At 39.7% G+C, this 130,766-nt stretch overlaps 1 protein-coding gene across 1 annotated transcript; it reads left to right on the top strand.

The window, feature by feature from the left end:
- Positions 1-25,070: 25,070 nt before the first annotated feature.
- Positions 25,071-116,019, top strand: LOC124277884. The gene is made up of 4 exons (XM_046713611.1): positions 25,071-25,081; positions 38,885-38,949; positions 39,599-39,635; positions 111,748-116,019. The coding sequence occupies exon 4, from the start codon at positions 111,796-111,798 to the stop codon at positions 114,484-114,486; it is 2,691 nt and encodes an 896-aa protein (XP_046569567.1). The 5' UTR covers positions 25,071-25,081; positions 38,885-38,949; positions 39,599-39,635; positions 111,748-111,795; the 3' UTR covers positions 114,487-116,019.
- Positions 116,020-130,766: the final 14,747 nt, after the last annotated feature.

Here is a 130,766-nt window from a genome sequence, read left to right as displayed (position 1 = left end):
TAAGTAGTTTGTAGTGTAGGTAGTCATCGGAGTCGCTTCCAATCATATCCATTTGAGGCTTAAAGGGGCGGTGGGGGTAGCCTAGTGGTTAAAGCGTTCGCTCGTCACGCCAAAAACCAGGGTTCGATTTTGCACATGGGTATAAAAGGTGTATGTGAAGCCCACGTTTGTTCACCGAGGTGTCCTCCACTTAGTGATGTACGCTGGCAATATTGGTAAAAGCGGCGTGAAACTAAGCTCACCCATTTGAGGTTAACTCCTGCCAACCACCTCCTAAATATTTCTTTCTTCCGTTTTCTAGTGAAGATCACTGGGAAGGATCTGCAGTATTCAACGCTGATTCGGCAATGCCCTGCGAGATCGCTACAGGTTCGCCGAACACAACAATATGCAAGGTGGCTCAAAACCATGGGCATCAAGGGAAACCCATCAAACGCCTCTATTTCATTGGGTAAAAATTATGCCGGAAGCAAACATTTGTTTCCAAAATAAACAAGAGTCATCAGAAGATGACATATCCCCACTACACAGCCCCCATCTTTGAGAAGAACAAATCATCTGACAAAGTTACTTAAAGTCCAATGATTTTTAGACTAAGTGCAAATCGTTTCCATGGAAACTATGAAAAATAAATGACAAAATCTGCAAAAATAGCAAAGGCACCACTTTGGGATCTGCCTCCACATATCTGCCAAGTTTTTGCTGAAAGATATTAAGTTTTTCGCGTTGATGGCTCCGGAAAACGAAACCCATCCCTTCCTTTTGAGACTAAGTTCAAATCATTTCCATGGAAACCGAGAAAATAATAAATCACAAATATCTGCAAATAAAGCAAAGGCATCACTAATATCTGCCTCACATATCTGCGAAGTTTTGCTGAAAGATATTGAACGGTTCTTGAGTTATGCTCGGAAACGAAGCCCACCCTCACTTTTGGATTAAGCCCAGATCGTTTCCATGGAAACCGGGAAAAATAAAAATGCCAAAATCTGCAAATTGCAAAAGGCACAACTTTAGGATCTGTTTGATATATCTATCAAGAAGTTTTGTTGAAAAATATTGAACGGTTTTGAGTTGTGCTCCAGAGTAGAAAGCAATCCTTACTTTTGAGACTAAGTCCAAAATGTTTCCATGGAAACAGAGAAAAATAAAATGCCAAAAACGGCAAATAGCAAAAGGCACCGCATAAAGGTTCTGTTTCATACATCTACCAAGTTTTGTTGAAAAATATTGAACGGTTCTTGAGTTATGCTCAGAGCAGAAGCCCACCCCTCACTTTGGGACTAAGTCCGAATCGTTTCCATGGAAACCAGGAAAATAAAAATGCCAAAATCTGCAAATAGCAAAGGCACAACTTTAGGATCTGTTTGGATATATCTACCAAGTTTTGTTGAAAAATATTGAATGGTTCTTGAGTTATGCTCCGGAAACGAAAGCATTCCTTACTTTTTTGAGACTAAGTCCAAAATGTGTTTCCATGGAAACCGGGAAAAATAAAAATGCCAAAATCTGCAAATAGCAAAAGGCACCACTTAAAGGTTCTGTTTCATACATCTACCAAGTTTTTGTTTGAAAATATTGAACGGTTCTTAGAGTTATGCTCGGAAACAGAAGGCCCACCCCTCACTTTTGGGACTAAGTCCGAATCGTTTCCATGGAAACCAGGAAAAATAAAAATGCCAAAAATCTGTGAAATGCAAAAGGCACCACTTTAGGATCTGTTTGATATATCTACCAAGTTTTGTTGAAAAAATATTGAACGGTTCTTGAGTTATGCTCCGGAAACGAAGCCCACCCCTCACCTTTTTTGGGACTAAGTCCAGAATCGTTTCCATGGAAACCGAGAAAAATAAAAATGACAATTATCTGTAAATAAAGCAAAGGCACCACCTTAGGTTATTTTTTGACATATCTACCGAATTTTGGTTAAAAAATCGAACTGAACAGTCTTTGAGTTATGATCCGGAAACAAAATGATTACGGACGGACGGACGGACGGACGGACGGACAAAGGCGACGACTATATCCCACCGCATTATATGCCGGTGGGATAAAAAGTACCTATTATGCCCAAATAGATTCAATTTTAAAGATTTGGTTGGTGGTTGTTTGACGCAGCAGCCAGCAATATTCCAGCTATATGCCGCGATCTGTAAATAATCCTGTCTGGACCAGACAATCCAGTGATCAACAGCATGAACATAGATCAACACAATAGGGATACTAATACATGTTTTAACTATGTCAGCGAGCTTGACTGCCCGATCCCGTTAGTCGACTCTTACGACAGACAATCCAGTGAAATTTTGAAGAACTCACACTCTCACTGATAAATGCAAACTCTACAAATTAATATCACGTCAATTAATGACCGACAAATGAAATACATGTTTGACACGCTTTATCTTCCAGCGACAACCCGAACGTAGACATTTACGGTGCCAACCTGTACGATCGCTACCTGCAGAAGGTGTAGAACAACAGACAGAACGGTAACGACGACACCGTTGCCCACGGCCTTCGCTTCCTCTCGGCACATTCCGTCAAACGCCGACTTGCACGAACAGACGGTCGAGAGGTGCCACAGTTTACTCGTTGGTACCGGTGTGTACAGGCACAAACCGGAAGTGACTGAGAAAGGACGACAACGACAAGGACAAGACGTATCACGGCCATCGCGACATCGACAACGAACCTCACTTGTCCCAGCCCTCTAAGTTTGTTCAAGACGTCGATGTTGGAATCCAGCACATACTGGAAGTGGAAAATTGCATTACGGCATGATGTGAACATTTTACGACATTAAACCGGAAGGAAGATTCTGATTGTGAACGTAAAACCATCGGAAATCTCGCCGACCTCACGCCAGCCATTCCGTATCATGGAAGCACAGTTTGTGAGGGACTCGTTCGGCGTCCCGTATTTACACGGAAAGAAATCATATGCAAATCGCCTCCAGGCTACACTGTGATAAGAGACTGGTCCTGTTTCGAAAAAGGCTGACCCGATGTTTAAAGACATCGTACATACTATTGTTGCCTAGTCTTCGCCATGACGTGCTCGTCACCAGGTCATGTCCTCGCGTATCCACGGATTGAAAACGAGATTTTGACGTGACCTGTCCTGTACGATGTACACTGATATTAATAGTCGCTGTGCGACATGTGACTATCGTTACGACAATCTATATTGGATACCGGTTATCACGTGATTTATTTGAATGTGTATGAAAGCATGTTAAATGTAATTTGTGGAAGTGGATGGTTTTCAGAGTAAATGTGAGAATGTTGCAGGACTAATTCCCAGGTACGGTTAATTCCAGAATGGTTTGTGTTGTAGATGTAGGAGTAAGTGTTGTTCTCCAATATGAACGCAAATACATTTGTCATAGGGCAGTGTACACAATATCGATGTGATTATTTTTTTGTACTACTTTTTCTTACATGAATAAATACATGTCATTTAATGATTTATAGTGTCCGTCTGTCGTGATTACTGCTTCCTGAGGCAAGGGAGATAACTGACTTTAGGGACAGTTTTTCTTTCTCTGAAATAAGTAATACCGGGTTTAGAATTAATCATTTTACCGTCACCTCTGTGATGAGTGGAAACCGGAAGGTTCGATAACACTGTGATTGACTGAATCTTGTATTATACCGCACACACCAATACTTCTACGACGGGCTTTAAAAATGGCATCCATGTCTGGCAAACCAGTGGCCATAGGCAGCAATCAGAGCCACCAGGGATGTACGGTGGTATTCAGTCACTTGCAGTGTGTGAGTGTTTGTGCGTGCGCGTGTGCGTGTGTGTTAATTAACGCCGCTTGGCAATGTTCATGCTATATGACAACTGCCTGAGGTAATCATGTCTTCACCAGACAATGCAGTGACTGATATTATGAACGACAATCCCCGTCAGCCAGTCACACCGACATCAATCATGGCACCACGCATGTATGTCCGATTCATTAAGTCGCCCGTAAGGAGACATATTGTAGACATGTATCCCAAAAAGACGCCATACTTTGAAGTGGAAGATGTAGGGCTGCCGTAGTAACCCGCGGAAACAAAAGGCGTAAGGGGAGCTCATTGGCCATAAATAAAAATATGTCCCATCAGATCGCTGACTCTTTCAGTGCGGGGCAGGTAAAGGCCCAGGTCGTCAATGGTGAACGGGCACGACACAATTCTGTTTCCGATGAGTAAATGTACGCAAACGCATTTATGACTGAGGTGTAAGTGTCTCCGAAAGAATGGCGACTAGCGCGCTGACTGGTGCCATCAGTTCAACATGTTTTAGTGCATGTCGTTTGTGCATACTCGTGAAATAAACAAGAAAATGGGTAAATGTAGGTAAATCCATTGGCTTGAAATGTGCATACTTTGAAAGGGATAAATGCAGTGAGTATTGTTGAATTCGCCCTGAAACGAACTTCTTGGTGTGTTGACCTCGTTATATCCCTTTCCTTTTATATAGTGATAAAACCCCGTTAGTGACAGTACAAACCTTGATGGCAGTTTTTTAGCGTTACAAGCCCCCTGTGATTTTGCCTTTTGGAGATTCTCATTTGAAATTATTTCATTTCAATGTACATCTGTCTCTGTGTTTCATGTTAGGATTCTGATCTTTTGTGGCTATATTCAATTTTCCTGACATTTTAGCCTTCTGCTTTTAGTTTTTGGTGTAAATGATGTATTACAGTTCGAATGAAATCAGGGGTATCTGAAAACTTGAAACACTGAAAACGGTTTTATGCTCCTTACGATGCACCATAGAAAAGATGGCGCAATATTAATTTAGAGTTACTTCCCTGGGTATTTCCAAGAATGACGCTTTAACAGAGCTTTCCAGCGAAATACGTAAATGTTGGAAAACTCGGAGGCTGTTTGCTGTACTTTTAGAGCTATAGAAGTAAATACAATTCCCTTTGTATACATCTCTAGAAGACCTGCTGTCCCCATACCTTCATGGTGTTCTTGATTAGAACTTTCTGATGTAGAATAGGGATCACATAGCAAAGCAGACTCTCATGTGGTTAATATGTGTATTTCTTAATTTTCATTGTGCAATTTATTTTTCGACAGTGACAAATTGCACGAACCCGGAGGGCAATTCTTATCTGTAGTTATGTTAAGGAAATAAACCTACTGTTTCCAGCTTGATGATGTGACTATGTTGACAAGATAGACCAGAAACCGTGCGCTTCCTTCTATAATGACCAGAAAACGATTTCAAAACGGTCGTCTAACGCAACGCGTAATTTCACATGAATTGGAACCTTAGGGATCTGAGAACGTCCCGAAAAGGGTCACGACTAGTGAAATAATATGGAACGAATATTACTCAAATTCAATAATATTTAATCTTATTCTTGGCGAATTCAAATTAAGGATAATATGATAAATATTTCCCCTGCATTTCGCTGCAACATTTGCACTGCTTGAACTCAAACAAGTCATTTCCTGGAAATAAACGGGACAAGTCACGAGAGCTGATTAGATTACACGCTCAGTTTTGAATGGTTCAGATTTAAAAGTGGCGGCAGTTTGTATGGCGTGTTACGGAGGTGCAGGTTTGATCACACTTAGACCTACAGGTATGGGATGTTGATTATTATTATTCGCTTACATTGTATGTTGCTGTGTTCTATAACGGTATCTATGAATTGTGTTTAATTGAAAGGCCAAGTTACCCGTTAAACCCAGACAGAAATTTTACATCTGTACGAACGAAAATGAGAATTATATATGCGTAATACATATATTATCTAAATAAAGACAATCCTCACTGAAGACTGAAAGTCACGGGGAAAGGAAACTCAATATGGTACTGGCCATGGGACATAAAGAGTAGTAGTACTAGAGTAGTACTCTGAGAGTGTTGGCTCGAATCCCGGATGAGACTCAAATCAAAAGAAGTACTAGAATCTGTACTTTACTGAGAAAGTGTAATCTGTTCAAAATGAGTAAATGGACTCGTCTTTCGCCATATCAATAGCCTGAAAACTATCTGCATTGGATATGTTCCATTTTGATATCTCACTTTGATAAAAGATGAGTGAAGTAAAACACGCCCGTTTGAAAATCAGGAATATTCGATTCTAGTGATCGTGAATAACGATATGAATATGAATTTATTGAATGGCTACGGTTCGATTGACGGAATACGTGAGCGGACGGTGTCATCCCTGGAAACAAAATGATATTACATTGAAAATCCATTCTTGTGTGGGCGTCCCCTAAAATCCCCATGAGAGAATGAATTTGTATTTCTGTGATGTAAAATAAAGCGCTGCACTGAAGCCCCACAAATGTCAGGCCAGTCTGACCACTGTCATAAAATAGGAACACAACCGAGCGAGTCGGTGTGACACATTTAATACAACAATATTGCAACGCCATGGTTAAGAATAGGGATGAGTCATGAAGTTAACAATGTTCTGAAACAAAAGATACAAATATGTTTGATTTCACGTGCTCTTATTTGGTGGAGGATTCTAAAGGCAGGCCGCGTGTTATTCAAGACCACTTTATTGACAGATTCTTCATACGTTATAGAGGATGCCTCGTCACGCCTATTAAAAAGTCATATTAAAAGCTCTGACACAATTGGCATTTTTTAAAGTCAGACTATAAAACCTGTTCTCAGTATATTACTTGTAATCTCGGCTGAAAATACTCTCGTGTAAATTATCTGTACATAGCCCTTTGAGGCATGCCCAAGGATGTGGAACAGGCGCACTATAAATATGCACTCCTTGTTGGCCTACCTTTAGAATACAAACTTTAAAAATGCGTCATAATACCCTTTTACGTAATGTCATGTGATTTTTGTTCGAAAGCACCTTCTCGAAACAACGCCCTATGACGCCTGCATGGCAACACGAGTGCGTATAAGCTCCGCTCACTGGTGTTTCATCTCTACGAGCTATGTCATTGCATAAGCCCAACGATGTTGAGAGTTTCCAGTAGTTGTATACCGGCGGATGCGCAATATTTTGCAAGCACCAGTTCTTTTTCACTAATACGCTCATATTTATTTGTATTACGGGCTGCTGAGGTGTTATGTTTGTGTGTTTTGTATTTTGTAAATTTTTTAATTTACATATATATTTTGTCATTCAGTAGTTTGCACCATTACATAGAAAAGTGTTTTATTAGTATTTTATCTTTCGAAGCGGTAGATCTAATAATGCATTACACTAGACACGTCAGTCGTGTTTGTGCCAGTTCAGTCAATGCATTCTATTTATTAGGATTAATTCAAAGGGACTGGGGCTAGGGCTAGGGCTAGCACTAGCACTAGCACTAGGGTTAGGGTTTAGGGTTTAGGGTTAGGGTTAGGGTTGGGGACCCTAATCCAATATAGCAGGTACATGTCGGTGTAGTACGTGAGTACCATTTGTTGTTTTTCCTTTTTTTGCATTTTAATACTTTTTTTTTTCACACAAAAACGGGAAACCAAAACGTCGAAAGTACATTATGAAATGGTTTAATGTAGAAATTTTGGGCTAATGGAAATTGGTCTCGAATTCGGAGCACCTTTAGAATACAGCACCACAACTTCTCGTGAGGACGATCTCTGCCGTAGGTCACATGTCATTAAGACAAGCAACCAGTTTGTGAGAACCCGTCGGACGCGAACCCGCGACCTTCGGATTATTAGCTCTACAGCTAACCGACTGAGCTACGTCCACACCGTTGCACAATGTGCAAATTTATCGAGTCATTCCTGTGACGTCACGGAAATGAACGGAAAGAGTCGAATAGGTCACGGACAATTACGAATGCTTCGGGTAGACTTGGTGTCTCGTGATTTTATTCTACGGACAATTGCCGAATGGATCCGATGCCATTTGGCACACTCGTCCATTCCGTAATCGACAAATTAACGTGTGGCGTGGAATGAGCCGATATGCCTCAAACTGAAAAGGGTTGTTGACGTCAGGCGTCAGACGTAGATTTCACGGTGCATGCATGAATGACGCGCTTTTATATAAATCGGTGATTTTGTGACAGAAAAGTGATGTAGGGAACACTGTAAGGATAATGTGGATAGTACTAAGGAACGAGGGAGCCATGAGCATGTGTAGTGACGGCACGAGGGTGAGTTAGCCTTCGAATCATTACTGAACCAAATTTATGTTGCGTGTGAAAGGGGCTTGAGTGCAAATTCCAGGCCAATTTCCATTAGCCCAAAATTTCTACATTAACCCATTTCATAATGTACTTTCGACGTTTTGGTTTCCGTTTTTTGTGTGAAAAAAGTATTAAAATGCAAAAGGAAAAACAACAAATGGTACTCACGTATTACACCGGACATGTACCTGCTATATTGGATTAGGTCCCTAACCCTAACCCTAACCCTAAACCCTAAATCCTCAGCCCTAACCTAACCCTAACCCTTGAAATAATCCTAATAAATAGAATGCATTGACTGAACCACCGGACATGTACCTACTATATTGCATTAGGTCCCCAACCCCAACCCTAAGCCCTAAGTCCTAAGCCCTAACCCTAACCTAACCTAACCCCAATCCCTTGAATTAATCCTAATAAATAGAGATGCATTGACCGAACCGGCACAAAGTGACGTGTCTAGATGTAGATCTAATGCATTATTACCGCTTCGAAAAAATAAAATACTAATAAAACGCTTTTCTATGTAATGGGTGCAAATTACTGAATGACAAAAATATATATGTAATTAAAAAATTAAAAATACAAAATACACAAAACATAACACCTCAGCAGACCCGTAATACAAATAAATATGAGCGTATTAGTGAAAAGAAAAATATTTCAAACTGGTGCTTGCAAAATATTGCGCATCCGCCGGTATACAACTACTGGAAACTCTCAACATCGTTGGGCTTATGCAATGACATAGCTCGTAGAGATGAAACACCAGTGAGCGGAGCTTATACGCACTCGCTGAGCCAGACAACCGTGTTGCCATGCAGGCGTCATAGGGCATTGTATCGAGAACGTGCATTCGAACAAAATCACATTACATTACGTAAAGGGTATTATGACGTATTTTTAAAGTTTGTGGTGCTGTATTCTAAAGGTAGGCCATTTCATGATATTCAAAGTTCTACAACATGATAATTTTAGCATAAAAAATACTAAATAAATTCTTGAAATTACCTCCATATGTTTTTTTTTTAATACGTTTTAGTGCTGTTTTTTCCTCTTTGAAGACCTCAAAGTTAACCTATTTTACAATATCTTCGAAAAACCTGCATTTTCATATTTTTCAGAGTGATAAAAAGTGTGAGCAAAGCGACCCATCCCAATTTTTCACTACACATGAAGAGAGTAAAATTAGAATGCACTCCTAAAGATTGTGGTGGGTCACGCTTTTGCTCATATCAAATGTTTAAAAGTACATTTTTTCTGTTGTATGAAATTGCCCCATACAACATCTCAAAAATAAACATTGGCGTAAAGTAATATCTCTGAAAACTATTCGTCACATTTACACCACTATACCATGATTCATTACTATTTTGAATGGTTTAGAGCACTAAAATGAACTTATCAAACATGTTTATTAACAAATTTCAATATCGTAAAGGAACTCTCAAGGCTGATTACTTTGGGAGGTAAACAAGGGTAGTTTTGGAGACCCTGTTGATCACTGCTGGAAAAATAAGAAGACATCAGAAGATTTTTTCAAAATATGATCAGGCAGCATTCTAAAGGTGAGAATCTTTGTAATTATGCTAGAATTTTATCATATTTGTTCTATCATCTGTTTAGCAAACCCCTCCTGTGTCACCTGTCACTGTCAAATAACACTGGCATTCCACTGGATGTAACTGTGTATAAATATACACATTTTAACAAAAATAATGTACCTTGATGTTTTCTAGGATATATCAGGCTACATTTAATATTGTTAAAATAAGAACATTATATCAAGGTCTAGCAGATTAAGAAAAGCAAGCAGACGTCAAGTGACACATTGTTGCAAAGTGTAATATATAAGCTTAAAGTGACAAATAATAACAGCAAAATCTGTAGCCTAGTGGTTACAGTGATGGCCTCTAATTTTTTTCTGTTATCAGACATTCAGGTTCAAATCCTAATGTTTTTTCTTTTCTTTTTCTTTCTTCAAAAGTTAAGTTGAACATTGTAAATTGGCTGACAAAACTTGTGCACATGAAATACAAATTTTGTAAAAAAATTTCTTAAGTTTGGTAATGTAATTAGTTACACTGTTCAAACAAACTTGAATTAACATCATGTAAATCTTGTTTAAGCCTGAAGACACTGACTTTTCCACTTTGTTCCCACACAATAAAGAACCTGTAGAAGGTAAGCATTGTTTCAAAATGTTAGTATGGTAATTTCTTTAAGTAAATATTTACAAACTGTCCAGAGCTGTTAATTAGTGGTGCACTGATCAAACAAATAATTAGTTTATGGATATTTTTGTGGGCTGTCAGTCAATTACCGATAACCAAATCACGTAATCAATTAAAGCGTTCACTCTTTCTTCTTAAAAATATGTTTACAGAATCAATGACTATTGGTTTCAATTGTCATATTAAAACTGAGGACTGATTACCTTTGTTTTCATGTGCTCTAACAGTTGTTTTTTATCTTATATCTATAATTGATCAAAAAGTGACCTCAACAATTGATTATGCTTTTGGAGGTCAATTCCCTTCCCTATATAACTATACTATTGACATGTTTAGCATTAGAAAAATTAGAAAGCACCAATTTCTTGAACATAATGATAATTCTTTTATGATTTCAAATATTTGTTTTCAGATAAGAGAAATTTGCTTGGGCTGATTTCAGGAGTGTCATTTCATGAAGATGACAACTTAAAACTTGAGGTGGAAGGTAAGAATAATGTGAGTGCTAAAAATAACCAATATTTTTTTTTCTTCAATTTTCTAATTTAATGTGACAGAATTTCAGAAATACTGATGTCTCAGTGGTGATTAAATCTGCATAAGCCTTCAAGGCCAGACTACTGACATTTGAAAATAAAAAAATAATGTTACCCTTGAATAGATTTATAATATCAAAGTTTTAAAACAGAATTTTCTTTTGATATAAAGTCATCTGTTTTTCAGTTGAGAGAAGATCTGGGTATGGCAGACACCAAAACAATATGCCAGTTTCCAGCAACTCTAATGATACATGGTTGAATGCTGCAGTTCTTGACAGTGATTCAGAAACTGATTCAGAGATTGATGACCATGTGGATGAAGAGTGAAAGTGGATGTTTTATATATCTTTGCAGTGAATGAGTTGTGAATAATTACTTTTTGAAGATTTTTGAATACTGACTTTTAACACTTACTTGGTGTCAAAATCAAGCTGTGCCAAGAATGTAATTTCACCTGAAATAGGCCCCTTTGAGGTCAAAACCTGTGCTTTTTAGTGCAGCATGATTGGTTATTATAACAACATGTTGAGAATGAGATGTTTACTGTATATATTTGCAAGAATGTTGTAAATACTGACTTTTAACACTTACATGGTGTTAAAATCAAGCTGTGCTGAGAATGTAATTTCACCTGAAATAGGCCCCTTTGAGGTCAAGACCTGTGATTTTTAGTGCAACATGATTGGTTATTGTAATAACATGTTGTGAATGAGATGTTTACTGTATATTTGCTAAAACCGGTTGTGAATACTGACTTTTAACACTTACTTGTTAAAATCAAGCTGTGCCCAAAATGTAATTAGACCTAAAATGGGCCCTCTGTGATTTTTCGTGGGACATGATTGGTTATCATAAGTACATGTTGTAAAATGTTTATGTTTGCAAAGAAAGTTGTGAATAATGAGCTTTTTTGTAATCAACTGGCAAGTAATTGAATTACTGTCCACAATGTATTGCAACCCTAATTGGGCCCCTTGAAGTTAAAACCTTGTGATTGATGTTGACATGTTTCTTCATCATGAATACCTGTTGCAAAACTGATACTGTTTGTATGTAAATAAACTGATAGTTGTATATAAGTCATTATGGCACACTGATATTTCAGATTTCTTGTTATTTTTTCATGGGAACTGATAAAACCCATTTTTTGGCCCCTCTACATTGAAATTATGGCCTCAGATCATTTAAACAATAGCTTTTTATGCAAAGCCATCTTGTCTCTAAACAAATAACATGTGTTCAGCCAATTCTGTTTGTGGGCCAAAACCACCCTTATCATACCTTGTCCTTTTGTAAAGTAATGATTCGAAGGCTAACTCACCCGAGTGCCGTCACGACACATGCTCATGTCTCCCTCGTTCCTTAGTGCGATCCACAATATCCTTACAGTGTTCCCTACATCACTTTTCTGTCACAAAATCACCGATTTATATAAAAGCGCGTCATTCATGCATGCACCATGAAATCTACGTCTGACGCCTGACGTCAACAACCCTTTTCAGTTTGAGGCATATCGGCTCATTCCACGCCACACGTTAATTTGTAGATTACGGAATGGGACGAGTGTGCCAAATGGCATCGGATCCATTCGGCAATTGTCCGTAGAATAAAATCACGAGACACCAAGTCTACCCGTAGCATTCGTAATTGTCCGTGACCTATTTGACTCTTTCCGTTCATTTCCGTGACGTCACAGGAATGACTCGATAAATTTGCACATTGTGCAACAGTGTGGACGTAGCTCAGTCGGTTAGCTGTCGAGCTAACAATCCGAAGGTCGCGGGTTTGCGTCCGACGGGTTCTCACAAACTGGTTGCTTGTCTTAATGACACGTGACCTACGGCAGAGATCGTCCTCACGAGAAGTTGTGGTGCTGTATTCTAAAGGTGCTCTGGTACGTTATGCGTTGATATACGGTGACACGTACAAATGTAAGATATACGTTGGACGTTGGTCGTTAGCCATAGTGTGAAGGATAAATAGTCGAGTTGATGAGTGGATAAGTGGATGAGTAGACGAGTGGATGAGGTTTGGAAAACTAGAATAAACAGAAACAATTTGTAATATAATTTGACTATAAAATACAGTGCATTGACAAAATATCATCTAAATTCATATTTAACAACTTTGAAAACCTTTGAAGATTATTTGAACACTTTCAAGAAATATTGCATGTAACAATAACATTATGAGGCCATGAACTTCAAAGAGACATGTTGCTGGCAAAATAAGACTGACTGACTGAGTTTAGTTTTACGCCGCTTTTAGCAATATTCCAGCAATATCACGGCGGGGACACCAGAAATGGGCTTAACACATTGTGCCCATGTACATTGGGAATCGAACCCGGGCCTTCGGCGTGACGAGCCAACGCTTTAACCACTAGGCTACCCCACCGCCCCGAACTTCAAAGAAGACTATTAAACATTATATTTATTCAAAATAGAAAAACAATAAAGATGCAAGACATTTGTGTCCCTGTGTGCTACATTGATATTAACAGTCAGAGGAGACCTCTTGACGGTATGGAGGCTGCTACGGCACTGAAGCATGGGGTCCCAGTACCACATGTGCTTTTTATGATCACATGACAGAAAAGTGGTATTATGGGATATGAAACATAACAAATCTGCAATGTTTTATTAGAAAGCTGGGATTGAACCCAAGCTGGCTGGGTTACTAACAAGGGAGGTAATAGCTGATACTAGGATGAAGTAAGAGCTGCACTGTGCTATGGAGACAGTACACATTAGGAAGACATTTATAATGCATGAAATATGCAAATGAAATTACGTGAAAATACCTGCAGGAGGAAATGTGCACAGAAAAATGAAACATGTGTATCTTGCATTAACACATTTATTATTATTATATTATGCCTGATACCCAGCGTTCACACGCACTTGCACCTGAAAGCAAGGGTGCTCACTACCCTAATATTTTGCTCTAGGTTTTTCTCCAAGTTTACACTTGGTTGGAAAAATACCCATGAAGGCCCAGGTTAGAATATTAAACTTCAATAACCTATGCTTGTCGTAAGAGGCCACTAACGGGATCGGGTGGTCAGGCTCGCTGACTTGGTCGACACATGTCATCGGTTCCCAACTGCACAGATAGATGCTCATGCTGTTGATCACTGGCTTGTCTGGTCCAGACTCGATTATTTACAGACCGCCGCCATATAGCTGGACTATTGCTGGAGTGCGGCGTAAATCTAAACTCACTCACTCACTCAGTTGGTGCGTAAACTACTTCCATCATTTGCTAGACTATGCAAAGGGAAACTTGTGCCTCGCATTCCTCTATCTCTCGCACGAAAGAGTCTCGATCTACGCTTGGATCGGATCGTAAGATCGGGACCAGCTACGATCAGCCTAAGATCGGGTAGTGGAACAGGTGTAACTTTTAGCTAAGACGATTGTAAAATTGGCGTAACTTGCTAAGATCGGTTAGTGGAACGGCACCCTGAACTTTATTTCAACTCAGGCCGCAGACAGCGGCATATGGGAATTACTAATAAGTTGCAATTAAATATATTCATATATACTCATGCCAATAATGGTTGTCACCCCTTCAATTTTTTAATTGGAGAGGGTGTGGGAATGAAGGAGTGTGAGGTGTGTGTAGGGTTGGGGTGGGAGGGTGACAACCATTAATGGCATGAGTATAGTTATATACAATGTATGTGCAGTCGAGTATTTCATATATACAGATAAATAAGTAATGCATTATATATATAGATAGATAGATTGCATAAAGATAATAGAAATATTTAGATGGAGTATTCTTACCGACGATTCTTAAAAAACATTTATAATAATATTACAGAAATATAGTTGCAGGCAACGATGAGGTCTCCTTGGCTTTACTTTCTATCTATTGTATCTGAGGGCTAGATATCATCGTCCAAAACGGAGCCAGAACACATGTTTTGACAGGCGAGCGGATCCTCCAAATACAGCCGGGGTCACGTACCTTTTAAGTAGTTCGGAGAAGAAATAGTTCCTTCTTTTAAAGGCTGTATCTCGGTTGTTCTTGGGTCTACGTTCAAAACAATTAGTGTTCTGGAATCACCAGGACATCATCTACCATACTTTTCGTGAAGAATTTGCACATTTTGGGAACAAACTACTCAGAAAATTGCTGAAAAACATGGCCAAATTCTGAAAACAAAATAACTGCCAAACGGTACGTTTTAGCGACTTGACCCGTCCAGGCAAAATTGTTGGGAATTCAATTGTGCATCTGTACAAGAAATTTGGAAGTGTTGGAACATTTAGTTCTTCAGATATTTGCTGTCAAACGTTGAAATTTTGGAATTAATTTTGATTTATCTCCCCTTTGCTATTGGGCCAAGAGCCTAGAGATTTTTAAGGGGAATATCTTCACCTCGGTGCGCATCTGTGTAAGGTCTTAGATGCAGAGTGTCCTGTCTCCATGTCACGTGACAAAATCGAGCCTTTCAATTAGTTAGTGACATAGAACACTCTAGAGCTGAATAGCTGTTTTATTTAAACCATGGTTTAACAATGAATGTAAACAGGCCAGAAAGTGAAGGAAGAAAGCTGAAACATATTTTCGACCACATCCTATAGTTCACAAGTTAGATAAAGTTAACATTTTTAAATGCCAAGGCTCGACGTGCGTTCAAACAAAATAAGCGTCAGTCTTGGAGAAACTATGTTTCCAAGATAAATTCCCGGACACCGATTTCAAAGGTGTGGAGCATGGTTCAAAGAATAAAGGACAAAGGTTCCAAATCTGCTGTTCACCATCCGAAGGATGATGAGAACATGACTGGTAAAAGCTGACATTGCGAATAAACATGGTGAAACCCCGCCAAGCATTCGTCACCATCCAGTTATGTCCCTGAGTTTCAGAAATACCACAAACAACAGGGAAGAAAAGAATTACTAGCAATTTCAACTCGCACAATGGTGAGGGACTGTAACGAATCTTTTCGTTACATGAGCTACATACCACCCTTGAGCAAGCTCAAGGTACAGCAACAACAAGAGCTGATAACATACATTATCAGCTCTTGAAGCATATTACCGAATCATGTTTGGAAACACTTCTAAATATTTTTGATACAATATGGACTTCAAGGGAATTTCCCATCTTCGTGGCGTATTGCCATTTGAATCCCTATTCCAAAACCTGGCCGGCATCATACTGACCAGTCTAATTACCAATCTCTTTAACGAGTTGTGTCTGTAAAACCATGAAACGAGTGGTTAACAATAGATTATAGGTATCTTGAAACAAATAACCTTATAACAAATATTCCATGTGGTTTCAGGAAAATCGTACGATTGATCATTTGGTACGTTTAGAATCCTACAAGGCGATAGTTTTATTTTCACAGCAGAAGCAAATGCCATATTAACAGCCTTTAAATATATCAAACATCATCCTAAATATAAACTATAAATAATATTTTCAGACTCTCTTTCTTGCCTTCAAAGGGCTATAAATAATCTCTCTTGCAAACATCCACTTTTAATCAGTTTAATTGAGTTATATACTGAGCTGTGACACAAATCTGTGACACCACTTCTCATTCCTTACTCTGATTACAAAGCTTCATTCGATCGTACCATTCGTGATCTCATGTAGAAGAAGTGGGATACTGTTTTTAAGTAGAAAAAATCGTAGTACCATTCTTTGATCTCGAGAAAGCATACGATACCGCCTGGAAGCATGGCATTTTGAAGGATTTTCTTGACTTCGGTTTGAGGGGTCGTCCACCTCTTTTTATGTCACAGTTTTTAACAGACAGTCAATTTCAAGTCCGAGTAGGTTCAACCCTGTCTGACCATTACACTCAATTATGTTTAAACAAATAAATAAAGGGTGTCTTGAAAACGGCTTTAAATTTTCTAAGTCAAAACTAATTGCATACCCTTCTGTAGAAACCATATTTAAATTTGTGGCTCTGAAATTGCTAATAGCTGAAGGGATGGTTTAAATCCAGCTAAAGTCCATGCAGAAAGCAAATGTATTGTAAGTTCCCATGGTCCCTAGTATGGTGATCTACCTTCAGATGTGGGCAATCTATAGCCTGTTTTTATATTGTATTATTGTTTTATATTGTATTTTAGAGTTCATTTTAAATTGAAATCTGTGATAAAGTAGTTATTTTACTGTCCTTCGTTGACAGGGTTTCAAATTTACATATATTATTATGAAATTATAACTTGTTTTAGTCAAGATATGGCTGAAATATCAAAATCTTAACTCACTCACCCTTTTTGAAAGGTAAAGTTCGTTTCGGAGCATAATTCGGAAAATATTTGACCAAATTTGCTATACTGCCCCTCCATATCATGTAGATCTCTATGTGCCTTTTGGGGTTTTATCTTACAATTTTATTTATTTTTCTGTTTCAATGGCAACAAATTTGGACTTTGCCTTTTTGAAAGGTAGGGTTTGTGTTCGGACCATAACTCTAAAGCCACTTCACCCATCTTCACTAAATGTTGTATACTTAAGACTTAAACAAACATAATTACATACTATCAATAATTCGTATTTTCATACTTAGAGATTTTGAAATGCAAGGAATCAAATGAATTGTTTGAGGTCCCAAACTGTGAATTTTTGGGAAGGGAGACATCTGTTTTTACGAATAAAATCACTTTCTAGTTAACGTTCAGATACACTCATTTTTGTTATCGTATAAGAGAAACCGGGATATCACCACTTTAACGTGAATAAAACGTTAGTAATGCCGAACAAAGTTTTATAGTATGTAATTCAAGAACATTTTAGAAAGTATATGAATATACTTGTGCTTTAGTCCTCCGCTGCTGCTAGCTGGGGTCACACAGGTGATTGCAGGGACCACACGTGCAGTAGAGGCCTCCAGTCGGATGGACTGAGATGACAGTTGTGGTCAGTTGGATGAACTGAGTGGTCAAAGGGGAAATGATGGACTGTCGCTTTACTGAAGTGCTGCGCTATCACGACGATTATTGCACTGGGCTGGTGAATTGGAGACCGCTGCAGACAGTGAACTGAAATTGCGTCTTAATGATTAACTAAAATTGTGTTAGTTATATAAGTTATTAAAAGGAAGCATCAAAATATATTTGTCATGAAATAGGTGTGTGTGTGTGCGAGTGCGGTGCGATTGTTGTGACAAATATGAGGGTATATACATAGAGGGGTTTAAATAAATTGTTCTTGTAATCCATGTACTGTTGTTCTGGTTTGTGACAGGAACATTCAATGCCAACACCAGCTCACGAACGGCATTTACAGTTAGCGTTCAAACGAATGGCATTTACGGTTAGCGTTTTACCCTGATATAAATCACATAAATTGTATTTTCTTTGCGTCTCTATTTCGTTTACTTTATGAAAAATCACATTTAAATTACTAATACTGTCAGCAAGCGTTTGCAAAACATGTAATATCAGTGTCATTCTCCCCAATCTTTCAATCACAATTTATAAGTTTATTTTTCTCATATATGCAGTGACAATGTAAAAGTGCAATCTATCTATGCGTGGTCAGAGCTCCAGATAAGATTTAGCTAATGTGGGTACTGTACCCACTGTATTTTAAGATGTGGTATTATGAATGTTGAGTGGGTATTTCATTTTACCGTTACCCACTGCTTTCAAATATGTACGTATTTCAGTCATTTTACTCACCTAAGTATTACGTCATTGAGTAAGTTTACTAAGCAGGTATGTTCTGCCTTATGTCATACCTAATAAAACCAACTTAAATATAAGGGAAAATATTTTACAAAAACAGTCATCCTATACTGACAGTACAACACTTGTCCTATACTCACAGCACAACTTGATAGCAATCCATGTCTTTTTCATTACGCAAGCGATTTTTATAAGTATATTCCATACGCATTTGTTTTTAAACTCTTTGCGTATACAAACATTTTAAATGCGTAATTGGTACGCAACAATTATATTTCAATGCGTAATTGGAATTTTCTAAGCGTATTTTACCCGGATCGCACGCAGCTTATCTGGGCCTCTGCGTGGTAAACATTCAGATGTTTTCAGCATCTCCTCTGAGATCTTAGAGGATATGTGGGTGTTTCGTAAACATACCTACACAATAAATATCTTGTTTTAAACCCTTTATGGCAGCCTTGGCCTACATGTCATTTTGTAATTTAAAATGTGAGCGAGTTGTAACTCGTATACATCAGACGTTAGAGACATACAATTTGGGTAGTGTTTGTGTCGCTTTTCTTGTTGCTCGTGAAGCTGAACCGTAATGAAAAGAAAGGACAATAGTTTCTGATAGGATATGCAGTCCTATTATTCTTAGTGACTGTGTGAGTGAGTTTTGTTGTACGCTGCATTCAGCAATATTCCAGCTATATGGCGGCCGTCTGTAAATAATCGAGTCTGGACCAGACACTCCAGCGATCAACAGCATGAGCATCAATCTACGCAATTGGGATACGATGACATGTGTCAACCAACTCAGCGAGCATGCCCACCCGATCCCGATAGTCGCCTGTTACAAGCATGGGTTACTGCAGATAAATTATTAACCGGACATTTACGGGTCCCAAATGCAGGAAAAATGCATGTGACGCTATATGTCACTATAGAATAGCCCTCTGTTTCTCTTGCTGAAATACCTTCACCTATTAACATTAAATAAATAATGCAAAAGTATTCGATAACAAACAATGTCATGTCGAATGATTTATTGTGTGAGATATGAATTGAAAAAGAGATTATTTGTCGTGTAGCGATTATGTCTTGATCACAAAGGCGGGAATCGTATTACATACTGATCATTTTAACTATTCTGGACAAAAATAGTTAGAAATATATGTAAATTTTGAATTATAAATAATGATCTATTTATTCATTGACACACTAATAAAATATCAACCATAAAAATACCAATATCCCTAACCTATTTTGTCCAGTATATGATAAATCTAAAGTTGTATGCGGACGACACCGATCCAAATTGTTTACAACACGTGTGTTGTAAGGGCGTGGGTGTTGGTATGTGTGTGTGTGTGTGTGTGTGTGTGTTTAGCAGAATATCCGCCATTTTCTTTTTTAATCACACATAGGTGTGACCAAATCGATTGTTGAACACCAGCCTCCTTCGGGAGTCCCCTTTCCGGCCCAGGTGTGTGTGACCTTCAGGTTCACCTTAGTGGTCTGTGATTAATTTTCAATTATTTTATGAGTTTGCCGACTCGAGTGTTCACACAGCAAAATCTCTTTTCAACGTTGATTTAATATCACACTGTGAGGGGGAATTTAGCTGCTATTTATTAGGTCAAAAGATAGATCAGAGCACATTTTGTTAAATCAAATCACTATCCAGTTTAAAATACGCTGTCATTTTGTACACAAGGACCAACTCCGAAGTTCTGAGTATTTATTTTACATATCTGTCAACAATAAACGGCTTTAGCTGTTACAATTCCTGCGCCATGTGGGCCCGTATATGATTATTGCGTGAATGGGGAGCTGTCTGTGCACTAACAGCAGAATCGCTTGCTCGCTGAGCCGGGCCGTAACTCAAGAGACATGTAACGGCTGTGATTGGAAGAAATAGTGTAAGGTGTTATGTTTGTTAAAAGCACATTCCTCCAGTCATTAAAACTGACCACCATTTTAAGTATAATGCTGTCATTTGTATCACTTATGCTTATGCGTGTACATATATGTTCAAGTAGGTGACAGTTGGTGCGGACTTGATGTGTTCAGCTTCCTGTGTGTGGCTTCCTGTGCTCTCAAAGTTAGCCGGTTCAAGTTGACCAGTAAAGGTCAGACTGTAATCATGTGTACATGGAATGGTTGTTGATAATGTTCAATACGATGTTGAATGTATAGTCACAAATGGTCAGCTTCTGTTATGTAGGGAGAGAAGAAATTAAAGACAGGAAATAGTAAGCAGTTGAGGACTGATGGTCACTGAATATCTCAAGTAGGGTGTCAAGTGGTTTTACAGTGATGAAATTATTTAGCATTTGTCATATATATTAGTGAATAAGGAAAAATACCTACATGTGTTCTCAACATCTTATGTCCATGAATACTATATATGACACTTATTTGACATCATGTGACACGTAGGTTACTCACATGCCGTTAGCCGCTCTTATTCCACAGACAGTACACTGGAATACTGGTGTAAGCTTCTTGTGACTGTATTCTGTGGGGTATGAAGAGGTTAGGTCCTCCTGGTGTTAAGAATTGTATTGTAGGTTAAATGTATTCAGTGACATAGGGAAGATTATTTATCAGTTGAAAAACAAAGATTTGTACAACGAACAGTTGTCTTATGTCAATCCTTCAGCAATGAAAATTTAGTGAGTGAGCGAGTTTAGTTTTATCTTGCACTCTGTAATATCCCAGGTATATGGTCTGTAAATAGTCTGGACCAGAAAGTCCAGTGATCAACAGCATGAGCATCGATCTACGCAATTGGGAACCGGTGACATGTGTCAACCAAGTCAGCGAGCCTGACCACCCGATTCCGTTAGTCGCCTCTTACGACAAGCATGGGTTACTGAAGATCAATCCTAACCCGTATCTTTACAGTTTCTCATCATACACAAGCTATGAACATTAGGTGCTCTTAGCGTATATTTTGGCGTGCCTTTCACGCTACATCTCACCTATGGATTTATTCAGCATCAGACTTGCACTATGTCAAGAATTCAGATAACAATTGAAACTATACTTCTCACACTTTGCTAAGGATCAAATTCCCAAATTTACTTAAACATAGATTTATAATTTGAAATTGTATCCCTTTAAACTAGATAAATAATGATAAGGTAACCTCTCTTTAGCCAAAGAGCCACTTTAATCTAACCAAGTACACAACACCTCTCAATAGCAAGTGTGTGATCCACAAGATGCAATGACATACTGAAACCTAGGATCCATGCTTACAATAACCTTAGATATTTAAACTAAATTAGAACCCATATCATAGTTTTCTGTTGAATCAATGACTTGATCCTTAGGAAAGTGTGAATAGTATGAATTTAAATTTGTTTGATGGACCTCACGATGTTACATAACACATAAATGTGAAACAAACGTTTTACTTCCTATAATAGAAACAATGATGTTTTTTTACATTACTATTAAAGTTAAATACCATTCATTTCCCGTGTAGGGTTGGGTATTTTTTTAGGGCGGAGGGGGGACTTCTCTTGTTGATAGTCTCTACGTCGAGACCATCTTAACCAACTGTTAAAAATCTTTCCAGAATGGCATAAATTGTGTTTTGGTGTGGATTTACAAATCGAAAGAATCACAAGGTAAGTTGAGTTGAGTTGGGCTTTACGTGACATCGGCATTATTCCAGTCATATAGTGACGAGAACAAGTCTGCATTAATAAACATTGTAAGTACAGAGTCAAAATGAGTGTTATTGCAGAAACATATATTCATTACATTGTCATTTAAAGACAGAAAAAGGCATAGCACTAAATTTAAAGGCAGGCAATTTGTTAGTCACATTACACAGTTACAAGTTATCATACAGATCAACTTCCCTCGGGTAGTTCACTATCAGATGAGCGCTCACGGTGGAGAACAGATCTTTCAGATTTGTTGCACCACAGCGTGAGTCCCTGGCAGACCCTTAGTATGGTGATCTACCTTCAGTTGTTGGCAATCTATGGCCTGTTTTTATATTTTATTGTCATTTATAGATTTAATTACTAGTCGTAAATTAATTACTGTAATAATTTAGTTATTTTACTGTCCTTTGTTGACAGGTGTTTTATAATGTAATTGTAATTATTGTTAATTTATAACTTATTAAGTCACGATATGGCTGGAATATTGCCGATGTGACTATAAAATTTACTCACTCACTCACTCACCCTTGCAGAATATGCTTGATGGTGAAAACCTCATCGCAAGAGACACACACAAGGTAAGTAGTAAGGACTTCTTGTTGAATATGACCAGTGGTCAAAGGATTTTTAGCTGATAAGGTCAGGTATCGGGGGGAAAGATAGAATTGTGAGACCATAATCTCACGACAAACAGGATTGGAAGGGACTACATCCAATTACCAGCAATTTGTTTATCATACGCTTGGAAATAAGGCGTAAATCAGCTTGACATGTATTGGCGGTATTATCGATCATGAGGGTCTTTCATGAGTTGGTAGTATGCAGGAGGTTTGGAATAACCTTTGTCACGGTCGTTTGATGGCTTGAGTCTTTTGATGTAGATAGCTTCTAGGAGTGTCCTGAGTTTAAGACTTTGAGGTTGGCTGTTAGGGTTTAGGCTCTGTCCACTGGATCTTGTGGTCGGGATTGTCTTGGATGTGATCTGATAGGGCTGGTTTGGAATCAAGTTTTAATATTGAGGTCTGATGCTCCTTTACTCGGGTTTTGAGGGGTCATGATGCTTCTGCTCCGCCAAGCAACATCTTACCTTCGAACTCCAGAACCTGAAACAAGTCTTCACGCAGTACAACAAATTGTATGCTTGGCAGACAACTTAAGGTCCATTGTCAGTGACCACTTACAAGCATGACTTTATGGTAATCAAAGTTTGCATCTGTTTAGAGGAAAGATTTTTGGTCTGATGCTCTGCTTTAGTTTCAAGAAACAGTCAATGACGAGGTTAATAGTCAAGGAGCACATCAGAATAAATCACGGTCAAGCATGTCCTGCTTGACTGTGTTGAGTTTTCCATCATATTAAATAAATGTTTCAGTGTAAAATCAATAAAAGGATCTCTTTATTAATATTATGCCGATATCCAGCTCGGCTGATCAAAGGCGCATTTTCCCCTCGATCATTGAATGCCAATCTAAAACGGCACATCGTATTGCCAATCTCAAATCCCTGAGGATCATACAACTCTTGCAGCTAATAGGCGCACCGAGTTAATGTAGCTTTCCCATCCTTACGAAGTACCCATTTACAGCTGGGTGGACTGGGACACATTGTCAAAGTACCTTGTCCATGTTTACTGCACGTTGCTATACCCGCAACTAGGTGTTTGTACGTATTCATGTGGCCACCATCTGGTCATTTACCAACGGATTCGTGGGTTCTTTTAAGTGCACAGGCTTGTGTACTGTACAACACCGAAAGAGTCTGCGGGAAAGTTGACTCCAAGGTTTTAACACCCAGTCACAGGTGAGCTCGATCCCGCACCTCAAGTTCGCTGGATCACTATCCTGACACCTCAGACAGCTGCCCACCACGCCCGTTAACATGAGTTCGTTTGTAATTCTTGTTTTAAAAAAAAAATGGTATTGGTGCACAAATTTGATTAATATGTTCTGTATATAGGTAGTTATATTTTATTTACGGTAGATTAAATTAGCAACCGAGATGCTAGTGGCTGTATACGGGGTTGAACGTACTTTTAAAATATTGTACACTTGAGAGGGCACATAAGTAACAATACGTGCACAAAGAAAGTATTATCCCAAATATACATTTGACCACTTTGTAAATAGTATTTTGTATTCATAGTTTTTGGTCGTGGTCTAGACTACCAATTGCCCAACTTCCATTTTTGTGGAACCTGCCGTGGCAAAGTGGGTTAGATGGTTGACATGGTGTGCTGGCGATTAGATGCCTGACTCTAGGAGTGTGGGTTCGCATCGCGGATGGGACTCAAACCAACAAAAGTACAAGATCTGTAGTTTACTGAGAAAGTGTTATATCAGATACAACGTGCTACATGGGTAATGCAGGGACAAACATAAATATGTTACGAATAATGTTTTATAACTACAACTTCTTGGCACAGTGCAATCAAGTAAAATATATTATATTTAAAACATGACGCCACAATGATTCATTTTAACAGCACAAATAAATCACCCAACTGTATACACGGCGACGCAGTACATGCGCCATTAATTGCGATTTGGCTGAATAAACACACCATCCAGCATAAAGAGGTTTATGTCAAATTCTCGTTCAGTTGTGCATATGAATTTAGTTATATAACATCCACACGAAAACATTTGCATGCACCAGTGCACAATGCACAGGGTAACGGACCATATCATCAACCTGACATGTGTTCATGCCACATTTCATTCAACTGATGAAGTGTTTTCTCGGAGGAGGGTATACCCCAACGTTCTTGTTAAACGGCAGTTTATTGTTCCATACGGAAGACATTCATTGTAATCAGGGCATATTGTGAAACAGGTAATTGTCTGAGTTTTGGAGTTGGATATATTGGTAAGTAAACCATACTTACCATTGTCAGTGCACGCATTGATTGGGGAATGTATGACACTGTTCTTGGGTAATCATTTACAAAATCTAACAATATAGACAAATCTAGCCGTATATTAAAATCACACATATTCTACGATTAAAAAGTGAAAACTTTAATTTACCTTGAATGTTTGGGGACTTACGTACCAGATATATACTGAAACAGACTAGAAGATACAATGCTATAATCTATTAGACTTGTACCGTAATGAGTAATATATGGGAACGCTCCAGTTAAATCCCCTGAAATACGGCCGTTAACAATGTGAATACCTCACACTCACACGTCCAACAGACAGCAAATCGACTTGGTTCACGGTCTTGCGATTCACGAAAGTTGTCAGTCGCATACATGCCACCGAGCTGAAGTAGGACAACATCAGACTCGTCGTCAACAAGACATCCCTCGATGCAACCAGTTAACAATGTGAATACCCTACACTCTACATAAAGCCTTGTGCGTTGATGCCGTGTAATGGGGATGTTCCGGTAAAATATACACAAATCCCATATTGATAGTTTTGCTACGTGTAGACAGTGAAACATTGGAAAATACACGGTTCACCCACGCGTTATAATTCCTTGTGAGACGGTCAGAAATTCAGTGATGAATATATACAGCAATCTCCCTGCGTTTTAATCGCCTTCAGAAGCAAAGCATGAGAACGAGCGAACTATCTTTATGCATTGTTTCATAAAGTTCTATTTTGTCAAAACTATGTAAGTACTGGTTACTAGTTTTCAATTTCTATCTGTTATAATCTAGTTGTTTTACTGTCCTTCGTTGACAGGTTTTATAATTTTCCTTTTAATTTTTATTAATATTTTCTTTTCCTTTTTATTAATCTATAACTTGATTGAGTGACGATATGGCTGAAATATTGCCAAAGTGACATCAAATGTTAACTCACTCACTCACTCACTCAGTATATATCTGACTTTGTCGTAGAATCCCAAAATGAATCAGATCGATCACCTCCCTGTCGCGTGCAGGCTTCAGTTTTATTTTGTGAACAATATTGATGAAACAAAGCGTGCATGAGAGTCAATGACAGTATCTGGTGTGAAATTCCGATGGAACGTTAATGAAGAGCAGGTGTATAAAATCCAGGAAATTTAGATGAACAATCTATATTTGACGACACTGTTGCCAAATTCACTACAAATCATGGTACAGAAGATGCAACAATTCAGTTGTTTTATCTCACGTAATTAATTACTGGAGGAGAGATTTTCGCACATTAAATGGTGTTCAGTCATCAGGTTCAGGTGGTATACCTCCTGGATTTATTGAAAAGGCATCCATTCTGGTTCAATATTTTTGAAATCATATGATAATTACTTTGTTTAAGAAAGGAGGATCATCTGATCCCCATGCCCATTGAGGCATAGCTCTGTTTAATATCCTGGGTAAGGTCCTCCCATCTATTTTGGAAGTCAGAATTGGAACTTGAATAGAAGTTAATTTTATAATCCATGAATTTCATGCTGGTTTCGTAAGTAATTACTCGGCAGTGGATAATATACATAGTTACCCTCCAATCACTCTGCCAAAATATTACAGAGAACATAAAGTTCGTTTTCATGTGGCATCTATATATTATCGAAAACCACCAGGACTTCACCAAAGAAAACTTGCAGAAGCAGTTCAAATTCGAGAGACACAAACCCTCAATCAACAGAGACCAGGGATATCTCATCCCTTCTGCATACAATGAACTGATAAAACAACAGATTTAGAGCACTCCAGCTATCATTGCTAATTATTCTCATCAGCCATGTATATATTGTTTCTGCCTCAAGGACCATTGCCTTGCTGCTATTGTCACTACAAAATTACCACCGTGCCTTGTTGTTGTTGTTAATCCCCTTGATTCATACCTACATGTTGTTATTAGTTAATCCCTGTTGATGTATATAAGTCTGTTCTGTGCTGTAGTACTTCACTCTTGCTTGACAACGGTATAAGAATCCATACCGAAGCGTCGCATCATATAAACTGATGTGCAAAAGAAAGTACACAGGTTGTGTTTCTTCCATGAAATGGAAAATGTATGTGGAAGCACACTGCAATACACGTGTTTTATCAGCAAAATGACATTGTAACAATAAACAGCGATGTAGTGAAGACCACTGCAGACGGTTCCTACGATGCTGGAAGGTCAAGGCCATTCTACGCAGCGGTCGGTAGGCCCATACATGCTAGCAGGACGAAGTCGTCTTGTCACTGTGAATCGGCTTACGCGATGACCCAATCATGTGGCTTCTGATGACGTCACCGTCAACATCCAGTTGCGTAGGTGAATAACCCCGCAGATAGCGATCCTCTTGGGGTGTTGTGACTCTGGAACGTCCACTTCTGGGTCGATCACATGTCTGGCCTGTCGTACTGATACGATTAAATAGCCGAATTATAGTTTGTCTTGTGCAACCCAATGTCCTTGCAATATCGCTGTTGAAAGCACCCATTTGTGTCATTCCTTTGGCCCGTTCTCGTTGCACCGACGTCAATCTTGGCATTTCCTAGTGAGATTTGTGTCAAGTGATTGTTCAGTCTTCACGACAAACAGGTTTTATACTCTCTGTCAGAAAAGTGCTGGTGCATGGGACAATAATCACAATTTTGCAAAACATTCGTGCAAAACACGTACAAATGTTTTGGTTGCATTTTGGCAAATGAAACATGATGGTTGCGTTCTATACAATCAATGTTTTTCAATAATTTTATTAGTTAGAACGCATATTTGGGATTGCAACAACAATTACACCTGTGTACTTTCTTTTGCACGTCAGTTTATAATAAAAATAAGTTGTTATCCATAAGAATCTTCCTTTCTTATAAGTCACCAACTTCTAAATGCCAATCAAACAGATCAACTTTTTGAAGACGTTGAAATCCCTTTATATGTGGTAAGAAAGTACAAAGTGGTATTTCTCCAGATATCTAGTTGTCATATTTTACATCACTACTCTGTCCTGAACCAGGAATTGAAAATGATGCCTTTGATAAAACTGTATCCGATTATTTACATTCTCATTCCTGTGATCATTGGAAAAATTGCCCTTTACTGATGATCTCATATCGGGTCAAATCACAGAAAAGAAATTGAAGAAAGTATTGGTATGCTGAAACGAAATAAGGCTCTGGGCGAAGATGGTATTCCAGCAGAATTTCTTATGTTGGCTGACACAACAACTGCTTTTAAATACTTACATTTATTGCTTAATAAGATATTAGATACAGGTCACTTTCCCGAAGTATGGAATATTGGAATGATTGTTCCTTTGTTTAAGTCTGGAAGCTGATCGAATCGAAGAATTATAGAGGAATCTCGCTGTTAAATGTTACTGGTAAAGTTTTACGTCTGTTTTAGAAACACGAATAAGAATTTGTTTGGATGTTAGTAATCTGATTTCGGAATCTAAAGCAGGTTTCCGTCCGGATTATTCTATGGTAGACAATATGTTTATCCACAGTGGTTGTGCAGCAAATATCCCTGTAGAAAAGGGGTAGATTTTACGTGGCATTCGTCGATTTTAGAAAAACCTTTGATTACATTAATAGGAAAAAAAAAGCTCTATATGTTAGTTATGTAAAAAGGTTGTCATCGCAAAATGTATAAAATATTGAAGAGTTTGTATTCATCAGTTAAAGCTTGTATAAAATCTAAAGAGGGCATCACACAACAATTTGAAACTTCATGTGGTGTTCGCCAAGGTTGTGTTTTTAAGCCCTGTGCTATTCGCATGTTTTGATAAATGAACTTGTAATTGATTTGTATAATAAAGGTGATCATGGAATATTTATAAGCTATTGAAGATATAATGATACTATTGTTTGTCACAATGTTTTCATTTACAGTAGCAGGTTTACACAGACAACTGAATGTATTAGGTGTTTTTTTGGTAAAAAATGGAGTCTTGAGGTGAATACAGAAAAAAAACCAAATATAATAGTATTTAGAAAACGCAGGTATATTGAGAAACGAGAAATGGTACTTTGGTGATAAACAGCTAAAATGTGTTACTAACTATAAGTACTTAGGGTTAAATATTCTCCTCACCCTTTTATGGTCAAACGCTTGTAAGACTTTTGCTGCACAGGCATCTAAAGCAATGTTCTCTGTATTTCATATATACATCTAAACGTTAATGAAGCACCACCCACTTTTTTCAGAAAAGTTCTACATTCAAGTCATGAAAAGTGCAATTTCCTGTCTGACTCAACGTAAAGAGGATTGATTTTGCTGAAGGGATGTCCTGCACTATCACTACACAGAAAACAGAAGCCGATGATTATCTTTGATACCAATTTATTGGAGTTATGCGAATAAGCGAATTATTGAAAGGTGAAGATCCTCCATTTTGCATCTCTTGTGATTAAAGAATCTCGGTCAAGCATGATTTTTCCATCACAAAGGGATAAATATGTCAGTGTCAAAACAATCAAAGATCTTTTTCAATATAAATTATCATTTAATAATTATGTTTTGTAAAGAAATTGAGTTATTAGATTCATTTTGAACAATATGTTTTGTAAATAGATAAATATTGCTTTATCATAAATGATAGAATACATTAGCAACTGCGATTATTAGTGGCTGTAACCTCAAAGGGGTTGAAGCACTGTAAAAATAGTGTCCAGCTGAGAGGATACATAAGGCCCCAAAACATTCAGTAAATTTACACTTGCCAAATTTTTAGCATCTTTTAAATTTTAAATTATGGCTACATCTGACTACAATCGAAAACGGCTGAAGGTATGATGTAAATCCAGCCAGGGTCCATGCAGGTAGCAAAGGTACTGAAAATCCCCATGGTCTCTAGTATGGTGATGTACCTTCAGTTGTTGGTGATATATAGTCTGTTTTTATATTGTATCGTTTACTTTAGTTGAACTGTTTTAGGTTTAATTACTAGTTTTAAATTTATACCTGTGATAATCTAGCTGTTTTTCTTTTTATAATTTACCTATAACTGTAAATATATAACTTGATATAGTCATGATATAGAGCTTTGGTTTCCCATAAAAGTGTTCTTAAAACAGAGTCATAACAGGATTGGAACATACTTTTGTTGTGTACTGGAGGAGCAATCTAATGCAGCATTCAGGTTATCAAAGGGGCTGTTCCAAATGCACCCAAGCTTAATCTGAGTCCTTGATGGTGGATTGTGTCTGGTTTCTTTAAAATTACTCTTCTAGGCCCCAAGGAGATAGAGAGAGGGGGAGGGAGCGAGAGAGAGAGAGAGATGTATATACAATTACTGTATTCAAGATGATTACCTAAAGCTATAATTTACATAAGAACATACATGTACATGCATATACAAATGATTTATACAAGACACTTCCGAAAATGGACAAACATCATTATACACAATTTAACACTTTAGCAAAAATCAGTCAGTATAACATTGAAAGAGAATTATTTATGGGTGTTGCTTCTATATTTAGAGGAACACAACGTTTCGGAGTAAATCCCTACTCCCTTCATCAGGTGAATGAATGGTATGAGACAAATAGCATATACACGTAAATGTACATGTAAGAACAACAAAAGTAATAAGATAACAAAGATGCAGGCAAAACAATTGAACAAATAGGAGCCAGCACTTAAGAGTTAATTAGCACTGAATGGAATCTAGTTAATTAGTGCTGTTAGAAGCCAACATTTAACAGTTAAGTAGTGTTGATAGGTGATGAACAGTGGACATCTAGAAGCCAATATCTTGGGAATGGACAAAGGGAGGTAGCCTGTAATAACACTAATGGATAAACGCAATAGAGTGAGTGAGTGAGTTAATATTTAACGTCACATCGGCAATATCTCAGCCATATCGTGAAGAAAACAATTTATACAATACAAAAATGAAAACATTGTGAAGAGTTAAAGCTGTAGAGTATCACACATATGAACATAAAACTAGCATGTAAAAGGAAATAGTGTAATTAAAGAAGACAATACAATAATATAGCTACGAGCAGCGATGCTGGGCTCCTTTGGTTTGATACAATCTAGCCACTTGTACCTGTGATGTAGATGTTGAAAGTAGTAATGGCTACTGTGAATAGGGATCATATCACTGCCAGTAATGGGAAATTCGTCATTCGTTAACTTTGAACTCATATGGTCCAGGGTTAGATGGGTTAGATACAAAGGATTGTGTAGTATTGTGTGGATAATGACACTTTCGATGTAGATTCTTACATTGGCAAAACATCTAGGCCAGTAAACACCAGAGTGAAAGAGCACAAGGCATCAACAAACAAATTCGACAACAAATCAGCTATCTCAGAAGACATTCAGACCAACTTCAATCACAAAATGAACTGGGCAGAATACACAATCGTGGCAAACAATCTGGCTTTATCAAACGGGTATTAACTTATGCCATCCACGTCAAACGACCCCGACCCCTGATCAAGATTATTTCATCCCCTCAGCATACGACGAACTCATCAACCAACCCTAACTGCTTGGATAACTTGTATAAACATGTCCAACCTCTCCTGCTCTGTATATCCCACTGGCTTTTAAATGTAATCCATTGTCACTGGCTTCTACATATGTAAGCCTTTATCATCACATTGTTTCTGTACTTTCCAATTAACTTCTTGTTCTTGTTATTATTTACTGTACATTTTGATACATGCTATTTCATTTACCTCGAACAAGCATGAACAACATATGTACCAAACGGTGTTACTATCCACATGCAGCATACAACATCACCAAACGTTTGGGACACATACTAGTACTGCTAACTTTCATCGTGCACCGATAGCAACTGTAGTGTGGAAAATATAGTCATTTGACTCTCTGTTGTGTTTGGAGATACATTACTGAAATCGGCAGATATGATCAGAACTAACAGCCTACATGTACAGGTAAATATTAGTCGAAATCGGACGGTTGGTTTCAGAGTGTGTTTGAAACGTATTTGAGGGCTTTAAATCGTCCAAAACAGAGCCAGAACACGTTTTTGATAGGCGAGCGGATCTTCCAAATGCAGCCGAGGTCGCGGGGTCATGTGCCTTTTAAGGAGAAGAAAGAGTTCCCTCTTTGACAGGCTGTAGCTCCGTTGTCCTTCGGTTTACAGTTAAAACAATTAGTGTTCTGGAATCGACCGGAATTCAGCCTACCCGTCAAAAACGTGAAATTTCCTTAATCGGTAATCGGATTCCAGACCTGCTCCAGAAATTTGGTAGTCATCGGACTTGTAGTTTCGGAGATTATTGCTTTGGAAATTGAAAATTTTGAATTAATTTTGAATTATCTCCCCTTTGCTATTGGGCCTAGAGACTTGAGATTTTTGCTTTGGAAATTGAAAATTTTGAATTAATTTTGAATTATCTCCCTTTGCTATTGGGACTAGAGACTTGAGATTTTTGCAGAAACAACTTCAGCACTGTCGGCACCTTGGTGATTTTTTTCAAGCGATTCTGTCCAGCGGTGCTTTTTGTAGGACTGGTACAAAATACGGCGGAATAATAAATAATAAAAACATTAACGATTCCAATAGGTCTCCTGCCTTGTGGCAAGGAGCCCTAATAAACAGTAATTTTAGTTTATTCAAATTTTCAAATTTTGGGAATTCCAGATATAACTAAGTCCAATTTCGTCAAAAATATATTTAATATTCATTATCCATTTATGCTTACTTTTTCCAAAATGTGTGTCGTTAAGAAGTAATTTAGAGATGAGTAAGGATAATTTGGAAGATTTACCTGATTAGTATGGCACTGACCAGTGGAGTCAGGTTCATTATAAGAGTAGGGTGCATGTTCTAATCCCAATTAGCCTACATTGTTTTTGTATGCGAAAATAGGATGTAGGCAAATTGAGATGTAGGCGAATAGAGACTAAACCGTGGCGGGGGTATTCCCCGAGCGGGTTACCATGTTTACACTGTTTACATGGATAAACTAGGGAGTAACTGCTTCAACTGTCAATACTTAATTAATACATATTTTTACCACCTAAGACCAATTCTCTCATTCATCCTACCGATACTTTATATATATCAACTCATTAACGATTAGAAAATAGTTCAACTGTAGCGGCAAAGCTGTACATAACCACACTCCGGCACAGCGATGACTTAACATAACATCACTGCCACAGGCTAATTTGCCTATCACGTGACCGGACTTTTTCTCTTGTTTGTAATCAAACGCGCATATTCATAATAAGAAGAGACTGGACTCACGGAAGCTTTTCGGCACTCTCTTCATAATGTGTTACATTGTTACATACATATTCTTCCACAACTGCGACAGTAAGGTTTATGACAGTACATATTTAGATATCAAATGGCTGCATCGTTTGCTCTCCGTCGGCTTCGATGACAGCACGTGGAGCCGTACAACCTATGTAAACAAAAGATCGCTACGCAAATCGAAATAGTGTTACGTGTTTTTGGATAATTTCTCAGTGAAACTAATTCATTCTATTAAAGATGTTTAGTTAGATGTGTAGACTTGTCAAATATAAAAGAGTAAAAGATATCTGTACATTATATTGAATGGCCGGTGCAAGATGTGACGCATCGTCACATTTTCTGGCCTGTGGCAGAGAGGTACTATGCTGGCTTTGCCGCATGGAACTCTGGGTAGGAGAGTGGTACATAACGACACAGAGCTCGAGTGAATATAGGTCAGACGAGTTGACAGCGCTTTAAACTCCTCTGTTGAGAATGAAATTATTTAAATATAGGTTTACCTAGGTAGTTTATTCACATAATATTCATTTAATAGTCATCATGGTAGTATTAACAAGAATTACTATATGGTTTATAATGACATAAACGATAAAATGTCTATTTTATGGTGACACGATCAAACAAGCAAGGGGACTTGATGTAGGCTGAAGCTTGAAGCTGTGCAAACTGTACAAACCTAATTCCTTCATATTTGAATCATCTAACAACATTATTATCCCTCTTATTCTACGAGTATTGTTTGTATATTCATTTAGATTATACCATTAACCGTTAGAAAAATAGTTAAATAGGCACATTTTCAAATCAGGCGACAGGCTGTGACGTCACGATGCAGGTCAAACACCAGCACCCGCCATTTTAAACCTCTCTGCTGGGATGAATATGTACAGATTTAAGCTTACATGGATAGTATATCCGCAAAATATTCGTATAATTAACACCTCGGTTTTATTAGGAATTGATTATTATCATATTTATACTGAGATAAAAGAACTGAGGAGCTTGATAACTTTATTATGTAGAGCTCAGACAATACACCTCTTATCGCTTCCAAGAATGAACGAAAAATAAAGCTCGATTATTGGACTAGTCCATTTTGTTTCTAAATAGGGGTGAAAGCTACAAGTGTCTTCCTATGTTTATTACCATACGAGGTAAACAAAGTTATATTTAATACTATAACTTGTATTACAGCTAATTAATGACGTGTAACAGTTATTATAGTTTAATTAACCGATGAGAATATAATGAAAAACACTATATCTAAAGGCAGCTACAGTGTATGAGTGTGTATCCGACATCTGTCTGAATATATATTTGTATCTGTATAATAGTAAGTAATAGCAGTGATTCAATTTTCTTAGACAATAATTTCTATAAATATACTGAACCGCAAAAAAAACCGTCACTCCTTTTTGAAATTGGTAATCAGTTTAATTTAAACATGTGAAAAAACATAATAATTGTCGGAAAGATTTCAAAATTAACATGTTTGATAATCAATACTTAAAGACGAATTTCAGAAAATGACAAGTCAAAATGACGACAGGTAACGTGTATGGCCTCCTTGAGCGTTGACAACAGCGTTGCATCGTCTGTACATGGAATGGATGAGACGGTTGATGAAGGCCATAGGAACTTGCGCCCACACTCGATGATACGCCTGAGAGAGTTTCAGCCGCAGTTGTCGGCCTTCGTCGCACATCATTGAGCCTCCTCTGAATCTCGTCCCACAAGTGTTCTATCAGGTTTAAGTCAGGACTGAGGGCAGGCCATTGAAGAGTTTGTATGCCGTGTTGACGGAGAAAGTCTGTAGTTGCTCTGGCAGTATGGGCTCGCGCGTTGTCATGCTGGAGATGTGGTTTCCATGAAGACCAACATGTGGCACATGTGGTCTCAGCGCTTGATCAATCTAGCGGGCAGATATTATACCATTTCCTCTACCAGGACCAAATATTCTGGAACATCATAGGGCCTAGTTTGTGATTGAGAGCAATAGCACCCACACCATTATGCTCGGACCTCCCCACGGAGTCTGTTTCAGGACACATCATCTGCAAACGCTCCCCGAGTCGTCGCCACACTCTCACTCTGCCATCAGCCGTCGAGGCGCAATATCGGCTTTCGTCGGGAAGACTACAGTTCGCCACTCCCGGTGAAGCCAATTCCGATGATGTTTGGCCGTTGGAGGCGACCACGAGCATGTCGAACAGTGAGGATGGGACCCCAGTAAGGCCTGCGACATCTGACGTTTCTCTGCCTCAAACGCCTCCGCACTGTGTCGGCGCTGATTGGTCTCTGGTTATTGCCAACGGTTGGCTGTGCAGTTTCCGTAGCCCTAGCGAAACGATTTTGCAGGTGATGACGGACATTCTGCCGATTTTGCCTCAACGTTGTCACAGGCGGACTGCCACTGCGAGGGACGGTCGGCTGTGCTTCCAGTGGCTTGGACTTCGTTGCTGCAGGCGGTTTTGTTTGAACATGAACAGAAAAAATGATTTGCAAACATGTCTTGCAGTCTGGCCAGCATTCAGTCTTCCTAAAGCTTGGTCCCTCTGTTCCCTTGATAATAGTGGCATGTCCCTACTGTCCGAACAGTGAATGATTCGGTGCATGTTCGGTGGCTCTTCTTATAGGGATGACACCTCGGGATGCATGTGCATTGTCATTTTTTTCATGAAATACGCACAAAACCTCGTCCCATCATTACTTTAGTAACTGCGTTTTGACGACATGTTTTTGTATCAAATACAGCATCTGGAAACCAAGATCCTTGAACATTGGCTACGAATCAGGTCTAGCTAAAATATAAAGAGTAAAAATTAATTAACATTCAGAAGAAACATATCTGGCAAATATTTTGGTAGGGTGACGTTTCTTTGGTGGTTCAGTATATATCTTCAAGTCTATCTTAGACACTCATGAGAGAAGACTTAAATGATGAAATAGAGAATGCTGAACGATGTCCCGTGTAATACTATATTTAAGAAACGAGTGAATGTAAACAGGGAAACCCGTTCGGGGACTTCCCTGCCCTCGTCAGTGAGGCTCCACTGGCTGATCATAAAATGTATGGGATTAACACAAGCCGAAAGTGGCCCAGAAGGAACAATTTACCTCAACTTTATCGCCTGAATTGTATTTTTTGCTATATTCTATACAGATATCTTTGGATTGTGTGGAATTGAAAGGCCAACTTGCACCCGTAAAACACACACTGGAATTTGACGTCTTTACGAGCGAAAATTTAGAATGGCATTGCTGATACTGCTATGATATATTATATCATATATTAAAACCAATCCTTATTTAAGACTGAAAGTCATGGGGAAAGGAAACTTAATTCGTTCACTGGTACTAGCCATGAAGGCACAAAAGGTGTATCTGACTGGGTTATATAGCTGACTTTGTGTGCTGGCGATTAGGTGCCGGAGTCAGGGCTGTGGGCTCGAATTGCGGTTGGGACGCATTTAACACGCTTGTACTTAAAATGAGAGCGTGCAATCCTAAATTATTAGAACATATGGTGGAATCTGTTCAAAATGGACATGGGGCGGTGGGGTAGCCTAGTGGTTAAGGCGTTCGCTCGTCACGCCGAAGACCGGGTTCGATTCCCCACATGGGTACAATGTGTTAAGCCCTTTTCTGGTGTCCCCCGCCGTGATATTGCTGGAATATTGCTAAAAAGCGGCGTAAAACCAAACTCACTCACTACCACTCACTCAAAATGGACATTCACATTCGTCATTCAAATCTGTCTTTCGCCATTTCCATGAACACTGTATTGAATATATTCCATTTTGATTATCTCTACTTTGATAAATATAACACGAATTCAAGTAAAGAGACGCCACTTTGAAAAATCAGTTTGGTTGGTTGGTTTGTTGTTTAACGCCGCACTCTGGATCCCCTTGATCCCGTTAGTCGCTTCTTACCACAGGGCGTGTCACGCTTAGAAACAGCGTTAGAAAGACATATAGGTATATAGACCCTTCCCTAGTTCTATATATATATGGAATGACATATAGGTATATAGACCCTACCCTAGTTCTATATATATAGAATGACATATAGGTATATAGACCCCTACCCTAGTTCTATATATATAGAATGACATATAGGTATATAGACCCTACCCTAGTTCTATATAGCGTGTCACGCTTAGAAACAGCGTTGGAAAGACATATAGGTATATAGACCCTACCCTAGTACTAAAAAGGAAAGGGATGTAACGACGGAACCACCCCCTCCTCAATCTAAGTTAGATTTCACCACGTAAACTATTTGTAAGGCCCCGTCGAGGCCTATGGATCATAAGCGAGATGATTTCCTACAAAATGAGCTATAAATGGTCACAATCGGATCATTATTTCAAAAGTTATACCCACGACTCACCGAAAACAGCTACCTCAATGCAATTCCAAGCCAAAATCATGGATCACCCATGACAGCGAAAACTCACCTTTTAAATTCGTTTAATAATTCCAGCCACGTTGACAGCACCTATGGCATGTAGGGCTAGATTCGATCGGCAGCGCCATTCCACGGGTCTAAAACTTATTGCAACATCTACAAATCATTTCCTCGACAGTAAGCAGACATTTTCTCCAAAACCATGGGGGTGGTTCCGTCGTTACATCCCTTTCCTTTCTATAGAACTAGGGAAGGGTCTATATACCTATATGTCTTTCTAACGCTGTTTCCTAAGCGTGACACGCCCTGTGCTTCTTACGACAAGCATGGGGATACTGAAGTCTAATTCTTACCCGGACATTCACGTGTTAAAAGTCAGGAATATTCGATCCTAGTGATCGTGAATAACGAGTTGAATGTAGGAATGGATACGGCTTGAATCACGGAATATATGCCTAAATCATAGCAGCCCGAGCGTGGAGGTATTTTTGAATTCAACATGACATCACCCAGACAGGATAATGAAATAGTTAAGAAAACGCAGAAAAACATATTTCTCCGACATCATAAAATTGACAGGACTGTTTTTGTAGTATTATGAAGTTGTATTCATTGTGTTTAGTTGGTTGGAATTATCTCTAGATTCGCTACGATATTACTTTGACACCGGTAGAACCGAATCCTGCCCTTTGAGATACAAACATTGAAACGAAAGACACTATTCTTTGGGGACCGATGATTTTGTGGCCGTGACACAGTGAATGTGTGCGATTTTACTTCAGTCAGTGTTTCCTGGAGCAAATCCCACTCTACCATGGGCAATATGGAAACTGCATGAGTAGTCGAGTTTGGATCAGACAAAGCAAAGCAATAATCAAACCCATCCCCAACTTGTTCAGGTGTTTCAGGGGCAATGGGGTAGCCTAGTGGTTAAAGCGTCCGGTCGTCACGCCGAAGACCCGGGTTCGATTCCCACATGGGTACAATTTGTGAAGCCCATTTCTGGTGTCCCCGCCGTGATATTGCAGGAATATTGCTAAAAGCGGCGTAAAACCAAACTCGCTCACGTGCTTCACGTATTACATTTTGTTTCAGGGAGGACGATATAGGCAGGGACATGAGTCAACCATCCATTCTCAGTTTCTTTGCTCCATCGTCTGGTATGTATTGTACGTCCATCTTCACACAGATATACTCAGCAAAATTAAAAACTTGACACTGATAAATTTCGACATTTTTCTTTTTCTGTTTAATTGTAAGTTCAGGAGCAAACCTTGACTTTCTAGCCCATCAAGATGAAAAACACGAAATGCGCGTGTGGAAAGCAAATTCATGAGGTCATTCAGTGCATGTTTGCTTAAACTGAACAGGCACACTGAATGTGAGGTGAAAAATAAAGGCACACGTAAATTATCTGCCAGGTGCCCAGTGACACATTTCGGAATATATTCCATTCCTGTGTCTGTTTGAGGTGACAGATAAAGGCTGATTTAAGAGTTATGCATTAGAGAGAATTTTAACTGCTTATTAAATCAGTTAGATATTGCTCACATAATATTGCAGGACTGACTGACTGAGTTTGGTTTTACGCCGCTTTTAGTAATATTCCAGCAACATCACGGCGGGGGACACCAGAAATGGGCTTCACACATTGTACCCATGTGGGGATTCGAACCCGGGTCTTCGGCGTGACGAGCCAACGCTTTAACCACTAGGCTACCCCACCGCCCTAATAATATTGCAGGAACACCAGCTACCCGCTCTCCATGAATACAAAGTGAAATTATGTTGGTCTTGTTTGTGTTTCAGGCGAGGGGACTCAGCCAGAACACCTGCAGAACCACAGGTAATTAATAATTTGGTCACGACAAATTTCATATTCAAATTACATCAACTTTAAGTAGAAAAGTACCGATATGACTGGGAATATGGCGATGTGACGTAAAATTTTAACTGACTCACTTTACATAGAAAAAAACAACCCAAACCTCTTGTTGACATTTATATAAACTTACATGTAGTTTTTAATTCAAGTTTACATACATAAATTTCCATTGTTATGATTGTAATTCCTGCATTCTGATTAGCTGATCTGTTCCCATTAAATGTAAAAAACTAAATCATTTTGATCTGCATTAAATTATTTTTTTTGTTTACATTGTGGATTACACGTTTTTGTTGTCGAATTCAAATTTTAGGATTTCTGTGAATATTTATTGAGTCCTTGTGGCATAAAGAGGCATGAATTTAGATCGAAGAAACAACGTGCAATTGATGAATCTGGTACAGTTTGCACCTGATCTTACGATTCAGACACCAAGGAGACTTATGTCATGGCTGCTCACTGTTAAACATCTCCCTAGAAATCCCCCAACAGTGAATTCAGAATACGAGTGTGTTGCAAAAACAATTTTACGGGGACAGCTTGCTCGTGCTTTCTCACAATCACACCAGTGTGACGTCTGCCGTATCCATAGAACTCTCCTTGTTGTTGGCCGACGGAAATTTGATTTGACAGAGCAAGAAATTCTGGGTTGCTCCACATTTTCAAAGTAGTCATAAATTTACTATTTCGTTCTATGCCAAGGCAAGGCGAGAGAGCGATTGTTGCGCTTCCGTTTTGGAAAAGTGAGCAAGCCCTTCGATCTGTTGTTGACCGATGAATTTGCGATTCGTGTCTTGGAACGCACCTAATGCTTCTGCCCAGAAACTTGAGTTGCTGAGGTTGGAATACGACTTCCAGTATGCGCGCCACTGCACCCATATCTATGACCATTGTAATTGGTCATTCCAGTTCCTATCATGTGGTTCAGTACATGTGTTGATGGAGGTACGGTTCAACTTTCTGTCCCGTTTGATTCAACAAAACTTCAGCTGTTTCACCATGATTTGATTTTCGGACTACCATACTTCTAAGTTCTACCATACTAAAAGAACAACCTATGAGCATAACTTTGTCATTTTGTTTTCAAACGAAGTAGAGTATGCACAATCCGGTTTAATTTTGTTAAATTAGGTGGACGTATTGTTTTTCCTCAGTAGGAATGCCGAAAATATTTTGAATGTTAATGCTTACAACTACATGACCTTCTCTTTCTTTGGATTTTAAACTGTTAAAAAACATATTCAGTTGCACTATTCTGCAGACAACATTTTGTTGTTTAATGCCGCATTCAGCAATATGCCAGCTATATGGCGGCGTCCAGAAACTCTAGTGATCAACAGCAAGAGCATCAATCTATGCAATTGGGATATGGTGACGTGTCAACCAAGTGAGCTAGTCTTACCACCCGATCCCTTTAGTTGCCTCTTTGGACAAAGGGATAGCCTGAGTGGTTAAAGCGTTCACTCGTCATGCAGAACACCCGGCTTCGATTCCCCACATAGGTAAAATGTGTGAAGCCCATTCCTGGTGTCCCCCGCCGTGATATTGCTGGAATATTGCTAAAAGCGGCGTAAAACTAAACTCACTCAGTCCAACTAAGGATTAGCAGGGTTGCTGAAAACAATTCTAACCCGGATCTTTATGGGTTCATTTTAAAAGCTTTGTAAGACAACAACCAGCCACACTGAAGCAATGGTTATTAATTCACTTAATTCACATCTTAACGTACCCTTTACCTGATACATGACATTATGAGATGGACATAGGGTTACAAAAGTCATGACTATATATATATTCTCCCTGAAGATAAACGTGAAACATGTTGAGAAGATCCGTGTCGTGTGATTATTTCAGAAACTTCTTCTTATATATGTACTAATGTACGCTCGGTATTCTCATCACTTTATATATATATATATATTCGCCACATAAAGAAACAGTGCATTGTCAAAAATATTATCCCAGTTGAAACGTACGATAACAATGTCAAAGGTACATATAAACTTTAATGGAGGGATCATGAGACCATAACAAGTCAGGAGAATTTCAATTGAAAAGTCAATCACAACGACATCACGAATCTAAAAGCGGGACAGGGGTCAAACGACCATGTAACAAGCTCAATAACGGGTATGTCCACCATCGGCATTGAGAACAGCAGCAGGCAAGAAAAGGAAAAGGAAACATGGAGGGAGAAACGCCTAGACAGAAGACAAAGGGGCACTGATGGACCAATAAATCCTCAAGTGCAGCAGACATCTGATGTCCAGAGAGAGAGTGTCATCTCTGAAGGTGTCCCTAATACTTTGAATCACAGTCAACAGACGGGGACAACAATGGACCTGGTACATCGCAGCACTCAGTTTTGGATCCAGCTAAAGCTGATCAGAAGGCAACATTGGAGGAGCTGTCTTTGAAAGAAAGTGTGACTGACAGATTACAAGAACATGAATCTGGCTTTCACGTTAAGCTGTTTGAGTGCACAACACCCACAGAGTGTCAAATGTTGCCTGCCATCGAGTCTATCATAAAACCAAGGCAATTACAGCATGTTAATCAAAGAATAAGTCACATGATTTTCTTTTATAAAGACACGGATGGTCCAGAAATATTTGTTGCTGTATCAGGAATGGCTTACAGACATGTTGATCAGAGAAGCTGTCCAGAATTTCCAAAGAAGATAGCAAGACGACTTCTGGAGCCAACAACAATTCAGCTGGATACAAGGAATGTGACAGGAGACACGTCACAAGTCAGGAAACAATACATCCCAGGAGGAGGAACCATCAACATTTGGGATGTCATAGACGTGGTTGTCCACAAGTACATTGCTAAACCAAAAAGATGGCATCAATCCTCGAGATCTGCAACACTTGGAGAAACAAACGCCCATCAATTGCAATTAAAAACTTTCTATTGAGGTTAGGACAAGATTTCCAAACATATTTGACATGCAGAAAATAGTTTCTCATTTTGCAACTATTGACAGAAATGAGCCTACATACCAGTTTGGTTCCAGTCAAAGAGCTGAAGAAAAGATGACGAAACATTTGCAATGTTTGACTTGATGCAGGAAGAACACAACAAGGAGACAATCAAGAAGCTTCAAGAAGACTTGTACAAAAGAATCGACAAATATCTCAATAACAAATGTGAAGACTACATCCAGCTTTCTTGTGGTGATCTTGATCTCTGGCTAAATGCAATTGAGTATAGGCTTTCCTAGACACAAAATCAAAGAGGTCTCCCATAAAAAGTGGACAGAGAGTCCACCAAAGTTCAAAGATGTTGCAGATGCCTTAAAAGAACATTACTCGTCAAACAAGATTTCTGGCGAAATACTGCATACTGATGTAAAGATGTCCCTGCGCAATGCTGGTGGAGCAGCTAAGCCCAAAGAAACCCATCACCAGCTTCATCCAATCACATTTCACATCTCTCTCCAAATCTTACTACTTTTGGTGTGGGAAATGGCTGAAAATAAAACTTGAATATTTCCAAATGCTGGATGAAAGTTTCAAGTCTGTCATAAAAAGAGCAAACAATCACCTCTGCAGACATACTGCCTTTGCCATGGGTTCATTCACAGGCAGGGAAAATATCTGTCAAACTGACAACAAAGCCATTTTCACTGGATTTCTTAATGCATTTCTGACTGATTTTCTCCTAGGGAGGAAGGTCTTGGACCTACAGGAGGCCAACCAAGAAGCGCTTGAGGTCTCTTTGTGAAAAGTTACAGAGGTTGAAGATGGCATAGTGTGCTCGTATCAAACAAACAGATCATGAACATGATGAAGACCCATTCTACAAATATTTCTCAGAATGAACACACCTCTGACGGAAGGTATGTACAATGACACTTACATCCTTTTGGACAAACTAATCACCATGACAGGAAAGCCATTACAGACTGGGTTCCTAGTTGGAGACCGAATGCTCATTAACAACATAGAAATGTTTGATATAATCATGTACAATCAGACACACACGTACATCATCCATGTCAAGGAAGGCTTTGACAACACCACACAAGAGTCGTCGCATCTCAGATTCGAAACTCTGCAGATATCCTCTTCAGGGCACTGACTAGTCACATGACCAAAACTGTTCTTGATGAAATGTGGGACCGCTTCACAGAGAGAAAACAAAGAAATCAGGTAGAAAATCTGGGACACCCTTGGAGAACTAGCAAAGGAAAGGGAATGGAAAAGAATCAGCGTGCAATGAAATCAAAGCTAGAAGAGATGAAAAAGATAGATTCATGAGCCTCTTTAAAGAAAGAGAGATTGTTTATGTTTTGGCGGCAAGGGACAAGTCAGAAGATAGGACAATGGAAACTGCTGATGCATTGATGACACAGGTTCGGAGTGAATTTCCTATGACATGTGAGAAGATCTTGCAAAGTCTTGAGGCAAAAATGTACGTGCAGAAGAAACAAACTCATCATGTGGTCACAGATAGGTTTAGATATGTGAATCAAAAAAACTTTCTCAAAGATATGACGGGCGATACCCTTGGCAAATACAACCAGTCAGACAAAGAAGGGAAAATTCATGGCAGCAGCAGAATTGATTCCAAGGCTGCTTCAAGCACAGAACTGCAAAGTTCAACAGATGAATTGACCAGAGGTTTTGATAAACAGAATCCTCATGCTTCATCATCTGCTGGGAGTCCACAAAAGAGTCTTACAGTGACAGAGGATGCTAGTCCGAGACACCCAGCAGTACCTAACACCCAAGGTCTTGGTCAAGGTCTCTGGAAGAAGGTGTATTCAATTCTAACTGATCAGCTCCCAGATACCAGATCATCCATCGTCAAGTTGGATCTTTTAAGTCTCTTTAGTCATTTCCGAAAATATCAGATTGGGGAAAGAAAGTTCCAGCTAAAGGTTTGCTTTATTCCAAAGTCCAACGATGACTTTAGAGAAGACCTGGGATCATTTCTAAAGGGTTTGAAATGTTGACAATCTTCTGGCCGAGGACAAATTGCATGAAATATGGAAACAGATGTGATTATTGTCGATAGAGACTTCAGATCACAGCAGTGAAGTTGTGACCGTTTTTTCCTGGGCAAGATAATTAGGCTAACTGTGACAGAATCTTCACTTTGCCATAGACTTGTCACATCAAGTTGAATAGGTTTATTGTGACAGTATCTTCGCTATGCCACAGACTTGTTCACGTACACCTGGTATCATCACTATTTGATAATGATTCACAAACACACGCAATGGACTCTGCTTTTGGTAGAGATGAATGACCTGTTGCCTTTAATAGTACTACTTAGCTGCATGATCTACTTATTATTGTACAATGGACACTTCTTGTGTTTATATGAATGACCATGGAAATATTTTCTGTTGCCTGTAATATACTAGTAAGTATTTAGCAGCATGATCTACTTGCTATTGTACAATGGACACTTCTTTTGGTAGAGATGAATGACCATGGAAATATTTTCTGTTGCCTGTAATATACTAGTTACCATTTAGCAGCATGATCTACTTGCTTTTGTACAATGGACACTTCTTTTGGTAGAGATGAATGACCTTGGAAATGTTTTTTTCTGTTGCCTGTAAAGATAGTTACTATTTAGCAGCATGATCTACTTGCTTTTGTACAATGGACACTTCTTTTGGTAGAGATGAATGACCTTGGAAATGTTTTCTGTTGCCCTTAAGATACTATTTAGTGCCACTTTTCAACAGATTTTACCGATGTGGCAATAAAAATGCAGTGAAGTATTATTTATTTCTGAAATGACAACTAATCTTTTCTCATGTTTAATCACCTGGGACATGACCAAATTGTCACATGGGCTAAGATATTTGTAAGCCTGTGTCAAGTTATGAATGCCCTGTGTATATGGCCCCTGAATTACTAAGTAAATTGTAAATAACATAAAATGCCACATCAGGATTATTTCAGCCATATGTTCAAAGCTCACTTGTCATTAAGGTTATACTGCACTGCAATCATTGGATTGTTTGGTCCAGAATATTCAGTGAATCTTTAACTGATATTTATGTAAGAGAGTAATCTCCCCTCATTTTTTGGTAGATGCAAACTCCTCTAATGACAACATGGACCAATTTCCTGAAACACTGACACTGAAGTATTCAATTCAAAGTTATATTTGAACAAAAAGGATGGCAACATAGATGTCCCAGTTCTACTTTTGGTTTGTCTGACTGCAGGGAATTAAAATGTGTCTGAATCAACAGTCTTCCATAAACTGTGAAGTAAGAAATATAACAACTGCTTTTTGGCTTCCAAAAAAAGAAACACATAAGTGGTATGGAATAATTGTATATACACCAAGAATTCTTTTAGAATGTTCTTGGACAGATAAATACTTACAAGAAAATGTTAATGAGATAATCAGCAACACCTGTAACCAGTGTCTAACTGCAAAAACTGTGAAGGTATCAGCATAAAACAGGAAAGTATCTCTCATAGAACACAATGTGTGGTAAATGGTCCTTCTTTTCAGACATTCATTTTCAACATAATTTATGTTATTATGAGGCTCATGTGTAATCGTTTTTTTATATTTTGTCTGCCTTTAGTTATGATATTTGATATTTGTATAGCACCAATATCCAGCTCAGCTCAGCTCAGCTCAGCTGCTTTGTTAGTTACTCCCATTTTGACTCTGTGCCATAGGAGCCCACATGCTAATTTCTTTGATAATATTCCTTTATTGAAGCTATGAATTCATCTATAAGATTCCTATAAATGTATTTGTTGGCATGCAGATTTGCTACTGAATGTGTTCATTATGTTGTGATACAAACGATCAGAGAATGGTCTGTATTGTAATGGTTGCTCTTAAGCTAACGCTTAGTCTCTGCAAATATATCTTCCTGTTGGAAACAAAGTACTCCATTTAAAATGAAAAGGAGCCCAAGATGGGGATTCAGAAGCTGAGGACAATCTAGACTTGCTTCATTTAAGGCATCTGCATTATAGAGATGGATGGGTGGAAGGGAAAATACTGTGATTCAGAGTGAGTGAGTAAGTGAGCATCCTTTAACTCTGCATTTACCAATTTACCAGCAAACAGCCCAATAAGGCATCACATCAATGCTAGAACAAGCAGTTTTGGTCAGTGACCAAACAACATTTTTTGGCTTAATGGAACATTTCTATTGATGAACTATGCATCATTAGATAAAATAATTTGTGTCCTGAATCAGGAATATATATATATGTAACAATGAGTCTTTAATTCAATTTTCAAATACATAAGCCAAAAAATATGGTTATCTGTGGAAGCAATCATATACAGCAGCCCTTGGAATGCTAGGTATCACTGATGTGTTCCAATATATTTGTTGTTTACAGGGCAGTGTGTCCTCAAAAATGTATGCAGATTTTGAAAACCTCTAATTTTACATATAGTGATAATACTCATTTTATTATGGTATTCATCTGTCCTCCATTATAACATATGCTTCAGATCCATGCTTCAATTAGATTCTGTAACTCTGCTTCATGCAATAAACTCTGGCACCATTACTTTTTTCTGTCTTGATATAAATTGACAGGTCTACAATGAGTGAGTATGGCTTAACGCTGCTTTTAGCAATATCACGGCGGTGGACACCAGAAATGGGATTCACACATTGTACCCATGTGGGGAATCGAACCCCGGTTTTCGGCGTGACGAGCCAACACTTTAACCACTAGGCTACCCCACCGCCCCAGGTCGACAATGAAAATTTACTATATTCAAGCTGAACCTCAAACAGATCTCATGTCATAGGGGAAGTGAATACGAAAAATTCACATTTTTCCCTTATGTGAAACAAAATGGAATTTGGAATTAGTTAATATCAAAACTTGAAAATATACACTTATTTTTCTTACAATGAAGGTATAAACCTCAATATAAGTGCTGAAATGTTAGGCCATTATGAAGCCTTTGTTTGTTGAGCTAAACAGGCCAGAGTTACTCCCCTTTGATCATGACGTAATTGGTGACAATTGATTTAGACTTGTTTCCTGTCTAGTCCCAAAGCAAAAGATATTAATACTGAAAGAAATCACGTGAAAAAAAGTGTGTAAAATACAAAAGATGCATTAATTATAACTGAAAATGTAAGCAGCAGGATAGATTGATCATGTATATTTTCATTCATAACCTCATATCCATGAAAAATATGTATAACAATGTTGATGTGCATATGACATCACAATCGGGAAGCGACTTTTCACCGACACAAGTACACTGGATATTTGGAAGAAATCTTACTTTGTTTCAAGCAACGTATATGCATAAATGTGATATGTAAGTAGTGAGAAACATTCTGACAATCTGCTGGTTGTTATGTTCTTTTCGTTTTCATTGTGACTAATGGAAATAGTCAGAAATGAGAGAAGTGTCGTCACCGCTGTGCGTGAGTTTGCGTAGTGTATGCGACTTGTAATTCCTATAGATATAGTATTGGAATATTGTTTTACTTTGATTGCCTGTATCCATGTAATGTAAATGTCGCGCGTCCTAGTTATCTCGTATTTATTTCGTCCCGTTGCGTTTCTGATATGCTGCGCAACAGCTGTGTTTTTTAAAACTTTTTTGTCTTTTCTTGTCCCTGTTTATCATGTATGGTACCAAGTGTTGTTTTAAACAAACTTCATCTATTCACAATCTCAGTTACAAACTTGCGCTCGCAAACTCATAGATTGATATCAATTCTCAGATACTAATCTACAAACATATACCTACATCTCCCCACACTCTGTCCATGCCCTCTGGCTAATGTTATATTCAGTATTTGATACCTACTGTGTGTTGATATTTGTCAGTACCGGAGGGCAATTGGGCAGTTTGCATCAACCTTATACAACATTACTAGGAAAAGATACGATAAATTCACTTGCTTTGTATCGTTCTGTTTGACTTTGGGGAGTCGTACCTTCTTAACAATCGCGATTTTACTATTATGCTGTGGAGATATTCATCCAAATCCTGTGCCTGATACACATTTTCTTAGTATTTATTCACCTAAATATTCGTAGTCTAAGGGAAAAGATAGATCTGGTAACAACTGAATTTCACAATTTTGACATCATATGTATAACTGAAACGGGGCTGAATGCTAGTATACCAAACAAAGACATATTAATTCCAGGATATCACCCACCTGTCAGAAAGGATAGACCCACAAGGGGAGGAGGGGTCGCTATCTACGTTAGAAATAACTTGTATTTCAAACATGTTAATGCCTTACACATCACTGACTTAGAAGCAATATGGTTACAGATTTTAATTAGGAACATAACGATTCTTGTCGGCGCATTTTACAGGGCCGACATAAGTGCTCACTATTGGGGTTTAATCGAGAATCTGTTGACCTTAACAGCAAAACAATTATAGTCGGTGATTTTAACTCCAATATGTACAATATAAGGAATGACAAAATTGATAACTTGAAACTATTGTACAATTTGAAACAGGTTATAACTGAACCTACAAGAATTACTGATACAAGTTGTTCACTGATTGATCTTATATTTACAAATTGTCATTGTCTGACTAGTTCCTCTGGAGTCTTAGCACCAGTTTGCAGTGACCATTGTCCTTTGTTTATTAAGCTTAAATATGAAAAAACACGTAAAGCGACATATAAACGGACTATTTACGACTATAACAGTGCACACTATGATCGGTTATGTCAATGCATAGCTGCCAACGAGTGGCTAGATGTGTTCCAAAACGACAACCTAGATACAATCACAGAAGAATTTACCAAATGTCTACATAATACGTAGACATAAATAGATTCATAAATATGTACCACATAGAACAATATCTGTTCGACCAAACGATTGTATTTGGATGAACGGCTACTTGCGGAAACCTATGCGAAAACGCACTCGATTGCACAAAATTGCTAAAAATCGGAACCGTCCTGACGACTGGAAGGAATTTAGAATAGGTAGAAATAGGGTAATCTCAGAAGTTAGGAAAGCAAAACGAGAATACTATGATAAATAAGATAATAGCGTAAACACGGAGATCGGCTCTAAATCATGGTAAGGTCGCGGGTTCGATCCCCGACCGCGTCATACCAAAAGACGTAAAAAAATGGTACTTGTTGGTCCCTGTCTGGCGCTCGGCATTAATGGGTACAACAAGGACTGGTCGGCTCAAGTACGACGTAAAACCCAATTTCACCTCACCTCACCTCTAAATCATGGTGGCGTCTAGTCAAAAAGTCTATAAATCAAACCAGTCCTAATAATCAGTTTCCTACTGTCATATATAAAGGTAATATAATCAACAGCGACCAAGGAATTGCTACAGCCTTAAACGACTTCTTCTCAGAACAAGCTACTGTAGACGAAACCCGACAGAGCCGTACCGGACCTCCCTTATAGTCTAAATATGCTGGAGGGAATTGAACTGACAGACAATGAGGTGAGTGATGTACTTTCTTCTTTACAAGTAAGTAAAGCCAATGGCTCCGATAACATAAGTAACAAAATCCTTCGAAAAGCAGTTTCAGCTACTCTATCCAAACCTCTATCCAAACTATTAAATCTTTCTCTCCAACTTTCCCAATTTTTAGATTTATGGAAAATGGCATCCGTCTTATATACATAAGAAGGGTAGTATTCACGAATGTTCAAACTATAGACCAGCTGCTTTAACAAGCTGTTTATCCAAAGTCTTTGAGAAGTGCATATTCAAACACACTTACAATTTCTTCCAATTAAATCATACGATTATCAGTGCTCAATCCGGATTTAGACCTGGCGATTCTACGTCGTATCAACTAACTGTTTTGTATCAGACTTTATCTAAAGCACTTGAAGAGGGAAAAGAGATTAGAGCCGTGTTCTGTGATATCAGCAAGGCTTTTGATCGTGTTTGGCATGAAGGCCTGGCCAAACTCTGGTCCTCTGGAATAACTGGAAAATGATATAACTGGTTCGAAAGTTACCTACAAAATAGGAAACAATTTGACGGTCATAAATCTACCCAACGACCAGTGCCCCTCAAGTAACATCAAGCTTTTTGCTGATGATACTTCACTCTACGTAACAATTGAATACCCAGAACGTTCTTCAGATATGTCATCAGAGGAAAATAAATATTATTTAAACCCATACGTGTGACATGTTTTTATAAACACTCTGCAATATGGCTGAAAGTTCTTGTCTTCCAAAACATTCTCAGCGATGTTTCAGAATTGGTGATTCGATGAAACAACTACCACAAAAAAAAACCCAAAAAACAATGCCGGCGACGACAATGAAACGTTGTTTTTTTCCAAATTCAATACTTCCCAGTAAAATTCGACATTTAAATTAAGACAGAGCGGTGTCGGGTATTACCGAACTGCTAACACCATGCCCCACCTATTTCCTGTTATGTTATTATATGAAGCAATAAGTAATACTAACGAAGAACCGTTCAGTGGGAATCGTATACACATACAAAGGCCAGTAAGTCCTGTCCACCAATCCTTTTGCTATTAGATATTTCACTTCATCAAATTTTCATAATTGTTTTGAACTCTTGTCGACTCGTCTGAACATCCTTGTCAGGCTATTGCGAACAGCATTGTCGGGCTATTCCGAACAAGCGGTGTGCCATGAAAATTTAGTTGTTACCGAAGTGTCATTGGTTCGACGCATTATCGTTGGTTTTCAATCGTGTACAGAAGTTTGATAAACTCTTTCCTCGTTCCTATTAGTAAATTTGCAAATTATGAAAAATTCAGTAACAGGAACGAGGAAAGAGGAAAGAGTCCCTTGATCGATAGTATTTTTGAAGAACGAATTGACCTCATATTGAAATTCTAACAAGGATGTAAATGACACAAAATACAAAATTTGTCAACTTTTCAAAACATAAACACTCACATTAGTGCAAATATGTAACATTTATCTATTGATCACAAGTGTTTTCACGATTCGTTTATTTGGATTTAAAAGGTAACTAAATTGCAACACTTTCCTCACATCGCCAGTTTTCTGCACAAATTGCAGATCTGCAATACTTATTACTTGATCGATCGTATAACTGACTTGTAGGGATGTTCTTTTTGAGGTTGAAGGGGTAATTTCTCATGAAAATGCTTATTTCAACATGGACAGTAGTGATAATGACCGAGCTGTTGTTGTTTACAAATATCCTATTCACGGTCTAATAGGACCAAGCAAATACGGTTATTTCAGACTAACAAACAGTTTGCCTTTTGTGGCAGTTTTAGTATCGGCTAACATTGACTTGCGCAACTGAAATTTGAGTAATTGATTTAATTTTTTCTCTTTTCTGTTTGTTTCGATTTATATTTTGTATGTTAAACGATAGTCTGCTGGAAGGTACTCTGGAAGCTCTGAAGCTACACGCTCAGAAAAAGCTGTCACGACCAACAAGTTTAGAAAAACATACGGAAATGGAATTTTGTTCGGTTATAGACGCTTGTTCGGTAATACGCAAAACGCCATGAATGGTGATTTAGTAATATATGTATGTCAAAACTGGCGAGATTTATGATGTATGTAATTTCAGTAAATTTGCCCTCCCTACAATGAGCGGATGATATCATAGAAAAGCGAATATTTCAAACAATTCAAACCTGCGAAGTGCATTTATCTTCGTGATGTATTTGGATATGGTTTCGACATCAAAGAGAGGGTTGAAGAGGAGGGACAAATTGTACGATTTATAAAGAAATTAAGTAGCAACTTTACTTCTCACAGGGTGGAAGCGGCGTCCACGCGAAATGTGGAGTTGCCCCAAAAGCAACTCCATTTTCTCGCTGGGCAGTGAAAGACGAACATGTGGCGCAAGAATAATAGTACGTATTCCCTCGGATTTTCATTATTTTGCAAGTATATAAGGTTTTGCCAATGTAAGCTGTCACCGAATTTGAAGACATTGGATACAACAGTTCATGAGATATCGCGTAAACAAGAGTTTGAAAAGTGGTCTAAGTGTCGTGGTGACCTTGAAAATCAGGTCAAGGTCACCCAAATCAACTGGTGTCTGCGTAATCCCCCAATGTAGGCTGTCACTAAATTTGAAGACATTGGGTAGAACAGTTCATGAGATATTGCGTTAACAAGAATAAGGACGTACGTACGGACGGCCGCTGCTGATATTCTGTGCTTTAAAGCGTAATCCAAAACATGTACCATCTGACCATTTTCTACTGGCATTGTGTGTTCATACTAAATGTTTCTTGCTGACACAGTCACAGTAATTAGTGATAGCAGACAAACAAGCATAGCAAGCAATATAGTAACCTTAAACGGTTACAAAACATGTCATGAGATAGCTGACTTCGCTTTCTGTATTTAATAAAAGTAAACAAACATATCAAGTAAAAAGTGGCAGTGCAGTGGCAGAAAGACATTAGTTACAAAAACAGAACAGATCAAATCAAGGGAATGTTAACGAAAATATGAACTGTTTTTTAATTGAAAACAAAATTGAAATAATGAGCATCAAGACAAGTGCATTTTCATACCGTCACAACATCAGCAATATCAACGCAGTGTTAAAAAAAACCCTGCCACCTGCTTCTTTCTTATTACTAATACTTAATCTGTTCTGACATGAGTGAGTGAATTTTGTTGCTTTGGGCAAAATTTCAGCAATGTCACGGCTGGGGACACCAGCAATGGGCTTCACACATTGTACCCATGTTGGGAATCGAACCTGGGTCATCGGCGTGACGAGCGAACGCTACTACTGACCTACCCCACCACTCCTCGAGGGGCAAGAATCAGCCCTGAAACACTGTGTATCGGTGTTTGAAATAAACACCCATCCAAAGATATGTGGTAGGTTTGTTTGTTGTTTAACGCTGCACTCTTCGAGCAATATTCGAGCTATATTGTAGCAGTCTGCATCAGACAATCCAGTGATCAACAGCATGATCATCGATCTCTGCAAATGATTGAGTGACTATTCCAGCAATATCACGGCGGGGGACACCAGAAATGGGCTTCAAACATTGTACCCATGTGGGGAATCGAACCTGGGTATTCTGTGTCATAAACGAACGCTTTAACCACTAGGCTACCCTACCGCTCCAGGTCTACAATGAAGATTTGCTGCATATGCATGCTGAACCTCAAACAGATCTCATGTTGACAAAATAATCGGACCATTAGTCTACCCCACTGCCACTCTACTCAATTGAGATACCATGTGGCACATGGATCTTGTGTCATTCCTGGATACTTTTGACTGAGGGTAAATCAATTTATTTGTAATAACTGAAATCCTTACAAGTTCAGCCTGAGGGTTCTCATGGCGCATGGCGAGTGAGTGAGTTTAGTTTTACAGAAGTTTCAGCGATATTCCAGCAATATCACAAGGAGGAAGGGGGGTACGGGGTGGCACCAGAAATGGGCTTCACACATTGGTACACAATGGTGGCGTCGAACCTGTGCCTTTGACATGATGGGCAAATGCATTAACCATTAGGCTACCCCATCGCCAAGGGCTCAGGGGAAGTTCAATTGATGCGAGCAACAAACCTACCTGCATCAATTAAAACAGTAACCATGGTGATGTATACACGCACGTTCAGCCCTCAAACTATACGAATACGGGACGTATTCAGATGAAAACATAGGCCAAAAACTAAAAAGTATAGGATCCTTAGAAACATTAAAAACTAAAGTAATGGCCTCCTCCTCCTCTTACAGCTAACCTTCTCCATCACTTTAACAAGAAATATATCACAGCACCATGAACATAACCATAATGAATAATTTGAACATTATAAACTGAACACAAAAACCTTAACTGTAACACAATACACTTTCTATCAGCAGCTAGATCAATCAGGTTTATGATAATTTGTGGGATCGGTGATAGACAATGCCATGCGCATTGACGAAATGAGGCTTCTCCCATTCTCGCGGTATAACGATAGTCACGTTATGGGGTGTAATGGAAGAGCAATCCTGCCGGAAAGAGCGGGAAAAAGTATTGACACGTCCAAGCTGGTATAAACTCACCAATATTCGTGACATTGCAAGATTTTGATCACTCGCAGACTTGGGTAACTGCCAAGTTACTGGTCGGCAAAGTAAACAACTGCTAGGTGATCGGCGATACCGGCAGAAGACGTGCTTACCGCGAGAATAGGAGATGGAACTATAATACTTGAAGCGGAGTTTCCTTGAAAATAGGAAAATGTTGGAAAGCTCTGAGGCTGAAAGCTGTACGGAAGAGTAGAAGTAAATACAATTCCCTTTGTATACATCTCTAGAAGACCTGCTGTCTCCATATCTTCACGGCGCTCTTGGTTATAGTTGAGCTGCAGCCATAATTGGAGTGGAGGAACTCGGCGGTCGATGTTTAAGGTATTCCAAATAGGATCGTTATAAATCTGATTGATGTATATCATGAGAATATGGAGAAATGTAAGGAAATGCTGGTTGATTGTTAACGAAAGATCTTTGAAGAACGAAATAAGACTAAAGTTTCTTTTGACAGTTTTTTCCAGGAAGTGATGATTCTTACCTAACTCTGATTTCGTTTTAACTGGTAATTCAACACTTGGACTAGGATGGGGGAAAGATGGGGAAACCGTCCAAACGAATTTTGTTTATGTTGTTGTAAATGTATTTACGGGATGAACCAGGTTTGAACCCCCAGTTAACTTCCTGGTCACTATGACCGCGAACCAACACTTTCCTGATCACGTGACACTATGATAGCTATATGGCGTGTTGACCTCGAGGAAACAGTTTAATGTGAATGAGCTGGTTACAGGATACTATTGGGATCACTCGACAAGGTAAATGTTAAATATTTTGCTTGGGGGGTAACATTGTGCCGTATGGTATGATCAATAATTCCTCTCTGACGAAACCTCTCTCTGGCCCATCTTTCAAGTACTACAAGTTCGGCTCGTCGGCTTTGATGTCCACTTTATCTATGTTGTAAGTTTTGACTGACCATGTCGGATCGGTGGCTCGTTTCCGAGTGTCCCCTTCGTGTTCCCCCGGCTGGTAGAGGTACCTCACGAGGGCCCTATCGGGTATCTGTTTCTCCTTCCCACGCGATGGTGCAGCCGGTTCAGCTATCACTGATTTCAGTTTGATAGCGTCGGCCAGTTTCCTGAGCTTGTCTTCCTCTTTCGACCGAACCAGCTTCACGGTCACGCGTTTTCGTAAATTCTCCATCGTCTTACCGAACACTGAGTTGTTCATGAGCTTGTAGAGGTTCTTCTCGAAGTCACTGGTGGCCAGCTTTCGCAGGTCTGTGTTCATTCTGATGTAGGGCTCCATCCAGGGGCTTTGGTTGAACTTGAGCACCCTATGAGCCTCATACCCAGCGACAGGTACAGCTGCAGGTTGTGGTAGTGAACGATGTACTCGGTTTTGGTCATCAAGTTGGGTACGAGTTTTTCAACATTGGCCACCCGTTCACCCAGCAGGGTCCGTTGGTCGTCAGACATCCAGTCCGGGTCTACCGTCAAACCTTCTGGAGCCAGGGGGTAGCTGTCGTGTGACTTGTGTAATGCTGTTGGATACTCCAAGTCCACTTCGAGTATGTAACCCTTCTCCGAATCCAGCGGTATGCTCATGACGTCTACCTCAGGCACCCACTCGAATCCCCCGGTGGGTAGATACTGGCTTATGGCCCAGCCATACAGGTTGTTGGCGTTGAGGTAGAGGATGTGGGTGGTGGGCTTTCTAGAGTCGTAGCCCTTCATGTACTTATTGTTGGCTTTCGCGTAGCGTTTGGCAGCCATGGAGATCCCACCTCGCAATCCTTTCTCGATGAACAGTAATCTGTGAGCAATTCCACCTTAACTCCGGTTTTCTTCAGCAAGGCATCCCAAGAGAGACCGGGGCTGGTGTAGTTACATACGGGGTCGAGTTGATACTGCTTGAAACACGTCCTCCTAAATGTCCCGAAGACGTCAGCCAGCAAGAGCACGTCCGTTCTCAAGTACAGGTCGTGGTAATCGCCCAGATTCTTGCAGTCCAGTTTATTCCACACGTTAATCGCGTGCGAGTAATCATCTTGGGTGATTGTCGAGTTGGTCAGGTTGCTGTAAAACCGGTCGATGGGGGGTAGTCGGGTCTCGGCGAACTTGGCCCAGCCATCCATGTACTCGTAGGGGTAAACACCCTTCCTCATCAGCAGGGGCCGAGTCTTGGCGTCGGTGTATCGATCAGTGATGGGGAAGGTATTGTTGGCCTTGACCAAACTGTCAAGAGACGACAGCAGGAACTGAACTGAATCGATGAACCTCAGGCCGTTCAGGGAGAAGGAGATGTATCTCTCCATGTTGTTGGGGATGCACGTCAGGTTGCCGTCGACCCTCGCGAAGGCCTGCACGATCAAGTGAGAGTCGTACCCTCTCAAGTTGTGGAAGACCACGAGAATGTTGATCGTTTTGGGATTGATTCTGAGCTTGAGGTTGCACTTGCTGTGAGCGGCGCCTCTGTACTCAACGGTGACATGGCAGTGATCTATCCCCGAATTGCCGTTCAGCAGGCCATCGCACACATGGCAGTGAGTGCTGCAGCCGTGGGCTCGCCGGTCGGCTTGGGTCATAAGCATGGGAACGACATTGTACAATTTCTTCCTGATGGCTTTCTCTTCCCATTGCAAGCACTTTAGAAACTTTTCAGCCGCGTCGGGACCCCTGTACACTACAGGAGCTTTCGTTTCCCCATCACATCGGATGACCACGTATCCGAATCCACAGGCCTCGTGCTCCTGCGTTTTGTGCGTGTTGGGGGTCGGCCCGATGTCAACGCTTTTGATCAAGGCTTCGAAGTCGTGGTAGATGACATAAGGCACTGGCATCTGATTCTTGTGGTTGTCAAATTTTAGGACATTGTCGCCTTGCTTGGGCATGTCGATTCGTATGGCCGTCTGCCCCACGCCTAGGCAATCCTCCCGGTGGGATTCTAATAAACCAGCTCGTGTGAAGCCATGTAGGCATCGTTCACAAAAGTGTTTTTCCCGTCGTATTTCGATTGGTCGTGCAACAGCCTGCTGATACTTATCACCTCGCTGGATCATGAATATATTGATCACACGGCGACCCTCCATTGGGCTGATCCTGTGCACGATCGTTTTGTTGCCTTCGTGCCCAAAGACGTTGACGGCTATATCATTCTGTTTCTCGATTTTGGTGACCTGGGATATGGGGTGGGTTCGTCTATACCAGCCCAGTTGAGCCCATCATCTTGGGGATAGCTAGAAGGCCTGTTCAAATTAACGTCCACTTGAAACAAGGCTGACCTGATTGCTAACCTCATGCAATCGTCACCCTGTTTTTTTTATGTTGACCATAGCCTGTTTTTTCACTGTGATTTGAAACTTTCGACTTCCCAAATCGTTCAGTTCCTCATTTACTTTGTCAGCGATCAGCGGCTTGACGTCGCCGATGTCTATGTTCTTATCCACATGCATGCACCAGCCTCTCAGATAGTTACCTACAGCGCGTTCAGTGCGCACGAACTCTAGATCAACGACTCGGTGCTGATGCAACAGTTCGACGAGCTCGGGCTTCCTCATACGGGAATAACCTACTAACCCCAGCTCTCGGGCTTCCCATTTGAGTTGTTTCACAGTGTGGGGAGGTTGTACGGGGTCGTGCAACAGTGCGACTAGCCCGGCTTCCCTCATACGGGAATAACCAGTCAACGCCAGCTTTGGGCTTGGCGTTTGAGATGTTTCACCGTGGGAGGGGATTGTATGTTGAGTAATCTTAAACAGTTGGGGTCTCCTCATTCGGGAGTACCCAACTACACCTCGTTCTCTCGCAATCTGCTTGAGCTCTCGGACAGTAGGCATTGTTATACCCAGGTGTATACAATCTCTAATTGGGCCGCCAACAAGGGAGGTAACTTTGCTGTGAGCAGGTGGAGGGCTGGCGCCAGTAGATCCACTTTAGTGTCATAATCAGCTATACTTAGGTAGACCGTTTTGGTCACGTACCCCTGGGGGTAGCGGCCCTGTATACTTCGTATTGTGTTGAGGTACTTATCTAGCTCAGGTTGAGTCGCGATTAGCCCATGTCATTTCCAATGTGAACCGAAATTTGAAGCGCCCCAGGCTATTCAGTTCCTCTTTGAGTATACCAGCGATGGCGGTGACGTGTATGCTTTCAGCTTTGTTCATCCGCCAGCTTTTCAGGTAACCTTTCAGGGTTACAGTAGTTCGTATGAAGGCAGGCATCATTATATCTAGGTGTACACAATTTCTAATTAGGTCTCCATACTAAGGAGGCGCCTACATTCGTTTATGTAGTCCTTTTTCTTCTCGTGGAAAACCTGGTGCCTGACTACGTTTGCCCGTGGGCTTTACATAAACAGTAGTGACATTTCACTCCAATACCGCACACGGAACACGTGTAGTTCGCGAAACACCTCCTATGAAAACAGCAGTACCCCGCAGTCCTACATCTCCTACCGCAGGTCTCGGTCTTCCCCATAAGTATGTACTGGCATCGGTACAGGGCAGGTCTCATCTTTGGTATACTCATATGGGGACCTAGTTTAATTGCTTTATGATCAACGCAGTCGCTGCTAGACCCAGCACGACGAAGGTCAGTTCTCGGTCCTTTTGCCCTGGGGATGGTGTGTAGTACTGAGCAAGTGTGGGCTCATGGAGTGGTTCGAGCTGTTAGTATTGTATAGTAGGTAGTATTCTCTCGCTGCGTCGTCGACGTCATGGAACGTTTTAACGGCATGGTTCTCACGCTGGAGTCCTTCATTAATGTAATCGAGCTTCTGCATACGTTTCTTCGCGTAGTCAGCTTGCACGGCTTGCAGTTTCTCCACTGCTATGTTGTGCTGTTTTCGTTCCGCTTCTACCCTGGCCCGCGTTCGACTCCCGTAATTTTGAGAACAGGTAATTACTCCCGGAAAATGCCAGGGTGCTGACTAAAGCCCCGCCGACCATCATAGCGATCGTCGCCATCCTATATATGCTTATATACTTACTTCAAAATATTCCCTGGTATGATCCCTTGCTTCACGAAGATATCCTTGATGGCCATCGCCATACCCAAATTCATGATGAGCATGCCCATATCCTGCAGGTCGAAGTCGAGCTTGATAGTCGGTTGTTTGAGGACCATCTTGGTCAACCGAGCGTACCCTACGGCTAGGCTGGTGGCAGCAGTTGCGCCTACAATCCATATATAGTTACTCTTATGTTGCTTGGCTAGACCACCTTTTCTACCGGCGGCGACCCTTTTAGGGTTCTTCTGCTTGGTGACTTGTACTGGGGCCTCCTGTGTCGGGGTTTCCTCTATCGTCACTGGCTGGGAAGCATCCATCTTGTATACTATTATGATTATTATTCTCCTCTTTAAATTGACAATGCTTCGCCATGATGATCGCCGCTGTCACTGGGGCTAAGAACATACCGTATTTATGGTACAGCAGGCAGCTGACGGCGCTCAAAGTGTGTTGGATAAAGGGGTCCTTCTCGAGGTCCTCCCACAGGTAAAGCCAGCGTTCTGGGTAATGGGGAGGACATACGATGCTATGCCAGTGTAGATCTGCGTCATTGTTGAGCCAATAGTCTTCGTCATCTCGGCCCCGAGCCGGGACTCATGTCTAGCGTACAGCTTATCGACCTCATCGGCGGGTAGTTTCTGGATTTTATCTGGAGCATAGTCCCCAAAGTATTGTTTGGCCTTGCCACCGACCGCCAGAGCCATTAGTTTCTCTCGCTTGTCGTCATCAGGCATCACTTGCTTATCCCCCTCCACCAACAGTTGTTCGAGCAGTTCGTTGCACTCCATCCTATAATGTAACAAGCGATTCTTAACTCTAATGATATAATAACCGATACAGGCGAAACACAGCGAGATGAAGGTTAAATTGCACGCGATGAGCACTTCACAAGCCATATAGAATAGTAACTTTTAATTGCTTGGCATTTGCTCAGCATTGCTTAGCATTGCAAAGCTAAAACACCCTATAGTTCACGGGTTGGTCGGTCTTGAGCACGAGCTTAGCATGCTTCGTCTCGGCTAGCTGCCTCTTCAACCGTTCCCGTTCTAGTTTGCTCATCACATCGTTCTCTCTCAAGCACTCCTCGAACGAATCCCTGTCCTTGCAGTGGAATAAGGCCACCCATTGCATCTGCTCCCTGAGGCTTTCAACACCAAGTTGAACTTCTGCGTTAGCATCCAGACGCTGTGCTTTGCGTCGTTAAACTTGAGCTCGTATTCCAACCGATCCCCCAATGCAGCCTGGTAAAACGGTGCGTGTCACGTGAGCAACTCGGAAGTCGAGCGGCATGCAGAACCGGCTCCCGTACGCTTGGGCGATGGCCTTTTCACCCGCTGAGATCTTGTCTAGCTGGTCTGTCGTGAAGCCGTACACCACGCGCAACCGAGTCGATTTGCTGATACCTTGGTACACGTCATTGACGCGTTCTCCCTCGCTTTTCAAGAGGTCCCCGTAGCAGTGAAACACGTCGCTGTCGTTGATGCTCAGCACCTTTTTGGTGGTTTTCTTGATGATGGCTCAACCTACGTTCCGCACGAGCTCGCGTTTGTCATTGACGGAGGTCAACGTGAGGTTGAACGTCAGTCAAACTGTCCCTGGTACGATGAGGTCATTCTCACCCAGGTTGGGCAATCTAACCAGCAGCGTTTGGTTCTGGTCTATCTTGCTGGGATTGTTGGTGATGGTCACCGACTGGCGCACGGCTCTGACGCCTAGAGTCTCTATTGATCTTTGGAAAGGATCTAGTTTCCTACCATACATTGTTATATACATAAAATATAAAAGGTTAATATAATTAATGGCTGAAGGCGGTCATGAGGACATCCAGATGGATGATATGGGGGATGATAGTGCCCAGACGTTCGGGGAGGAGGAAACCTCATTCATGGGCAACCCCTTGTGCACTGAACTTGTACAGTCGACTGTCGACGATTATTACGACACATTTGAAAAGAGAGACAACATCAAGCCGTTGGTACGAGACTATACCAAGTTTACCATCGATAAGAAGGGCATGCTGCGATTGAGGGCTCACCCGGGGGTCGATATCATGAAAAAAGATGCGAAAGGACCGTATGCATTGTCAACACTCACCAGTCGCCCTGGTGGGAGGCAACTGATCTGTGATGAACTAGGCTTCATAGATTACGGTGGCACATGCCCTAAGCTTTCCCCGAAGGTCGTCCAAGATCTGCAAAACATCAGGGCCGAACTCAGCGGTGAAGGTGATATGCCTCAACGGGCTTAAGAAACATCAGTCAGTATCGAAAAAATATTGGCCACGTACCATGACAAACCCTTGCCTGGTTTCGAATTTCCCCTGAAGGAACTGTACGGCCTAGACGAAGCCTTGAAACATGTACGCGGAGAACCTGTGAACAATATGGGGAACTCGACAAGCACATCGCCCGCGAGAAAGTAAAACTCAGTCAGGTACAAGACGACGAGTCTCTGAAAACCATCATCGAAAAACAATTGCGCGACTTGCAAGACGAGAGACAGCCCAGATTTGAGAACAGCTTCGATCTCAGGTCAGCCGCGTGCCGGAAACCATCGATCGAGTCCTGAATGAAGACACCACGTTGGCTGACAGGATCCGAATCCTCTTCCGAGAACAAGGGATCACCATCGCCAGCATTCTGACTGCATTGGGCCCCCACACCCCCCACTCCAACACCAAGCCCATCAGGCGACGTCAGAGACTGGGTAAAACAACATCTGAAATCACTCGGCGAAGCCCTGGCTAAACTTGCTGGTAAGGCCGCCGAAGCCCTGCCCAGCATCCTGAGTAGCATCGTCTCGTGGCTGCTGAGTGCGCTGGCTAAAACTGTCACGTGGCTCGGACAAAACCTGTGGGCAGCCATCGTTGCTGTGGCCGGGCTGGTGTACGTTGCGGCTAAGGAATTTTTAACCAAATGAGACCCAAGCCGACCGTGATCCCCCCGACCACCAGTGCTGTTTTACGATCGATGTGCGGCTGATTGGACGCCTGCACGTGTGGGGGTTGGGGCTGTGGGTGTGTGGGTTGAACCCTGGGCTCCGGGGCTTCACCAGTCATGGGGGTTGGTATGTGGGGGACGTTGACAACTTTTGGCCGGCCGTGGCAATGACTATTTTGTTGTTGTAGCCCACCACTTTGTTGATTCTCAGTCGCATGTCGCTCGGAGCCGTGTACAGTCCCACGTCAAACACGTAGTCGGCTTTTGACCGGGCGTATTCCAACACGTCTTGGTAGCGTTGGATGGCACCCAGCGGGGATGGCATCCTCGACGTTGGACACAAACTGTTTCTGCGCGTCTAAAGCAGTACCCATACCGATGATACCGGAACGCGTTTGATTCTGAGCATCCAGCACCGCCCAGACCTACGTTCGAATCTAGTCGTTCAAGCGTTCGATGCCAGCACGAGTAAAACCTTTCGATGGGTCCAGCATGAACTTTTTCCAGTCATACGCGGGCTCCTGCTCGAACTCCCAGACTCGGTAATCCTTGCTGTCATCGAAAGCCATGTAACGGTCATCCCACTCGTTTGTTGTGATGTGATGATACGACTTGTACCCCCATTCTTTCATCTTTTTGATGGCTTCCACGAGGGGCATATTGTGAACGATGGGGATACCCAACCCATGGTTCGGGCCCGGCAAACGCCAATCCGTCTTCGGGTCTAGTTCGAATTCATTGCAAACGCGTTCGTTGGCCCGTCGATCGTACGGGATGTTTACTGCGTCCCATGCTTTGTCCTGTGTGAGCGGAACGCTGATCTCTTTGAGGATACGCCTGACCTGGTAGTACACCTGGAACGTGAACACAGACTGACTCAGCGGTCCCTGCCAAGTATCGGTCAATGTCAAGCCACACCCAGTCGTCGCACACCAGACGGCGAAGTTGAGTTGATTCTGCCAGAACTGCATCGGGTTGTTGAACCAGGCATGGACTGCCTTGACGTTTGTCACCGAAAGCCTATACCGGTCGAACACATCGATGAACTGGGCTCCGAAATACAACCCAGCCACATCGACCACGATCTTCATGTGCGGGAAATCTATGTCCAGTTTAGGGTAAAACACCCCCGGTTTGTACATTTTAAAAGTATTATATAATGGGTATATATACTCTAACATGTACGTGACACTTCCAGGAATAACGAGCGGTGAGTCCGTTCAGCTGATGCACGCGATCGATAACACGTCGGGTCACCTCGAAGTCGCACTCTGCGATATCACCTACCTACCGCGATGGACCAACATCAATGCCAGCAACAATAAGCTGTTCGTCAGTGGCGCCCGCAACCAGATAATCGACGGCTACTACAGTGTGTGCTCGCTAAGTGATGAGGTCTTCAAACCCTTGGGAGCCGAACTCAAGATGAACGACTCAAACGGCACAGTGGTGTTAACCAACAACGGAATAAACCCCTTGAGGCTCGGCCGATCATTGGCGAGGACACTCAGGATGTTGCCGGACGAGATAAAACCCACAACTTCCGTCACAGGCACGAAGTTACCCGACCTAGTACCGTACCGAGAGCTGTGCATTCATCTCGGTCAGCTGAGCACAACAGACAACATTCAAGGTGGCCACCCTTCCACGATACTGAGAGCCGTACCGGTGAAAACAGAGAAGTACAACGACGGCAGAACCGAGTCGTTTTCGCCGCGGCAGTACAAGAGGTTTACTCGGGGAACCATCCCTGAGTTGGTAATATCTGTTTTAGATATAAAGCATAATCCTGTGAATATAGGATACCTCAGCATAACGCTGCACATAAAATGACTAGCGCACAAGGTCCCGGAATGAAGTTGAAACAATGCGTCAATGTGGGGATCTCCGACCTCGGGGACACACGCGGATTCGACGACCCCGGAGTAGATGGGAAACTATACGCCTTGCAGCTTAAAAACAGTATTTACAAACGCGTTGAAGTCCCCTCCATCGGTAGAACCCTAGGTGATATAGTAGATACCTCAGGAGCGGCCCTCAACACTCGGTTCAACCTAGTCCGCATCGGTGATGATAGATGGTCGGTATACCCATCGTTCGGAGGCAAACTGTTCGACTTAAGAAGATGTTGAGAGCACGGCCGTTGTTAGAAACAAGCAGTATACCCTCGTCTTCACCGACGATGACAAGTGGGTGTTGTTACCCGCTCAAGTCGACTGGTTTCTCAACATTAGTCTCAGCTCCCCCTACGTGTTCACGGAGAACAAAGACAACTACCTAAACAAAGTCGTGAACAACGGAACCCTGCTCGTGGCTTACGTCCAAGCATGGAAGCGTAGTGTAATCATCAGCCCACTCTCGAGTATGGCGGCCCACATGCTATCGAGTAAACCGGGGGTGCAAGACGTGGCATTGCAGTTGGCGTCTGAATTCGGCGGTGTGGTCAAAATCCTGGAAGGTCTACCAGCAAATTCCACGCTGGCCATCCAAGTCTACCTAGGGGAACCATCGCAGGACGAAGTCGAAGTCGTGAAGGGAATCAAACTCAGGTGGGTGAAACGGCACCAGTATCACGTTTGCACTGTTTACGTGCGGGTGGGTGTCGACTCCCACACCAGTCTGCAGGGGTCACCGTGACCGTGGAAAACACGATATCCCTCACCAAGATCTTCCTACCTGACAACATACACCTCATGGGGGTGAGGTGCACCCCTGAACTATTATCAGAAAGACAATTGGAAACTATCTTGTAATAGTATTATAGCAATGACCAGTCGTCATCGCCCCAACGTCATGCTTAGCGACCTAGGAGACACAGAGGGGTTCGATTGGCCCGACGTGGGCGGTGCCGTGTACGTCCTGCACTTTGAAGGCAACATGTATAGGCTGATGTCTCTGGCAGACTTTAAGGAACCTGAATGGTTGATCAACGTGACCCTCACCGCACCTTAAATCTCTTTAAACGAACGTAGACATGTCACCGAAATTAGGAACAACAGCTTCATCCTCACGTCTTTCATTCGGAGTTATGAAAGGGTGATAGTTTCCCACATACCAGATCACCCAGGCAACATGTTAGTTTCATACGTGGAGTCAGAGTTAAGGGCCGACTCACCTGATGCCCTATCAGGTCTTATGACTATGGCACCAGGCTCCACACTCATCATAGAAGTCGCTCTTGGGGGCGCTTTAAGGGTTCAGGCCTGCAACTTTTACCTGGGGTGACAGTACATTGGGACGACACCGTAATATGAATTACACGTTGCCGTATCGTCATGCAATTGAGGTTGGAGGTCCCACTGAGATTACTGCTCCCCTTAATAGACCTCCCGTGGGTTAGTATAGACCAAAACGTGACCTATTGACCTTTCTCGTATCTTCCTATACGAGAATCTAAGCCTTATAAGCCTCAAGTACATTAATCGCCTATTAAATGAAGCCCAATTAGAACATATCTCATAAGATATATTATATGCACACAGGATGGGGCTGTACCCAGTCGTAGAGGAAGTAGCAAATACACTGGAAACCGTAGACGGGTTCCGCTTGAGACAGTTATGTGACATAAAACGCCAATTAGAACAAGACCGCGACAAACGGGCAGCATTATGTAAGAAGTACCATAGGGCTTTCAATGTCGTGGATGGGGTTGATACCGCCCTTATGACAACCAGCATGGGACTAGGGGCGGTAGGTGTCGGGTTGTTGGCCACCATCGTAGCCGCACCCATAGTGCTAGGCATCGAAATAACAGCTGGGGTGTCAGGGTTGGGGGGGTTGGTGTTTAAGTTTGCATCCCGCAGACTGCATCGTAAAGCGTTGAAGCACGACGAGATCAGGGTTCTGGCCGAAGCAAAGCTGAACACGGTAAGCGACCACATCTCCACCGCACTCACTGACAGTAAAGTCTCCGAGGAGGAGTTTCGTTTGGTCCTCTCTGAACTCGGCAAGTACCATAAGATGAAACAAGAAATCCGGTGCAAGTCTCGTAAGTCTGCTATCAGTGAAGACGAGAAAAAAAGTACATGGAACAAGGGGTACAAACAGCCCGGCAAGCCTTCATTATGAACACCAAAGAGATCATAGGCGATTCACATTAAACTGTTTCCTCAAGGTCAACACGACATAGAGCTGTCATAGTGTCAAGTGATCGGGAAAGTGTTGGTTCGCGGTCATAGTGACCAGGAAGTTAACTGAGGGTTCAAACAGTGGTATATACAATAGCGGAGAGAGATAAGGGCCTGACAAAAGCTTTGTGTACGGAAAATCACAACATAGGAACTTTTGTGCATTCATATAAATTTCATATCATAGTTATTAAACTTTTGTGTGTGAAATATTAGTGAAATATTTGCACTATAACAATACCCCTCTGTTGCGAGAAGCTTTTGTCCTCAAAAGCTAAAAATGATCTATGAGAATATTGTTTTTTTACACAAATTATGTACATAACATAATACACTTGTATATGGAACCAAATTGATAAGGTTCGTACATAATGATACAAGGTGTAACACAATACATGGTAAGAAATATGTTGTAATGATAATCTAGTTGTCCATAGGAAGGACTTCATATAGGCCATGGTGAGAGATGTTTGTGGCAAAAACCTGAGAGAGTATGACGTTTATACGTCTTGCCATAAATGGTGAGATTTTTACTGAAAGGGGAATTTTTAATGATTGCTGGGTAATTCGAAAATTGGGCCAAGTTACATTGAAAGTAGGTCTAAGGTAACTTGATGTATACAGGTTTTTTGATAACGGAAGGTGGGCAAATGTGCCAGTATGACGGACACAATGAGAGGAACATTATTGACACTACTTCACATAATGAGCCGGTTGTAAGTTCCAACAAAATGAGGGTGTGGTGTGATTTCTTGGTAAATAATTTATATAAAATAATCAAAATAAGTACGAATGATATGAAAACAAATATCATCGGAATGTGGTCATACATGGTATTAAGTATTGTGTACATATTGCTGGGTGGTTGTGGGGTTGGGTTATGATATTCGAATGAGGGGGATGGGGGTAGATTTAACTGATACAGTAGCTTGAAGAATGGTGAGAGTGACAGTTAAAGCTCTGATCTTGAAGAACATCCAAATAATTGCAGCTATGGCTAGGACTGATAGTACTGCAGCAACTATAGGGATAATAGAACTTAGATCTAACCAGGGCGATTTTACATTAATTTTACCATCCAAGAGAGAGTCAGTCAAACTTTGAAAGATAACCTCATTCTTTTTCTTTCCATACGCTTAAGACTGAGGTGATCCTTATGATCATTACCAATAACTTTCGAAAACTGATTCGTGTAAAGATGAAATTCAGGAATCGTGACTTGAACTGGTTCATTATATAAGGTATTACAAGTAACAGTATCTAAAGTTGATTCCTCGAAAAAGTGCTGTAGTAATGCTAAGTTTACAGGATGTAGGTAAGTGATATCCTTGTGAGTAAGGTTTTGACAAGTTCCTAGATGAGCAGGAAAGACGAGATTCTGTGTTGAGACAGAACATAAGCATGGCAGTGCGATCATGCAAAACGAACAACCTGTGATGATTCGTTGATCATCAGGGCAAGTGAGGTTAGTAATGGAGAGTTATAGACAAGTAATTTGGAGGGGGTTATTTAAATTAGTTGTGACTTTTGTTCCTGCTCAAGGAACCTAAAATTACACTGTGCTTTGACTTCTGCTTTGCTATTACGGTATAATGCCATTTCACAGGGCGTTTGTGTTCTGGTGGCTAGGGTTAGTCTAAAGGGACAGTGTAAGGTAGAAGTGCCATAACATTGAGAAACCTGGTCCAAATTAAGAGTTGTGAAATATTGCTGGTTAAGAGTTGCCAAAAAAGGTTGCAGATTAAGTAGTTGTGTAGAATGGCTAGTAGACTCATTTACAGGAACTGACTTTGAAATGATTTTGTACAGTTTAAAGGAAACATCAGATGGTGCCAATGGAAATTTGACAGTTATGTATAGTTTGTTTGATTTTGTCCTGGCATACAAGAATTTAGCATTATTGTAATAAAACTGTAGATCAGTTTGTAACAATTTGAAACCCTTATATTTACTTTTAAGAAGATGTTGAATGTGATTTATTGTTTTGCTAAGGATTGCAGGGGAAATTAACAGTGGTGAAAGTTTTCCTTTTAGCAGATCTAAGGTTCCTAGTTTAAATTCCTGCAATTTATGTTCAATAAGTGCAGCTTGCTCAATTTGGTGAAGCAAGACTGATGATAAGGATACATATGCATTTTGAAGATTGCTGTATGAAGCTTTAATGCTTGCTGTAGCATATTTTATTGCCTCATGATTGATTTTTATGCCTTTAAGAGCATTTGAAAATCGAGTATCTTCATTTGCCATTATCCAGGTCAATTTGTGTTCATGTTCTGTTAATACATTGCCTAACAGTGATTCGTGCTTTAGCACTATTAATAACACCTACGTGTTAAGGTTGAGACTTATCTTATCCCATTGCTAAATAACAGTTGTTAGTGAGAAGCTAGATGTTAAGTAAGAAGCTACAATTGAGAGTTTGAAAGGCTCAGTGAGAAGGATGTGCTGCTTATACCCTACTGAAGAACGTCTTCTTCTTTCGCTTCCTTCGACCATTGGCATTGTACTTGGCATTGAAGGCGTTTCTGTGCTCAATGTCAATGTTATCTTCTGGTTCCCATGTTGGTTGTGATCGAATCCGTTTAACAAGGTATTCAGTTTTATTGTGTTTCCTTCTTCTCTTCAACAGCTTTGTGAAGTTAAAGGTTTGGTTTGATGGGTCACCTTGATCTGATTGATCCGTTGGATCACTGGGGTCACCTTGATCTGGTTGATCCGTTGGGTCACTGGTGTCACCTTGATCTGTTTGATCTGTTGGATTACTGGTGTCTGTCAGGGATGGACCATGTTGGTTTCCATCCTGCTGCTGTCCTGCTTGACTTTGGGGCTTCAATGCTTCCTGCTGCTGAAGGATCTCCTGATGTTGGCGGGGTGGGGTAATTTCATCTGCTGGCTGTCTCTGATGATACATCTTTAGACGATTGTGATTGACCAGAGATTTCCATAATTTCATTGTTGAACAATCTTTGTAGGTGTGGTTTGGTCCTTCTTCCTGAATTGCAATGGGGCCAATGAATTTCTTCGTCAGTTTACTGCTGAGACCTTTCTGGACTGCTGGAGAGTGAAGGAGGACCATGTCGCCAACAATGAATTTGGGAATAGTGGCTGTTTGGTCATACCTGTTCTTTGATAGTTCTTGACTGACTTCCATATTCTGTCTGGCGATGTTGTGAGTAATCTTCAGGTTATCCAACAGTTCCTTTAGGGCGATCCGTCACATCCTTTTTTAAAGATTCCTTTGGTAGGATGTTGGTGTCATAGGGTACCAGCATTTCTCGCCCAAAGAGAAGATAATGAGGTGTATAACCTGTTGACTGACATGGGGAGCTTCTGATACCCATCATAACAAAAGGTAAAATATCATCCCAGTTGTCCTGTTGAGGGTTAACATAGACCTTCAGGATTTGTGCAATGTCCTTGTTTCTTCTCTCACAGACGCCATTGGTTTGAGGGTGGTATGGTGACGTGTAGTGATGCTGAACTTTGTACAGTTCACAGATGGCATTGACAAGCTTGGATGTGAACTGTCTTCCTCTGTCTGTGACCAAAGATCTAGGTGCACCATACCTTGTAAAAACCTCTTTAACTAACAAGTCTGCAACCTCAGTAGCTTCAAGGGTCTTCATTGGGAATGCCTCTGTCCATTTTGTATAAGAATCAATGGCTAGTAGAATATACCTATTGTCATTCTTGGTCCTTGGCATTGGTCCTAGGATGTCAATATGGAGACGCTGAAAGGTTCCCTCAGTTGGCATAGGTACCATGGGGGCTGTTCTTTTGTGTCTCCTGAATACGGGAGACTGTTGCTAGCACTTTGTTTCTAGGGATAAATATTGCCTCTTCTGATCTGTTAAAGATGCGCATCCTGGTTTTCTTGCCATGAAGGACAACTAAGCACTTAGCACCCAGGATTTGAGATGAGCGTTGCACAACAGGTTCAAGTAAACAAACACTTCTAGGTGGAGTCCGAGAAAGGATGACAGGGATATCACATTCTTGTTTAGGTGCAAGTTTGCAAGATTTAAGTGATCTAGCAAGGCCCGAGTTAGTTTCAACCAGATTGACAGAAAAGAGGTTATCACAAAGTGAAAATGTGCGCTGACCAATGTCGATATGTGCTTTGTTGATTTCCATGAAATCAAAGCCTAAGATAAGTGCATGGTGAAGGTACGAAAAGACATGAATTTTGTGATCAAAAGTGGCATTTGCCACTCTAACAGGCAGTGTAATTGTACCTAACACTGGATGAACTTCACCTCCTACTCCTGTCACATTTAAGAAATCTGTGGGGCCTAACTGCTCTTGCGAATAACCTGCTTTTTGAAGATAGCTAAGTTTTATACATGATATAGATGCTCCAGTATCTACTAATGCCTTAGTCTTTGCTGAGTTAATGGATGCTAATATGGTATTTTTGTCGATTGGGGCAACTAAGTGAACTTCTTCAACTTGCCTGACCTCACGTCGATGAGAATCAGGCACCTTATCCTATTGGGAAGATTTATTCGGACACAGACTGGTGTGGTGGCCTTCTATTTTACATATTCTACAAGTAAAGTGATAATGGGGGCATGATTCTGGCTGATAACATTTTTCAATCTTACCACAATTATTGCATCGTTCATCTTCACGCCATCTCCTGCCGTTGCCTTTCTTGAAACTGGAGTTATTTCTCTTTGATCCATTTAACTGGTGCCTTGTGGTGGGTGATGCTGAATGTAGGTTGATTGCTGTCGTTGGCCTTCGCGATTGTATGTCATCTGTTGATGATCTGACTGGAATGGATGGGGGCTTTGACTGTTCAATGGATGATCTGGCCGTGAGTGATCATAGCTATTTTGCCCTTGATAAAGCGGCTGGTCCTGCCATTGATATTTTACAACCTGAGTGAGTTTCTCTCGTTTGTGTACGGAAAACCATAACATAGGTACTTTTGTGCATTCATATAAATTTCATATCATAGTTATTATACGTTTGTGTGTGAAATATTAGTGAAATATTTGCAATATAACAATAAGTAGTAAGACAATAAGACACCCTCCGCCATTACGGCAGTTGCGAATCACTTCCGGCTATTCCGGATCACCTGACAAAACGAGTCAGTGTGTGGTTATTAATGCACGTTTGGGGCAACAAGTCGCTGAGTCTTAGAGTAACACGTGTTTAATTGAACAGATGCGTGAAAAATATTTTTTATGATGTTTGTGCTGTTTGTGGCTGATGAATTATCTGAAAGTCGCTATATGATGATCTGTTGTGAATCAATGTACTATTTTAATATATTGACGTGTCACTGACATGCGACTTCAACTTGTAAATTAAAACTATGTACACAAAATAATCCATTTTTTCAGAAACTTTAAGTATTTATCCGGTCATAATGAGACATGTAAAACTCCTCACATCATCAGTAACTGAAAGTAAAGTGGATACACGTGTTGTTAGCTAATAAAAATAATCAAAGCAACTAAGGAACATAAAATATTAGACCTCATTGTTAACTCCAAGTAATACTAATATATACTAATTAAGATTGGTTTGAACTCTTTATGTAAGTATATCCTCATATATCTGTCATATTATCATTCAAAGAGACACAATCGTGTCTACTCCCTGTATTCTGGTGATCCGGAACTGACTTAACCCCGTGGTCCCACAAATTGCTTATTTCTCCAAAAATATGGTAGATGTAAAAAGATTTTGGTTGCTCTTTATAAGTGAAATGTTTCTGCATGCTATGGATTGTCAGGCGCGTAGTAAGCCAAGTTTTTCGTCTATGCCCGATAGAGTGCAAAGTTTTATGTTCGGATAGTATTGAGGGTTTGCCCAACCTTTTTAGCAACAATTAAGTGGAAACCCGGGCTTTTTTCATAATGGTAGCTACGCCGCTGATTGTTAACATTTAGCAAGTTGATTCTATTTGAGACGGGCCGTCCCGAATGAGTTACCCTTTCCTGACGTGCCAACGACAGATGACCAGGATGATAGTATTGTCGTTACAGGGTGCACAAGTAATCTGCCGGTTCAGATCAAGCGAAACAATATATATCACACTGAAGGACACTGTCACGGCTTTAAAATAACGCACTGAGTGTAGAAATCCAGGTGTTATTCTAGCTTATAATGTTCGTGGCACTGATCCGGAATACCCTTACGCACTTAATTTGCTATCACAAAATGAATTATTTATATCCCATTTAGTTATATGATTTTAGATCAAAGAAACTATGATATTGAACATAGAATTTTGGTGTATTCTACATTCAAAGTATTTTGATTCGATTCAGTTCATGATGATGTATTTTTTTGTGATTCTCTTATACTGACAGATAGGATTTTTTTATATCTGTAAGTAATCCACATTAACTGACCCCTTGATTATACAGAGAAAGATATGGTTATATTAGCCAACACTGTCGATTATATGATACGAGATATAAGTCAATGTCAAATTATTCTTTTTTTCAATCAAATATACAAACAGAAGTACCATTTTATATCGAACATAAACTTTGGTATATTCTAAATTCAAAGTATTTTGAAGGTATAAATTCGATTCATTTCATGATAATCTTATATTTTACATTTTTAAATTATATTCTTAAGGGTGAAATACTGTAAATATTGGTGAAAATAAAAATGGTATTTTCACTGAGTAACATGTTATTTCAATGAGTAGAACATCACTTTTGCCTGGAACTATTCTCTGATTAAAGACACCTACTCGATGTCTCGATCATTTATAAACAATTATCCAAAAAAATAATAAATAGAATATTTTGTTAATGTTGTCAAAAAACAAGTATATTACATCTCGTGGTTTTGATAAAGCCAATGAATTTATTATACCATTGAATTTTCTGTCCCTTTTGACAGCAACGTTATTGCAAGATTCAGGAAAAGCATGATAAATATGCGGACCTCGCCTTTGAAATGTCTTGCTTGCATCCCAAGTACACTGTCGTTAGGCTCCCCATTGTTCTCGGTGACCTTGGTTTGGTACCTCCTGATCTTATGGCGCAGATCAGGAGAGTGCCCGGGTTCTTCAACGGGAGCTCAGCCCTTCTGACAATCTGGGTAATGCAGAAGGCTGTGGTGTTGGGGAGTCTACATTCTCCGGAAAGTTCTTGGTGAGTTCGACTAGGTAGCATTTCCTGGGAGAAGTCCCGGTCCCATTCGCTGTCTGGGCTGCTCGTAGAGGGGGCAAGGGCCCTGAGTTGATGATGAGCCTTACCAGCCTGACTGTGCCAGGATCATTCGAACCCTCTCTGCTGCATTTTCATCTTTAATCTGTAAAACATAATAGGATTTTTTTATATCAGTAAGTTTTCCTCGTGAACTGTCTGAGCAGAAAAGCAGGGTTATATTAGCTTACAGAGTGTTCAGGTCATTAAATTGCAACCCGTTTTAATGAATTTAAAACACTCACACAAAAGTGAAAAACACATTTCAAGAGTTATATTAGGCAACACTGTCGATTATATGATATAAGGTATACGTCAGTGTCATACTCATTTTTTAGATCAAACCTGATATATTATATCGTAAAAAAGGTTTTGGTATGTTATAAGTTCAAAGTGTTTTGATGTCATAAAGTCGATTCAGTTCATGATAAGTTAAAGTTTTAAATTGCGATTTTTGATATTTAGATAAATACAGATATGATATGTCAGTACGTTTTCCTCGTTAACTGATCCTTTGACGGTGCAGATAAACAGAGTTATATAAGCAAACACTATGTTCAGCTTATCAAATTGCAAAAAGTCTTAACACTCACACACATGCACAAAAAAAACCATATCGGCATGTCAACAGAATGCAGATGGATATGGAAGGAACCTCTATTGTTGACTAGTATATACAGTGAAACCTACCAAGAAGAGAGTTCTTGATAACACAGATTCGACATTTCATATCAATAGAGCCCAGAGGGGGTCGCCTTATCTGGAGTTATGCTTAGGTGACAAACCTGCTGTATGTCGAGTTTGATGGAGTCCATCTGTAGGTAAGATACTTTCTATTTTAACCAGAAACAATGACCAGAAAACAATAGGTCTTTAAACTACAATAAAACACAATATCTGGCAAATTTGTCCGTCTTTTTTTATCATTTGAACTATTAATTTTACCTTAGAGACTTGTGGAAGTCTGTCAATGACTGTGAGTGAGTGAGTGAGTGAGTGAGTACAAATATGTTTAAGACAAATCGAATCCAGTCATGTCATGACATATGTAATTCCCTTAGTCACATCACAAAATGAACGCTTCCGTTATTTCACGATATGACTATTGCATACGTGCAAATAGGGCCCGTAAGTCTCGCGAGGCGCTACTTCCCGTACTAGATTTCCGGTGACAAGAGAATACTCAAGAACCAGTTCTGGTGCCAAATTGCGCGACCGCCAAATATCACCTTACTAGACCAGACCAAGTGTACTGCCATGCTTGGCTGTCACAGCTGGTGACAGTCGGAATAATTGGATCATTTTGGGACGACAAGATCGAAAATCCTTCAAGGATTATCGGTTCCTTACTGACAACCGACAACCATGAGTCAATTCGAAAACATATGAGTACCTTTCTTTAGCTATAATATATTTTTGACAACCAGTGCAGTTCTATCGCTAAACGTGTTTCTTTTCAGTATCGTGGACAGTGTTCGCCAGAAAATATATTTGGGGAATCAATGACATGGTTAACGTGAAATGTATTTGAGTAAACTTTATTTATTGAATTAATAAAACTATTAATTAATACGCTGCTATTCATAAAAAGAGTCATGTTGATGTTCTATTCATATTTGGCCACACTGACTCTGTCATTTCCATTTTCAATTAAAAAATGTAATTTCCAAATTAGAATATTTTTGTTTGTTTAGTTTGTTATTTATTTTCTAAATACATTTGTTAGCCTACAGCAGTATTTTCAGTAACTATTCCAAATTAAAAACTAGTTGTTACATATCAATATTTATATTCGTTAGGAACTATTTAATAGATATAATCAATGGCTTTATGCAAAGTAAAATGCATGTGTAAACTAGTTGGTAGGCTTAAGATATAATTTTACTCTCTTCCAAGTCTAAGGGATGACTGTATGCAGTCAGCTGACATAATTACTCAAAAATAAAAGAAGAAATAAATTGTTTGTTGCTTTGCAAATGTGAAAGAAAATACATTATAAAGTTTACTTTGGATAGATGACAGGGACCTGCATAATTGTGTGAACATTATTTTAGTGGGGTGATATATAAAAACTGTTGTTGGACAATATTAATTACACTTTGTACTAGATGTCTTGGATGTTGTGAATTATGTACTATGATCTACAGTACATGCATGTTATTTAGTTGTTGGTTATGCAGGCTGAGGTTCTACTGTGCTGTAAGCAAAATATGAAGCAGCACTCAAAGATATTTCCTTTATTGTTAAATATACTGACCAATACATGGGGAAACTAAATGTGTATATATACTACTAAGTATGTCATGACTGTTGATTCTGCAGACATTGGCTGATAGCAGCATGAGTATGATCACTTGTCATGAAATAGTGTTTTCATACATTTTTAGTAACTTATATATTCTGCCAATGAAACCAAGGTTGGTAACTGGCATTCCATATTTTCCACTATTAATTTTCTTTGGTAAGCATGTTTTTTCATGGAAACTGGGGTAGTAGGATAACCTAGTGGTTAAACTGTTGACTTGTCACACTGAAGGCCCGGGTTCGATTCCCCACATGGGTGCAAAGTGAAGCCCATTTCTGCTCTCCCCAGCATGATGTTGCTGGAATATTGCTAAAAGCCGCGTAAAACCCAACTCTCTCACTTGGAAACCTTTGCTATATACACTGAAAATCTAATCTCATACATTCATCATTATATATTTGATGTCAAATCAATATCATGACTAAAAGCAGAAATCTTCCAAACCACTGAATCTGTGCTTGCTTTGTCCACACTTAAAAAAAACAAGTTTTAGAACTATTGTGCAATTTTATTCCAAAGACATAATTACTCATAACATATCAAACATTTCCCAGATGCTAAACCTGAAAAAATACTGTAACAGTAGGTTACGTGAATATGTTCACGGTCACTCATCTAAATTCTCAGTGAATTATCTGAGAGTCCCAGGATGTCAAAAGAAGTTCCACAACACCTTGCTGATGACAAGCATTCCCTGTTCAAGCAAGTGTCCAAAGGGCTTTCATATGTATATACAACATTTCAATGACTTGCTGTTTCTTCATTGGCAATGTATTGCTTGAACACCAGATATTAAGATATCTGAAGATCTGTTTCAGTTTGTGTTGCTCTTGATGTCAATAGTAATTGTGGTGATCTATTCCTCCTTCTTTCTCCTATTAAAGACGTGCATCTGTTGCAACTGAAAAAATACATAGAACATGTGACACCAAGTATGATATGCTTAAAAATAAAAACGGTTCCTTACAATGTTGACAGACCCGTGAAGATCCGGGGTAGAATAGGTCTTCAGCAACCCATGTGCAAGCCGTAAAAGGCGACTATGCTTGTCGTATGAGGCGACTAACGGGATCGGGTGGTCAGGCTCGCTGACTTGGTTGACACATGTGATCGGTTCCCAATTGCGCAGATCGATGCCCCTGCTGTTGATCACTGGATTGTCTGGTCCAGACTCGATTATTTACAGACCGCCACCATATAGCTGGGATATTGCTGAGTGCGGCGTAAAACTAAAATCACTCACTACAATGTTGACATTAACATGCTGCACCATAAACAAGTGCTAGTATATCACATGTATTAAAGTAAAATTAGCACGTTATCATAAAACGATATAATCAAAAAGGACAATACAAACTCTTTAACCACTAGGCTATCCCAACGCCCCTTTTTAATGTGAAAAGCACCAATCGCGTGGTCTGCTTTTCATATCACCCTGTATTGGTAATACCTTTTGTACAGTGGCTCTTAGTCCGTGTACTCGAATTCACGTAATCGTGTTGAAAGCACACATCAAACCATGGAATGTGTATATGGAAGGCAATATTTCTTTCGATTTGCCCTGTGCTATTTACCATCAATCGAACACGTTGTTCAAGGTCCTGAATGTAAGACAAGTGTACTGCACTGTGTTACAGGGAGAAACAGCTGGCGAGTTGTAGAATATTATCGATCACGTGTGTTGTGCATGCGACGTGGCACGTGAGCTCCCTCATGAATTTTCTACACGTAAGGCCATTGTAGGTTTAAGGGCAGCACACAGGTGTGCATGGTTTTGAAGCGAAGACAAGTGATGTATGTACTACTCTGTGTTACAGGGAGAAGCAGCTATCGAGTTGGTGAATATTCTCAATCACGTTGTTCAAGATCCTGAAGTGCAGACAAGTGATTAACTACATTGAGTTTGAAGGCAGACCATAAAGACAGAAACATGAGTCAACAACTCACTACCCCATCGTCTGGTATGTATTACTTTCTTCTTTGCACACAGACAATGTTTTCAAGACACTATTTCACACCTCACTATTCTAAACATACATAATGCGTTTCTCTCAATAAGACTAGATCTGACTATTTCCCCAGGGGAGCTACCATATTATTTGGACACTAACCCCGACAATGACTGCCGAACAGCAGCCATCAGTGCAGGGCGACACTCTATTCATTATAGAAAAATCCGAGAACGGGTTCGTATGAATGTTTCATAGCATTTCCATCGATACTATGGCAAAGTGTACCTCACCGAAAAAACGCCCATTGTTAATTTTAGCGCATGAAAGCGTTATTTAAGCAGTTTCGAGACACGAAAATCGTTGTTAAATGTGAACAATAACACACACCTCATTTTCAACACAGACATGTGCGGTGATATTTCGTGTCAGCTCGCTATTGTCACGAAATCGTACTGGCAAACAAACAGTTATCGCCAATCCATCAGTATCATGCATGCGCAGTTCAGGTCAGTTACGATTCCCGGATGTTTTCCTACTGTATTTGACAACATTAAAGGACAGCAAAAGAAAATTCTTCACAGTAAGTAACACAAGGGAAAATTAAAGATAAAGTTATGAATCCGATAAGTTTATTTAAGGATTTTTAAAAAGGTCACTACACGTTGTTTATATTTGCTCTTAATGAACCCATAGGCATATATGATATAAACAAAATACAGTTAGAAACAGTAATATTTCATTATACAGCTTGTAGAGCGGTGTCGGGTATTACCGAACAGCTAACACCAGATCCCGCCTAATTCCTACTGTGTTTCACTACACGGTAATTTATACACACAACGAACCTCTCAATGTGTATCATATTCACGTTTGAAGACGAGTTAATACCGTCCGATTAACCTGTTTCAAGCTAAAAGCTGACACGACGTAATTTTCAGATTTTGCACTCATGTCGGCTCTGCCGAACAGTCACGTCGGGCTATTCCGAACAATGACGTCGGGCTATTCCGAACAATCTCGTCGGGCTTCCCCCCAACACTTACGTCGGGCTTTTCCGAACACCTGACGTGTGTTTATGCTGAAGTGTGGTCATTTCTCCTTGATGAAATTTCGTACATGTTATATGCTCTGACCTCAAGCCATTTACTGAAATTTGTATAATTATAGTCCGTTCCAATAATACCCGAAACCGCTCTACTAGGAATATAAAACGCACCTCCCTCGAAAGCATTTCCCGACTTTGCAAGATAATGCGGTAGACGATCACGTGGTCGCGTGACATACTCGCTAATACACATAGCGTTCATTGTAACGCGAACGCTATGCAGCACCTCCACAGGTTGCAATGGAGGTAATCCTTTTACGCACTCGTTACGGTTGTTGCGCACGAAAAACTTATATGGATGGCTTCTTTGTAAGGATAAGGATATGAAATTGTGCACGAAGTTTATTCTGTATCAAAGGTTTAAATTTCACTTGCTTTTGAAACTACATTGTATATTGCCTGCATAAAGTTATGGTGATGCGTGACAAAGCTAAAATTGTTTCAATGCCAAATTTGCAATGACAACGTTTCATAACAATCTATTACAGTAATGAACGCCATACCTTTTCGCCAGTATCCCTAACATAACCTTTTTAGGCTTAGAGGATTTCCAATGTCCACAAGGAGACATGACCTGGTGTTTTCTCTGATTTGTTTTACTGTGCGTCTCAAAAACCCTTCAATATTTTCCAACACAAGTTGGTGTAAATATCAACCAGAGCCTAAAGTGGTGCCTTTGCTATTTTCAGATTTTTCAGATTTTTATTTTTCTTGGTGTCCATGGAAACAATTTTGACCTAGTCTCAAACAGTAGGGGTGGGCTTCTTTTCCGGAGCACAAATCGAAAACCTTTTATTATCTTTCAACAAAACCTAGCAGATCTTGAAGTAGTGCCTTTTGTTATTTGCAAATTTTTGGCATTAATATTTTTCATGATCTCCATTAAACGAGTTGGACTAAGTAAAAAATATCAAGTTGGGCTTTAAGTAGCTGTCAGATGATTTGTTATAGTAGGATTATCACAAAAAATAGACATGTACTCAAACATCAAACACTAAACCGCAACTATATATCTCTTCCATCCCTTTCTTTTCCTCTTGAACTTGCCCTTGCAACGCAGACAGTGTCATCCATGGTTTCTTCTCTCAACTTTCAACCTTGAATATTACAGAGGTAACACCAGTACATAAAGTGCATATTCATGTTAATTATTAATTATCACTTTAATTTATCATGAGTTTAAACTTATACTTTCAATAGAATAAACTCCACGCACAATTTCTTATCCTTATCATTGAAAAAGTTCTCAATAAACATCTAATTGCAGTGATTGGGATAGAGAACTTTGACAGGATTATTAGCCATTTTCTGAATTTAGAACGGGCCACTGCCCTTGTATCAATAGTAAACTTCAAAATTTTAATGGGCCATTTTTTATGGGATTGGGAAGGGCAGGGGCCATGGGCCATTTTTCATACTTGTGTGCAAAATAGCCCATGGCCCCTGCCTTTGCCAATCCCTGAACTGCATCTTAAAAAGCAACTTAACTAATGCTTCATTGACAATTTGGAAAGCCTGTTATTTTTGCTGTCGAAAGATAAGAGGTACTATAATATTTGCAAATGAAAATATCGTCAAATGACCTAACAAATAAAAGCATTTTGCCCAATGGTGTGTGCACAAGAGTTAAAATAATATTCAAGGCAGGAGAAATGTGAACTGAGGAATATTCAAGGTTTTTTGGTATAAATGAAATATAGATGATTACTTTGTTAACTCATTAATTATTTAATTTTTTAAATTCAATAACTCTTATTAGTAAACTGTATTTTGCAGGCAATCATTCATGTATACAATATTTCACCCCCCAAAACAATAAAATAATAATAATAATAATAATTATCTCATTATTTATAGTTATATACATTGTGTCAGTTATGTATCAATGTCTCAAAGAGTTTGACAGGGGAAAGGAGTGTTATGTGTAACCCACATTCTAGATGATTGATCAATCTAATTACAGTTTACTTTAATCAATGATTTCAGTAAATTCATGAACTGTAGAATAAATAGAATATAATACATCTTCCTCACGACAGAGCCTGTTTTGTTACCACTATGCACACAGGGTGAGTGTGTACCTTTAGAAAAATTGAGAGAGTTTGAAATCTACTCTTTTAGTAGGGGTAGGGGTAGCCTAGTGGTTAAAGCGTTCGCTCGTCACGCCGAAGACCCCGGTTCGATTCCCCACATGGGTACAATGTTTCAAGCCCATGTCTGGTGTCCTCCGCCGTGATGTTGCTGGAATATTGCTATAAGTAGAGTAAAACCATACTCACTTTTAGCAGGGTGGAGGGTTGTCTGCAGGTCTTCCCTGTTGGAACTGAATTTGGTGTAAGGAAATTCATGCTTGGGTTATGTGTCATGTTCTTTATTAATAAACTTGAAATATAGGTGTGAGTATACAGTATGCATGAGAAGCAATGTATACAGGACACCATGAGAACAGTTTAGTAAATGTAAAACCCGTAAATGTGTCATGTGATTCTTAAGATATCAGAAGTTTAAACATTTGGGACATCTGTGAAATAGTGTGAAATGAGAGGTAGTTGGTTATGATGCCTCTATCAGTATGATGCCAGTCACATCCCAATCAAGGGCATCTACTGAATACATTTCCATTGGGGTAGGGAGTCAAACCAATGTCTGTGACGTCACAAAAGTTTATGCAGCTGCACATAGACGAGCATGTTCAAGGTGAACATGTCACAGTGGACATTTTCTGTGAAGTCCATTGTCACATTGCCCCATAAAATGACAAAAAGAAATGACTTTTGTTCAAGGTGTTTTATTGCCAAAATACATAGCAGTCAGTGTTGAATTCTGGCAGGCAAGAAGAATACTATTAATATAATCATATGCAGTACTGAAATCATTAAGTTGGTTCACACATATCTTTATGTCTGTTGAAAAGAATTTTACAAACAATTTAAGTAATGCCATTGGCTCACCAACATTAAATGTATACATGTGTGGAGGTTACATGTATATGATATTAACATTACACCCATCATATTTGTGAAAATATTAAGTTTCTAGTAAACAAACCAAGGTAGATATTTGAAAATACTTTCATAAACAGAAGCATCCCCAGAAGTACCCTTGAAAAATATCAAAGTGGTGGCAGCATACACTGCTGCAGCTTCAATTTTGTTGTATGGGGATCAACCATCCAAAGGCCATCGTCGAGTAGCAGGCAAGTTTAAAATGGACATATGAAATAATGAATCGAAGGATGTGTATACCTTTATACTATTGCAATGGGAAACTTTTATATTTTGTCAATTTATTTGTCTGAAATATCAAAGAAAAAATGAAAACAATGAATTAGATTTTAATATTTTTTATCTATGAAATGATTATACATTGTTAGAAAGTAATTTAGAATATCACAATGAAATATTTATGTAGTTGTTAAAATTTGAAATGAAATTCATATTAACATATAGATAGTTAGGACTACTTATATTTATGGAATTTTATTTCTAAAGCGTGTGTGTGTGTGTGGTTGTGTGTGTGTGTGTGTTTAAACATACCTAAAACGCTGACATAGTTTTCACCAAGCGATTTATGTACCACTGTCCACACCAAGTAGTTATCTTGTAGCCATCTTATGATACTGCTGTGCAGTTCAAAACGTCTATTTGGTCTTTGTATGGGCCTGAATGCTGGCCAAACTTTGGAAACTTGCGACTTCATAACAGCTTGAAAGGCATTTGTCTTCGGCAAATGCGTTCCTTGAACCTTGTCATCGCTGAGTTGTAAGCGGTAAACCATGTATTGACCAAATTCCCAGGTGTCATTCAAGTTTACGGTCCATCGAACTGACTGGAATGGACCAGATTGTTTATCTCCAACTGAAACCGCGACCACGCAGTGATCATATTCAGCTGGTAAAACAAACTTGTCACTTGTCGAAAAATACCCTTTCCTCAGTGACTCGTATAAATCGAGTAGCGATACATCCAGACTACATTCCACAATACAAAAGGGCCTTATAATCTTACCCAACACTCTAATTGAACTTAAACGAGTAACATTTTGGTTTTCCCTGCGGCACGTTTTCCCCAGTTACGGCTGACAGACAGACAGACAGACAGACAGTCCAACAGACAGACAGACAGATAGATAAAAGTTTAATAGGTGTTCGGGCAACAGGGTCCATTTAAACCTTGCCCATCATAAAGGTTTGCTAAATTGCTAAACGTTTATAAAGTAGTAACGCTGCCACACGCTTTAATATAATCAAGAATGACATTCTGAACTTCATGGTGAACGATATTTCTTTAGCACAATAGTCCAGCCAATGAGATGGCAATGTGAGATGTAAGACATTCCACCGTCGCCTTACGTTGATGTACATATTTTTGGCAATGCACGTAATAATGAGCCACATTATCTAGCTTATTACACACTGTGCAATTTGCAGATATATCTTTATTAATAATATTTAGATATGCACCAAGACCACAATGCCCAAGTCGAAGTCTGGTTAAAAGAACCCCTTCTCTATGGTTGCTTGTTGATAATTTGGATTTAGTTACAAAAGGCTCGATGCCATACAGATGGCGTCCTTTTAAGGATGAGATCCATCTCTGTTCATCCCGTTTTGATCCACCAAAGTCTAATGCAGCTTTTGCCAATTTATCAGCTTTTTCATTTCCAAATAGTTCAACATGAGCAGGTATCCATGAAAATTCTACATTTAAAAGATCTTTACTTAATTAATTAAACTGTCGAGTATAATAATATGCTAATAATATGCTTAGGAGAAACATGTCCGAACTGTTTGTAAAGCACTGACAGAATCACTGAAAATGACCGCCGATATAGGTCTCAAAAAATGAATCCAAGCTTCAATGATGGCTGCAAGTTCAGCAGAAAATACTGATAAGTGATCAGCTAATCGTACACACTCCCTTTGCCCATTTATAATCCAGAAAAAATACGCTTGACGCGCTGGGTTGAAACTGACGCGGGATGAAACCAGAAACACGATATATTTGTGGTTTCAACAGCTGTGCTGTGCTGTGCTGCGCTGCGCCGCGCCCATAGCGCATGCGGCTGGAACCGGGAGTGTGACTCGTTAAAACACAGCAAGTGATGTGTGCAAAGATTATGGCTGTGGTCGAAGTTGGAGAACAAAAGAAGCTTCTTGTGATTACAAGCATCTTTGGTCTGCAGTAATAAAATACACTGGTCCCATACTTTGTCTTATATGTTTTCACATCTTGCTTTTTGGGGATTGGCAGATTTGCAAACCAAGTTTTTAAGAAAGTGTAGCATTCGTTGGTTTCACATTACTTTTCAACTGGCTGTGCGCATGCGCATAGCGCGGGAAAACTATCCACTGGCCAACTTCCGGTTTGGTCGTATGGTTACCGATGATGTAAATACACTCTAAAAAAAGCTGTTATGGAAATTATCTACGTTGTCACAACTGTTCATAGCTGAGTACATACTTCCATTTCCTAATCGTTTCAATAATTGATGTCACACTTTGGGTACAATTCCATCAGAGATGTGGTTTTTTTTCAGTTGTGAGAAGGCGATGTTGGGGAAAGACGGTGGTGGTGACATGTCTATATATCAAGAGCTTGTGAGCTTGTTAACATAAATTAAACTATTTATATAACTAATCCCAGCCATTGTTTCATTACTCAATTGGGATCAGTTGCATTTGACATAAAACCATATATTTGTTTTGATTTTGGTTTTCTTTAGAGGGTGTTTACTCACTGTTTACACTCGGTAAAGCATACGACCAAACCGGAAGTTGACCAGTGGATGTTTTTACACGCTCTGCGAATGCGCACAGCGAGTCGAAAAAGTAATGTGAAACCAACGAATTAGAAATACTAATTTGTTTGTTAAAAATTGCTCAGCTTGAAAACTGAAATGTTTAAATACATGTCTATGGAAACATATAAAAATATGTTGATCGTGATAAGCAGTCGCTGTCACAGACAAAACTCAATGTCTGTTTTATTGACACCTATGTGTCTGCCTGCCTGTCTGCTAATGACAATATGCAATACACGACTTCAGTCATTGACCACATGCAATTTGAACTTGAAACGTATCAGGCTATACACCATAAACAAAATACATTGATTTATGGCTCGTGCACCTGAGTTCTGTCTCTGTCACATTATGTAATTACACAGACAGGCTGGTGTGATACTTGTACACATGACATACTATTATGTCTGTCGGTTGCAAACAAACTGCATCCATTTTTCTCGGATGACTGGATCGGACGGAAACCGGTGCAAACTCAGGTTGTCAGTTTCAAGTCCTGCTTTGTACTTTTTCCAGCCACGCACCATCTCATTCATTTATTTATTTCAGTAATAAGGCCTCATGCCCACGTACATATTACATGCAAATGTTTACAGTTGGTGCTGCCTTTCCTAAATTTTAAATTAGATATGATGATCGTAGACTGACAGCGTCTTTCACAAAATTTGTCAGGTTTTTTAACAGTAAGACATCAGAGGACTGTAGCATTCTTACAAGAGTCTCTCTGTGACCGATAGTGCCTACGTGTAAATAAGGAAAATATTTGAGACGTATATCATCATAAACAGGACAAACAAAAATAAAATGAATTTCATTTTCAATAGCATTTAAATTACATAGTGGGCAAAAACGGATGTTTTTGTCAATACCCTGCCTCCTTCCTGTATTTTGCATTATATTGAGTTCGCCAATTCTGAACAAGGTAAGCATGCGTACGTATTCTTTACGTAAACTGCTTAGGTAGAGCTCGCGAAGGAGGGACACTTTGAACTCTGCATAAAATTTAGTTTGGAACAGTTTGATACCTCAGAATACCATGTTTGTGTATAACAATCTTTAACCTTAAGCGTAAATTCACTCATAAAGCATCTCACATCACCAACACCTTGGCATTGCCAAACTATTCCAAAACCTAGAGAATACAATAGGTGCTTAATATGAGCAAACCATGATTCCCTTCCAGTTGCATCTAAACGTACTAACATACTATAACACTGTTTTGGGTACTTGTTTTGAGACATATTAAGAAGTTTGAACCAATATCTAATACATCTGACATATGTAAATACGTAAATTCCATAACGAACACATTCGCCCAGTACTGCAACATTGGTAGATTTAGAGCAAACACCCAAAACAAATTTACAAAATTTAGCTTGAAAGCGTTCAAGAAACAACCACTGGTGAACACCCCAAATCTGTGAACCATACAGAATTATTGGTTTGATTTGTGAATCAAACATTTTAAACAGAACTTTTGGAGAAATATTACGAAGTTTATAACTTAGTTGATGAATGGAATGTTTGTACAGTTTTGGATCAACACAATCTATTTGAAAAAATGATACCAAGATAACAATAGTAGGTTGATATCTTGATTGGGACATCGCCCAGTTTCCATTTTTCATATTTCCTTAATTTGCCACCATTTCGAAAAATCAATATTTCAGTCATATCTAAATTGACTCTTAAGCTCCATTTGTTACACAACGTGTGTAAAACGTCTATTTTCTTTTGTAACTCGAAAACAGAGTCTGCAAAAATACGTAAATCATCAGCATAGAGAAGTATAAAGAACTCTAATAATCTTCATGAACAACCGAGATGCTGAATATCATTTTTCAACTGGTTTATGAACAATAAAAATAAGAGAGGACTTAAAATGATTCCTTGTCTAACACCACTGAAACAATTAAAAATAATCCGTAATATTGCTCCTTGATATTTTAACAGAGGCCAAAGTTTTTAAATACATGTCCTTAATGATAGTAAAAACTTTACCATGAATATCATTTGAATAAAGGACATACCACAAAAGTTCCCTGTTGACGGAATCAAATGCCTTTTGAAAATCGACAAATAGACAATAAAACCTTCCTTTTGATTTAAATAAGTACTTCTGTACTAGAGACTGGAGAGTAAACATGTTATCAACCGTAGAATACCCCTTCCGAAAGCCAGCTTGACACTCTGGGTATTTATCATACAAATCTACAAAGGATTTTAATGTGTTATTCAAAACTTACCACAAATGTCCATGAGTGAAATACCACGAAAGTTGTTGACATTATGAACGCTTCCTTCTTTGTGGAGTGGAAGGATAATACTTCTGGACCACTGGTCTGGAAAATTACCACTTCTAAATATATTATTGAAAACAGTAAGGAGATAAGAAAGTAAGATATTTTTACCACACTTAACATTTCGGGCAGGATACCATCGGGACCAGCTGCTTTGCCACATTTCAAGGCATCAATTGCACTTAAACCTTCATCTACCGTAATATCACTGTTCAACAAACTGTTGATATTCTGATAGTTACAAACATTACAATTCACAGCTTCATGTTCTGGGACGACACTGCTACAAAATGCAACAAAATCCTCATCTATTACATTTTCAGTAATGTTCAGCACAGCCTTAAAATATGCAATGCATTGTGCAACACTAATAGTTGAAAATGTTATGGGAGGCTTTCTGATATGAGACTTCACTTCTGCCCAGAAAGCTTTCGCGTTTCTATTATCATTGCATGAATCTAAAATTTTAACTACCGCCGCTTCTTGAAATGCTTCCCGTTTGCGGCGACATAACTCCCTAAAACTGTTACGAGCCTTATGAAAACTTGTTAAACTGGCAAGATCACCCTTTGTTCCGCATAAGACTAACCACAAAATCTTTCCATTACATATGAAAGATTTGTGGTTAGTCTTATGCGGAACACCAAATTCATTCTGTAAAAACGTGTGTTTAATTAATACCGAGCGATTAAAAGTTGCCAAAGAGTCGCCTGCTTCTCTCTCGCCCGCCAACGAAACCACAGACAGGTTACGTAACTCTGTCGCCAGAGCACTGTAGTGACGTCATATGAGGAAGGATTTTCAATTAGTTGTATAGAAAGTGTGTAGCAAGCTCGTGATTTTGATGATTTCTGGACATCAACGAAGACATGCTGAATCGTTGCGTTGTCGTCAATTGCTCCTAGGGGTCGGGAGATGGTGTCATCATGCACAGATTTCCACAGGACCCCGCAGTTCGTGCTAAATGGGTTATGTTTGTGAGTGCGAAGCAGCGTTGTGGAAGCCTGGAACGATATCTTACCTGTGTTCTGATCGCTTCACGGAAGATAAAGAATCAAAACTTCTTACTAGTTGTAGTAAAATATGTACATGATTGATGACCAAAAAGATTTGTCCATGACACAACTTGTAACATAACGATTTCTTCCTCGGAAGCGAGGTGGAAGTGACAATAATATTGTAAGCAGTATTATATTGACACCCAGCTCGCTTCCACGAGGGAAATTGGGCGCCGCCACATTTGAAAATCGTGAAGTCACGGGCTAAAGTCTGTTAGAATTAATGAGATTATGGTTTGTTTTCATCAAGGTAGAATATCAAAACTACTTTCTACTCGTAGTTAAATATGTGTTTGAATCATGACCAAAAGGATCATGCATGACACATCTTGTAACATAACGATTTCTCCACAGAAACGAGGTGGGGTCGAAGTGACAATACTGCGTGATAAATTTCTTGTCACATTCATGTGGTTAACGTCAACTCACCAGTATGTAGATACTAGTCAATGTACGTCTTTGGTCTTATGATCCTAATTAGTTTATTATCATACTTGTATTCGCACACATGCCCTAGACTATGTTGTCTTCACGGCGAAAACAATGATTCTGTTGAATGCTACAGCAAATGAATAAAAACAAAATGCAAATATTAAAATTAAAACAAATTAAAGTTATAGAAACAATGTCAGGCTGTTACCTTGTTTGAGGAATGTATCCATCAATATCCACAAAAACGAGCGATATGCGATTCATCTGCAGCTGTTCCAGGTGATGTGTCTTTAAACAGTCTAATATAGGAAAAAGTGATATATCGTTTCAGGTATTTCACATTGGTGTATAGTCTCATTGGTCACCCAAGATAGCACACCTGGCAACTAATTGCATAATGTCCGCCATTCTTTAAAAAAAGTAATTTAGTTAGCCAATAATGAGCAATCAATCAATGTATTGGCTGTTAATCTTTTGAAAGACGGACGTTGGTTTTACACAGACACGACCGAGTGTATTCAGTGTAGATTAGTAAATCTACATACATAAACACTACCGTTTGACAAATCCGCTGTGCAAGATAAAAGTAATCAGTCAATCAGCGTGTTATCGGTTAATCCTTTGATCGATGTTTATAATGTTGAGTATTTACACCAGACACAAGAAGTGCCAAATGGGAACCTTTGTCGGGTGTCACCACTAATTATACCTGTTATAAATTCATTAACTGACCATCAAGTGAATGATGACAAATAACATGTGTAGGTTTATACCACCTAACACGGGTTACAAGGGAATATTTATTGCTGTATTGCACACATTTTTATTGCACGTGAAAACCTAATGGGCCGACACTGTTTTTAGAATACGAACAGAACTTCATTGCTGGATAAGAAATACATATAAGCATTTGCTGTGTGATAAGACTTTGCGTACCTGTTTATCTTTACAAGTTGCACAAGTAAATTTTCAGATTCTTCTAGTAATGGCAAAGTAGGGTTGTTTAGTTTACGGATTCAAAGAAGTCAAATGTCATTTTTTAATATCATATTTTTACATGACACGATTAAATATCGAGGTAAAAAAACCCATAGAAATGGGATCAATTTGGATCATTTATTATACCATCCAGACATTAGAAAACCTGAGAAAGCCCACACTGCTTTGATACTTGATTACAACCAAACAAGAACTACCGGGGATATTTTCAAAAAACTGCATCTGATGGGCATCATCCACCCTTCCCCCACTTTTTTCAAGACGAAACCATATCTATCTACCTTACCATAACTCGATTTTCATTTCGATTATAATACCTTTTATAAAATTCCCCCACCCTCTGACACCGTTCCTGCTATCACTAGAGCCTGGCTCGAACAAATAAGGCCAAGCGACACCAAGCGAATTTTACAGAATCGCCTATGAAAACAAGTTGTAACTCGGAAAAGCAGGCAAAGCAGGAGACAAAATCAAATAACAGTAGATTGTGAGAACGTATAGCTTTCATTTTTTCACGACAGTTGTCACGATTTCAGGTTTATACAAACCTGTAAACAAGATAACTTACCCTCTGAGACGTACATGAATTCTCCATCTGCCCTCATATCTATTCCTCACACGACGTCACGGAGACGTGCCGCTCCGATTGGTTGAAATTCCGTTCGCGGTTGAGCACTGTTGTGAAAAAGGTCGATTTAAGTTAAAGATCGAAATGAGTAGTTTTAATGGCGGGGTTTCATTTATAACGATGCCAATTAGTGATTTACGTATTTGTATCCCAGCAGGCACATCAACGTTGTTTCAACGTTGAGAATAGGTTGGTCCTAAACGTTGAAATTAGATTGAAAATAGGTTGTATATGAAAGTGTTTTAGACGTAGATGTCCGACGTGGAATCAACGTTGAAGTTTGACCTATTATCAACGTTGAAAAAAGGTTGTATATGAAAGTTTTTTAGACGTAGATATCCGACGTGGAATCAACGTTGAAGTTTGACCTATTATCAACGTTGAAAAAAGGTTGTATATGAAAGTTTTTTAGACGTAGATATCCGACGTGGAATCAACGTTGAAGTTTGACATATTATTAACGTTGAAAATGGGTTGTTCCGTGGTTGTATATGAAAGTTTTTTAGACGTAGATAACCGACGTGGAATCAACGTTGAAGTTTGACACATTATTAACGTTGAAAATGGGTTGTTCCGTGGTTGTGTCTGGGAGGTATTACGCTTTCCTGTAAATAGACTCGCACTTCATCTTTAAACTACACTAAAGTAGCACCAAACTCATGCATCCAGCTAAAATACCCAAAAAGCTACCTGCAATAAACAGTGTTCAAACATAAAATTGCAGTAAAGATATTTATCTGATAAAATACTTGGTTAAAATTACACATTCAATATAATGTTCATTTAAGTTTTATGTCAGTTGGACGTATAATTCCAGTAAGAAGAAAAACTATTTACTGTTGTATTGTTATCTTGAAAAGGTGGAAATTGTCCCGAGAAGACATTTTGTCTGAATTTCAGCTATTAGACAGACCCCTGAATAAACACAATGCAATTACTTTCACCATGAAAGGGATCCAAGATGAACAGGAACTATACCTGAAGACAGCACATAAAACCGGTGACTTTTTATGAAATCTTTATGAACACAAACGCACGTGGTTTAAAACATAATGTAAAACATCACACATGACATAGTCTGTAGGTGATATCTGTTGTGATAATAACACAATATCATCTGCATATAGCATTAAACTGACATACAGCTTCTCTTCTTTCTGCCACTCCCTGCCTGGCGGTCAGGTTGATACTTCAGAAACGTTCCTAACTCTTTCTTGAAATTTGCTTCGGATGCATTCCCATCTCATTCCCAGGAGATAGGACACATTCTGAAATTTTATTTTTAAATACATGAATAATTTTATATGGAAGATATATTGTCTTAAATGATTCAAGTATTTGTTTAATCAATCACTTGAAAGGTTCATTTCACTGATGTAACTTGCCATGTGAACATATAAACAGCATCAATACAAAATCTGACGAAAAATGTAAACAATTTCTATTTTCAACTAAAGGAATTGAAGTTTTCTTAAACATTTTCAAAGAAAATCCTCAATTGCAAGTTGATTATTCAATTAGACTATGAATTAGGATGAACTAGACGATGCTTTACGGTCATATATTATTTGCTATAGTCATGATGAAAATGCTGCATTTGGTAATTAAATTACCAGAGATGATTGAATACAACCTTGTATTCTTAAAAAGAAAACTTGCCGTTTTGCCCATTAACATTCATTCTTGACATCAAATTGTCTGACATAGTCCTGCAAAGCAATAGAAGATTGTTGTTATTCTGTCAGATTTAGTTTTCTTTAGAGATTCTCCGAAACGATTATTTCAAATTAAATAGGAGTTGTACTGATGTAGCAATTTTGCTAACAGGAGTCATAAATTGTAACAAAAGCCAATTTACATTAAATGATAAGAAAACAAAATGGGTGGTGGTTCACAGGTCAAAGAACAAGTCTATTGTGGGAGGTCTTCCAACACCATTTATTCCCAAACACATTGCAGTATGGATCATGGAGTTCTGGAAACAATAATGAGCTCTCATAAGTATACAATATATTCCCTTTTATCTACTCTGTCTCTCTTTGTCATTTGTACACTCATAAAAATAACTTCTTCATAATTCAGAAATGTTTACACTTAATCTCTTATAGGAACGCTTAGAAAATCTCTCATATAATGAATTATGTGTGCCTATAATATCTGCGACGTCATAACTATGCTTCCCTGAATCATGAACCATAAAATAATGAGATTAAACTCTACACTGCCAGAAATAATCTATCATACCCTGAATAATAAGACACTGAATAACATCTCTTACAACTCCAATCTACACTCAAAAAGACTGAGATGTACTCGTAAACAAACATCGCTGGCACACGCAAATTCTTGGAAACAGTGTATCTCTGCCTCTCAATTTCAAGAAATGGAAGTCCTACTCTATTTGACCAAAGGGGTGAAAGGTGGCCAAAACATATTGAAATGTAGGTCATACACTGAAAATAACTCTGATTTAAAACACTACAAATATACACTTTCTCTCTAATATACTCGATAGATGATCTTGACAAGGGAACATGTACATAAAATGCTGATATCTAACAATACCTGTACTCTAAATAATGGACTCTTCCAAGTCTCAGTATGTTTCACTGCACACACATTTAAATGCAAAATAATGAAAAACCTACACTTTGACAATAATAAACAAACATCATATTCAAATTCTGACCAAATACCTGAAGAGTGTGTCTCCCAGCAATAAACATCTATATATCTCTATACATTTATGACTTCTGTCCTCTCGCGTGCTTTCTCGCATCCAGCTGTTTACGGCGAAAAACAATATGGCGCCAAGCAAGGGAGTGCTCATTAAACTAAACATCTCCGGGAGAAATCATTGTCAAATTATTCTCTTACAAGATCAACCTTTGTGGTGGATATACTGGAAACAAGTGAAATGTTAAAAACTTGTTACCTTAGCATTGCTCCTTTTATGTGGTCCACAAAATTGATGCCACCCAGTCTTCGAAGATGAGGTTTCTGCAAATTCCATTAAAATTATATCTTATTTCATAATTAAATGTTCCTTACTAAATTACTTCTTTTGTATGTAACATTTTAACCTTTAAGAGACATGAATCATCACATCCCTTCCAAACAAGTGTAAGAATGAAAGTCTATGAGTGCAGTTTTAGTAATTGTCCCATCAAAGAATCATTAGTGAAGTTACCCATTTTGTAAATAAATAAAAGCTCAAATAAATTATATGCAATTTCATCATTAACAAAGACTTGCACAAGACATTTTGATGTGAATTTTCGTTGCACCCCCCTCCCCCAAAATAATATGCATATGTTGACAGGGTTCAGAGCGTGCTCAATGCATAATTCACTGATAGACTTATTCAAACGAACAAATGTTCATAATAATGTGATGCAATATAAAATGTTGATAAATTCTATTCGATTTTGTATAGCTGCCCTTAGGGACCGTTCATAATGTATGGCTTGGGGGTGATGATGATTTTTATGAAGAAGCATGTACAATGTGAATTACCCCCAGCCCCCGTAAAGTGTACGTACGAAATAAGTGACGCCACACCCTGCATGTCGTGTACACGCCCTCTCCCCTTCCCATAATTTCTAAGTATGATATTAAACATAGTGCGTGTGGTCAAAACTACTGAACCCCACCCACCCACCCCTACAATCATCACCCCCATCCGCAGCCATATAATTATGAATGGTCCCTTATATTGATGTACTTCATTGATTATTTGAAAATGTATTGAAAAATAACAAAACAAGTTCATGGAAAACACGGGCTTTCACTCAATTTTGAGAAACATGTACGTGACATACCGGTACCCTTGTGAGGTTAAACATGAGCCCTAATTCGGGGTTTCTTGCTACATTGACCTGTTAGATTTAAACAACATTCCTACGTTTTCATTATACATGAAGGACATACCAAATAAACACCAGCATGCCGTGAAGATGTCGAAAATAGAACGATATTACGTTGAACTTCGCCAAAGTATACTGACAACGATCAGCTGCCTTTGGGCGCGCGATAATTGTGCGCATGTCCGGATATGTCCAAAACGAGGCGATCTGGCATGTGTTTGAAAGCAAATTGTCGGGAATTATACAATTTTGACAGTTTTGTTGCAAAATATCAAATGTAATGCAATTCGGATAACAGATGACTTTATACCTAAAATCATTGATGTTTTCATTTTCAATTGCGATTTACGTAATATTTAATGTTCCGAAACGATAGTTGCTAAGTTGGATACCTATTACCAATATGAATTATGTATCAAATTTGCCAAGGAAACAATTAGTTGACATTTTGTTGGTTCCTTACGTTGAAACAACGTTGACAACTAAACGAATCTCGACTAACTTTCTTTGGTCGCATGATAAACGTTGAATCAACGTTTGTGAAAGGTTGATCAACCAAACAACCAAAATTCAACCTTAATTCAACGTTGTGTGCTCGCTGGGATCCCCCTAAAGTATATGTGATCTTTGATACATTTCTGTTCCAACACTACACAGAGCATGTAAAGATGTACATTACTCTATCCATCTTCGTTTGCACATGTATTATTGATAATAACATAGCTATTAAAGCTTAATTTAGAAGTGATACAAGTGATTCAAGTCAAACTGGTGAAAACAGACATTCAGATATAGTCACTTCCAAAATATATAAATATAAGAATACATTACATCTAACCTGTAGACTGGCTGAACTTCCAATTAAATGATATCTAATATCTACAAGAATTGGTAAACAGCATCACAGGGCTCCAGATAACTTTTTGGGGTGCGAGTGTACTTACACATCATATTGCAAATGGAGGTGTACTGATAATTTTGGAGGAGTACTGACATGTTTTTGTGTGAGCGAGTTGGTGGTGTGGTTTGTCTGGACGATTCATCAATCACTATTTCCAACCATGTATTTGTATTTGAAGACGCGTGAGAAATAACTCAGCGACCGTGTGATGCGCGAAATGTCAGGTCCGACTGGATATAAACAAGAACAGTGTAGTTTTTAGCCAATCGAAAAAAAGTGACGCATATCGTTGCATGGCAACTCAAGGGATTCCTACTGTCGGGGTTTCCTCATGTGTAAAATCGTGTTTCGCAAAAGAAACTTGACAAGTATTTATCCGAAATAGATTTCCATTTGCACGATACGCACGGAAATTAAATGTTTTACGTACAAAGGTATTTATGTGCGTACACGATACGCTTGAAATCTTATATTATGTCGTACTTAATTGATTTTGAGGCGTGCATTACGCCTATACGCCCCTTATCTGTAGCCCTGACAGCATCATCTCACAACTACAATGAAACAATTAGGTGATAGTGAAATCAGTACCCACATTTAAAAAATCATCCGTTTTGCACCAGCTTGTTTCAAATATGCTTTTCCAATGAATCCGAGCTAATAAGTTTTCTTATCCACACAAGTTTGATCGCTTGACATATGCACATATGTTAATCATTCTTAAACCCCCTTCTTTAGTGGATTTACACACAAGGACCCTATTCTATCTGGTTTGCTATTCTAAAAAAAACTGAAAAGAATAAGACAAACCAAACTGCCTCATCTGCTTTAAGATTCCTGTTTAGACTTTGTTTGGGTATACATACTGACAGTATGGTACAATGAACATATCACCGCACAATAGATCAAATAACATAATAAACACAGATAAAACACAATCATTGAACAATATATAAATGCACACCATCATTAATATACCATATCATGATGTCATCACACCCAAATAGTTCAGCTGCTGCCTATTCTTAATATGTGGCTGTGTATTAATAAGGGCAAATGAGACACTAACATGATTTACAATTATTTTCAAACCAAGAAATAACATGGTAGAGGATATCAAGGCAAAAGGAGGGTGCTTGTTTACATTTATTTGTCTCTATAATAAGGCCAACATGTATCCATGGTGAAATATTCCCCCATATAAAGTATGAATTACTAAAATGTACAATCACCTTTACACGCTGCACAAAATCAAATGTTTTCCCATTAACTTCCATAGCAACATCATGTTTCCTTAAAAAATAACCAGGCTGTTAACAGCCAATACATGTACATATGGCCTCAGACCACAATTCTTTACCTTCTTTGCTATCTACAGTGACATGCCAGTCCACCATAATTAAGATCGGTCCTAAGCTGTTCTCCTGGGAAAGAGTTCCGCCCCTACTTCCCACCCCCATGAAAAACCAAAATTACAAACTAACATGCATACCTCACCCTAAATATACATTCAATAAACTAGAACTGGTATAAAGAACAATCAATGAACTTATTTCAGTGTTGAAATAATACACCGGGGAAGGACTCCTCCTGGAGCAAATATACTAGGTAAAAAGAGGGGTTACGGGCGGAACTCTTTCCATTTTACTGTCTCCACTGTCAACAAGGGTCACCGGAATTTTCGAGCTGAATTACACTAAACAGCCTTAAACTTGGGGTCAAATGATGAAAGGCTGGAGTCAATACCATGTGCAGATTGTGGACACAAACAAATGGTAATAAAGTACAATTGTTGTACACAGTGGGGTTGAAGCCCAAAAAGACGGCCATTTTCTTTTTAATCACACATAGGTGTGACCTTTGTGTGACCTAATCGATTGTTGAACCCCACCCTCCCCTTTCCGGCCCAGGTGTGTGTGACCTACAGGTTCACCTTAGTGGTCAAGTCATTAAATCTGACCACCATTTTAAGTATTCAATTCTGTCATTTGTATCACTTATGCTTATGCGTGTACAGATACGTCCAAGTAGGTGACAGTTGGTGCGGACCTGGGAGGGTTGATGTGTTTAGATTCCTGTTGTGTGTGGCTTCCTGTGCTCGCAAAGTTAGCCGGCTCAAGTTGTTGATTATTTTCAGCATGGTGTAGTGTCACAAACGGTCAGCTTCCGCTGTTTAAAGGTCAGACTGTAATCATGAGTACATGGCATGGATAATTGTCAATACTCAATATGATGTTGAATGTATGCTGACAAATGGTCAACTTGCGTTATGTGGAAAGTGTCTGACCAGAATTAAAGACAGGAAATAGTAAGCAGTTGAGGACTGATGGTCACTGAATATCTCAAGTAGTTTTGTTGTACACTGATGAAATGATTTAGCATTTGTCATATATATTACTGAATAAGAAAACAAACCTGTTCTCCTGTAAACCTTTCCAATACTGTTACTCAACATTTTAAAACTTTACTCTCAAATTGCAAACATAAAAAAGCCATTTTTTGTCCATGTTTATGACACTTATTTGACATCATGTGACACATAGGTTACTCACATGCCGTTAGTCGCCTCTTATGACAAGCGTGGGTTCCTTCTGTAACCCTAGCGACTACAGTCGTTGGATGTAAAGCCATTCTTGGTTTAGACACTGTACTGTGTGGACATGTTACCACTGCTCTGGGATATCATGGATCTGTGTGGACATTACCCACTCGACAAGACACTCGATTGCTGTGCAATCAGTACTGAATGGGCTTCATTCCAGAAAAGACTCGATTCGTTTAAGGACTGGCCAGTGCAGATGAAACAGAGTCCTAGTCGCATGGCCCAGGCAGGATTTGTGTACTTAATCAGAGGGGACACTTGCAAGTGTTTTCAATGTGGTCTCGTTCTCAAGAACAGGGAAGTAGATGACGATCCCTGAAAAATGGTCTCCAGACTGTCCGTATTTTGGCCCTGGTGGGAGTACCTCAGAAAAATATGGGCCGCTGGGGTAGTCATGTGGATTTGCAACCAAGAGTGTAATGTAAAATGTGTGAATATTAGAAATAAATCAATGTTAAGAGTATAAATATGCATTGGTTGTCTATGTATAATCTTTTGTCGATGTATAAATACAGGTTTACTCAAATACTAATCTCATTGAGATCACAACCACGATAAGAGCTTGTTTGCTAGAATTATTATGGCTAGGTACGTGTTGAAACATTACGAATTTTTAAGGTTCATGTTAATGTTTCAAGACATTGAGGAGATTCGACAAGATATCTTAGAAATGAACAGAGATCAGATTCTTACCGTCAATAGTATTATCAATAGTTTATTAAAGGGAAGATTACCAGTGACTCGATATGAGGAAAGATGATAGAAATAACTATCTAGTGGTGTTACGAAGAATAGTTCACCCCCTTTGGACGACAGACAGTATGTGGAAGAGTCATTTTTCCACTTTCATGCCTATCGTCGCATTTGTTTTGAAACCACAGTTTGTCAATGCACTTAGAGATCTGGCAGTGATGTTGAAAGCTACATCAAGCCATGAAAGGTCAATTCAAACTGTGGGTATCTATATATAACAGTCCACGAGGGCTATCTAGCTTCATTTAGCCGTGGACCAGTAACAGTGACACATCACCTCAAGTCGCTCCCGTTTTCATCATGAATAATCCACAATACAAACTCTTCGTACCTGATGCCGATAAATGGACACGGTTTTACATGCTCCAGGCTGAAGGGAAAGGAGATCCTTATCATTCTATAATGCGTGGAGGAGAAAAATCTGCCATGATGTCTGTCGATATTTGGAACTGTATGACCCAGAGTGGAAGAAAGATAAACCAAAAGAAACCACAGAGCAGCCTAAGATTAATTTTGTTACCCCTACTCAACAAGTGGTCGAACAGGCTAAGGCTCTGATTCAGATGCAGAAGAAAGGGGGATCTAAAGCTGGAAGTTCCTCCCAGATTCCCATGAAGAAACGGAAGTTGACGTTTTAGATAAAAGCAGCCTGTAGACATGGTTCCCTGCCATTTAGACTCGGACCACCATGTAGTCAACAACGTGTCCCGCGTGCAATCAGACTTTTTCCAGAAGGGATGCCATGCTTAGACATTTCAGGAATCAACACAGGCAAGCAACGCAGCAACCACAACCACCACCACTACCACCACAACAAGCACCACCACAACAGGCACCACCACCACCACCACCACCACAAGTACCATCACCTATGATGCAACCAGTGCAACCACATTCATCACAAAGTACTACCCGGTCATGGGAAGAATTAGGCTCCTACTTCCATTTACCATGATCGTCTCAGGGGCCACCTCCTGTGGGAAAACCTACTTAGTGAAGCAGCTTCTAGAAAGGATGAACATTAAACCTTATCTTGAACGTATTATATGTCTCCACAAACGATGGCAGCCACTGTATAACACCAATCAAGCCTGTGTTTATCCTAAAGCTCTCTTTTTTGCCAAAGCAGGAAGAAACAAACTCCATGAATTGAAGCCAACAATCGGTTATACCTACTTGGGTTGTCAGTCAAGACGTGATGAGGTAATTTTACGACGATGTCGTATTGGCCACAGTCGATTTACACATGACTATCTGCTGAAAACGGATGGGGATGGACCCCCATGTGTGTCTCTTGCGATGAGGTTTTCACCATCAAGCATATTCTGCTTGAATGCGTTGACATATCGTCTGCAAGGGACTCACATTATGATGCAACAAACCTAAAAGATGTGTTCTCCCGCGTGAGCGCTCATCTCAGAGTGAACTACCTGAGGGAAGTTGATCTGTATCATAAATTGTAACTGCGAAATGTAACAACCATAAATTGTAACTATGAAATGTGACTAACAAATTGCCTGCCTTTAAATTTGATGCTATGCCTTTCTTTGCTTTTAAATGACAATGTAATCAATATATGTCCTTGAAATAAAACTCATTCCGAGTATGTACTTACAATGTTTTTAATAATGCAAACTTGTTCTCGTCACTATATGGCTGGAATAATGCCGATGTGACGTAAAGCCCAACTCAACTCAACTCAACTGATTCGATCTGACCTAGGAGAGAGTGAATCTCTCTCGGCGTGGCGAAAGTTTTCTTGCACAATATATGTGCTAGCGTGACAAAGATGTTCAGACGGTGATCGGCGGAAGACACAGTGGCTTCCGCCAGGTCGAATTTCACCCCGAGAAAAGTAAATTTCTTAGAAGGGACTAGTTCCGATTTCTCGAAATTTATTACAAACCCTAGTTTCACAAATAGTTCCTGAATCTGCTGACTCTGTGAAGCACAGAGGAGATTCGACCAGGGAATCGTCCAGGTTAGCATGAAACCGGAAACCCAGGCAATGGAGCCTTGCTAGCACTGCTTTCATGACTCGGGTGAATACGTAGGGGGCTGAGGCTAGACCGAACAGAAGAGCATGGAACTCTTGATGCATGGATCGTACACGCGATCCTCGAAAACAAACGGGGGGATTTTCTCGACATTTTGTGAATAGGAATGTAAAGATAGGCGTCTTTAAAGTCTATTGAAATAGCCCAGTCGCCTTGATTTAGAGAGGTTCTCATGGAAGTGAGAGTTTCCATTTTGAACGCCTCTACTAGCGTGTACTTGTTCAGGTGAGACAGGTCTAATACTGGCCTCCAGTCTCCGTTTCTTTTGGGGACTAGGAACAGTCGGGAGTAAAATCCCGGCCCGGGATTCGGGAGTGGAACGGTTGCCCCTTTTCCGAAAAACTCCCATTTGACGCGACAACAATTGATTTTTGTTCCGGGGGAGGGCAGACAGAGGAGGGTGGCATGTTAGCGGCGGGTACGGTATGCCGTGAAACTGAATGCAGTATCCGACCCTTAGTACGGAATGTGCCCAAGGGTCGAGCGTCTCCTCTTCCCATGCTGGTAGGAAGTGTGACAACCTGCCAGCTATAGGGAATTCTACCCCTGATACGGAGGCCGGACTGGGTACCGGGTCCCGATAGACACCGGTATCGGAGGCTCCCTGTGGAGCTCCGACGACCTCTGTCTTTGGGGGAAGGAGTCAGGAACGACCTGTGGCCTTCCCTGCCGGCCCCAGACCCTTAGGTCCGCCGAACTTTACTCGCCGCCCTTGGGTGGCTCAGTTGGATGACTGCTTCGTCCCCCTTTTACGATTCGGTCGGTGTCGTTTGGCACCAGTCGGACCGGAGGAGGTGGCAGATTGGGGAGGAGGCACAGTTAACTTCCCCACGGAAAGAGACGGTTGGGACGTCAGTGACGTCCGAGACGAATCCGGAGGTCCCGGGCAGCGGGGAGGTGGCCCTGGGGGCCCCTACACCCTCCACCACGTCGGAGAAAGACCGGTGGTCCGTCGCTGATTAAGAAGAGCTGATTAAGAGACGGCGTTCGGAAAGTCACTTGGAACGAAGCTCCCGTTTCCGCAACGCCTTTCGAATGCGCCTCTCCAACTGGGTCCACCAGGAGCAGTGGCGGCATGCCAAACATAAGGGGTGCGGATCATCTGCCTTCAGATTAATGCCGCACCCCCCAGCTTCCACACCAAAAACATTTCAAAGAAGTACGTGTCATTATGATTCTTTGACCAATAGAGCAAACTGGGCTGCTAGGGTACTATACCAGGGGTGGGCTCCGTCGTAGGCAAAATTGAAAAGAGGAAGTTGCATTGTTAGCGGTCGTATTTATAGAGATCGTGACGTCATTTAGAGCGTGACGTCATCCACCACGGACGAGTGCCGTGTTTCCCCGAGCGAAGCGCTAGAACCGTATGGCTGGGAAATTCTTTACGTTTGTTTCCCGGTTTTGGGGTAACAAATTTCGTGTATTTTGTAAGTTTGGCTAGTGTGGGCAAACTGAAATGAACTCATGATATTAGCAGTAAGTATTGTAATAAAAACGGATATCGATGCAAATTAGAGCGGACATATGCAAATTTCAGGGACTACTTTTAAAGTGTAAACAAACATGGCGTCAAGGGTCGGCGGTCGTGTCCGGATTGACGGCCGTGGTTACGGTACTGCCAGTGCTCTGATCCCAGAAAATTCATGCCTGGTTATGATAGATGGAGTAGATTACAAAGCGAAGATAGAAATTCATAGGCTTACGAAGATACCAACATCAGTTCCGCGACCAACTGTCATTGTTAGCGAGAGAACGGCATAAGTATCCAGGTGCACAATGTCACGCGAACATTAAAGCGTATTTTGTTGTTCAAAAGGTTAATTGAAGGTTTCTGAAGTTCCACGCGAGTTTGTTCTTATTTCTCAAACGTAAGCTTAGATTTGTTGACAACAGTACGTGCTTTAGCATAAAAGCTTACTGGGAACTAGATGATCTAATGCAGTCACTTGAGTGATCAGGAGAAAATGATGTCTCCGGGCTTGTGACGTAACGTATTACTCCGCACATATTTGTGACGCCATAGACATTCCACGAAGTTTAGTTTCATGATTTGTGGCATCTGAAATCGCATTTTTTAAAAATTATAAAGCAAAAATGACATTGTATGAGAAATAGGTTATCACATTCGTGTGTTTTGGGATGGTTAATATCCTGCATTAGGAATAAACACTATGTATTTAGCTCGCCAAGGCTCGCTAAATACAATGTTTATTCATAATGCAGGATATTAACCATCCCAAAACACACTCGCTTGATAACCTATATTGCTCTTAAAAAACATATAAAAGGCATAAAAGATCATGATATAGAGTACTTGATTGCACAATATGCAGATGACACGGATTTTATTCATGATGAATCTAAAAAAGCATTGATATATTAGACTTATTTGCTAGCATTTCTGGACTGGGGATTAATTAAGACAAATCACAGGTTCTTTGGACAGGTTAAAAAAAACCCAACATTGTCAGGTTAAATATAGACCACATCTGGCCATTGACGGGTCCTGAAATGTTTAGAATTCTAGGTAATATATCCTCAGTTGGCAATGATAAGATGATAAAACTTTGCAAGTAGAATATATGAAACTGAACAAATAATTAAACAATAGATGAAAAGAATTATTACTCCATTGGGGAAAATAGCTATTATTAAGTCATTACTAGTTTCAAAGTTAAACTTCCTTTTTCTTACTCTTCCAAATCCACATGGAGACTTCCTTAAAAAGCTAAATAATATTCTTTTTAGTTTCCTTTGGGATAAAAAAAGATGATACAATTAAAGGAACTGTTGCTTCTAAACGTGCTGCAGAGTGAGGGTTAGGAATGATTAATGTATTTGCCTACTTTGATGCACTGAAGTTGACATGGATAAGGAATTTGACTAATGATGATTTTGACAAAAAGAGGAAACACCTGATACTTACTACGGTTCCAAATTTTCACAATTTGGCACTTTTTGGAAATGATTATCCATTAATGTTATCAAATGATACTCCAAATATGTTTTGGAAAGATTGCATGGCACCTTTTGCTACATACAGCAGTGACCATAGACCAGCTAGTATGAGGAGTACTTCTGTTAAATAAGAATATAACTACCGGGTATTAATAAAATAGCAAATATTTTATGAAAAAGATATTACTAATATTGGCTGCTTGTTGAATGCAGATGGAGACTTTATGTCTCTTCAACAGTTTTGTGATAAATTGGCAAGATTATTTGTTTGCTTTTTCAAGGATCGAGATCTACCAATGTTTATTTAAAGAGATTGAAACTTGACAAAGGTAACTTTATAGATGGAGATAGATTACAGAATCTTTGTATTACTCGGTTGCTTTCTAGTAAAAGAGGTTCGAAACAATATCATTTTGTTATGACACATACTGAAGAAAATCTAAAGATAATTGAAAAATGGGAAGAAGAAATATTAGTAAGACAGAACTGGTCAAACATATTCATCAAAGCATTTAAAACTACATCTGATCCAAAGTTAAGATGAATGCAGTACAGGCTACTACACAGAATTATACTTACTTAAGTTGAATCTTGTTAATTCATATAGCAATCTATGTACATTTTGTAAATCCGAACCGGAATGAATACTCCATCTGTTTTGGGGATGTACAAAAAGAGAATCTTTTTGGAAATATTTCTCAGTGGATCAAGTTGAAATGTTCTCATGCTACCAGAATTGTACTCCATTGTGATGTAGTATTATTTGGTATCTCAGAATCCTTCCACAGTGATGCTTTATTTGACTTGATAATTTTACTAGCTAAAATTCATATCTATAAATGTAAACTTACAAATCGAATACCACATTTATCCGTATTTCAAAAAGAATTGAATTATTACCGCAAGATGGAAAAAAATAGATAGTATAGCAAAGCAAAGTTTCAGGAATAACATCACAAATGGAAACATTATGAAAATCTTTTTCAGGAGTAAATATTGACCATATGAATTAGTTTTATTTTTGCTTATTTCACTTACTGTATGAATGTGTGGCTGAATGGTGTATTTATTTGTAAAAAAAACCCCAAAACAAACAAACAGAACATCTGCAGCAATGGAAGATACCGGACATGATCAGCGATATATTCGTCATTAAATTAAAGTTAATTATTAATGGTCGTTAGATCAACGTTTTATGAGTATGATTTCATGACAATAGCGAGCTGATACGAAATATCAACACACGTCACTGTTGAAAATGAAGTGTGGGTTATTCTTTACATTTTGCCCAAGGTGACGATTTTCGTGTCTCAAAACTGCTTAAATAACGTTTTCGGGCGCTAAAAGTAATGGTGGGCGTTGTCCTAGTGACTTATATTTTGCCATAGTATCGATGAAAGTGCTATGAAAAAATTCTAATTTCTCGGATTTTTCTGTAGTAAATGTATAGTGCGTTGTCCAGCACCGATGACCGCAATTCGGCCGTGGTTACCGGGGTCAGTGTCGGAGTGTTAGTGTAGAAGACTCCGGGAACTTTAACCCTTTATTGAATCGATCAGATATTGCTCACAGAAAATTGCAGGAACACTAGCTACCCCGCTCACCATGAATACAAAGTGAAGTTATTTTTGTCTTGTTTCTGTTTCAGACGAAGGGGACTCAGCTAACACACCTGCAGAATCACAGGTAATAATTAGAATAGGCTCCGTCCGTCCGTACGAATTGGATTAACTTAAGAGCCATTAACTAGATTCTTTTCATACTTGGTACCTAGGTTCATCACATTATAAGAAAGGTCCCAGTCATTTCAATGTCACAAGAGGACTTTAACGATTTACCCTTGTCAGCAAGACATCTCAAAAACCGTTCACTGGATTTTCTTCATAGTTCCAAGCTTCATCTAGGGAATGCGAGGGCCCAGTCGATTTTGGTGACCTTCACATAATTTTCAAGGTCACAGCGACACTTTGAAGATTTTAGCATGTTAACCCGCATGTTAAGCTTGCCAGCGTGATACCTCAAGAACTATTCTCTGCATTTCTTTCATATTTGACATCACACTTTATCTGGGGAATGCGCAGAACCCAGTCGATTTTGGTGACCTTCACGTAATTTTCAAGGTCACAGCGACACTTTAAAGATTTCAGTATGTTAAGATTGTCCACAAGATATCTCAAGAACGGTTCACTGGATTTTCTTCATAGACTTTCACGACTTCTCTTGAATGTTTTTTTATATGAGCAATGTCTTTCTATTTTTTACATATTTCAAACACCATGATATTCATGTCAAGGTCAAATTGAGTCTTGAAAATATTTGTGCTTTTGAACTGCCACAGAGCAAGATCAAGAGGGGTTGACTGGTCATGTTTTTGTTGACATTTAAACTACGACCTTCATTTTCATTACTTTTTAAGTTTGATTTGATAATTTGCGGCGGGGGATTATGTCACCTTAGTGACAACTGCTTGTTCATATTTTGGTCACGACTAATTTTATATTCTAACTGCATCCGCCTTAAAATATAAAACTGACGACATGACGGGAATATTCCCGATAAATTTTTGTCTCATTCACTTCAAATTGAGAAAAAAAATGGAGCCGCATATTTTAAAGATATAACCCTACACGTAGTTTTCAACTTATGTTTACACTAATTCATTTCCGTTGTCATGATAGTAATTCCTGCATTCTGATTAGCTGATCTGTTCCCAAAGTCATTTTGGTCTGCTTTGAAATACTTGTTTTTATTAAAATTATGGATTACACGATTTCCGTAAATATTTACCGAATGCTTGTGTTTTAATTGTGCATTGTGAATTTTGAATTTTCATGAACCACTTGCTGGTAGAACAGTCAGGTGTGCGAATTGCAGTGTGCAAGCGTTCAGGGTTGAACAACAGTATGTAGGTCATAATCATTTTACACCTATTCCAAAGATTAAAGCAATCCTTGGTTTTACAGTAAATGGAAGACATATAGAAAATATTACACTTAAGCAAGAAAAACCCATAGAAAGTAAAAATCACCTTTGACATGTTTTTATTATAAATTCCATTCATAGAGGATATTATATGAGTGTCCATGTCATACTATGTTTACGACACGAGTGCCTAAATGTTGGTATTTCCCGAGCGAGAGCGAGGGATATACCGATATTTAGGCATGAGTTTCGTAAACATAGTATAATGTGGGCACGATTATAATATTCTGTTTAGTACCGAAGTCGTCACATTGAAGGAAATAACCCAAATCTACTTTCAAACATAAGCTGTCTACCCGCTGTTGCCACATGTAGAACGCAACGTCATAGCATTGTTCATGACGTCACGTCACCATGACAAAGTGATATTTTACCCTAGGGTATCGTATGAAAAATATGAACCCCTATATGTTCGCCCTCGTAGGTAATAAAAAAAGTATAAAAAGTGTATGAACACACAACTTTAAATGACATAGAACCGATATCTCGTCTAAACTGAGAAACGATCAGATTTATTCACCAAAGGAATATTGGAAGATCCGAAACATTGTAACATTGCAAGCAGATATCCCGCTGTTGAAGACTTTTATAATTTTTTCAAAGATCTTAATGATCCTAATATTCCCACTCAACTCTGTAACATAGTCCAATCTGACGATATTGAACACAACTATTATAGTTCGATGCTTGATGCTATTATTATCATTGAAGAGGTCAGACATGCTGTGAGTAATCTGAAACTTATAAATCGCCAGGCATTGATAACATCGAGAACGAGTTTCTTATTGACACGTTTGACTTATTAGGTCCCTTTTATGTTTGTTTTTGTAACCTCGTCTTGACATCAGGCTGTTTCCCGGAATCTTGGTTAACTGGCATCGTTAAGCCGTTGTACAAGAAAAAAGGATATGAAAAAGACCCTAACTCTTACAGACCAATAACCATGCTCGGTTGTTTTGGTAAGTTGTTTACGAGTGTCCTTAATAAGAGGTTACCGACTTTCTTGGAGTTAAATTTAATCCTTTCATCTACTCAAGCAGGATTTAGAAAACAATTTTCAACAGTCGGTAATATTTTTGCTCTTCACAATCTTACACATATACTTAAGAAGTCTAAGAAAAAACTTTTCTACGCATTTATTGACTTTACAAAAGCCTTTGGCAATGTATGGAGAATTGGGCTATGGCAAAAAATGTTAAGGTATAATATAAATGGAAAATAGCTACAACTCGTACAGAACATGTATAATAATATTAAATCATGTGTTAACATTAGTAAATCCTACTCTGATTATTTCTTCAGTCACTAACCTTCCCTTGAACAACGCCGCATTAAACTCTCACTGCAGTATATCACTAAATTACGTTCAAATGAGTCCAATCCAGCATACAATTGTGTTTTCGACCCGCTCTATGAAAACTTATTTCCTAAACTGCCAAGCCTGGTTCCACCACTTGGAATCAGGATCAAACCACACATATCTGCAGCTAAAATTGATCTCAACATCATTGCACCATACCGACTTCTGTCCTCACCACCATGGCAAATGGTGAAACCACAGGTCGATCTTACCCTCACCAAACTCAAAAAGTCTGAAACAAATCCCTTGGTGTTCCAAAAGGAATACAACCAGTTACGTTCGAAGTATAACACTCACAGATCCATTTTCACAGACGGATCCAAGGACGATGGCCAAGTTGCCAGCGCTACAGTCATTGGAACCAAGACTGTCTCCTCTAGGATCCCCGACAACAGTTCCATTTTCACCACTGAAGCCAAAGCTATCTTCTCAGCTTTGACCTACATTCAACAGCAAAATCAGTCCAAAAACTTCATCGTTTTTACAGATTCATTATCCTGCCTTCAAGCACTTCTAAAAGTGACTTCAAGTCACCCAATTATCCTGGACATACTAGAACTGTACAACGACCTTTCTACTGGCCAATATGACATCGTCCTCTGCTGGTAGCCGGGTCACGTCGGCATAGCAGGTAACACTAAGGCCGATGCTGCAGCAAAAGCAGCTCTTGAAAAGCCCCTATCTCCACTGCTAATACCGTACAGTGATTTCAAACCCACTATCAGAAGCTATACTCGGGACATGATGCAAAAAAGGTGGGACACTCAAGTAGGAAGAAACAAACTCCATGAATTGAAGCCAACAATCGGTTATACCTACTTGGGTTGCCAGTCAAGACGTGATGAAGTAATTTTACGACGATGTCGTATTGGCCACAGTCGATTTACACATGACTATCTGCTAAAAACAGATGGGGATGGACCCCCCATATGTCTCTCCTGCGATGAGGCTTTCACCGTCAAGCATATTCTGCTTGACTGTGTGGACTTTACATCTGCAAGGGACTCGCATTATCACGCAACCGATTTGAAAGATCTGTTCTCCAGCGTGAGCGCTCATCTGATACTGAACTACCTGAGGGAAGTTGATCTATCTCATAAATTGTAACTGTGTAATGTCACTAACGAATTTACCTGCTTTTCAATTTAGTGCTATGACATTCTCTGTTCCAAAATGACAATGTAATGAATGTGTGTCTTTGAAACGAAACCCCTTTGTACGTACAATGTATATTAATGCAGACTTGTTCTCGTCACTATATGGCTGGAATAATGCCGATGTGACGTAAAGCCGAACTCAACTCAACTCAACTCACTCTGGAGTAAGACAAGGAGAAAACTTGTCACCGCTACTGTTTTCAATTGTTATAAACGATTAAGAAGAATTCCTACTATCCCATGGTTCAAAGAGTATAACTATCAACATTAAATTAGATAATTTTACAGACAAATGTATTTTCTGTTCTTGCTATCTGCTGACGACACTGTACTAATGAGTGACAACGCAGTTCTTTTACAAAATACTTTAGATAACTTCGCAAGTTATTGTCAACAATGGAAGCTTAACGTTAACGTCTCATAAAATAAAGTCGTCATATTTGGCGGAGGTCTCGCATCTAAATCTAATTACTCTTTTTCTCTTGGTAATCATGAAATAGAACAAGTTGATTCTTATACCTATCTTGGTATCAACTTTCATAGAAACAGGAAATTGAACAACGCTATAAAACAACTATTAAACAGTGCAACTAAGGCTGTTTTTATTATTGAAACGAGCTCGTAACATATATTTACCTCTCGACTGTTAATTAAAAACATTTGATGTGATGATTGTACCAATACTACTTTATGGATGTGAAGTATGGGGATACGAAAATTTAGTTCATCTAAAGTTCATCTAAGGTTTCTGAAATTGGCAACTGGACTTAGAAACTCCACTCCCAAGTTTTATGTTATATGGAGAACTTGGTCGAAAGCCTCTGGATACTGTAATTTACAAAAGAATGATTAGTTATTGGCACAAGCTAGAACTAGTAACTCTTCCTCTAAAAATGTCCGAACTCGTCTACATACTCTGTAAAACTGATAACGTAAATTTCGGCTAGTTAAACTATGTACAGAAGATTCTTAATAACTGTGGTTTAAGCTATGTATTTCAGAATCTTTTATGTGTTAGCACTAATTACCTTGTTATGTAGGTCGAGAGAATATTGAAAGCTCATTTTTTCCCAAAGTTGGCAAGTTAGTGTTCGTAGCAGCCCAAAAGCTTCTTATTACCAATACCTGAAAACTATCTACCCTTCGAAAAATACCTTTTGATGCCCAGCTCTGTTCCTATCCCAATCCTGCGATTCAGATCTTGTAATTACAATCTACCTGTTGAAACTGAAAGGTGGACTAATATACCAAGAGAACTCCGAACTTGCCAACTTTGTAAAAGCCAAGCGATTGCTGATGAATTTCACTATATCTTTAGATGTAAGGCATTTGCTGTCGAACGAGACGTTTATATTCCCACCTTTTCAATCATTATTTACGTCAAAAAAATTGTCAGTCTTTCCAGATTTATATCTATCATCAACTCAACACTAAAGAAACTTCACCGAATATAACCAAAATTATCCTTCACCTTGTTTTTGTATGCATAATTTGTATGTACTGTTTTCTCTTGTACCACCGATGGTGGTTAAATGAAAATAAAAATAAATGAATTGAATTGTGAAATCGACCATACATGCGTGATTGCATTACCAGAAATAATGAGATTATCACACGACGCTCACACACCTGGCTGTTCTACCAGCAAACAGACCCGTGAAGATCCGGGGTAGAATAGGTCTTCAGCAACCCATGTGCTTGCCATAAAAAGGCGACTCGTAAGAGGCGACTAACGGGATCGGGTGGTCAGTTTCGCTGACTTGGTTGACACATGTCATCGGTTCCCAATTGCGCAGATCGATGCTCATGCTGTTGATCACTGGATTGTCTGGTCCAGACTCGATTATTTACAGACCGCCGCCATATAGCTAGAATATGCTGAGTGCGGCGTAAAACTAAACTCACTCACTCACTCACCAGCAAACACCGTTGAGAAAAGTTTTTGCCAGACTACAGGGCAAGCAGAGAAAGCGCCCGGTAGTTGCTCTTCCCTTTTGGAAAAGTGGGCAAGCCCTTTGCGCTGTTGTTGACCGACCTTAAAAGACCGATGAATTTGCTTACTCTACGCATTTCTTATCTTAGAACATACCTAATGCTTGTTCCCAGGAACTTTACTTGTTGAGGTTGGAATCAGATTTAGAGTTGTCCACTACTGCACCCATATGTATTGTACTTGGTCATTTCAGTTCAAAAATGTGATTTGGTACACGTCCATAAAAGTAGGACTTTCTGTCCCGGTGCAGTTGCACTATCCTTCATATAACATTTTGAACAGTTTGTTGTTTAACACTGCACCCCGAATATATTCCAGATATATGGCGTCGGTCTTCAAATAATTGCGTCTGGACCAGATAATCTAATGTTGAACATGAAGGGCATCGTTGTATGCAGTACGATGACATTTGTCATCCCAAGTTAGCTGGCAAGTTAGGACAAACGGGGTGTCTCAAAACCAATTCTAAACCTGATCTTCATGGGTCCATTTTTGACAGCATTCCACTGTGTAAGAGTGCAAGGCTGAAGCAATGGGTATTTTATTACTAACGTACCTATACCTATGACTACATGAGAAGGATATTGGGTTAAAAAATTAAAGATTTCATATGACCATTGTAAACTTCTTCTTTTTTCAGCACAGCCAACATGACAGGGATCTCGGGGCTTCCGAAACACCAGGACATATGCCGGGCAACAAACAAAGTTTTTCATTCCCGAGACTCAGTATCTTAAAAATACAAATCTACGACGGGGAGAAAGAAATGACAGCAGAAGACATTATATCAAAGATTACAAAGCAAAGTAAAGAAAGGAAGAGTACAAATGGAGGAGACAAATCAAGGAACAAGATGACGGATCGACCAATAAATCCACAAGTGCAGACATCTGATGTCCAGAGAGAGAGCGAGATCTCTGAAGGTGTCCCTAATACCTTAAAATCACAATCAACAGAAGGGGACAACAATGAACCTGGCACATCTCAGCACTCGGTTTTGGATCCATCTAAAGCTGATTTAAAGACAAAATTGACAGAGCTGGTTTTGATAAAAAGTGTGACTGACAGATTAAATGGACAAGAATCTGGCTTTCGTGTTAGGCTGTTTGAGTTCAAAACATACATGCAATGTCAAATGTTGCCTGCCATCGAGTCTATCACAGAACCAAGACAATTACAATCAAACAATCAAAGATTCAGTTACATGATTTTCTTTTACAGAGACGTGGATGGTCCAGAAATATTTGCTGCTGTATCAGGAATGGCTTACAGACATGTTGATCAGAGAAGCTGTCCAGAATTTCCAAAGAAGATAGCAAGACGACTTCTGGAGCCAAAAACAATTGAGCTAGATACAAGGAATATGACTGGAGACACGTCACAAGTGAGGAAACAATACATTCCAGGCAGGGGAGGAACAATCAACCTTTGGGATGTCATAGACGTGGTTGTCCACAAGTACACGGCTAAACCAAAAAAGAAGGCATCAATCCTCCAGTTCTGCAACACTTGGGAAATCAAACCCCCATCCATTGCAATTACAAAGTTGTCTGTTAAGGTCATGACAAAATTTCCTAGCATTTTTGTCATTCAGGAAATAATTTCTCATTTTGCAACTATTGATGGAGGTAAGCCAACATATCAGTTTGGTTCAAGTCAAAATGTTGAAAAAGATGACAAAACATTTGCAATGTTTGACTTTGTGCAGGAAGAAAGCAAGAAGAAGACAATCAACAAACTTACAGAAAACTTAAACAAAAGAATCAGCAGCTATTTTAATAAAGAATCTGAAGAGTACATGCAGCTTTCTTGTGATGATCTTGATGTCTGGCTAAATGCATGTGAGTATAGGCTTTACCTGGACACAGAATCAAAGAGGTGTCCCATAAGAACATGGCACGAGGCTCCACCAACGTTAACAGATGTTATAGAGGTCTTAACAGAAAAAGAGATTTCTGCAAACATGCTGTCTACTGATGTAAAGATGTCCCTGCGCAAAGCTGATGGAAACCTATGCAGAAAGAAACCCATCACCAGCTTCATCCAATCACATTTCACATATGACTCCAAATCTTACTACTTTTGGTGCGGGAAATGGCTGAAGATTGAACTGGAATATTTCCAAATGCTGGATGAGAATTTCAAGTCTGTCATAAAAGAGCAAATTATCAGCTCTGCAAATTTGATGCCATTACCTTGGACTTGTTCACGGGCAGGGAAAACAAAAGGCACACTGAAAACAAAGATATTTGCATTGACTTCCCTTCAAGACTTTCTGACTAATATTTCCCTCAACAATGAGGTGGTCTTGGACCTAAAGAAAACCAAGAGGCACTTGAGGTCTGTTGGCGAAGTTGAAAATTGTGGAGATGGCAAAGTGTGCTGCTCATACCAACCAAGAGATTATGAACATGATGAAAACCAATTGAAACCGGTTCTACAAATATTTGTTAGAATGAACACACCTCTAACAGAAGGTGTGTACAATGACTCTTATATCCTTTTGGACAAAATCATCAGCACAAGAGGATCACAGACAGGGTTCCTAGTTGGAGACCGAATGCTCATTAACAACATAGAAATGTTTGACATAATCATGTACAATCAGACACACACGTACATCATCCATGTCAAGGAAGGTTTTGATAACAATACAAGAGTCGTCGCATCTCAAATACGAAACTCTGCAGATATCCTCTTCAGGGCACTGACTGGTAACATGACCAAAACTGTTCTTGATGAAATGTGGGACCGCTTCACGAGGGAGAACACAACAATATCAGGTCAAAAATCACAATCCACCCGTGGAAAACGAGCAAAGAAAGAGGGAATGGAAAAGAATCAGCGTGCAATGAAATCAAAGTTAGAAGAGATGACAAAAGAGGGATTCATGAGGCTCTTTAAAGAAAGAGGGATCGTGTATGTTTTGGCGGTAAGGGACAAGGTAAAAGATAGGTCAATGGAAACTGGTGATGAAATGGAGGCACAGCTTAAGGAGACATATCCTGAGAAGTGTGAGGAGATCTTGCAACTTCTTGAGGACAAAAGGTATGTGCAGAAAAAACACAGTCGTCATGTTGTCACAGACACGTTTATATATGTGAATAAAGCAAACTTTCTCAAAGATATGATGGCAGGACTTGACAACCAAGGACTTGGTAAAGATCTCTGGATGAAGGTATATGCAATTCTTTTCGAAAAGCTCCTAGATATCAAATCCCCTATTGCCAAGTTGGAAGTTTTAAGTCTCTTTAGCCATTTCCGAAAATATCAGATCGATCAAAACAAATTCCAGCTCAAAGTTTGCTTTATTAAAAAATCCATCGATCACTTTCGTGAACTGAAAACATTTCTGGAATGCTCACAATCTCCTTGCTGAGGATAAATTGCAAGTTACATCAATAAATACAGATTCTAGTTGGTATAAGATCCAGCTCAAGCCAACGCCTCCTCTCACAGATTCTACTTTAGTAGAGGTGAATGACCATGGAAATGTTTTCTGTTGCTTTCAATTTGCTACTTAACAGCATTTTTCAACTGATTTTGTCATTTACCGGTATGGCAATTATAATTTGCAGTGAAGTATTATATTTCTGAAATGACAATATGTAATTTTTAAGCATTTCCCTTTTGACGGTTACTTAAAATCCCATTGTTCCTAAGATCAGTCAAAATTCACTCACCCGTGTGGAGCCCCTCTTTCCGCCAAAAGACGATTCACATGAGCTGAGCCTTGCTCTTATCACTCTCTCCTGAATATGCCCACTCAAGGGCCTACAGTGCTGAGATGGCGTGGTTGTGTGCGCGCGTGCGCGTGCGCGCGTGTGCGAGACAGAGAGAGAGAGGATAAGTATAAAATATCAATTTTAACATAAAAATTACATACTCCTTAGTATTGCTTACCGAATCTGATGGAAATGGTAGTGGGTCAGCCACCAATCGGGATCTACTGTGACTGTTAGATCAAAATTGCGTCTGATCACATACCCCCTGGGAACTCTTCTTACTGCTTCTTCTGTGGCCAAAACATCCTGATGATATTGGGGGGACCACCTTCTCCCAAGTCAATAAAAGAAGTAAATTGTGTAGATTTCGTGGATTTTAGATAAACTAGTATGCTTTGTCTAGTTATCTGAAACGATCCATATGTAAAGGTAAGGACTGTTACCGAAACTGAATCGCGACCCATATGTTAAGGGTAAGGACTATTACCGAAAGTTGAGTCTATATCATTCATGCGCTGACTTATTTTGTAAGACAGTGGAACATGGACTCTCTCTGACGGCCTGGTATCAACAAGTCAACGTGATAAGAGTGAGTTTCTCATCATCTGTCTGGAATCGTGAGTTGTTGCGCTCCTACAAGGGGCCCGAACTGGTGGATCCCGGATACATCTTCTGCAGCGATATCTCGAAGATAATGGTTTGCAAACACTGTGTCCGACTTCCAGAAACAGCCTTCCATGGTGGATGATAAAGAGCAATTGGTCGAGTGTTGAGGCTAATGAGCTATCTTTGTGTGGGTTGAAGGCTCTGGGAGGATCCAGCCCTCCTGCTTTGTAGGCTCGTAGGATAACAATTCTGATCCAAAACGAGATGTTTGTTCAGGAGACTTCTACAGTCATGGCGGGTGATAGTAGGATGAAGAGACGCTTGAACTTCCTCCTCCTTGTAGCAGTCCGTTCAAGGTAGATCTGCAAGGCTCTGACCGTGTACAGGGACAGGTCTTGTGTATCATCTGGTTCAGGGATCGTTAATAATGCTGGGATGAGGAGTTGTCTATCTGGTTGACCTGGTAGCTGATGAAGTCTCATCTAAAACCCAGGTGGACTGCAGCATGAGTTAGCAGCTCAGAAGTTCAAGTAGTGTGTCTCAGTGGCTCGTAGTGGTCGCTGGTAAGATGTTGCAGCACTACTTTGAGGTCCCAGGCTGGAACTCTAAACTTCTGCTGCTGGTCTTCAAGCTTGAATGACCTCAGTAGAGCGATGAGTTCAGATACTTTGGTGAGCTTGACTCCCGTATTCATGGTGAGTACGGAGCTGATTGTAGATCCCTTTAGGTATCTAGTAGCTCTCAGGTAACACATGTACTCTGCTACTTGTTAATGTAAAGCTTTCACAGCTGAAAACCCCATGCATGCAGCAAACTGGTCAGAACTTCAGGCAGTGCGTAATACGTTCCATGAGTGTAGCTGGAGCCCTCCTGGCTTGCTTTGAGGTTGCCTTGTGTGAGGGGGGGGAACAGTTGATTTGGCCAATCTGGTAGATGCAGCGTTGGTTCTCCCAGGAGCTGTATTAGGGCTAGAAGCCAGGTTCTCGCTGGCCTGCAAGGCATGACCGAAATCTGTCGTAGGACTTGGCGATCTTGTGTAGAACTTGTGGTAACAGGATCGACGGCGGGTATGTGTAGGCGTTCAGTCTCTCCCATGGTATGTGCTAGAACATCCATAGCTCAGGCTTGAGGATCTGGTACCTGTGAGACAAACATCGCAATCTGGTGATTGAAGCATGTAGCAAACAGATCTATGAGGGGACGGCCATGATCTTTGGTCAGCAGCTGTAGTGCTTCCGGCTGTAGCATCGACTCTGTGGGTGATGGCCAAACCAGTCTGGAAAACGCATCTGCTAAGACGTAGGTTGAGGTCGTCTGCTAGGTTGAAGAGATGGAACGTCAGTTCTAGATGAGGCGCTGATCTCGTTGAGCCTTGTAGATTTATCAAAAAGGTCACTGTTGAGTTGTCAGTATGGATCATAAGGAACTGGTTCCTCAGCAGGTGTGCCCAGCTGGTTTATGTGCAGAGCCCTCTCTGTTGGTGACCAAGTTCCTGATGCTAACTTTTCGTTGCAGTGCGCTCCCAATCCTTATACAGAAGCGTCCGGAGATGAAGAGATGAAGGTTGTAGGCTTGCTCTTGCAAATAGGTTCTGTCGCAGACATTCAACTTGTCCGTCCACCAAAGTAGATACTACTTCAGGTGCTGTGGGATGGAAACCTTCTGCAGGCTGTTGAGAAGAGGTCCGAAGAAGCGTTGTAGCAGTCGTAACTGCAATATTCCTCTGCGCATGAGCGCCTCAGCTGACGTGAGGAGGCCTAGTAGACCCTGCCACGCTCTTATCAGTAGTGGTGAATTGAGAGCAGCTGAAAAACGTCTGAATACTTGAGCATCGATCTTCTGGGGCAGTGATGCAATTCTCCATAGTTTGGAACCTAATTAGGAGGAACTGCAGATCCTCTGATGGCTCTAGTTCCAAATCATGTGGTTGACTAGCCAGCCCAGCTGTGTCAGAAGGTGGATTGTAAACTGCAGCTGACGTCTGAGTTGATCTGCTAGTTGATGCGCCTGGATGCTGTTGTCTTGGTAGAAAGCGCTGCGAACTCCCTGCTGATGTAGATACGCAACGATGGGCTTGTGTAAATAGTGCTGTAACAAGTAACAAGTGCTGCCCTTGATACAGGAATCGTAGATTCTTCCTCGAGGCCGGATGTATGGGGATGTGCAGGTAGGCGTCTTGTAGATCGATGCTGGCTATGTAGTCGTTAGGTCTGATGACATGTCGCAGTTGTGGTAAACGCAGCATCTTGAACTTGTCTGGTCTCAGCAAGTAGTTTAGGTTGAAATGCTTCATGTTGTAGATGAGGCGGAACTTCTCTTTGGAGTTCTTTTTTTGGTACCAGGAAAATTGGAGAGTAGAAGCCAGGGATGAGACAGCGTTGATCCAGCATCTCTACAGCGTTCTTTGCGAGCAACCAGTCAATGGCCTTGGTCAACTTGATGCGTTGGACCTCGGGGTATTTGTGCACCTGCGGGTTGACAGTGAGAGGAGGCGTTGGCTTGAGCTGTATCTTATACCCTTCGTGCAGCACTTGAACGATGTAGTCGTCCCCAGTTCTTTCAGTAGTAGCCTAGACGTCCACCCACGGTTAATCGTTGTACAGGAACGGCTGGGGGTGGAACAGACCATTCGTTCCGAACCTTAACTTCAGTAACGGGATGGCCGAAAGTTGATGGAGGAGAGACCTCGGGGGGGGAGTGACCTCTGAGGTTATCAGAAGAGCGACGAAAACCTTGAGATCTGCCACCCTGGGATGTCGGATACCTCTTCTCTGGTTACCTTGAGTAGTCTGCCTGTACACGTTGTTCATAGTCTGCACGGACATGATCATCATCTTGTCCTTAGTGTCTTGGGCCACCCCTCTGGACATCTGACAGATGACGCTATCAAAAACGCCCTTCTAGTAGTCGTGTCGAGTTGCGTCAAGTTCTTGTTGTCGACTCTATAACTGACTTGGAGTTGCTGAGTAGTCATCATATACCTCCGGAACCTTGAGGAATGGTTCCATATTGTGAAGTGGGAAGTTCCTGGCGCTAAACGATGGGGTTTGCTGCCCTTGGGCCCTCGTAGCCTTCGTGAAGGCCATCTTCAGGTTCTCTGGTTGGCTTCTTTGGAGGAATCGTCAAAGTGTCGAGGTCATCATCTCAGATGCAGTAGGTCTCCCCCGAGTTGGTGAAGATATATCGGCAAGACATCTGCAACCAAGGATACTATCACAGTGTCAGTATAGATTATTGCGTCCAGATACTCCTGTACGTCGTCGTCCAGGATAGAGTCCGCGATGGATGCTGTTGGTGTAGAGGATGCTGGAGTTACGTAGATAACTGTTGCTGCATCGCCAAGACTACCTTCCTGGTAATCTGGTCCACAAAGTCTTGCTGATTAAAGGACTGCGCCAAAGCATCCGAAGGCTGATGTGCCATGGTAGTAGACGATTTGTTGAGAGGATTCAGCGAAGACAACGACTTAGTAACGTTTGTGAATGTTGGCAACGAGTGATTGGCTGCGTAGAAGGGTTCACAAACCCATTCTCGGACTGATGAACAGCATGACTATGCTGATGCAGGCTGGCTGATAGCGAACCCTACTTGAACAGTGGATGTGCTGGGTTGTGTCGACTGCCTGGCCGATGTAGCTACTGCGTGACGATTCTGCTTGGAAGGGTTCGTGAAACCTGTAGTAGTCGTCTGCTGCGAGGGCCTCACAAAGCCTTCTTGTTCGAGAACAGGTGGCTGCGCATACGACGAATCGTCTGCTTCATCCCGTGTGTGCGCACGGAATCAGACCCCTCCCTAAGAGGAGTTGCTGACTGGAATAATCCCAAAGGGGGGATTCCAAAAACTCAGCAGACAAAGGAATGCTGGCATTCCCAGATGATGCTTGAGGACACAACTCACGATCAGATGACATGCCAACACCCTTGTCAGCAGTGACCCGGCTGTCACGCCTAAGTTTTTCCATAGTCTTGCATATACAGGATAACAAAAAATGTATTAAATGGAAATTCTGATAAATGTGCTCAATAATTATGTGAGGCAAGAGAACACAATGCGTTAACGCAAGAACACACAGGGAGCTGATATGTGTAACCTGCATTGTTTACATGCCACCATGTAGAAACAGTCACCTGAAATGGAGTGAGAAAATCCCAGAAATTAACAGTAATTCACGCAAAAATATACATCATTATGATAACATTAGGTCCTAAAATACAATTCATGGCCCCTTAATTTAGAAATCTGGCTGAAAGAATAACTGATGTAAGCCATAAAAGGGACCAGGAAACCGCCCAACCGTCCGCTTGAAGGAGAGAATGATTAGAGCATGGCTCAGGTCACGTGAGGCGGCTTTAGGCGGGAAAGTGGGGCTACACATGAGCGAGTGAATTTTGACTGTTCTTGGGAAATAAGGGATTCAAGCTTCCAGGTAACTATCGAAAGGGAAAGGGAAATAAGCAATATAGCATGAGTCAGAATAAGGACAAATTAATGTTATGGTATCTTTTCTCATGTTTAATTACCTGGGACCTGAACAAAATGTCCCTAGCACTAAGATACTTGTAAGTAACATTATGAATGCCCTGCTGATATGGCCCCTGAATTACTAAGTAAACTGTAAATAAAATATATCACATCAGGATTATTTCAGCCATATAGTGATGTGAAAATGTTCAAATGCTGAGTTTTCATTAATGTTGTCACTGCACTGCAGTCAGTGGACTGTCTAGTTCAGAATATTGCAGAGTTGTGTTAAACAAAATCTTTAGCTGATATTTATGTAAGAGAGTAATCTCCCCACATTTTTTGTAGTGGTAAACTCCTCTGACAACATGAACTAATTTCCTGAGACACTGACTAACAGTGAGACACTGACTGACAATTCAAAATTATATTTGAACATAACATTGACAAGGATGTCCCACTTCCACTTTTACTTTGACTGATTGCAGGAAATTAAAATTAATCTGAATACAAGTCTTCCATGAACTGTGAAGTGAGAAATATATCACCTGCCTTTTGGCTTCCAAAAACCAAACACATCAAGCGTATGGAATAATTTTATGTACACAAAGAATGATTCATTGCATGCATCTTTCAGAATATGTTCTTGAATTGATAAATACTTACAAGAAAATTTTAATGAGATAATCAGTAACACATCTAACCAGTGTCTAACTGCACAATCTGTGAAGGTATCAGCATAAAACAGGAAATTATCTCTCACAGAACACAATGTGTGGTAAATGGTCCGTCTTTTCAGACATTCATTTCCAACATAATTTATGTAATTATGAGGCTCATGTGTAATCATTCATTTATATTTGTCTGCCTTTAGTTATGATATATATACTGCTCACAAAAAGTAGGGGATAATGAAAAGATGAGAGAAACAAAAGCAACCGTATGTTTAATTGTCATTGGGAAACAGTGTTCATGTGGAAATAAGGATGTCTAGCAACAGTTTTCAACAAATTAACTTTGATAACGATACAGATGTTCTTTGTAGACAATGTCAAGTTCACCATCGGTGATAACCCAAATGTCACAAACTGGTTCAGAACGGGTTGGCCCATCATTAGCTACCAAACAAACATGACACCAAAGTCTAATAATCCTAATAAGGTGACCAATGTCAACTTGAGGAATCCACTGCCATTCCTCTTGGAGTGCCATGCCCAGTTCTGCCAAGTCCTGACATGGGGATGCCGCCCCCTGCACTCGTTGTCCGAGCATATCCCACACATGCTCTATGGGGGAGAGGTCGGGGGACATCGCTGACCATGGAAGAATTTGGATTTGGTGCTGCCGGAGATGGTCAAGGACAATGCAAGCACGGTGAGCCCTGGCGTTATCATCATGGAAAATGAATCCGTGTCCGTGGCAGCGTGAAAACAGCAGTACGTGTGGCGTAATGATATAGTCACGGTAGTAGACACCAGCCACTCTCCCTTGGCAGGTTTCGAGATCGGTCCTGCCCGTCATTGTGATCCCACCCCACACCATAAAAGACCCCCTTCCATATCGATCATGTGGAATCATGGCAGCTGGCTGGTGGCGTTCACATGGGCGTCACCAGACATGATGATTGCCACCGTTAAGTCAAAGGGGAACCTTGACGCAACGCTCAACGTTGCACGTGTGAAACATGGAGTGATTTTTCATACCCAACCCCGGTGGGTTTGGGTCGAATGTTTTCAGATCTCAGGGCACCTGGTGGTCAATGTGCAACATGCTAAGGTGGGCCAATGGTTATCCTTAAACCTACATAAAGTACCCTGAGAAATCGACATTCCTGTGTTTTTGCCGCTGTTTAACTTCAATATCCCCTACATTTTGTGAGCAGTACATTTGTATAGGGAAAATATCCAGCTCAGCTCAGCTGCTTTGTTAGCTACTCCCATGTTGACTCTGTGCCATTGGAACTCACATACTAATTTCTTTGATAATATTAATTTATTGTAGCTATGAATTTCTGTATAAGATTCAGATGAATGTATTTGTTTGTACATAGATTATATTATGTTTCATTGCCTACTGAATATGGACATTATGTTGTGATACAGGACATCACAGAATGGTGTGTGTTACAAGGATTGCTCTTAGGCTAACGCTTAGTCTCGGAAAATAAATAATTCTGTTGGCAACAAAGAACTCCATTTAAAATGAAAAAGAGCTCAAGGAAGGTGGGAGATTCAGAACCTGAGGGCAATCTAGACTTCATTTAAGGCATCTGCATTACAGAGAGGGATGGATGGAAGGGAAAATAATATGATTGAGAGACAGTGAGTATCCCTCAAATCTGCATTTACCAATTTACCAGCAACCAGTGCAGCAGGGAAAGACATTGATGCTAGAACGAGCATGTTTTGTCAGTGACCCAAAAACAACTTTTGGCTAAACGGAACATTTCCATTGAAGAACTATGCACCATGAGATAAAATAATTTGTGTCTTGAATCAGGAATATATCCAATAAGATAACAATTGGTCTCCAATTCAATTTTCAAATACATAGGGCAAAACCGTGGTTATCTGTGGAAGAATAGCACATAGAGCAACCCTTGGAATGCTAGGTATCACTAATTTGTTCCAATATCTATGTGTTGTTTTCAGGGCAGTGTGTCCTCAAAAATGTATGCAGATTTTGAAAACTTGTAATTTTACATATTGTGACATAACTGTCTCATTATGATATTAATCTATCCTCCATCATAACATATGCTTCAGATCGATGTTTCAAATAGATTCTGTAACTCTGCTTCTTGCAATAAATTCTGGTGCCATTACACTTTTTCTGTCTTGATACAAATGGATTTGAGGTCCACAATGATTTGCTATACATGCATGCTGACCCTCAAACAGATCAGACCACCCAGTTGATCCAGCTTAGCTTCACAGGCTTATAGATGGCTAAAAAGATAAATAATCGCAAATATTGTCGACAGCAATAATTATTTATGATTATCAATAAGAAAATTGTGTAATTGATAATATCCTAAATAATCAATTGTGATGAATTTAAAAAAAAAAATTACTCAGAAAATGCAGAAAGTTTGGTCTTTATTCACGGGATGCTCCTAACATATGTTCAGGACTGTTTTGTTAGTAACCCATGCTAAACATGTCACCACTCACCACTGATGTGAATGCATTCATTTCTTTCAGACTTATTGGGGGCATTTTTGCCCACAGTTACTTCTCAGATATGTACTGACAATCAATCAATACTAACTTAACGATTATTGATGTCTATGATCCATAACGATAGCAGTCCTTCTGATACACATATACACGGCTATCTGCTATCAATGAACAAAACTAGCCTCAAATAATATCTTCATCCAGCTGGTATGGGTGAAGTAAAATTGTGTATTCGTGGCATTTTGTGGCATACATTATACCAGGTAGAGTGATTAAGTAAAACAGTATGCCTTCACATTATTTGTGTATCAATATGGGATTTTTTGGGTATCCTTTTGGATTATCCATTTGATTATCCGAGATGTGTTATGCACCTGGATCAACGACCAACAAGTTAAGTTTCATAACTCCCCAGCTTTCATGTTGACTTAAAAAAACATCTATTGCGGCTGGCTAAAAATATCGTTGATTGGAAAAACTAATTATGATAGATATGAATATTGTGTTTTTGATAATATTGTACATAAACTGTTGTGATGAAATATTTTTAATTTACTCAGACAATACACAAAAATATAATTTTTAGAGTAAAATTGATATTTTATACTTATCCTGACTCATGCTCTTTTTGCTTGTCTTCTTCTTCTTGCGAACATAGTGGAACACTTGTATCTCCCTAATTGAAGCTCCCTTCAATGTTAAATCACTAATTAGTACTCACCACGAGTTACCTCCCTTCCACAAGCACACTCTCTCCTCATATACTGAGCCCAACATTTGAATTTACAGGGAAATCCAAAGTGTTATGTGGGGAGGATGGGAGGGCTGACCTCATGAGTCAGGATAAGTATAAAATATCAATTTTACTCTAAAAATTACATATTTTTCCTTATCCTGACTCATGCACTTTTTGCTTGTAGAATCCTACGGAACGGAGGTTGGAATATCTAATACTTTGGATTTTTAATAATTAGTGATTTGAACTGTGATGATTGTAATAACCCTATGGGAACTTCATAAAGGCACTGAACTGATGAATTCCTGCTGCTAACTTATCAGCTGCCATATAAAGGTTATTACCATGTACTTATTATGATAAAGTATATATAACATTAATACAATGCTTAAGACTAATAGACTTAAGCTTGTTAATATGCTAGTATAAACTCCTTAGAGTTTGTTAGCTAAAATACTTTAAGATATAAACATAGTACTAAGCTTAAGATATGATTAAACTTAAGCTAATTATATAATAGCAAACTCTTTAGAGTTTGTTAGTTAATATACTTATATGATATAGATATAATGCTGAGCGTAAGATATGAATAAGCTTTAGCTACATATATAATAGCCGAACTCTGTAGAGTTTGTTAGCTAATATATTTTTATAATGAGTATAGTACTGTGCTTAAGATATAATTAACTTAAGCTACATATATAATAGCAAAACTCTGTAGAGTTTGTTAGCTAATATATTTTTATAATATGAGTATAGTACTGTGCTTAAGATATAATTAACTTAAGCTACATATATAATAGCAAAACTCTGTAGAGTTTGTTAGCTAATATATTTTTACAATATGAGTATAGTACTGTGCTTAAGATATAATTAACTTAAGCTATATATATAATAGCAAAACTCTGTAGAGTTTGTTAGCTAATATATTTTTACAATATGAGTATAGTACTGTGCTTAAGATATAATTAACTTAAGCTACATATATAATAGCAAAACTCCGTAGAGTTTGTTAGCTAATATATTTTACAATATGAGTATAGTACTGTGCTTAAGATATAATTAACTTAAGCTACATATACAATAGCCAAAAAACTCTGTAGAGTTTATTAGCTAATATGTTTATAATGTAACCATAGTACTAAGCTTAAGATAAGATTAGACTTAAGCTAAATGTATATAGCAAAAAAAAACTCCTTAGAGTTTATTAACTAATATACTTTTTATGTTAAAAACATAGTACTGAGCTTAAGATATGATTAAACTTAAGCTATATATATATAATAGCAAAACTCTGTCGAGTTTTGTTAGCTAATACCTTTATAATGTAAACATACTGCTTAAGATATGATGAAACTTAAGCTAATTGTATAATAGCGAAAAAAAACCTTTAGAGTTTGTTAGCTAAAATACTTATATGATATAAACCTAGTATTGAGCTTATGAAGGAAAAATTAAGCTACATATATAATAGCAAGAACTCCGTAGAGTTTGTTAGCTAATACATGTTATAATGTAACCATAAAGCTTAAAATATGATGAAACTTAAGCCAAATATATAATAGCAAAAACCTCTTTTAGAGTTTTGATAGCTAATATACCTATATGATATAAACATAGTACTGTGCTTAAGATATGAATAAGCTTAAGCTACATATATAATAGCAAGAACTCCGTAGAGTTTGTTAGCTAATACATGTTATAATATAACCATATTGCTTAGAAATATGATGACACTTAAGCCAAATAGCAAAAAACTCTTTAGAGTTTGTTAGCTAATCTACTTATATGATATAAACATAGTACTAAGCTTAGGATATGAATAAGCTTAAGCTACCTATATAATAGCAAAACTCCTTAGAGTTTGTTAGCTAATATATTTTTATAATATGAGTATAGTACTATGCTTAAGGTATATTTTTATAATATGAGTATAGTACTATGCTTAAGGTATAATTAACTTAAGCTACCTATATAATAGCAAAACTCCGTAGAGTTTGTTAGCTAATATATTTTTATAATATGAGTATAGTACTATGCTTAAGGTATAATTAACTTAAGCTACCTATATAATAGCAAAACTCCGTAGAGTTTGTTAGCTAATATATTTTTATAATATGAGTATAGTACTATGCTTAAGGTATAATTAACTTAAGCTACGTATATAATAGCCAAAAACTCTGTAGAGTTTGTTAGCTAATGCATTTATCATGTTACCATAGTATTACTCTTAAGATATGATTAACTTAAGGTAAATATATAATAACAAACTCTGTAGAGTTGTTAACTTATATATTGTATGATGTAATAATCATAGTACTGTGATGATAAAAGGAACTTAAGCAAATTATATATAGCACGTAGCTATTTAGTACTGTTATAAGATAAGTAGAAAACTGTAAGATTGACTTATCTTCTCCACGGAACTGTCAATTGTTGTGTGAGGACCATGGGATCGAATTGGTGGATACCTGAGACGTCCTCGGTGGTGATATCTCTCAGATAATGGTTGGCAACCACCATATCGGATCTCCAGCAATAAACCCTCCATTATTCCAAATAACATTTGTGTAGATCAAATGTAGCAGTTAATGTTCTAATATCATGAGTATTAAGGCTCATGGAGGGTCGGATTGGGTCCATCCGTCTTGTATGCACATAGTATGACAGTTCTGATCCAAAGCAAGTGGAGATATAGTACGTGAGACTTCATTCAGCCCTAAGTTGATGATAGAGGAAATAATCTGTTGCATTTTCCCTTCCTGTTTGGTTCGGTGGAGATAAATTTACAGTGCTCTTGCTGGCCATCGTGATAGAATCATCGTATCATGGAGCCCAAGTATGTCATCCAGGTGTGTTCATAAACCTCACTTGTGAGGTGTTGGAATACTATATTCAGATCCCCAAGTTGGAGCGTGAAACTTCCGTTTTATTTCTCCAATCAGAAAGCTTAAGTAGGTTTACTAACCATCTAGTTGTGTTAGTAGTTTGATGATGAAATTCAACTGTAGTCTGAGACGCTGTGGATTTAGATCTACTTGTATCCCGTCGTCTAGGTAATTCGCTGCGAAGTTCTTGACGATGTAGGTGCACAACCAGGTGTGTCTGTCCTCATTGAACTTTATATAAATTCGCCTGACTGCCGTGCCCTCGTCCTAACTTGACAGGGGAGGTCTCTAACCTGAAGAAAGCAGCCTAATTATGAAGGTTCAGGTTAACTGGACTGTAAGGAGGCTTGCTTGTTCACTGATATATAGTTGTCACTTGTGACGTAAGTCTTGAACTGTGAACTCAGATCGACCTCTGCGTAGGTCGTTGTCCATCGTGGTCCAATCAGAACAAGGCATTTTGATTCTGTAGAATACCCGCGCTGTGATGTCACCGGTGTAGCAGGAAAAGAACCTTGTATAAAATCTTGCTGTCATTGATATTAGCATAATCGTCGGTCTTCACCGTAGCTTCTCGAAGTTACCCGAGTGACCACGTGTCTCGAGGGTTAATGGTAAACGCGCGAAACCTTCGGCGCGAAATACCTCGCTCTGTAGTATTAATGCTGGGTAGGTTATTTTCCTGGCTGTCGTGAAAGTAACTTCAGTTTTGAATATAATTCCGACTTCTTTATATAAAGGTACAATAAACTTGCAAGTTGTCAGCTTGTAGACTGTATACATGAATGTATCGTCATAATTGTAGAATTAAGGCTGAACTTGTTGTACATATATCTTCTCAGAAAAGTTGACGATTATGAGTTATACTCGCTATAACAAGGCTGCTGTTCAATTTCGATATTGAATTGTCTGTATAAATGCGTAATGGTCACGCATGTAGATAATCGTATCGTCGTCCGGGATTGCATATTCTATCAATCTATACGGAACAGTTGATTTCTGTGAAGATCTATGAAACGTCGTTCACTAATTAATACAGCAACGTTCTGTGTTGTAAATAGCCTGTGCAATTGTCTTCGCGTAGGCTTATAGACGGCATCTGGCATACAGCTGATAGACAACTTATGCGATGTCTTGAACGGACTGACGAGTAGCTATATATGACGAGTGGCTAGTATATGGAGACCTTGGAGGAGACTTCCTCGGTGAACGCCGGAGACTTCGCGAAGCTCTCGAAGTATCCTTTCTAGATTTTCTGGGTGAAGTAGACTTGCAGCCACTTAGCCTTCGCGACCTTCGCGAAGGTATGGAGTCAAAGCCCGATTAGTATATATATATATATATATATATATGAGTGCTTGCTTCGCCAAAGCTTCTGCGTTAAACAGGATGTTGAGGCTCTAGCTCCTTCTTGGAGGCGGTCTGGGACTTGCTGGTTGTGCATAAGTAGGGCCGCATGGATCATCTTATCATCTTCAGAAGTCGTGTTACGAAGTCTGGTGATAAGTGTCTTATTGATCGTTCTAGATCTATTTAGGCCAGCGAACATACGTCTCGTCATGGATTCAACTGAACCAATATACGATTGTAGTTCTTATTCTTGATATCGATGATCAACTTGTCTATGGGTTGATCTTCTCGGAGACTTGTGAGGGGAACGTTGATAGTTTCGCGTAGCTCTTGTATAGTCCCTCGATGTCCTTCTAGATGATGATGATCTGGATTCAGGTGTCCTTCGCGCATGCCTTCGCGAAGCTTCCTCTGCGTCCGGTCCGGGGGAACGACGATATGACCTTCGCGAAGGCTTCCGTGATGTCTGATGGTCCGAGTTCACATCTAGGGATGAAACCGAAGAAGGTGATGATCTATCCTGCCTTCGCGAAGGCTGTACATCTAGGTCCTTTCCGCCTTCGCGAAGTCCTTCGCGAAGGCTGTACATCTAGGTCCTTCGTCAAGGTGGTCCGTGACTTCCTTCGCGAAGGTGACATCGTCCTGGCTGCTACGTTGACAGGGGGTGCCTCTGGGGTGCCTCTGGGGTGCTGTCTACGTTGGAGCCTTCGCGAAGGCTCGGTCCCTGCTTTTGCAGTCTGTAGCGGTCCTCCATCATGGTCATAATTTGCCGCATCAGGTCCTCAGGGATGGTCTGCGACGAGGTCGTCGGTGCCTTATCTGCGGTGTTAATGGAGGGGTCCACAGGAAAATCGTCCGACATCAGTGTAGAGGCATCAGGCTGCATGGTGATCTCTGCTGATGTCGTTGTAGCTGTCACCGGTCGTTTCTTGTGGCGTACGTCGGGGATGATGATCAGCTGATCATCGTAGAGGTCCAGGTCATCGGCTGGAACAATCTCGGTTGAGAAAGTCCTAGTAGACTTCGTTGATTTCCCCTCAGAGGTCGACGCTGCCCTGGGTGTGCGACGTCTGCGTTGAGTGTTGGTAACGATGGGACCCTCAGGACGATCATCGAATATCAGCGTTGGTACATCAGGCTGCATGCTGATCTGTGCCGACATCGGTCATTCTTTTGATGTACATCAGGTATGATGATCGGCTGATCATCATACAGGCCCAAATCTGCGATGGGAACAATCTCGGCTGTTGAGATGTAGTAGAAAACCCTCTAGTCTTCTGCTGCAACGATGGGATGTCTGGGGAAGCAGGATGCTTCTTGGAGATGGCGGACTACGTCCCACGCCTCTCCACCACTCTAGCGGAACACCACACGGGAGGGGAGTCGGCCAACAGCAGTAGACTGGCGAGGGGTTCAGGTGTATCAGTCATACTAGACTCTGCATACGCGACCTATCTGCTGCGCGTCTCAAACGCAAAGTAAATAAATATTAATAAAAAGGTAGAATTGGATAAATTAGTACCGCAACTGCAACGTGAATATAATGAACATGGCGCCGTACAACTAAGTCATATTAAAAGCAGATCAGCAGCAGCATAAAAAACGTAATCTGCAATAGTACAGAATTTTCATCAACGTAATCCACTGAAACAAACACGGCGTCCCGTGAATAAACTGTAGAAAAACGACTAAATATCAATATATAATCGTTGAAGGATACTAGCTAAACCTCTATAGATGTCTATACGAGGTAACCAACTAAATATAATTCAAAGGATATAGTGTGTCGGGAGACACAGGCGCTCTCACGTCCAGCTCACTGGGCGAAGAAGGAGAGAGCGAGGCACGTTCCCGCCGCTTGTGGAAGGGAGGTAACTCGTGGTGAGTACTAATTAGTGATTTTACATTGAAGGGAGCTTCAATTAGGGAGATACAAGTGTTCCACTATGTTCGCAAGAAGAAGAAAACAAGCAAAAAGAGCATGAGTCAGGATAAGGAAAAATTTAGGTCTTTTCTCATGGTCTGCTTCAAAATCATGTTCAGGATATATATTTTTTTCATTAACTGGTGATGTGAAATATGTTGATTTATAAAAACTTTTTAGGCATTTTGCTCAGTTACTTCCCTGATATTTATGGAAAACTGACTGACATTCAGATAACGATTATTTACCTCTATTGATAGCCAGCCCTACTACCTACACGTGATATTGATCTCAAATTGATTAACTTTTCGATATAAGTTATACCTACAGTGAGTTAAAGAAGACTACATGTTTCTTATATTTGTGGCTGAGTGGTTAGATCTCTGACTGTGTATGCTGGCAATTAGATGCCTCACTCTGACAGTCTGGGTTTGAATCCTGCATGGGATTGCACCTCAAAAGAAAAATATTCTGTACTTAAAGTGTAATCTCAAACATGTACCATCTGACCATTTTCTACTGGCATTGTGTGTTCATGCTAAATGTTTCTTGGTGACACAGTCACAGTAATGAGTGATAGCAGACAAACAAGCATAGCAAGCAATATAATAACCTTGAACAGTTACAAACCATGGCATTAGATAACCGATATTGCTTTTCAATAAAAGTAAACAAAAATATCAAGTAAAAAGTGGCAGTGCAGTGGCAGGAATAGACATCAGTTACAAAAATAGAACAGATCAATTCAAGGGAATGTTAACGAAAATATGAACTGGTTTTGAATTGAAAA

This window comes from Haliotis rubra, unplaced genomic scaffold (genome assembly GCF_003918875.1).
Source record: "Haliotis rubra isolate DU_JTF1 unplaced genomic scaffold, ASM391887v1 Scf229, whole genome shotgun sequence".
Taxonomy (NCBI): Eukaryota; Metazoa; Mollusca; class Gastropoda; order Lepetellida; family Haliotidae; genus Haliotis; species Haliotis rubra.
Note: the sequence above shows the minus strand (reverse complement) of the source record. Positions and strands in the feature narration are given on the sequence as shown.

Coding starts and splice junctions, on each gene's coding strand:
- LOC124277884 (XM_046713611.1), top strand. CDS start 111,796: ATGCCGGGCAACAAACAAAGTTTTTCATTCCCGAGACTCAGTATCTTA.